General features: G+C 45.1%; 6 protein-coding genes across 11 annotated transcripts; 4 read left to right on the forward strand and 2 right to left on the reverse strand.

Annotated features, from left to right (window-relative positions):
- Positions 1-5,238: 5,238 nt before the first annotated feature.
- arpc1a (actin related protein 2/3 complex, subunit 1A) lies at positions 5,239-12,016 on the forward strand. 3 transcript variants are annotated; one of them, XM_018732671.2, is made up of 10 exons: positions 5,239-5,443; positions 5,979-6,071; positions 6,181-6,285; positions 7,957-8,179; positions 8,720-8,827; positions 8,975-9,187; positions 9,377-9,452; positions 10,379-10,572; positions 11,318-11,408; positions 11,599-12,016. In XM_018732671.2, the coding sequence occupies exons 2-10, from the start codon at positions 6,008-6,010 to the stop codon at positions 11,635-11,637; spliced, it is 1,113 nt and encodes a 370-aa protein (XP_018588187.1). In that variant the 5' UTR covers positions 5,239-5,443; positions 5,979-6,007; the 3' UTR covers positions 11,638-12,016. The 3 variants fall into 3 exon arrangements, with proteins under 3 accessions (XP_018588187.1, XP_018588189.1, XP_018588186.1); XM_018732673.2 differs by having other exon boundaries at positions 5,239-5,433; XM_018732670.2 differs by having other exon boundaries at positions 5,239-5,409.
- Positions 12,017-13,130: 1,114 nt separating this feature from the next.
- Positions 13,131-21,815, forward strand: LOC108922520 (actin-related protein 2/3 complex subunit 1B-like). The gene is made up of 10 exons (XM_018732712.1): positions 13,131-13,281; positions 14,544-14,618; positions 17,683-17,787; positions 17,881-18,103; positions 19,051-19,158; positions 19,345-19,551; positions 20,131-20,206; positions 20,497-20,693; positions 21,379-21,469; positions 21,559-21,815. The coding sequence occupies exons 2-10, from the start codon at positions 14,552-14,554 to the stop codon at positions 21,595-21,597; spliced, it is 1,113 nt and encodes a 370-aa protein (XP_018588228.1). The 5' UTR covers positions 13,131-13,281; positions 14,544-14,551; the 3' UTR covers positions 21,598-21,815.
- A 2,635-nt stretch (positions 21,816-24,450) lies between these two features.
- LOC108922570 (WD repeat domain phosphoinositide-interacting protein 2-like) lies at positions 24,451-37,757 on the reverse strand. Its single transcript, XM_018732779.2, has 12 exons — positions 37,547-37,757; positions 36,376-36,458; positions 35,894-36,063; positions 35,638-35,734; positions 33,602-33,699; positions 33,415-33,507; positions 33,045-33,115; positions 32,715-32,822; positions 31,708-31,872; positions 30,969-31,076; positions 25,920-26,017; positions 24,451-25,806 (listed from the first exon to the last, which is right to left on the reverse strand). The coding sequence occupies exons 1-12, from the start codon at positions 37,618-37,620 to the stop codon at positions 25,694-25,696; spliced, it is 1,278 nt and encodes a 425-aa protein (XP_018588295.1). The 5' UTR covers positions 37,621-37,757; the 3' UTR covers positions 24,451-25,693.
- A 9,557-nt stretch (positions 37,758-47,314) lies between these two features.
- On the forward strand, positions 47,315-79,246 carry LOC108922569 (monocyte to macrophage differentiation factor 2-like). Of its 3 annotated transcripts, none has more exons than XM_018732776.2 (7): positions 47,315-48,423; positions 64,827-64,908; positions 65,952-66,112; positions 68,117-68,191; positions 73,769-73,870; positions 74,035-74,104; positions 78,193-79,246. In XM_018732776.2, exons 1-7 carry the CDS (start codon positions 48,395-48,397, stop codon positions 78,394-78,396), a joined length of 723 nt encoding a protein of 240 aa, XP_018588292.1. In that variant the 5' UTR covers positions 47,315-48,394; the 3' UTR covers positions 78,397-79,246. The 3 variants fall into 3 exon arrangements, with proteins under 3 accessions (XP_018588292.1, XP_018588294.1, XP_018588293.1); XM_018732778.2 differs by having other exon boundaries at positions 78,317-79,246; XM_018732777.2 differs by lacking the exon at positions 68,117-68,191.
- A 5,389-nt stretch (positions 79,247-84,635) lies between these two features.
- LOC108922507 (ras-associating and dilute domain-containing protein-like) lies at positions 84,636-116,780 on the forward strand. The gene is made up of 15 exons (XM_018732700.1): positions 84,636-85,209; positions 86,304-86,566; positions 87,253-87,936; positions 91,282-91,319; positions 91,747-91,904; positions 107,730-107,839; positions 108,833-109,046; positions 111,549-111,721; positions 112,443-112,593; positions 112,800-112,990; positions 113,364-113,435; positions 114,803-114,947; positions 116,040-116,092; positions 116,412-116,551; positions 116,681-116,780. The coding sequence occupies exons 1-15, from the start codon at positions 84,636-84,638 to the stop codon at positions 116,778-116,780; spliced, it is 3,066 nt and encodes a 1,021-aa protein (XP_018588216.1).
- Positions 116,781-117,545: 765 nt separating this feature from the next.
- On the reverse strand, positions 117,546-126,639 carry ap5z1 (adaptor related protein complex 5 subunit zeta 1). Of its 2 annotated transcripts, XM_018732668.2 has the most exons (17): positions 126,475-126,639; positions 126,196-126,336; positions 125,615-125,801; positions 125,280-125,424; positions 124,938-125,050; positions 124,660-124,828; positions 122,684-122,824; positions 122,122-122,159; positions 121,777-121,939; positions 121,326-121,504; positions 121,103-121,245; positions 119,852-120,001; positions 119,400-119,511; positions 119,169-119,266; positions 118,881-119,013; positions 118,551-118,765; positions 117,546-118,183 (listed from the first exon to the last, which is right to left on the reverse strand). In XM_018732668.2, exons 1-17 carry the CDS (start codon positions 126,513-126,515, stop codon positions 117,913-117,915), a joined length of 2,439 nt encoding a protein of 812 aa, XP_018588184.2. In that variant the 5' UTR covers positions 126,516-126,639; the 3' UTR covers positions 117,546-117,912. The 2 variants fall into 2 exon arrangements, with proteins under 2 accessions (XP_018588184.2, XP_018588185.2); XM_018732669.2 differs by lacking the exons at positions 126,196-126,336; positions 126,475-126,639 and adding an exon at positions 126,059-126,088.
- Between the last annotated feature and the right edge of the window lie 16,521 nt (positions 126,640-143,160).

Consider the following 143,160-nt stretch of genomic DNA (forward strand, 5'->3'; position numbering starts at 1 on the left):
TTATTATTACTCTTTATGAAGGGGGTGCAGTGGCGCAGTGGGTTGGGCCACAGTCCTGCTTTCCGGTGGGTCTGGGGTTCGAGTCCCGCTTGGGGTGCCTTGCGGCGGACTGGCATCCCGTCCTAGGTGTGTCCCCTTCCCCTCCGGCCTTACGCCCTGTGTTACCGGGTAGGCTCCGGTTCCCCGCCACCCCGTATGGGACAAGCGGTTCTGAAAATGTGTGTGTGTGTGTATTACTCTTCATTATTTATTCCTTTTATCTTGTTCTGTAATTTTCATTATATTATTCATTATTTAATTTATTAGATCTCAGTAGGAGGTTGCGCCTTTAGTTATAGAGCACATAAACTGTTGAATACTTTGCCAGTTACTGTCAGAAATGCCCTGTCTGTTTCTGTCTTCAAATGCAGACTAAAGACTTACATGTTCACTCAGGCATTCCACCTCAAAATGTAATTCAATATGCCTGTATTTGTTTTTATAACCTTTATATAAATGCATATTACATTGACTTGTTTAATTACAAATTATTAATTCTGTTCTTTCTTCTGAGCATCGCCTTGCTACATAAGACTTCAGGAGGCCGGCCGGTGGTGACAGACGAATCCCATGCTGACTGAAGACAATGACCAACTGCCATGATGGACGAGACGTACCATGCTGAGCTGGGGATTCAAGATACCATATAGCAAAAATATCATTATTACTTGTTAATTGGCTTAGAATTGTTAGTTAATCTAGAATGCCCAGGAGGGGTAGACAACCACTGGCCCTTGGACCCCCAGAGGTTTTTTCTCCCTCGATTTTCAGTTGAGAGTTTTTGTTCATTTCCTCCGTGGCCAGTAGGCATACTTATAGCTTTATGAAAGTACTATATTATGGTAGTCATTACTCAGCTGTTTTCTTTGTTTCTTATCTGATGTATTTGTTTTTCTTGCCTTATGCCTGTGTTAAAGCGCTCTGTGTCACTGCATGAGAAGAGTGCTCTATAAAAATAAATTGAATTGAATTATTATATTATCCCATGTCATCTTTTGTGTGCTTTTAATTGTACACGTACTGTATTACCATGACACTGCACATAGAAAGTTCTGGAATACAGTGTGACATTTTATAGAATAGTGATAAACCATTTTTCAGTTTTATTGTGCCTCATCACTGACTCCAAAGAAGCACAAATTGTCTGGAAAAAGATGTCAGCATACATCAGACAGATTCCTTTGATAACTAAGCCGGTAAATATCCCAGGGAAAGGGGTTTTTCAATGCCTTTACATAAGCATGCAAAGTTCACACAGACTGAGCAGGGATCTAACCCACGTCGTCTCGCACCACCCAGGCGCTGTGAGATAGATAAAGAGTAAAGAATAAAGAAATAAAGAATGAAGACAGATTCTCCCTCTGGTGAGCTGGAGTGTTAGTCTGAGTCAGAATTATTTTCTTTTTGGTCATGTACCACACATCACACTAATACCCAATACAAGCATAACAATATCATATAAAAGCACAGTTATAAAATGATATATGAAAATGATCTGAGGAAGGAGAATGAAAGTATCAAGGTACAAAGAGGTAAGGTGAGTGATAGAGAGGCAGCACTTCGCTGATGGACTCAAAAGTGGTAAATGTAGAAGTCAGAAGATCATCTACAGCAATGGTGTTAATCTTGTTAAATGCAGAGCCATACAGGCTCCATGGTGGCTACTGCAGGATGCTTTTGTATAAAAACAGACAATGACTAGTACCATGGGTAACCAATATTCATAGCTTTTGTACATTATTAAGGGTACATCCACCAATGCGCCGACAGTGCTCTACAGTCATTCAGTGTCTGGCACCCATGCCTGTTGTCTGGCAAGTCTCAGAGTAGTATTCAAAGGAGTGTTACTGAGTTGAGAACAATACTTTCACTTATTCATAACAGAAAAGAGCTATTTACAGGTGTTCATTGTTCTCAGCATTCACATAATTCTTGCAGCAAAAGCCACCAACCAGGGGTATTTTGAACCTATGCACCCGGCGCTACAGAGCACTGAACACCAGGACAGCCAGGCACAAGAAAAGTTTCTTTCCTCAGGCCATCTACCTCATGAACAGCTAAATCCCCCCTAGAGACTAAACCAGTGCAATACACAATGCTATTTATATTTATATCTATTTATCACATCATATCTCTTACTCAGGGGGCGCGGTGGCGCAGTGGGTTGGACCGGGTCCTGCTCTCCGGTGGGTCTGGGATCAAATTTGAGACCCTGGTTATGGCCTACAAATGCATCAATAGAACTGCTCCCAGCTATCTACAAGACCTGATCATTTGCTACACGCCAACCACACTGCTACGCTCTTTCACATCTGCCCACTTGGTGGTCCCACACACTAAAGGTAAAGCATGGAGGTTCTCAGTTCTGGCTCTGTTGTGGTGGAACGACCTTCCCTTCTCGTTCAGAACTGCTGAATCTCTGTCCATATTTAAAAAGGGTCTGAAACTCACCTCTTCCAGAGTCACTTTGCCCATGATCTCTTAAGTTCAGCCAAGGTATAAATGTTCACGATCATGCTCGGATCAGTCCTTTATAGAGCCACTCTTGCAATGTTACGCAAACATTTATATGTATCTCAAAAAAAAAATTCCAGGAAGGTCACTAGGAATCAGCGATATTCTGGTTAAGTTTTATGCAGGTACTTGTGTGACAAATGTTGGTGCATATGGCTAAGGAAACAAACTAACTGTCCTTACGAGTCATGTCTCTTTCTCCTAAGGTAATGTACAAATTACCTCTCTCAACCAGTGTTCCACAGGGCCCGGTACTGGGTCCTCTTCTCTTCTCAATCTACACCTCCTCACTCAGGCTGGTCATAGCCTCCCATGGATTCGAATACCACTGCTATGTTGACGATACCAGCTCCTCATCTCCTTTCCACCTGGAGCATCACATATTTATGCATGCATTGCTGCCCTCCAGTCAGACATCTCTACATGGATGTCTGATCACCTCCTCCAACTCAACCTCTCCAACACAGAAATTCTTCACCTCCCACCTGGCCTGTCCTCCTGTCACGATCTATCAACCAAACTGGACAACTCACTCACCTTGCCTACCTCCTTGGCAAAGAGTCTGGGAATAACGATTGACGTGAGTTTTTCTTTCTCTCAGCACATCGAAGCCACAACCCGGTCCTGCAGATACAACCTGCATAATATCCACAGGATCTGTCCTTACTTCACAACTGATTCTGCCCAACTACTTGTCCAGGCCATGGTGACATCCTGTCTGGACTACTGCAGCTCTCTCTTGTGCAGCCTTCCCACTACTTCCATCAAACCTCTGCAGCTAATACAGAATGCTGCTCCACGAGTTGTGTTTGACTTCCCAAAGCGTGCCCATGTATCTCCTCTGCTTGTTTTTCTGCACTGGCTTCCTATAGCTTCCCGGATCAAACTTAAGACACTGGATACTGCCTAAAATGCATCAATAGAACTGCTCCTAGCTCTTTACAAGACTTGATCAACCACTACATCCCAACTAGACCGCTTCGCTCATCTACTTCTGCTCGTTTGGTGGACCTGCGCACGAAAGGTAAGGCACAAAGGTTCTCGGTTCTAGCTCCGTTGTGGTGGAGCGACCTCCCCCTCTCACTCAGAACTGCTGAAACTCTGTCTACATTCAAGAAGGGTCTGAAAACTCACCTTTTATGGACTCACTTCACCCATGATCTCTCAAGTGTATCTAGCAGTGTAAGTCACCTTGGTGAATAAGGTGTGTGGGCTAGTAACACTACATAGTATGCACTGTAAGTCGCTTTGGAGAAAAGCGTCTGCTAAGTGAATAAATGTAAATGTAGCTGATGGTTCATGGTACCCTGGCTGAGACTAGCAAATCCTTGATATTTATCTGGACATACAACATCTGCAGTCATTAACATGCACTTCTCTCTTACTTCTCCATCACAAAAGGGTTCTAATGCCAACATTTGTCATGAACTGTCAGTTTACCTCAACTGCCCTTCATTCACAAGTAAAATGCTGATTCCCTGTGTAAATCAGGAATTTGGTGGTATGATGGTATAATAGCTGGATTTACTTACTGTATAACTTCACCCAGGCAGATTCAATCATTGATTTTGTGATTTTTGCTCTTAGTGCCCTATTAGTGCTACTCCATGTAGTGCATAATTACGGCAGTTATTCACAGCCAAACACCCACTCAGTTATTATGTGGGCTCTGTAAATAGTTTGTTGCTGTATGCTTGACACCCCTGATCTACAACTTGCTCTTTTTCTGTTGGCTGCTTTTCCAGCTTCCTTCACTCTTTTGAAAAACTTAGTGATGTTTCAATAGCTAGCCTTTTTTTTTGTAAATTACTTCATAGCACTAAAGGCCCTCACTTTAGTACGTTTTCATAGGGATAATACTCAAGGCAATGCCTACTATTAGCTATCGCTGTGACTTGGCACATTGGAGGAATCTTTGGTGTGGAGTTTGAATAGCAGTTGGTATGCTTGCCATATTTTTCTAAAAAAAATTAATACTATACACTTCTCAAAGAAGCTTTATTTCCAGAAGCTCACAAGTCAAGGAACAACTGTATTTATTGTAGCAACTGTAGACCCTGAAGCACACTATTTTGCAGCAAAGGCCAATAGCATCTGTCAGACCAGTAGAATAAGAGAAATATTCTGGGCAAGGTAGGTAGGCTGGCAGAGTTATGGGGGAAAGGGATGAAACAATACCTCCTGTTCAGCATCCTGAAGGAGTCAAAAGCAGATTTTAAAACTATAACACTCACTGGTTTCCAAGAAAACTAACTTGTAAAACTTGGACCCACATTGCTGCATAGTTCAAAAGTGGTGGGCTTCTTGGTTAAACTGCTTATACGTTACATTAAAAGCAGCTAAGCATCCTCTGACACAAGACAAGTTTTCAATGTGACAGTAAGTTTTTTCCATACAGTAACCACACGGACGCTATTCAAATTAGGACAATATATCATGCAAAGTAAACGCAAATAAACTTTGACTAGGAGGAAAACATGAAACCCTGCAATGCTGCTTTCACAAAGGATAATATTCTTAAACTACAAGGCCTGCTCTAACTGCTACTAGAGCCGCTTTGTTTTCCCCTATCATAACACCCCCGCTCCACCCCATAACTGAGCACAAGTGAACAACTAAACACTGTCCTCTTTATTTCCGGTAGGGAAACTTTCCTGCGCATGCGCACTTGACGCTGCTCGCTCCCGCTCCTTAATGCGCATGCGCTCTCTCACTTCCTGGATGCCTTAACAGCCCGGAGCCGAAGGCTATCGGAGTGAATTCGTGTCGACTGTCCAGAGTCCGCGAATTCAGATCCGCCTGAACCGCATACGAGCCCTGAACGGAGGACGCCACATTCAAGGTTTATCGCCGCAGGTGAATGGAGCGGCGCAGACAGAGGCGAGCTGTGGTAGAGGCCTTGCTTCGTTCGTTCTCTGTCGTCCGTGCCCGGCCTCAGTTGTGCGGCACAGTCTTTCTGGCCGCGGATGCCGTGCGTGCGCGAGGCGCGTTGCTCGGTCAGTCGCTGGCGTATCGATCGGAGGTGCTACGTCGCTACGACGCGACGCTGCCTGGGATAGGGCCTCGTGTGACTGTCTAGTTCTAGTTGCACTGCCGTCCCGAAAACCGGTTGGGCCGCCTAGTTTCTGTAGTGTAGTAAAAGTAGATCTGCTGCTCACTTCCGCCTGTTGTTGTGGGAGATCGAATGAAGTTCCTGCCAGGAGTCCTGGCTTATTTATTTTCATTCATTCATCAGCTGAGCTCACAGTGATAAGTCACTGTGTTAGATTAACTTTACAGCGATTCACCCAAGTTGGGGCAGCTGGCAGTGACTTAATATGGATTTGTTGGTGCAGCAGTTTGTAAACCTAACTCATAATACAGTTAGTGCCAAGTTGGAATGCTCATCGCAATGCTTTGTTTGTCATACCTTTTTAAATGTACAGCTGAAGGAAATCTTAAAAAAGACTTGGCCATGTCTCTACATCAGTTCCTTTTGGAGCCCATCACCTGTCATGCTTGGAACCGTGACAGAACTCGTAAGTAAAACAGGACTGCTTCCACTAATCTTGCATCATTTTGGAGTCTGCCATTGTTTCTTTTTAGGGTTCGGTAGGATTACATATTTATTTGTTATTTCTTATCCAGAAATAGCCATAAGTCCCAACAATCATGAAGTCCATATCTACAAGAAGAATGGCAACCAATGGGTGAAAACCCATGAATTGAAGGAGCACAATGGACACATCACAGGTACCAATTATATTATATTGTTACAATAATATCAAGTAAGGTAATACTTGGAATTCAGGGCTAGGATACATTTACATTTATTTATTTAGCAGATGCTTTTCTCCAAAGCGACTCCCAGTGAACACTATGTAGTGTTATCAGTTCACACACCTTATTCACCAAGGTGACTTGCACTGCTAGATGCACTACTTGCAATGGGTCACTCATCCATACAACAGTGGAACACATTCTCTCTCACTCACACTATGGGTGAACCTGAACAGCATGTCTTTGGACTGTGGGAGGAAACCCATGCAGACATGGGGAGAACATGCAAACTCCGCACAGCCTGAGCAGGGATCGAACCCATGTCCTCTCGCACCACCCAGACACTGTGAGGCAGCAGCGCTACTCGCTGTGCCACCATGCCGCAAAGGACATTTAACTTGTCCTTTTAGATGTTCTGTATTTGCATGATCAAACCATTTGGCCTTTTGCATATGCTGCACTGTAGTTTTGTGCTATGTCAGCTTTTTGGATGGGAAGAAGTGTATGCTGTAGGTGCTTACTGTCACACCTGTTCTTGATGTAATGTTTAATTTGTTGTGTCAAGTCACCTCATTACATGAATTCCCATTGTGAAGGGGTCAAATTTCCATTATTTAAGGAAAAGAGAATGGTTGTTTCCTGGATGGAAAACTCTCACTCGTTCACCATAGTGACTTGCCCAAGTTTGCTGTGCTGTGTAAAATTACTGACAAACTTTTCATCCCTGTTTGTGCTGAAGTAGCCTTGAGCACTTGGAATTTTTACAATCTGTTGTAAAAATTTCCCTCCTGTATAAATGGGTATATCATTGTAAGGACATTAATATTAAAAGTTGCTTTGAAGAAGCGTTATCTAGTTTAATTTAAAAAATGGTAATGGCAATAATATGGTTTCTTATCAGGTGATATATTTAACAAATCACAGCTATAATTTGGTGAGACTTTCTGTGATAGGGAATGGGAAGTGTATACCTAATACTTGGTTTTGTTGGCAGTGAAAGGAATGCCACTTGTGGAAATAAAATTATGTAACTGGGAAGAAATGCCTTAATAATGAAAAATAAAGCTGCTGTGTTAAGTTTATCATTTTCATATGTTGTAGAGAGTTTCTGTCATGCAGGGTTCTGTTGTATGATGTGTGGCCAGTTGTGGGGTGGAAGCAGCCACATGGGTGGGATTTAAAGCACCGGACAGCAGGTTCGTCTAGTGAAAGAGGCTTGATTCCATAACAAAAAAGCCAAAAAGAACAAGCCGAGATGAGAGCGTAGCCCTTTTCAACTGGAAGAGAAACAAGAACAAAGGAACACACCAGACTGAGCAAACAAAGCCATGCAGGGACCAACTCAGGCACTCACTGCCCAGAACCAGTCAGTCAACAGTCTTGAGACCAGCTGCTGCTAAAGTCCTTGTTAATGATTGTAAAAGTGGCAGCAGCTGGTTCTCCTCATTCTGTTAGTGCAGTGGGGAGCCCTTGGGAGATATACAGAGAAAATCTTAACCCTTTTTGTCTTTTTTCCCCCTCACATTTCATAGCATTTGTGCGAGGGTTAGGGTGATGTAAAATAATAAATGCATGAATATCAGAAACAAATCTGAGATCCCATTGTCTTTCTTCTTTGGTTTTTGCATTAATACTGCTTTTCAGGCATCGACTGGGCACCCAAAAGTGACCGTATCGTGACCTGCGGTGCTGACCGCAACGCCTACGTGTGGAGCCAGAAGGATGGGGTATGGAAACCCACCTTGGTCATCCTGCGGATCAACCGCGCCGCCACATTTGTGAAGTGGTCCCCCCTGGAGAACAAGTTTGCAGTGGGCAGTGGAGCCCGCCTCATTTCTGTCTGTTACTTTGAGTCTGAGAACGACTGGTGAGTTTCCACATGTACAGCTCAGTATTTCGGAGCACTTGTCTGACCATGAAATTCCTATCCTAGCACTGTGTAATAACTGCCTAATTGTCCAGAAATAGGAAAAGACGTCAGAATTTCTTTATTTTCCTGTCTTACTGTGACAATTTTTAAAGTATTTAAGTTTGGATAATTTTTAATAACATGAAATTGTTTCTTTATAATTGGTTAGGACATTGCCTTGTCATTTCTATGGAGTTTTTTTTCTCCCACCCCCCCCCCCCCCCCCCCCCCTTACTACTTTCAGGTTAAATAGCATAATTTCAGAGCAAACTTAACATGTTTCTGTAGGCCAATGTAGAACCTGCAGCTATAACGATGATTTTCTGCATGATTTTGTGATCTCTCTGTCCTGTTGGAATGATGATGTGCTAATAATTAGTGCAAATGTAATCCAGGCATGTCTGAAAGGGTGTGGAAATCATTCATATTCTTCCTCTCCATGTAGCAGCAAAATGTGTGTTTCCTTTCTTGATTTACAATCTCCGTTGCTTTTTGAAGGTGGGTTAGCAAGCACATCAAGAAGCCCATTCGCTCTACAGTCCTGAGCTTAGACTGGCATCCCAACAATGTTCTTCTGGCAGCTGGGTCCTGTGACTTCAAATGCAGGTAGGAGTGGTGAGGCACATACCACACATTGCTACACCAATCAAAACTGCTACGTGACCTGTATTCCCAGAAGCCTAGCCTGTAAGCGGTCATATTCAGAGCATGACCCAAGCTGAGGTTGTTGAAGAACTTGTGTTTTCTCCAAAGGGTGTTCTCGGCCTACATCAAAGAGGTGGACGAAAAGCCGGCGCCAACCCCATGGGGCTCCAAGATGCCTTTCGGCCAAGTTATGGCCGAGTTTGGGGGCGCCAGTGGCGGGGGCTGGGTGCACAGTGTCTGCTTCTCTGCCAGTGGAAACCGTCTGGCGTGGGTGGGCCACGACAGCACCGTGACAGTGGCTGACCCCACCCACGGGTCCATGTAAGTAACATGGCTTTTGTACATGGTCACCCTGTGTTTTTGCCTCATCAGCCCTGTGGTTAAAGCTCTTGGGGGTATATTCATTGAACACTGCAGTATTTTAATATAAATGTTAATGTTCCAGTGTGCTCTTGTGTATGTCTCAGTTAATTGATTGCCTTGACTGATGTGTGAACTTTAATGTTTTAGACCTTCTCAGCTGAAGACAGAGTTCCTTGCTCTTCTGAGTGTCCTATTCGTGTCGGAGAACAGCGTTGTGGCCGCAGTAAGATCCTCGCCATTTAAGCCTGTTGTAAGACAAGGTGTTTGCATTTGCATGGTGCAGCGTGGTCCTCTTTCTTTTGGATTAACTTGGACTGTAGACTTTCTACGTGTTTTTCAGAGTTTCTTTGTCATGTCCCTTAGTTCCTTTGCAGAGACCCATTAGATGTGCCTGATGTCTTGTCTTTAGCTGATATATTCCTGTTTTACACCCTATTTTATTCTTTTGTTAAATGGGTGTCTAATAATGAATGGTATACTTTCTTCAGGCTCTGTGGTGTGTCTTTCACTGAGCAAGAGCTATGAATCAAAAAAGGAACATTGTTCTTTGCCCTGACCCTCTCTTTAACTTCCTTTGTAATGCCACTGAGGAAGGGATCTTGTATTGCCTTAGGTGCCACTGGCACTGAGCTTCTCACAAAACCTTCTGTCTCACCCCCTCTCCCCCCACTCAATTTTTTTTTTGGTGCATCTACTGTGCATTTTGCCATACTGTTCTTCAGCTGTGAACTGCTTTCTCGTGCTATTTCTTCTGCTGTATCGTTTTTTTTAAAAAATTTCTTAATACTCAATCTCAGTGACTGCTTCCCTAATTTTGAGAATAATTTTTAGTTAATCACAGCTCTGCTGCTCAGAAGAAAATATATTCTCTCTTATCTAACCAAAAGTCAAAATTGTCAGAGAAGCCTGATATTATATGCAAGCACATTTTGGTCAGTTAATATATAATTTTTTGGTCTGGGTGCATGAAGAAATTAAATGAAATCCTCAGTTTTCCTTGTAGACAAAGTAAGTAACTGCTTGAAATATTGTTGGGAACAAAAGAGCCATTTGAACTCAGTTCAGTAAAGCTTCAGTAGAATTCTTTTAAATTTAAGAAATTCAAACTTTTAAAGGTATTTTTTTGGTTTTCTACCACATCCACTACAGGGTCATGACTGCTGCCCAATGCTATTTAACTATGATGACAATGGGACACTGACCTTCCTATCCAAGCTTGACATTCCAAAGCAAAGCATCCAACGCAATATCTCTGCTATGGAGCGCTTTCGTAACATGGACAAGAGGGCCACCACAGAGGACCGCAACAACGTCTTGGAGACGCTGCACCAGAACAGCATCACGTAAGCGGGCATCCTGCCACATGTGGGATATCTGTAAGGCACCGTGCTGATAGGAGAAATATATTGCTGTGTTGTTTTGGAAAAGAATCTGTCCCAGCCCTTGCTAAAGAGCTCTTTTTGTCTCCTTTATGAGTGGAGCCTTGCATGAAACAAATCCTAATGGTGATATGCAGTAGTTTTAGACTTTAGTGGAGTCTGCTTGTGGTACGATGGTACCTCTTGTTTCCACCCAAACTGTTCCTAGTTAATCAGTATGAATACATTCCCATGCAACAGGTTACATCTGCAAAGTATAATAGCAGGATGTTGTCAGTGGGATAAAATGTCTAATTATGATGTAGTGGCCTTCTCTTCCAAGCTGCTAGTGGCATGGAACCCAAAAGCTGTTTACATTTAATGCTATGCTTTTCAAAATTTGCACAGTAATTGAAGTCCCTGGGTTATAATATGGAAAAAATGGACAATTCCTTATTGAATTGGCACTAAAAAATGGAAGCAGTCTTCCGTTCATCACTTTCCTAGCATTAGGGAGTAACAATGTATGAATTCAGACTAATTGGTATTTTTGACATCTTATGATAAAGCAGTTTGTCAAAAATATTGAAAACAGGCTCTCCTGTTGGTTCAATGGGTTGCATGTTCTGTAACAGTTGACAACTGTATGCATTGTAAAGTAACTTCAGTTTTTAGAAGCACTGAGTTACAATTTGCTTTTTTGAATATAAAATTACATTTCCTTCCACAGCCAAGTATCAATATATGAAGGAGACAAAAGAGATTGTCGTAAATTCTGCACTACAGGAATAGATGGAGCAATGACCATATGGGATTTTAAGGTGAGCAGTATTTGCTGTTTTAATGCTACTTACATTTTGATTTGAACTGTAATTTTTTTTTATTTATTTAAATCTGGAAATGGCTTTCACAAAACCAAATCTGGAAGGGGCTGATGCAGTTTGAAAATGCTGTCTGTTTTTCTTTCTGCTTTCAGCTATAAATGCACTAATGTACTGTATTCTCCCACAGACCCTAGAGACTTCCATCCAAGGCCTTCGGATCATGTAAAGTGTCATAGTTAAGTAATGTGACTCTGGTCACAAATATGGATTCTGCCAAGGTGGCTGCTGTTCACTTCAGAAAGTCCAACAATGTTTAAAAAAAATACTAAAATTAAAAAAAGTTGAGGAAAAGCACTGAAGGCGCAAAACGTGTCATGTCATTACATCACTGTTTACTTACAGATCGTAAAAGGTGACCGAGAGGATTTGAGGATCTAAATTGAGCTGTGATTTTTTTTTTTTTTTTTTTTTTTTTTTTTTAAAGAAATTCTGCACCATACTTGGTACTACAGCAATTAATGATGCTACTCTGGAGGCATTCTAGGACAGTAATTTAAAAGAATGTTATGTAAATGGTCTGCAAAAAATAAAAGGAGTATGTGTTATCCTGCTGTTGTGCTTTTTTTTTTTGTTCTGTATGTTTGCATGGAAGAGACATTTATATTAACTGTGGATGAACTATGGATAAAGTAATATGAGAGATAATATGCATACAAAATTTAGAAATTTAGTTACAGGGTTGGATTTTTTTTTAGGAAGAACTATAACCAATGTGGGGTGCGGTGGCGCAGTGGGTTGGACCGCAGTCCTGCTCTCCCGTGGGTCTGGGGTTCGAGTCCCGCTTGGGGTGCCTTGCGATGGACTGGCGTCCCATCCTGGGTGTGTCCCCTCCCCCTCTGGCCTTACGCCCTGTGTTACCGGGTAGGCTCCGGTTCCCCGTGACCCCGTATGGGACAAGCAGTTCTGAAAATGTGTGTGTGTGTGTGTGTGTGTGTGTGTGTGTGTGTGTGTGTGTATAACCAATGTGTCAGTTTTGTTTGGAAATCATCCAAAAAATTGTTTCATTGACCACTTTGGATAATTAACCTAGTAGAAATTCTTAAAAGTGAGGGTTTTGTTTCAGTAGTGAATAAGTTTGTGAAGCCCTAGATTTGCCCTGGTCCTGTTGAATACATGAAGGTGGCCCTGCAGCATCTTGATAATTTAGCTGTTGCCACCTAAGGAGACAAGATTATTCTTTTTTTAGATGTTAGAAGAAAAAGAAGTGGCTTCATCAAATTATAATTCTAAAAAGTTTGATATGTTTGTGGTGCTTTTCATCTGATTTACCAAAATACATTTCAAGGGTAATTTTGTCTCACAAACAGAAAAGTTAATTGCTATGTGAAAGAAACAATTTTCTGCCCTTGACAAAAGTAAACTTGTTTTGCTATTTGGCTAGACATCTGCCTGCACAGGGCTGCACACCAAGCCACACCCTTTTGTGGAAACACATCTTTTACAGCTACTTTCTGCCCTGACATTACAGCTGTTCTGCGCAGCACTTGGACTTCATTTTGCGGTTCTTCCAAGTTTGTAGGGTTGTGATTTTCAAGGCACTCAACAGGAACCAGGCTTCCACGTTGGCTGTCAAGATGCTCTGGGCAGACGAGTCGTGGGCCGCCCTCTCAGGCACTGGGCCGCCCACACCAGGAAGTGCTTACATGTCTGGCAAGAGAGGAAGCAGCAGAGCAACTTTTGAGAGCAACTCTGCTGACTTGGGTTCATTCAGAGCTCCGCCACTGTTTGTGTTGACTGCTCAGAGTCCACGAACCGTGGTGTCTTGCTTACATCTGGTGAAGATTTCTTCAACCTTTCCCCCGTCATAACGGTAAGTGGGAGATTTCCTACCAGATTCTGGATGCAAGTGCTGAAGTGCAGCTTTACTCTCATATACTGTACGCTTGCCTCATGAGCACTGAGGAGCACCTGAAGAGTGAAGCTTCTCCTTTGATTCTTGCTGGTATCGGCTACTTTCTTCCCACTTCCACATACTTTAACATTAGAGCAGATGCCTTTGGTAGAATTTGAAATGTGACACTTTATCAAAAAATTATTGAGCTCAATTCTCTCAGTGGCTTCTGGTACTTTTCTTCTTCAGTGCAATCAATGGCAGCAGGATGTGGCCTGTGAGTTATAAAAGCAGCTGCCACTTGCTCTGCGGAAATAATGTACCTCTCTGAGTCACGCTCGAGGCTCTGCCGGAAATGTAGCAGAAAAAGGGGCAGACAGGTTGTGTGTGAGCTGCATGCATGGTTTGTGGTGGACTGATCACAGATGCACACACACTAGAGTGCAACGATGCAGCAGAGTGTTACCCTTACCCTGAAATGCACTGCCATCTTGCAGCAGCCATCGTTCTGTAATTGCCCACATGTCGCATTCCAGTTCTCTCTGGTTCTAATTAACCAGATGAGGAAAAACAAGGATCCCTCCGGCATGACCTTTTTTGCTGTCTATACCAGGAAACTGGTAATGCGCCCAGTTTTAAACCTTGAAGTTCTCTCCTTTGACTGGTGCCCTGACTGAAGTGGTTTTACAAATGAATGTTTTTACACCTTCAGCAGTAGGAGTTTAGCATTTACAAACTCTTAACACCTATAGTTATAAAATATATATATAAATACACGCTCACTGTCCGTAACCGCTTGTCCTAAGCAGGGTTTCGCTGAACCGGAGCCTAACCCGTAGGGGGGAGGGGATACACACCCAGGATGGGATGCCAGTCTGCTGCAAGGCAGGACTCAAACCCCAGATACACACACACACACACACACACACACACACACACACACACACACTGATCGAAGCCACTTGTTCCAAGCGGGGTCGCGACAACCTGGAGCCTAACCCGGCAGCGCAGGGTGGAGGGGCAACACACCCAGGATAGGGCACCAGTCTGTTGCAAGGCACCCCAAGCGGGACTCAAACCCCAGACCCCCGAGAGAGCAGGACCCAGCCAAACCCGCTGCACCACCAGGCCCCCCCAGAGAATTTACTTTAACTCCAAGTATGCATTTTGAAAAATGTTTGTATTGACCTTTAAAAGGCATTGCCAGCAAGTAACAATGTGGGTTTTTTGAAAATCTGCAGAACAGTTCATGATGGCATACCACAGTTTCCTACTGGAACCAATCAGCTGTCACGCGTGGAACAAGGATCGAACCCGTAAGTAAGCTGATGCTTTCACAAAGGGACTACTGGAGAGGTGCGTGTGGGAATGTTTTGAAAAAGAGGAACCCATAACATTTTTACTCAACATATCTAAGTCTGCGGACAGCGGTTTGTAAGTTAAATATAGCACGTGGCAGACGGCCAAGACATTCAAGGAATTTCCTCTGGAAGAGAAAGTGGGCAGACCATTGACCATCATAGTGTTTCCCTCGTGAGTCTCACACTGCTACAACTTATGGCCAATGGGCTGTGACTTTATAGCAGCAGCACTGTTTTCTTCTTCTCTGACATTCTTGAGTTGGTGTTAAGAGATGTTTTCTCCATTCAGGCTATTAGATCATTGTGTTTCATCAAATGTTTGTGTCATGTTGTGTCAAGTGTTACTCTGACTTTGAACATTAATGCAAGGTGCGTTTGCAACTTTTCATGTCTCTTGTACGGGAATCCTATGGAAATAGTCTGTCTTGTTTTTTCTTTCAGTCTTTTAATGTTCACTGCCACCTCTCTGCCACTGTTGAACATTCACACATTTCTGTCCTGTTGTTTGGGCACCAGTTATTATAATATACTATATTATAACATATGAATTTGACATTTTCCCATATGCAGGTCACACAGTGCTTTCTAATACAGATGGTCCCTGAGTTAAAATGGTCCGACTTTACAATGGAGCAATACTAATACGCATTCAGTAGAAACTCTACTCATTTCTCTGCACTAGCTTCCTATAGCTGCCCGAATCAAATTCAAAACCCTGGTTACTGTGTACAAATGCATCAATAGAACTGTTCCCAGCTATTTACAAGACTTAATCAACCGGTACACTCCAGCCAGGCCCCTTCGCTCATCTACTTCTACTCGCTTGGTAGTCCCGTGCACAAAAGGCAAAGCCGGAGGTTCTCGGTCCTGGGTCTGTTGTGGTGGAATGACCTTCCCCCTGTCACTCAGAACTGTGGAAACTCTGTCTGTTTTCAAGAAGGGTCTGAAAACTCACCTTTTTTAGATCCACTTCGCCCAAGATCTCTCCAGCTTTATTTACGGTGTAACTGTTCACGCATCGTAACTCCATAAGCATCCCCAGATACAACCTTTATTCAGCCATTACTCTGACATTGTACTTGCTCATTTGCGTATCTTATAATATTTAAAAAAAAAAAAATTGGTGGGAGGGTATCGGGAATTGTCTGTCCTGTGTCTCATGCACCTACTCAAATGATGAACCTTGGTGCAGCAAGTGGTAGGGTACAAACTAGGTTTGCTTGAGACTTTCATGTCTGCAGCTATGTCTCCTTCTCTTAATGTAATGCATAAATTGTACTTTTTCTGAGATGTACATCGCTTTGGACAAAAGCATCTGCTAAATGAATAAATGTAAGTGTAAACCATACTTCAAATTTTGAGTTTTGATTTTTTTCCTGGGCAAGCGATATGCAGTACAATACTCTCTGGTGATGCTGGGCAGCTTGGCAGCAGCAGCAGCGATCCGGATCTCCCAGTTTGCCACGTGGTCACTAGTGTACACAACCAATAATCTACAGTGTTCTGCGTTGCCAGCATTTTTTTGGATATCCCCCCCTGTATCTACATTGTGTTTTGTGCATCCATCACGTCTCCTGCTACTGGTGAGAAGAAGAAAAGGAAGGCAATTACTGTTGAGGAGAAACTGAAGATAATTGCCCACCATGAAGGTGGCAAGCCCGTAACAGTCTACGCATATACTGTATGCTAGGCTATGACCTTTAGTAGGTTAGGTGTATTAAATGCATTTTCTGCTTTCGATATTTTCGATTTACAGGTTTATCGAAACGTAACCCCATCTTAAGTCGGGGACCATCTGTACATGAATATTCAGCTTTGGCCTCTGTTGGCTGCCAGGGTATACTTCCAGTGTGTGTAGAGGATTACAGTCATCTTTGAACTGTGCACTGTAGGGCTGCAGAGTTTGTGTTGGCTGAATCATGTTTTTTTTTTTTATAGTCTGCTTTAAATCAAAACTTGCTCTGACACAAATAACTATTTTATGAGCTCGCCACTGTTACAGCAGTGACTCACACGTTTCTTGAGCAGACAAAGCAAGGCCTGTAACTCAAAGGTTTTCTGAGGACAAAGCCTTTAGTGAATGAAACGAGCTGTGGGGAAAGCGGCACCGGCTGCAGTGGAGTAATCCGCAGTCACTGCCGCTGCCATTTCCGCTGCCGTGGGGCTCAGGCTGATGAGAGAAGCAACGGTAACTAATTCCACCCAGACTTCCTGTTTTACCATGAATGGTGCATTGTTTCTGATTGGACGAGACTCAAGCGGCTTGCAGAACAAGGGTGAGACATGCAGCCAAGACAAATGGCTGGCGTACAGCACCAGGGTGATACGCACAAAGGCCTGCTGTAGCTTTGCCATCCAATGCGGACTTATTGTACCTTAAGGATTACAGATTCTGAGAATTTCTTGTGTGCCTACATGCCTCTTTAACAAATGAAGTAGACGTGATTGTTATTAGTCTTTCAGTTGCTATTTTTTATGCACTGAGGATATGTAAACTGGTTTCCACAGAGCCGAGAAAACATTGTTTGACCTTCCCCTTCTTTTTTGTACCCTTATGAATTTTTCATGTTTTTTATTCGCCTATTTCTTACTTATGTGTATGTCAGGAAAGGGTGTAAATCTAAATACTGATTTTGTTTTGGCATGTCTGGGGGTTTTAATCCTGCTTTGGGTGCCTTGTGGCAGACTGGCGTCCTATCCGGAGTGTGTGTCCCCCTCCCCCTCCCCCTCCAGCCTTACGCCCTATGTTGCAGAGTTAGGCTCCGGTTCGCGGTGACCCCAGTTGGGAGAAGTGGTTGTAGACATTGCGTGCGTGCGTACGTGTGTGTGTGATTTTGTTTTGTGGGACTAAAAAGTGAGGCTATCATTGTTATATTGATATCAACAGGTAGCAGTAGCCATCAGCTGAAAGATCTATCTATTTCATGAGTTTCTAGTTTGGTCAAAAAATATTCAAGCATTAAAAGGTATGAAATTTGACTGAATATTGTACATTTTCTTTCTTTTGTGTTACTTTAAGAAATTGCTCTGTGCCCTAATAACCATGAAGTGCACATCTACCAGAAGGAGAGATCTGGCTGGATGAAGATCCATGTGCTGAAGGAGCACAATGGCCAGGTGACAGGTAAGACCATGATGTGCACAAGGTGCACTGTTTATGACTACTAAAGCCTTTCGTGCGCAGAGTGACAAATGTTTCTCCTGCATTGCCCTGCAGGCATTGACTGGGCCCCCGAGAGCAACCGTATCGTCACTTGCGGCACTGACCGCAACGCCTACGTGTGGACCCTTAAAGGCAGCATGTGGAAACCCACCCTGGTCATCCTGAGGATCAACCGCGCTGCCCGCTGTGTCAAATGGTCCCCAAGAGAGAACAAATTTGCTGTGGGCAGCGGCTCGCGCCTCATCTCCATCTGTTACTTTGAGCAGGACAATGACTGGTACCCACAGCCGAAATATGAGCATAATCTTCATTAGCATGAAATTGTGGGTGGGATCATTCAAGAACATTTCCAGGCTGATGTTTTCTGTCTGATTGAGCCTTGGGTGACCATAGTTAATGTGCCAAGCAGCTCTTGTCATTCCCATCCTCACCCATTATATCACCTCCAGAGGCAGCAGACTTACTTCTCCCATTTGAATCCTAATCCATCCTATACACACACACATACACACTCTCACACACACACACACACACACACACACACACACACACACATAGTCTACAACCGCTTGCCCCGAGCAGGGCTGCGACAAACTGGAGCCTAACCCAACAACACAGGGCGCAAGGGTGGATGGGGAGGGGACACATCCCGGATGGGATGCCAGTTTGCCACAAGGCACCCCAAGCAGGACTCAAACCCCAGACCCACCACACAACAGGCCAAACCCGCTGCGCCACCGCAACCCCCATGCATCCTATACCCAGGACTTATATCTATTACAAAAGCACTAGCTTATTTCAGCAGTTTTTTCTTGCTTAATGTAAACTAATCCTCTGGCTCTTTTCATTTTTTTGATGCTAATAAAAAAGGTATCTGTGATTCATAGAAACTTCATTCTTTTTTTTTTTACTTCATTTATATATACTTAACGATAACTGTTAAATATCTGAGAAGTGTAGATGAACCTTTGAGGATACTTGGAGAGTGACGAGTGACAGAGGCACAGTCAGCCATATGTGCTCTGGAAACTTAGTGATATATGGGGATGTTATTGTCCGTGATTTTACTGCAAAGTACCAGCTGGACAATGTGTCATGTAAATCCTTTGCTCAGAAACACGGGTCTGCTTTTCCTACAGACACAGACATTTCCAAACTTGGCTTGTCTACTGCATGACTCGTGTTCTGATAAATGTTACAAATTTGATTTTTTTACATTTCTAGGTGGGTCTGCAAACACATTAAGAAACCCATTCGCTCGACCGTTCTTAGCCTGGACTGGCACCCTAACAATGTTCTGCTGGCATCTGGGTCTTGTGACTTCAAGTGCAGGTATGGCTTCATTTTTGGCACTTTCTGGATGAACCTGCAAAGTACCTTTGCTAACCTGAGGAATGCTCTTACAGTACATGTAATTTGTCTATTGTAAATACAGCCCCACAGCTTCCTTTATTGACCAGGGATGCATGCTTTCCTTCAAGGAACATGTCAATCACAAAAATCCCTACTTCCCTGCAGAATCTTCTCAGCATACATCAAGGAGCTTGAGGATAAGCCAGCTCCTACACCGTGGGGCTCCAAAATGCCTTTTGGTGAAGTTATGTTTGAGTCGAGTGGTGCTGGCGGTTGGATCCATGATGTCAGCTTCTCGGCCAGTGGAAACCGTGTGGCTTGGGCCAGCCATGACAGCACTGTGGCCATAGCCGAAGGGGGGAAGACCCCTGTGTGAGTTCTTCTTGTTGACATAGCACCCACCTCAAGACAAATAAAGATTGTTGCCTTCACCTCCATACTATCCTGCTTGTTCTTGCGGTATTACTGTGGTGTTGCTGCCCATTACATGATAAAAGAAACCTTTTTGGAGCTAAGCGTGAATTTACAATGTGACACAAAAAGTGTTGTTTTGCACATTTTTATTTATTTTATTTTATTTTATTTTATTTTTAGGGGGGTGCGGTGGCGCAGTGGGTTGGACCACAGTCCTGCTCTCTGGTGGGTCTGGGGTTCGAGTCCCGCTTGGGGTGCCTTGCGACGGACTGGCGTCCCGTCCTGGGTGTGTCCCCTCCCCCTCCAGCCTTACGCCCTGAGTTGCCGGGTTAGGCTCCGGTTTCCCGTGACCCCGTATGGGACCCGCGGTTCCGAAAATGTGTGTGTGTGTGTATTTTATTTTTATTTTTATAGAGTGCTCTTCTCACACTTTAACACAGGCATGAAGCAAGAAAAAGCAAGAAAAATAGATACAATCACATTTTTGTGATGATGATTGATTGTGATGTATGACTTTCTGTGTTTTTGCTCCATCAGGGTTGCCAGCCTGTACTTGGAGACCTTGCCCCTTCTTTGCTTAACATTCATCACTGAAAACAGTTTGGTGGCAGCAGTAAGCACTGTTTCCTCCTTTCCCGGTGTTTACACTATTAGATATGGCAAAGTCATATCCCAGCATGTTAGGGGAATTCAGTGCTATTTTTATACTTTTGACACAGGAATTCAAGTTAAACCACTTCCAGATATTCACCAGTGTGTTAGGCACTGTTTTAATGATCCAAATGCTTTTTTGTTCTTTGATGTTTGAAGGTTGATTTACTGATGCTTACCATCACCTTTTTGTTAAATTGTCTGGAGTGTAGAAATCTGAACATAGCAGTGGTACAATGTGATACCCTTCAGGGCCACGACTGCTACCCGGCTCTCTTTGTCTATGATGCGGAGAGGAGTACCATCACTTTTGGCGGGAAGTTGGATGTGCCCAAGCAGAGTGCGCAGCGCGGGATGACTGCCAGGGAGCGCTTCCAGAACCTGGACAAGAAGGCCACTGCTGACAACAAGGAAGCTGTGCTGGAGTCTCTACACAAGAACAGCATCAGGTCAGTGCTGCTCATCACTAATAATATCCACAGATGCTCCTCAACTTACTATGGTTTGACTTACAATTTTTTGACTTTACAATGGTGAGCTGGCAATAGACATTTAATAGAAACCGTATTTTGAATTTAGATTTTTCTCCGTGCAAGTGATATGCGGTGCGATACTCTCTTGCTAAGCTGGGCAGCGGCAGCAATCCGCATCTCTGGGTTTGGCATGCAGTTGTGTTTTGTGCATCCATAATGTCACAGAAACGCTCAGCTGTGTCTCCTGCTACTGGTGGGAAGAAGAAGAGGAAGGCAATTACTCTTGAAGAGAAACTCAAGATAATTCCCCAGTATAAAGGCGGCAAGCCTGTTAATGGCCATTGAAAGTATGCTAGGCTATGATGCTTGGTAGGTTAGGTGTATTAAATGCATTTTCAACTTGTGTTATTTTCAACTTAGGATGGGTTTCGCGAAACGTAACCCCATCGTAAGTCAGGGACCACCTGTAATAATAATAATAATATCCGAAGCAGCTTACACAGACTCCATTTTTTGTAACCATTTATTTAGCTGCATTTTCACTCAAGGAATTCTGCTTCCTTCCTAGAAGTCTTCTGTTGGCCAACCTCTTGCCATCTGTCTCTCTATACTGTGTACATGTCACACTATGTTGCTGATGACACCTGTTTGTCACCCACAGCCAAATTTTGGTTCTTGAGGGTGACAAGGCCAAGTGTACCAAATTCTGCACCACAGGCATGGATGGAGGAATGGCTGTTTGGGATGTGAAGGTAAGTTCACAGTCAGTCATGTCACTACCATGCCTTCTGACCCTTATTTTCTGTATTATGGCTTAGAGGCTTGTTTTATTCCTTTTCAGACTCTGGAATCTTCTATGAAAGACCTGAAGATTGTTTAACTCAGGTACAATCAATAGTGCAGCAGGAGATCATTCTATATATACAAATAAATATTGACACAAGCATGTTAAAATGATGCCGTGTGAACTTATTATTTTAATTAGGAAAAGAAAATACTGTTAAAAGTTTTAAAGTTTTCTGGACATTGTTTTTATATTACTGTAATGTATGAATTTGACACATATGCTGGTCATACAGTGCTTTCAAATAAATGAATATTCAGCTTTGGCTTCTGTTGGCTCCCAGGGTAGATGTCAAGCGTCTATATGTTTGGGTGTCTTGGACTGACTTAATGGGGTAAATAACTGTGTGGCTCCTCTGTATCCATATATCAGCTATATATGTAGAAAAAACATCACACCCAACAGCTAGAGTGGAGAAAAAAATTTGACATCTTACACATGGACATTTTTTTATTTTTCACACAAAACCTGCCAGTTTTACAAGAAGCAATTCTAATTTTATACAAAAAAAATCACTTAAAAAACATGGTTTATCTTCAGTAACTGGATTGCTACCCACAAAACATCCTTCTTTTGTAAAAAAAAAAAAAAAAAAAAAAAAAAAGTAATTATTTTCATTCAAATTAACTGAACACTATCATGAGAATCAGCAAATCATGTCTATCATCACAGATAGGGGACACCAATGGTGCACAATCAAACTGTGTGAAACACCTTTAGATGAACCTAAACAATATAATGACCAATTTACAGATTCAGAAAATCATTTTACAGTAAAAAAAAATTAATGGTGAAATTTAATTGTGCATCATCATTAATAGCTTGCATCTTTTCTGGTACATAATCCCCTTCATTTCATAAGTGATTCGAGGACCCGGAGACTGGACTATGCATTGGACTTGATCAGCTCAACTTTAGGTCGAAGAGGTTTTGTTCATTTGTGCTTATGGTCCACTTTGATTTCTCTAGGCTGGTCAACACATGGTCATGTTTTATCACTGCATATGACCTTTTCTAGAACGGAGTAGCACCCTCTCACCATACACACAGCAACGATGAGAGAGCTGGAGTTCGGAATATAAAATGTGCTTCAGAAGGACACAGCTGTATTTGTGCAAGTAACTGAGATGTATGTTGAGATGCACATTTCCGAGATGGATGTTGGTTTGGAGAAAAGCATCTGCTAACTGATTAAATGTAAATGTAAACTGCACACTCCCAAAACTGTTTGTAAATTAATTTAAGGCTGAGATACAACGTGACATGAGGTCTGGTTTAACACTTTTCCTTTTCGCAGAGCCAAAAAACAGGTATGTAAATATTCAAGGAATAATATATGGCTTTCAGTCTTTTTTGTCATTTTTTTCTTCAATTTTCTTAGCACTTGAACAAGAAAAACATAAGATAACCATTTAAAAAAATCCAGGAATTATGGGACAATCATAGACTACATTGGAAAAAGTAGCCAAATATTTTGTGAAGTGTAGTTTTTACATTTGCTGGGGCAACTCATTTGAGAGTTGCACAGTTCTTTCACTGATGTAAATCGTTCATTATAGTAATGCATTCCTTTATTGAACTGAGACACGCATTCACAACAGAACACTTGAGATCTACTGATGAGCCAGCTGGCTATAAGTAGATGAAAATGTGCATGTCCTTCATACAACTCTCTGTGCTTCTCTGACCTTCAGAGCTTTATGAAGCATTTCAGTTAAATATAAATAAATTTATACTCCTCAGAAACTGAGAACATGGAGCTATTTCTCAAGCTTAAAGGGAAACCTCTCATATGAACATGACACACACACCATGGAGGAGAAAAACTGATGGTGGGACAAACAAGCAATGGTTTAAACTATTGACATTTATTATTGTGTTGTAGTACTTGTGAGGGTGAAGCGCACTGCTAATTAAAAGCATTATAGAGGTCTTTTGCACAAACCATCAGAAAACATGCTGCATAGCAAACAATGGTTGTTGACAAGCATCTATGGAACTTTAATGCAGAAGATTTGGGTGTTACATAGGTCCCATTAACTACTAACCTCAGAATACCCATCAAAGTTGCATTTGTACAGCCATTCCAGGAAAAGGTCCCTCAGGCCACAAAATGATTGTGCATTTTGTGCTATTTAAAGGGAAAAGCTGCCTGCACTGGGCTTTGTGGGTGATGGTATGCAGTGGCAGTGATGGGGCAGCTAATAACATAGTGGTTAGAGCTGCTGCCTTTAGGTCCAAGGGTCACCAATTATAAATCTCACCTACTGCTGTTGTACCCTTGAGCAAGGTACTTATCCTAAAATGCCCCAGTAAAGTTACTCAGCCATATAAATTGGTAAATACAGACACCCCTCTACTTAAGTAAATTTGATTTACGTAAAAAATTCCCAACATACACATTATTTACGGACAGCACTTTTATTTTATGAAAAACATCTGAAATTCGTTATGCGCAAGTCGGCGTAGCCAGACAAGGAAAGGAGCTGCATCTTCCCAGTTCCCGCATGTTATGAGCTGTAAACGCATCTCCTCACATTAGCGTAGTGTTTTTTTCACATACTTTCTACCCGTTTCACTATTCACAATGCCTGGTGGTAAACGCGCACTTCAAGGAAAACAAGAACCGTCCCGCAAGCATACAGCCATCGATTTGGATATAAAATTGAAAATAATAAGCAAGTATGAAGATAGACAAAGATTACGGTGTATAGTATGGGAACCAGGTTTAGCCATATTGACTATAAACACGATAGTGAAGGATGCTGCACGTATAAAGAAGCACGTGATGATGTTGAATGGTGGGGGAGAAGGGGGAATCTGAAATACATAAATTTTGACTTACATAAGGGGTTGAAGAACGGTGTATTTCCGTAAGTCGAGGGGTGTCTGTAATCGAAGGTAGCTTAACATTATAAGTTGCTTTGGAGAAAAGCATCAAATAAATGTGATGTTGTAGTTTGACCATCATTATGAGGGCCTGGTGGTGTACAAAAGACCACTGACTTGACTTCTCTGGAGCAGAGGGAGTGATTCCACAAGGTTTTGCTGAAGGACATTGGTGGCAGTCGTAAAACAGATATCGGCTGATTTCAAAATTTTACCGTGAATTTCGATATAACAACTCAGCTTTTAATATCACATTTCCGATTTCCAAGAATAAAAAAAAAAATCAACAACAAAATTTATCCAAAGTATGTCAAAAGAAAATCTGAAAGTCATGCGTCGCATGAGTGAAACGGAAGTGCAGTAATGTACTGTAGTTGGTGCTAAAGTACAATCAGCTATCAGTTTCCTGTGTCATCTTTGCTGTTTTGACACGTTTGTGCAAGAATGAGTCCCAAGCTTCCTCCACCACACCATAACTCATAATCAACTTCTCTTCACTTGCCTTGCTGATTACAGTAACAGTTCATTACAGTAAATGACCTTGCTCATATGAAATTTTTGCCTTTTTTTAAAATTAATTTCATCATTGAATGTGCGTTGCTGTCTACTGGATATGAGGAAAACACAGTTTCTGAAATGCACTGCCTAGAAAGATACCCATTAATGAGCCCATTCAGAGTTTGGTAACCATGAAGTTTTATATTGTGCTGAAATCAAAGGTTGATACTTACATAGGTGTTTTAAACTGTTCCAGTGATAATTAAGAAAACCTGTTTGGGGTTTAAGGGGGTGTGGTAGCGCAGTGGATTTGACCATCTAAGGATGTTATTGTGTTTTTTCTTTAAAAATAATAAAAAAAAAAAAACACAACATCGAGAACCTTTAAAAACTGAGGAAAAGTTCCCTGACCGCTGGAGCACAAATGAGTTATAGTTATATAATATACATGGCACATGTACATGCAATGCTAGGAGGCGTCACACACCACACAAAACAGATCCATTGTAATCTCTGTTAATAGATGAAGCCAGGCATGGACTTAAAAGCCACCATAAAACATGTTGCATATTATTTACTATATATACATACATTCGAATGCACAGTTAAGTTTGAAACAAACTTACTCTCCCTTAATCCAGCTTTTACATCAGTACGAATTCACAGCAGGCAACAAAGACTCCCTCACTGTCATGTCACTGGATTTTCTGGCCCCTGCCATTGAAGCAAAATGGTTATCAGGTGGTCAGTCTGTCTCCAAAGTCATGGGAGGCTGCTCATTCTCTTCATCCAAACGCAGACAGCTCATATCTTCCTCCACCCCAATGCCCCCAGCTGCCCCCTGGTCCTCAGAGTAGCCTAGTTGATCAATGAACAAATATTTCATTTAGGGACATTTTGCTCAATTGAGTATGGATCTTTGTAATGCCATAGAGCACACTGTGAGAAATACTGTAACAGGGAGTTGGTACCTTTGATCACCACTGCACTGTAGCCTTGTGCAATGAGTGGGCGGTCAAGAGGAGCAGGTTCGAGGATTTCATTAGCTGAATCCACTGTGCCGTCCAATCTGAGCAAAGGCAGCATTTTAACCATTCCGATAGCACTGGTGAGAAATTCTTAAGACACTGATTAGGCAGTCAAACAATCCTGTACAGTGCCTTACATTTTTTTGACTTCACGATGGTGAGCTGGCAATAGACATTCAGTAGAAACTGTATTTCAAATTTTGAATTTAGATTTTTCCCTGAGCAACCGATATGCGGTGCGATACTCTCTTGTGATGCTGGGCAGCGGCAGCAATCTGCATCTCCCAGTTTGCTATGCGGTTGTGTTTTGTGCATCCATCCATCATGTCTACAGAACGCCCATCTGTGTCTCCTGCTACTGATGAGAAGAAGAGGAAGGCAACTACTGTTGAGGAGAAACTCAAGATAATTCCCCAACATGAAGGTGGCAAGCCTGTAATGGCCATCGAACATATGCTAGGCTATGATGCTTGGTAGGTTAGGTGTATTAAATGCATTTTCAACTTATGATATTTTCAACTTACAATGGGGTTACGTTCCGCGAAACCCATCGTAAGTCAGAACCACCTGTAAAAATAATACCTGCTGATAATATCTGAAGCAGCTTACACAGACTCTACTTTTTGTAACCATTTATTTAGCTTAATTTCCATTTAACTTAGGTTAATTTGAACAAAAAAAATCATAAAGTGCATATGTACAGGTAGGAGAAGCTGTCAGACAGGCAACAGTCACTGCAGCACTCTTATTAGTCAGGTCTCTATTGATTCTGGTGGTGTGGTTAGACAGAAGTTTGAAGTTTGCCAAATGCTGCTTACAGGATAATGAGAGCATAACAAAAATAGATTATCTGATCTGATGAGACAAAAATTGGCCTCAATGCCAAATACCATGTCTGGCAAAAACCAGGTACTCCTCGTCAAGTGGTTAAAACCATCTGAACAGTTAAGCATGGCGGTGGCAGGATCATGCTTTTGAGTTGCTTCTCAGCAGCAGAGACTAGGAGACTGGCCTGCTTTAATGGAAATATAAGCAGAGCCAAACACAGAAAGTTCCAATGATCCAAAGCAGAGAGTCAAGACAACAGTGAAATGGATTCAGAACGTCGCTGACCATCATTGACTGGCCCAGTCAAAGGCTTATCATGAACACCATAGAAAATATGTTGAAAGACCTGAAGACTGCAGAGAGGAACTGCTGGAAAGAATGCAAGAAACTGCCCAAATCCAGGGGTGCAAAGCTAGCCCCAACTGTCTTGAAAATGTAATCGCTGTTAACAGTGGTCCTACAAAGTACTGAACAAAGGGTCTGAATACTTATGTAAATGGAGATTTTTGTTCTTTTTAATAGATATGCAAAAATTCTTGAAGTCGTATTTTCACTTTGGCATTATGGGGTATTGTGTGTCAACTGAAACAAAAAACAATTCAACACAGCAAAGTGTACAGGAAGTGCAGAAGACTGAATATTTTCTGGAAGTGCTCTATGTCATCAGCAACATACACTCGCTGAACACTTTATTAGGAACACTATACAAATACTGGGTGAGGCCTTCCACTGCTCTCAAAACATCCTCAATTCTTCATGGCATGGATACCACAAGATGTTGGAAACAATCCTTTGATATTCTGGTCCATACTGACATGGCTGCATCACGCAATTTTTGCAGATTTGTCATCTGCACATTCATACTGCAAGTCACCCATTGTATCACATCCCAGAGGTGTTCTACTGGATTCAGATCCAGTGACTGGGAAGGTCACTGAAGAATGGCATGAACTTCGATGTCTACAAAGAACTCATCTACTTTTTACTCTGCTGTCTCCTCAGCTAAAACAACTTCTTCCACAACAAAAAACAGACTGCAACTGAAAAACCACAAACTCTTTGCTGCCTTCTCCTCCCTACTCTGTCCTCCGCCGTCTCCTCCCCAATCTTCTTTCACTGATGATGACTTGCTTTGTTTTTCAGAGACAAAGTAAACGCAATCACGGACAAGTTCTCAGCATCACCTTGCCCTGATCATACTGGACTTCCCTGTGATGTCACACTCTCTGAATTCAAGCCACTGTCAGAAGCTGAAATCTCCAACCTGCTACTGTCACACAGAGCCACCACTAGCTCGTAAAATCTGATCCCACTGACACTCCTACAGACTATCTCCAAGATCATCAACTCCTTGCTCTTTTCTGGCTGCATCCAATCTGGTTTCAAGACTGTCCTCATTTCACAAAATATAATATCTCCAGTGGGTCCTGGGCTGACCTCGTGGTCTCATCCCAGCTGGCTGTGCCTGGCCTACCTCCAGAGGGAGGTGCCCAGGGACATCCTTACTACCGCTACACTCCAACCAGACCCCTTCACTCGTCTACTTCTGCTTGCTTGGTAGTCCTGCGCATGAAAAGTAAAGCACAGAGGTTCTTGGTTCTGGCTCCGTTGTGGTGGAATAACCTTGTCCTCTCACTCAGAACTGCAGACACTGTCTACATTCAGGAAGGGTCTGACAACTCACATTTTCCAGACTCACTTCACCCAAGATCTCTCCAGCTCATGTGTGGTGTAAATGTTCATGCATCATAACTTTATAATCATCCCCAGATAAGCCTTTACACAGCTGCTACTCCTGTATTGTATGTAAATGTTTGTTTACCTTATAAAAAAAAAATTGTAGGAAGGTTATCAGGATTCATCATCCTGCATTTTATGCACCTACTTGAGCGATGAACATTGGTGCATCAAGTGGAAAGTAAACTATGTTTACTTAAGAATCACATGTCTGCAGCTATGTCTCTTTCTCCTAATGTAATGCACAAATTTGCATTTTCACTAAGATGTATGTCGCTTGGGGGGGGCGTGCAGTGGGTTGGACCGGGTCCTGCTCTCCAGTGGGTCTGGGGTTCGAGTCCCACTTGGGGTGCCTTGCGACGGACTGGCGTCCCATCCTGGGTGTGTCCCCTCCCCCTCCAACCTTACGCCCTGAGTTGCTGGGTTGGGCTCCGGTTCCCCGCGACTCCGTATGGGACAAGCGGTTCAGAAAATGCGTGCGTGCGTGCGTGTATGTCGCTTTGGAGAAAAGCAACTGCTAAATGAATAAATGTAAATGTAATGTAAATGTACTGGGTGCCTGAACTACCTCAACTGGCTCCTCTCAATGCTGAGGAGTAGCGGCTCTTCTCCGAGTTCCTCTCGGATGACCAAACTCCTCACCCTGTCATGGAAAGTGAGTCCCACCACCCTGCAGAGAAAACTCATTTCAACCACTTGTATCCCAGATTTTATTCTTTCGGTCATTACTCAGATAGAGTTCATGACCATAGGTGAGGGTAGGGATGTAGACCGACCGTTAAATAAAGAGCCTTATGGCTCAGTTCCCCCTTCACCACTACCGTCCGGTACAGCGACCGCACTACTGCAGTCGCTGCTCCCAGTCTGCAGCCAATCTCACGCTCCCTTCTCCCCTTAATCGTGAATAAGACCCCAAGATACTTAGACTCCTCCACTGGGGGCAAATTTTCTCCCCTTACCTGAAGTGGGCATGCCATCCTTTTCCATGAGAGAACCACAGACTCAGACTTGGAGGTGCTGATCCTCATAACAACCACTTCACACTTAGCTGCAAACCGTTCCAGAGCATACTGGAGATATCCATGTGACAGTGCCAGAAGGACAACATCATCCGTAAAAAGCAGACATCACCTTCTGTCCCCCACATATAATGCCCTCTTGACCTTGACTGTGCCTTGATATCCTGTCCATGAAAACCACAAACAGGAGTGGTGACAAGGCACAACCTTGGAGGAGTTCAACACCCACATTGAACAGGCTTGACTTATTGCCAAGTATGGGGATACAGCTTTCTCTCCATGTGTACAGAGACCGAATGGCCCGCAGTAGTGGCTCCGGCACCACATACTCCCGAAGCGTGCCAAGAAAACATTCCCCACATCATTACACCACGACCACCAGCCTGCACTGTTGACAAAGTAGGTCGGGTCCATGGATTTACATTGTTGATGCCGAATTCTGACTCTACCATTTGTATGTCTCAGCAGAAAATGAGATTCATCAGACCAGGCTACATTTTTCCAGTTTTCAACTGTCCAGTTTTGATGAGCCTATGCCCGCTGCAGCCTCAGCTTTCTCTTCCTGAATGATATGAGCGGAACTCAGCGTGGTCCTCTGCTGTTGCAGTCCATCTTCCTCAAGTTTCAACATGCTGCACATTCTGAGATGCTTTCTTCTCATCACCACAGTTGTAAAGAGTGATTATCTGCATTATTGTAATCTTTCTGTCAGTTTGAACCATTCTGGCCATTTTCCTCTTACCTCTATCATCAACAAGGCATTCCATCTATAGAATTGTTTTTCACTGAATGTTTTTTGTTTTAGAGGGGGGCGCGGTGGCGCAGTGGGTTGGACTACAGTCCTGCTCTCCGGTGGGTCTGGGGTTTGAGTCCCGCTTGGGGTGCCTTGCGATGGACTGGCGTCCCGTCCTGGGTGTGTCCCCTCCCCCTCTGGCCTTACGCCCTGTGTTGCCGGGTAGGCTCCGGTTCCCCGCGACCCCGTATGGGACGAGCGGTTCTGAAAATGTGTGTGTGTGTTTTTTGTTTTTCGCACCATTCTGAGTAAACGCTGGAGACTGCTGTGTGAGAAAATCTCAGATGATCAGCAGGTACAGACATACTCAAACCAGCTTGTCTGGCACCAACAATCATGCCACGGTCAAAGTCGCAGAGATTTCTCCCACCCCCCAAAATTTTGTTATTTGATGTGAACATTAACTGATGCTCCTGACCTGTAGCAGCATGGTTTTATGCATTGTGCTGCTGCCACATGACTGGCTGATTAGATAATTGCATGAAAAAGCAGGTATACAGGTGTTCCCAATAAAGTGCTCAGTGAGTGTATAATCTAACACCACAGCTGAAGAAGGAGTAAGGATACTTCTCCTGCTCCTCAAAAGCCCAAGTAAGCAACTGGTGCATCTCTTACTTGTGTTGCTTCATCAGGGTGCACTCGCCGCCATCCTGCGGGTCCAAGTTGTACATGTAAAGGTAGCCATCAGCTGCTGCCACAAGCAGACGAGGAATCTTCTGGATTCTGTGATAGAATGGTACAATATGTAAGTCTGCAGAAAACATGTCTGACTAATAAACAAAGATATGTACTTAACCACCTGTCCTTTTAGCAACTCAACCTGAGCTGTTAAAAAAAAAAAAAAAAAAAAAAGAAAATTACCCTAGAGTTTTAAAACGGTTTACTGTATGATGTTATGAAAGAAGATTATTACAATGGTTATGGTGACAATATGGAGCAGGCTACTACTTTGGCATCAGGCCACAGAAAAGTGAAATACAGCAGCAATACTGTATTTACTCAGAATGTCAGTAGAGATGATGATTTGTGTGCAAGTACGTACATTTATAGTACATATTTATAGCAAGATACACACTGCGTAGCCAGTGGGTCAGTCACAAAAACAAAATGTCAAGCAACACATGGCAAGTGTCAGGGCTGTTTCTGTTACTCTGGAAGGAGTACTAACTCATTAACAGCACTTCCCAAACTATAAATTGAAAATATGCATATTGTTATTTCATGAAATTTATGCATCACCTATCTGATTATGGTTTAGGTATACATAATGAAATGGTTTTGAAGCCCCCAATTTTGCCATCACCTAAGCTGCTTGGAAAATGCTTGGAAAAAATTTGTAAAACTGGATCCTCACATGGCAAGTGCGCAGATGTTCTTGTGTCCAGAAAATGGTAACCTGACGGTGGCAAATGCCCTGCCTTGGTTGAACATGTCTGACATCTGCGCTGGAAGATAACTGGTGGATGCCATCAGGGCTCTCCCAAAGTAACCTGTCCAGGTTGTGGGCTCTTCTTGTGGCCTGAGAGAACAAAACAGAAAGAGGTTGTGCACCTTTATGAACTGAATCACTTATAATCAGGGATGAGGCTATTGACTTTATATTCCTAAATGTCTAATGCTGATTCCTTTGGACTATATAAACCAGAGCCAATGCACTATAAAAGCAGTACAGCTGCTGATGCCTGTGTCTGATTTGTAACAGAAGCTCAGGAAACCACAGAGCACTGTGAGCAAAGAACAGGGTGTTAAGAGTGCTGGTGGGCTTTCCAGTTGCTTCAGGGGAAGATGACATGAGTATCATCATGTATGAAGTGCCTTTGATTTGGTATTGCAAAACACACATCTGGATGAAGTCCATCTAATAGGCTTGTGTTGTCACACACACCAGGGCAGGAGACAGGAGGTAGGACCCAAGTGTGGGATCGTTCATCCAAAGAGCAAGACAAAAGGCATGTTCGGGGACAGGTGTGGGTTGTTCTGAGGGATGTCTGAGATCGGGGTCGTAGTCCAAAGGGGTGGTCGAAGACGAGGGAATCGAGGATTTGGAGCTGGGATGGCGAGGCAGGAAAACAAGGTGAAGGTCATAGAAGCAGGTTGAGAACGCAGAGGGGACAGCTGTCTCATAGAGATTCTGCAACCTGGAAGCGGGGGTGTGGCTTCCTTTATACTCACCCCTGCTGATGTCTGCCAGGTGCGTTCGGCTGGGGTGCCGTTGAGGGTGTGACATGTTTAATGTAACTCTTGGGGTTTTGTCTCAACTGTACATATTATTGCTGAACAACTAATGTGAGCTGAGGCTACTTGGAGCAGCAGCCAACACAATCTGTCTGCAGATAAAGCATCTGCAGGCTGCAACCTCACCTCTCCCTCAGCGTTTCCAGCTTGAATATGTGCACAGTCTCTGTGTTACTGGAGGCTGACAGGAAGAGCCCTTCCATACTGAAGGCCAGTGAGCAGATGCTAACACACCTGTAAATGAGAACAACACATAATGCCCTTTCATTGCTGTCCCCCACGTCACTGGTACAGGCACCTGTCCTTTATGACTGCAGTTAAGCTAGACTTGAAAGGCACGTGTACACTATGTACCACAACCATTCAGCTGAGGTGTCCACTTTCACAATTTATTTAAAAAAAAAAAAAAAAACGCGCAAACAAAGTCGCCCTGCAGACACAAAGAAAACAGCCCACCTCTTCATTCCCCTCCTGAACTCAAAGAGTTTCTGTCCTTCTGGAATGGAGAACACGCGGATCACAGTCCCCTGAGAGAGGTGAAAGAGACAGACCACTCAATGCTCCGTGCTCCATTACAGGACATCAAGACAGCTGAAGTGGTCCCTGAAATGCTGTTTCCACCAAAACGACAGTGAAATTCACAAGTGAACGGAATACGGAATTAAATCCAAAATCAGGATATCAATACGGGTAAAGAAGCCTACAGCATCTCCGATCAATAGTCCTCTTGCTGGATTACAACCACCTGCATCTAGCAAAAAAAAGCATCTGTCTCACAAACCCACACAGATGGCTTTTACAAATTGAGATGGATCTCTGTAAATACCTTCTCTGAGGCTGTTGCTAGTTTACTGCCACTTGCATCAAACGCCAGTGCCGCCAAGGGACTGTCATGGGCAGGGATCATATTGGCAGCACGCTAACGGGAGAAATCAGGGCGAAAACTGAGTTTATGACTTCAGAACTCAGAGCCACCAAGAGTCCACTTCACATTCCAGGAGCTGCTGACGTACCAAATTGACAGTGTCAAACACCTGCACCTCTCCTATTGTTGCACTTCCAGGGTATGCCAAATAGCAGTTGTCATTGCTGATAGAGAGAGCACACAACCCTATGGGGGGAGGGAAAAACAAACAACTGAGAAAATCCGAAAATATTAACAGAATCTTCAATCGGTTGTAAGATGTATACATAAATATTAGTGATTAAACTTACAGGCAGTCCCTGGATTACGAACGAGTTCCATTCCTCAGTCTATCTTTAAGTTGGATTTGTACATAAATTTGAACAGTTAAGTATGGTTGGTATCTAATGTCAGTTAGTCAAATGTTTATCATGGTATATGGTATTCTGTGTACATTTCGATGCATAAAAAACATTGAAGAAACACTTCTGGACACATTAAAACACCTTTAAAATAACACACACACACACAATGTCTACAACCGCTTGTCCCAAGCGGGGTCTTGGCGACCCAGACCCTCACCTAGCAACACAGGGCGCAAGGCTGGAAGGGGAGGGGATACACCCCGGATGGGATGCCAGTCCGCCGCAAGGCACCCCAAGCAGGACTCGAACCCCAGACCCACCACACAGCAGGCCCCAGCTAAACCTGCTGCGCCATCCCCACTTTAACATAATAATAATAATAATAATAATAATAATAATAATAATAATAATTGTATGTAACTCAAATTTTTAATATAATAGGCTTTACTGGGTGTGGTTCGTAAGTACGAGTTGTATGCAAGTCGAACGTTCGTAACCCGGGGAACGCCTGTATAAACAAGATCTTAACACTTTAGGGAGACAGTCTTTCATGACTGTCTTTGTGGTGGCTCATGGCTCTCTGCTGCCAGACTAAGGAAGAGAGAAACTCACATACACACACACACACACACACACACACACACACGCGCGCACACACACCCTTTCTGAACCACTTGTCCCATACGGGGTCGCGGGGAACCGGAGCCTAACCCGGCAACTCAGGGCGTAAGGCTGGAGGGGGAGGGGACACACCCAGGATGGGACGCCAGTCCATCGCAAGGCACCCCAAGTGGGACTCGAACCCCAGACCCACCGGAGAGCAGGACCCGGTCCAACCCACTGCGCCACTGCGCCCTCTGAGAGAGAAACTCAAACCACAAAATGCATTATAAACTACTTTACAGCTGCTGTTGTTCTTCCTTTATTGAACATAAAAAGTACAGCCTCTGGCACGTGGACCCCCACAGGTTTATTTTTACATTTACATTTATTCATTTAGCAGACACTTTTCTCTAAAGCAATGTCCATCCCATAGAAAATACGATGTGTTCGTTACATTAGCAGAGAGAAAGACTTAGAATGCACACACGATTCTTAAGTACAGTTAGTTAGTTTCCACCATATGAACCAATGTTCATCACACGAGTAGCTGCGTTAAACTTCACCCGCATATCCACGATTCCTGATCACCATTTATCTCATTTGCCTTTTGGTTGATTTTTGTCTGCCTCTCCTCAGTTGCCAGCTAACTTACTCAAAAGCTTCACTAATTAGTACAGTTCTTAGAGTCACGAAATGTATAGGCAACCTTATATTTCTAGGTTTACTTTGTATCTTTGAACTTTATACTTCAGGCAGCTGGGAGCATACTGGTTGAAGCTAATCCCTTTGGACACAAAGAATGCAGGATCAAGTCTCATCTCCAGCTGTAACACCCTTGAACAAGGTACTTACCCTAAACTGCTCCAGTAAAATTTACCCAGCTATACAAATGGGTAAATAATTCTAAGTCGCTTTGGAGAAAAGTGTCATGTAAATGTATCTGCTATATGTTACTACTATGTCTCTAATCTCATTAGCACTCTGCATCACTGTGTGAGAAGAGGGCTCTAAAAAAATAAATTGAGCTGAACTAAACATCCAGATGAAAATTAGTCACAATAATTTCAAGTGGCTAAATAAGGTAATGATATTTTATATTAGCAGCTGAGGTGTGTGACTAGATTTATGCCCTTTTGCAATTACCATGTGGTAAAATAGTCAAATTCATCGACATTACCTAACGGGTTGGGTGGGGTCTCTCGGATGGTGTGGAGCACTTTCATATCTCTGATATTGTGAATATAAAGTGATTCCTCCAGACATACTATCAGCCTCTAAGGAAATACAGAAGATAATAATGAGACAAAACACCTCCCTCTGTCTCAGGACTACACAGTAATTTCCTCATAAAACTCATGGGAAAATTTAAAAAAATCACAGACATGCCAATTAAGAAAAACAGAAGAGATAGAAGAGAAGAACAAAATGTATACCTGTCTGTTGAGCTTCACGGCGAGAATAGTGTTTGAGTAGCTGTAGTTGCAGATCTCAGTTCCTTTTTTGAAGTGACAAACTTTGAGCTTCCTGGGGGCTTTCAGGCTAACAATGGCCACCAGACTGCTGGAGAAGAGCCTCTCCACAATGCACACATCTTCTGTGTCAGCTAAGGAGCAATATGCAGCAAAAAATAATATTGCATCAAATTTCTTGAGGAGTGTCAGAAAGTGCCTTGATGTTTAAATTGCCGGCTTGACCCCTGCCCATCAGAGACGCTGTCTTTAGCCGTGTAACGCATCATCAGCCCTAAATAAAAGAATAAGGCCAAGTTCATTTACATCAAAGAAACTGACTTATCACTGTCACTACAAACATATTTTACAATATACTGGCATGTAATTGACCTTATTTCCATTCACCTAAGCCTATATAAAAACAACACCCCACTGCTGTACATTTACAATATCCATATACTTACTGCATTCATAAATTTGTTCCAGTTTGTCAACGGAGGACAAAGAGAAGAATTTGTAGCCAGACTTGGTGCCAACAGCTAAAGATCTGTGAAGGAGAATGACATGCAGAAACATGAGTTTTCACGCACATTTACATTTACTGAGCTAGTTCACTGGGCTTGGAATGCAGACACACTTAGTCCAGTACTAGATACACACTTAAACTGAACTAAACACACAGATAACAAGGTGGAGCAGCCAAGCCGGAAGGGGGGGTGTGTGCGCTCCCCTATAACTGTGTTCAACTCCACTCAGTACTACTGCTCATATTTTCGGTCTTCCTAATATCTCACAAGTTATGATGTTTCTGTTATACTAAAACTGGCAATAAATCTACAATTAATCATTTGGGGAAAAACAGGGTGGGTGTGTGTTTATTTCAGCTTATAAGTAATACTTTGTGTCAAGAAATGATAGCACAATTGTATTTCTTGTCATTTGCTGGAATTAATGTTCAGCATGGGATGTATACCATTATTCTACATGCATATCATGATAGAAACAGTTATCATAATCATATACAATCTATCCACCCAGTTTCAATAACCGTTTTGTCCTGAGCAGGGACGCGGTGGTTTAGCCTATCCCGGAAGCACCGGGGTACAAGGCTGAAGAGAGTACACCTCGGACAGGACCTCACTCCATCGCCAACGTGCAGCTCCTATTACATTACTGTTGTGTTTTACATTATATTATATTATAAATTACATGATGTCCAGTTGAACACGGTTGGCTGTCTCCGTTCATCCGCACCTATCTAATAACACGTTAGGTCGGGAACAGGCGCGAAAGCAGCGCACAATCACACAATGTGCGGAATGTACACGACTGTATGCAGAAGGGGGAGGAGCGCGAGGCCAGAGTCGCGAGGCGGGCGTCCACAGCAACGGAGGGAGCAAAGGAGGGCGATCGCAGTACGGGCTCCCCGTCACCTCTGCCAGTGGGAGCGTCGCTCGCTCTTAGCCGTACAGCAATGCCCACTAATCCAGCCGCACGGCTACGCGCGCGGGCTACTGCTCAGCGTGGCACGACGGGCTGCGCCAGCGCTCTGCGCGACCCAGTTTTCAGATCTCGGTGTTGACCACGGGACCGCGGGCCACCCGCCGCCCTGCAGCCTCTGCGTCGCCTCCTTACGTGTTGTCCTGATTGAAGTTAGCGAAGAGCAGCTGGTTGCAGCCAGCTTCTCCACTCTGACTGGCCAAGTTCATTATGTCGGCAACATCTGCGCGTGCGACTTGTGCGGGAAACGGGACATCCGGGATCGGCTGCTGACAGCGATCACCGCTGCGACCGCCGCCGACGCCCCCTCGCTTCCCGATTGTTGTTGCGCTGCTGCGTTTGCGCCGCGCTCAGTGCGCATGCGCCGGTAGGAGGCGGCCGTCCGCGCGTTAAGGGGGGCGCAGCTCGGCGACGGTTTTGTTTTTTCATCTCGGTCTTCCAGCGTCTTTCATTCAGTAACTCAGCGATTACTCGCATCTTTTCACCCTTGCTTGACAAAAATCCCACTCCCCCATAAAACACTAATTTCAAGGGAATAATTTGGCTGCAATTGTGCTGATCCTCCTTAGCTAAAATTCTCAATTCTAAACCGGCATTCTGGAAAAATCTAGAAGAATTGTGCAAGTATAATAATTACATTTATTTATTGAGCGGAGTATTTTATCCAAAGCTACTCACACTTACATTCATATTTATTCATTTAGCAGACACTTTTGTCCAAAGCGACATACATCTCAGCAAAAATACAATTTGTGCATTACATTAAGAAAGAGACATGGCTGCAGACGTGTGACTTAAGTAAACCTAGTTTGTTACCTTACACTTGAAGCACCGATGTACATTGCTCGAGTACGTGCATAAAACGCAGGATAGATAAATCCTAATAACCTATAATTTTTTCATAATAACATACACAAACAATCACATACTATGCCAGAGTAGCAGCTGTGAAAAGGCTTTATCTGGTGATGCTTGTGAAGTTACGGTGCATGAACATTTACGCCATACATGAGCTGGAGAGACCTTGGGCAAAATGGGTCTGGAAAAGGTGAGTTTTCAGACCCTTCTTGAATGTAGACAGAGTTTCCGCAGTTCTGAGTGAGAGGGGAAGGTCATTCCACCACAACGAAGCCAGAACCAAGAACCTCCGTGTGCTACCTTTTGTGCGCGGGACCACCAAGCGAGCAGAAGTAGACAAGTGAAGGGGTCTGGCTGGGGTGTAGCAGTTGATCAAATCCTGTAAATAGCTGGGAGCAGTTCTATTGATGCATTTGTAGACAATAACCAGGGTCTTGAATTTGATTCGGGCAGCTATAGCACGCCAGTGCAAAGAAATGAGTAGAGGAGATATGTGGGACGGCATTGGCAAAGCAGACACAACTCGTGCAGCAGCATTCTGTATTAGCTGCAGAGGTTTGATGGTAGTAACAGGAAGGAGAGAGAGCTGCAGTAGTCCAGACAGGAGGTTACCATGGCCTGGACAAGTAGTTGGGCAGAATCAGTTGTGAAGTAAGGATGGATCCTGCGGATAGTATCTGCAGGTTGTATCTGCAGGTCCAGGTTGTGGCTTTGATGTGCTGAGAGAAAAACAGACTCGTGTCAATCATTACTCCCAGACTCTTAGCCAAGGAGGTAGGCGAAATGAGTGAGTTGTCCACTTTGATCGATAGATCGTGACAGGAGGACAGGCCAGCTGGGAGGTGAAGAATCTGTTTTGGAGAGGTTGAGTTGGAGGTGATGATCATACATCCATGAATAGATGTCTGACAGGCAGGTAGCAATGCGTGCAGAAAGATCTGACGCACCAGGTGGAAAGGAGAGAAAGAGCTGGGTATCATTAGCATAGCAGTGGTATTTGAAACCATGGGAGGTTATGACCGGACCGAGGGAAGAGGTGGATCAAGAAGAGAAGAGGACCCAAAACCGAGCCCTGCGGGACACCTGTTGAGAGAGGCAGAGGAGAAGAACAAAAGCTCTGCCAGACCACTTGATAGGATCTGTCTGATAGGTAGGACTCAAACCATCTTAGTACCGCTCCTTTGATCCCAAGCTGACTAAGAAGAGAGAGTAGAATCTGTTGGTTGACTGTGTCGAACGCTGCAGACAGGTCGAGGAGGATGAGGAGGCTCTAGCAGCTTGGGGAGCATCAGACACCGCCAGAAGGGCTGTCTCAGTGGAGTGACCAACTTTGAAAGCAGACTGATAACCATCAAGGACATGGTTTCGGGTGAGGAAATCAGTCAGTTGATCACAGGCTACCCACTCTAGAGTTTTAGACAGGAAGGAGAGGAGGAAGGCCGGTCTGTGGTTTTGGACCAGATTTTGGTTTCTTTAATAGAGGTGAAATGAGAGTGGTTTTGAAGGCAGCTGGGAAACAGCCAGAGGAGAGCGAGGAGTTGATTATCTTAGAGATGAAGGTGGAGAGTTGCGGGGAAATGTTCTGTAGGAGTGACGATGGGATCAGATCAAGCGAGCAGGTGGTGGCTCTGGCGGGTAGAGAATACTAATCGAAACTACTCCAGCAATGGCGACCAAAACAAACAACCAAACAGACGTGATTAATCGATCCACGGAGTCACTCCCACTCCATGCTACGGGACACAGAAATGTTCTGGAGAACGTGCACCTTAACAATCCACAAAATACAATTTAACAACAAATTAATAAAAGTGCCACACAACCAAACAACCAAAGGTATCTGACTATCCGCACAGCTACACCACAGGAATGTGCATCAGAAAAAAGTGGTAGCAACACAACTACACCTACCTGAAACACCACGAACTGCAGCGACGGACTTCCAACGCAAAATCTGATGCGCAATACTTAACCTGAATTGTGAATAAGTGTAACCTTAACACTGTAAGTCGCTTTGGAGAAAAGCATCAGTTAAATGTAATGTATATTTATTGTCTGTTTGTTGGTATTTAGTCTGTATTTATTACTCAGTTTCTGTTTAGAACTTTTACAGACTGCAGGAAACAAGCGCAAATTCTTGCCATTCTATGACAATAAACTTGACTTGAAATCTTACCTTTTGAATTGCTGGGGATAATTAATTACAATTTAAGTGTTGGGTATAATTAATAATAATGCTGAGATGTCCTCTTGTAGAATTCTGTTGCGTCCATAGAGGATGCTACTGCTGCTCTCGTTCAACAACACCGCGACTATAGCACAATTGTACGACGGCCAGTACAACAGAGTACAGTAGGGTGCAGTAAGGTACACGACGCGATAAGGGAACCATCAGCTATCTTAGGGAATCCGTAGATATTGTAGCATCCTCCCATGGAGCTACTAGAAACTGGCTCAGGCGTCAGGGTGTGTTACTTCCTAGAATGCCCAGGAGGGGTGGGCAACCATAATGGTGCAGTCTGTAAATACCAAGACTGGCTGTAGTATGGCGCTGCTTGGCTGTGACTGAGCTCCAAAGCCATCATAAGCAACATGCATGCGCCGACTGCTTACGCCTTTAGCACCGTCACACCGAGGCCAGTCTTGGAATATATTCACAGTATCACGTACTGTATATAGTTTGGCGTCCTGTAATGTTTCGTCTTTCCACACCAGCAAACGAAACTGGCCCGTATTGTTCGACTCCTTAGCGAACCTTGGTATAAATTTCGGTCTCTTTTTTTACATTTTTTTTTTAAAAAAAAAAGAACGACATGCAAACTCCGGCTTCCACAAAACTTCCCCAATTCCAGTTCCACGGATACACTCTTTCACCATATTGCCTGTTTATTAGGCTGCAAACAGAACTGCAATACAGTATGATACTATGGTCACTGTGAAAATCATGTATTGCGTTCATTTATTGATTCAGTTCTGCTATTCCACGTAGATCTGCATGTCTTCAATCCTACTTTTGACCTATAAGGCAGTACATGGCATTACTCCGGCTTACCTTTGTGAGATCATTAATTTTTATATCCCAGGACAATATCTCCGTTCATTAGATGCAGATTACCTTAAGGTACCTGTGATCAATAAAACCTCAGTAGGAGGTCGCGCCTTTAGTTATAGAGCACCTAAACTGTGGAATAGTCTACCAGTTACTGTCAGAAATGCCCCGTCTGTTTCTGTTTTCAGATCCCGACTAAAGACTTACATGTTCACTCAGGCATTCCACCTTGTAATATAATTCGACCTGCCTTGATTGTTTATTGTATCACCTTTACAAAAATGCATTTTAAATTTACTTAAGTAACAAATTACTAACTCTGTCCTATCTTCTCGTTGAGCACTACCTTGCTACATAAGACCTGAGGAAGCCAGCCAGTGGTGACAGACGAATCCCATGCAGACAGAGGATGATGTCCATCTGCCATGACGATCGAGACGTTCCATGCCGAGTCAGGGATCCAAGATGCCATTTACCAACATTATAATTACTTGTTAAACACTGGCTTACAAATTATTACTTTCTAGAATGCCCAGGGGGGTCGGCAACCACTGGCCTGTGGACCCCCAGAGGTTTTTTTTCTCCCTCAACCTTCAGTTGGGAATTTTTGTTCCTTTCCCCGGTGGCCAGTAGGTATACTTATAGCTCTATAATAAGTTCTTCATTATGGTAGCCATTAGTTGACTGTCTTCTTTGTTTGTATCAATTTTTCTTGCCTTATGTCTCTGTTAAAGCACTCTGTGTCACTGCGTGAGAAGAGCGCTCTATGAAAAATAAAAATAATAAAAGAATAATAATATTGCTAGGGGGTGCGGTGGCGCAGTGGGTTCGACCAGGTCCTGCTCTCCAGTGGGTCTGGGGTTCGAGTCCCGCTTGGGGTGCCTTGCAACGGACTGGCGTCCCCGTCCTGGGTGTGTCCCCTCCCCCTCCGGCCTTACGCCCTGTGTTGCCGGGTTAGGCTCTGGTTCCCCGCGACCCCGTATGGGACAAGCGGTTCAGAAAATGTGTGTGTGTGTAATATTGCTTCGTAACACCTCGCATGGGAAATGTAATTTTCAGTACCAACAACAGTGTGTTGCCTTGAATGTTGTAACATGTGACGATGGCTACGTTAGTCAATCAGCATCAACTAGTAACCTCAGTAAAAATTAGATATTGACTTATTTTATTTACTCTATAGACTCTAGAGTAACTGCTGAGGGCATTATTCTACCATTACATATTTTGGTTTTTAACCGAGCCTTATGACACATTGAACTGCCGTGTAACAAAAAGATGTTCTGCTCTTTAGGAACTTATAAATCAGAGAGAATTATGACGGCTTTTGTTTTTATTAAATGTCTTTAAAACAAACTGACAGAATACCACCGCTAAAATGCAATAACAAACATATCACAATACTGGAAGATATTAGATATCGCAGTGAAATTGTGACTTTTTTGTGTACTAAGTTTTTTCCAGCTGTCAACTGCCAACATTTCCCACTCACAGCTGTCCCTTCACGATCTAGGAAAACAGAATATGCTGTTAGAGGGATGTTGTATAAAAATAAACACGTCTACTAATAAATTGTAACGGTGCTGAGGGGAATTCTGGGGAGTTCCAGGGGTAGCCCCTCAACCGTGGGGCGCAGTGGGGGGCTCGGAGTGACCCAGGGGGATTCTCCAGTGTTCTATACCACTTGTACTGTCTGAAGTCAAGACTACTAGCGAAAGACATGTACGCATCTAATAAAGAGCACGTTCGTTTTACCCTGACTCCTGAGCCAGTTTCTAGTAGCTCCATGGGAAGATGCTACACTGGTGTTAGAGTGGGATGGAAAAGGGTTCGAGTGAACAGACCCAACAAACACACCGCAGAAGAGAACGTTCTCTGCAAACAGGAGATTTTCGCCGGAGGACCACAGAACTGCTGACCACCCTGGAACAGCTGTGGGGACCGCCACCAGTGTACCGGCAAGCGGCTCCCTTTGGAACGACACAGGAAGAAACCGGCACGCCCCGTACAGCAGCCTTGGGAGAAACACCGCAGCGGACGGCGCTCTGCCTGCTGCGATATTCAGGAGCGGAGCTGCGGGAGACCTACGAGGCACAGCTCCAGCTAGCAGCGTGGCACAATGGCTGGGACGCGGCGACTACAGTGGCACAGCTAGAACTGGCTTTAGAAGGGAAAGCTCTGACAATCCTGCTAGACGTGAGAGCGGATCAACATCAGGAGCTGTCCGCACTCATGGCTGCCCTGAGACGCCGATTCAGGCAGTGAGAGTCAGCGGACTATTACCACGGGCAGCTCGCAGCCAGGCGGTGCGGCAAAGGGGAAGCACTTGGAGCACTGGCTGCGGATATCCAGCTCCTGGCACGGCGGGCGTACCCACAGTACCCCGCAGCCATTCAAGAAGACTTGGCGCTGCAAGCATTCTTCCGGGCGCTTGCCCCGGAACGGCTGCAGCAACATGTCAGACTCGCTGCCCCAGCTGACATGAACGCTGCGCAGCATGAGGCGGAACGCGCGGAAGCCGTCTTGAAGGACACGAAGGACCCCTTGCATTCTTGCCACTCCCTGGAGGATGATGATGAGGCTGAGGGAGAAGTTGCGCGCCAAGTCGAGGCACCACCCCCGCGCCAGTGACCGCCTATCATCTGCTGGTGTTGTTGGAAACGAGGTCACCAGGTGCGTCATTGCAGAGAGCCCACCCCCGCCTCGTCGCAGGGAAACAGCAGAGGTGTGACGCCATGAGGGGGGTTTCATCCTGTGACTCTGCCCCCTCTCGGGGCGTACCCTCCTTCCCAGCGGGACGTTTAGGGAAGCCCTGCTGCCTCCGGCTGCCCTGCCTTATAGAGGGCGTGCCCTGCAAAGCCCTCCTGGACAGCTGGAGGAGCGGCGGGGGACCGCAGACAAGACCTGCTCTGTGCTGGCCGCGGACATGGCAAGCAATGGGGGGTCTGCTGACGACACGGAGCTCTTCCGCCAGGCCCAGGAAGCCGATCCAAAGCTGGTGGTGGTGTGGGGCTTCCTACAGTCGGGGCAACGCCAGCCCTGGACTGCTGCGACCCCGCACGGACCTACTGTCAAGTCATACTGCTCGCAGTAGGACAGCCTCATCTTAAGAGGGAGGCTGTTGTATTGGCGTTGAGAGGGGCTGGTGCGCGGCCAAGTCCTGTGGCAGCTCCTCATCCCCAGTGCCCTCAGAGAGCACGAGTTGCAGCGAGTGCACGGACCCGCCAGCATTGGGCACTTTGGCGTGGCGAAGACGCTGCGTCGGCTGCGCCAGTGGTTCCACTGGGCAGGGTGCCGGCAGAATGTACAGCTGTTCGTGCACTGCTGCGACACCTGCATGGCACGCACGGGCCCCAGCAACTGGTCACACGCCCCTCTGCAACGACTTTAGTCCAGTGCCCCGATGGAATGCATCGGCGTGGACATGCTGGGACCCTTCCCCCTGACTGAGCGAGGCAACTGCTACGTGCTCGTGGCAATGGATTACTTCACCAAGTGGCCCGAGGCATACACGGTGCCGGACCAGAGTGCTGCTACCACGGCACAGCGATTGGTGGAGGAGATGTTCTGTCACTTGGGGGCACTGGAGGAGCTGCATAGCGACCAGGGAAGGAACTTTGAGTCGCAGGTCATGAAGGCGGTGTGTGACTGGCTGGAGGTGTGGAAGACGCGCACCACACCTCTTCACCAGCAGAGCGACGGTCTGGTGGAGCGGTTTAACTGCACAATCACCACACAGCTCTCCATGCTCGCCGCTCAACACTAGCGGGGACAGACACCTGCCTCTGGTTCTGTGGGTGTGCCGCTCTGCTGTCCAGGAGTCAGCCGGCTGCACCCCTACCTTGCTTATGTTTGGGTGCAAACTGAGGACGCCAGTGGACTTAGCTTTCGGTAGCCTGCTGGAGCCTGAGGTAAGTGGGGAACCGGGTCTGGAGTACCTGCAGCAACTGTGGCAGCACTTGGAGTCCGCGCACGCTTTTGCGAGGCACCATTTGACAGAGGTGGGGGGCAACAGAAGAGCGCATACGACATGCAGTGTCGCAGGCGTCCCCTGGACCCAGGGGATCGTGTGTGGGTCTACAGCCCACGAAGGAAACGCGGGCTCTGTGGTGTACAGGTGTGGTGTACAGGGTGAAGATGGGACCCAGACGTCACCCAGTGGTGCTACGCCACGACAGACTAGCTCCTTACCATCCCGAGGAGCCCACACAGGAGCTCCCCGTCGCAAGCCTGCCAGGTCCAGCAGATTCACCGCCGATGACCAGACCCAAGAGGGAGCGCAGGTTGCTTCCGCATCTTCAGGACTTTGTGTTGGCAGGTTCGACAGTTGCCGGAACGGACAACTGCTGAAGGGGGGGCAATGTAACGGTGCTGAGGGGAGTTCATGTGTGTACTGTGGTGTTTTACACCGAGAACAAATCATTGAGAGTTTTGTAAAAGACAAGTTCCTGCCAGCCTATAGAGTGTAAGTTGACAAAAGTTAATTGTCATTGGTTAATTTGTAATTTAAGCGGGAATTATTATAGGTTGCATTATATATAGCGCGGTAACAGAAGAGGTTACATGGCGTGAAGTGAGATTGTGACATGAGCTACTGCTCTTAATAAACTCTTTTATTTGTGCACTCTGAGTGTTCCAGTGCTTTGTTTCAGTAAAACCTCCAAAGAACGGTGTACCTTCCTTTCAGACACCACATGTACACAGTTGTGTGTGTCTTGTGTTGATTGGTTGTTATTCTATTTATGTTCAGTGTTTGAGAGGGGAATTCTGGGGAGTTCCGGGGGTAGCCCCTTAGCCATATGGCACAGTGGGGGGGCTGGGAGTGACCTGGGGGATTCTCCAGTGTTCTGTACTTCTTATAGTGTCTGAAGTGTTTTTGTCAAGACTGCTAGTGAAAGAAAAAAAAATCCATACTTTATTCAATATCATAAGAACAAAAAAAAAATTCCAACATTCCACAACACAAAACATCCTTACATTCCATTTTAAAAACATTTCTCAGGATAAACATGACAGATGTATGTGTCTAATTTATTTCTTTATTTTATTTTTATAGAGCGCTTTAACAGAGGCATACAGCAAGAAAAATTGATACAAACAAAGAAGACAGTCAACTAATGGCTACCATAATGAAGAACTTATTATAGAGCTATAAGTATACCTACTGGCCACCGGGGAAAGGAACAAAAACTCCCAACTGAAGGTTGAGGGAGAAAAAACCTCTGGGGGTCCACGGGCCAGTGGTAGCCCACCCCTCCTGGGCATTCTAGAAAGTAATAATTTGTAAGTCAGTGTTTAACAAGTAGTGGGGGTGTGGTGGCGCAATGGGTTGGACCGGGTCCTGCTCTCCAGTGGGTCTGGGGTTTGAGTCCCGCTTGGGGTGCCTTGTGACGGACTGGCGTCCCGTCCTGGGTGTGTCCCCTCCCCTTCTGGCCTTACGCTCTGTGTTGCCGGGTAGGCTCTGGTTCCCTGTGACCCCGTATGGGACAAGTGGTTCAGAAAATGTTTGTGTGTGTGTGTTTAACAAGTAATTATAATGTTGGTAAATGGCATCTTGGATCCCCAGCTCGGCATGGAACGTCTCGATCGTCATGGCAGATGGACATCATCCTCGGTCTGCATGGGATTCGTCTGTCACCACTGGCCGGCTTCCTCAGGTCTTATGTAGCAAGGTAGTGCTCAACGAGAAGATAGGACAGAGTTAGTAATTTGTTACTTAAGTAAATTTAAAATGTATTTTTGTAAAGGTGATAAAATAAACGACAAAGGCAGGTCGAATTACATTACAAGGTGGAATGCCTGAGTGAACATGTAAGTCTTTAGTCGGGATTTGAAAACAGAAACAGACAGGGCATTTCTGACAGTAACTGGTAGACTATTCCACAGTTTAGGTGCTCTATAACTAAAGGCGCGACCTCCTATTGAGGTCTTATTGATCACAGGTACTTTAAGGTAACCTGCATCTAATGAACGGAGATATTGTCCTGGGATATAAAAATTAATGATCTCACAAAGGTAAGCCGGAGTAATGCCATGTATTGCCTTATAGGTCAAAAGTAGGATTGAAGATATGCAGACATGCATGATGAAGACATGCAGATCTACGTGGAATAGCAGAACTGAATCAATAAATGAACGCAATACATGATTTTTACAGTGACCATAGTATCATACTGTATTGCAGTTCTGTTTGCAGCCTAATAAACAGGCAATACGGTGAAAGAGTGTATCCGTGGAACTGGAATTGGGGAAGTTTTGTGGAAGCCGGAGTTTGCATGTCGTTCTTTTTTTTTTAAAAAAAAAATTTAAAAAAAGAGACCGAAATTTATACCAAGGTTCGCTAAGGAGTCGAACAATACGGGCCAGTTTCGTTTGCTGGTGTGGAAACACGAAACATTACAGGACGCCAAACTATATACAGTACGTGATACTGTGAATATATTCCAAGACTGGCCTCGGTGTGACGGTGCTAAAGGCGTAAGCAGTCGGCACATGCATGTTGCTTATGATGGCTTTGGAGCTCAGTCACAGCCAAGCAGCGCGGCCAGTCTTGGTATTTACAGACTACACCATTATTGGTGATTCCATTGAAAAGAAGGAAAGACAATACTGGTACCCTGATTTGCATTAAAATATATTTGTTTTTTAAACGATGTAGCTGTCAGCCGTTCCAGTAAACAGACGGAGCGTGAAATAAACAGTTCGGGTTGTATAATTTAAAAATTATTCCGTTTTAGTTTGTCTTTAAATGATTAATTAAAACAGTTATTAAAATTAAAACAGTTTCGGTCGTTTCGCATGGTTCTTACACACTCACACACACTCTCCCTCTCTCTTTCTCTCTCTAGAGAGCGCGCGCTCGTGCACTGGGAGTGACGAGAATGCGCGGGAGGCGCGTGCTGTGCTGCGCTGCTTTCCGTTCCGTGCCCTTCTGTCCTGTCCACCGGCTTCGCCTCGCAACGCCTCACTCTTCTCCGCTCCCGCTTTGACGGCACCTGCCATCAGCGCTGCACTGCTGTAAGCACAGGAACTCCGTGAAGTGACACAGCAAGGCGACATGTTCAACTGGCTTCCTCACTATGGACTTCAAGAAGAGCAAGTATGGAAGGTAATGTGAGCGATACAGATGTTTCCTGAAAGCGCGGAAAGTTGCTCTCTGTGACGCGCCACGCTTGTGACCCACAAGACTTGATGCTCTCTCGAGATTGAGCCCGTGTGTGCAGTTTACTGCTCCCTCTGATATATTACAGAATATCGATTTCATTACATTGCTCCATGATACACTCATAAAGTCGCAGCATGGAGTGAGAACCTGGGGAAAAATGGGAACAGGCACAAGAACCACTCAGAGAAAAACGTATGCAATCACGACACTAGGGGGCTGCGGACCGCGCCGGGTGACACAGGGGGTGACACCAAAGTTGACTGTCTATCAATTTTTTTGTGCAGTGTTTCTGCAAAAAAAAAAAATCATTTTTTATAAAAGTATCTCTGTGTAGTTAGAACAGAAACATTTTCGTAAGCCCTGCTTACATGTATCAATATACCTACGAGGCGAAAACTCTATACTAATTGACTTTTTCAACCTTAATACGCTTCGTTCGAAGCTATCATTATTATCCAATTACAGTGACGCTTCGAATCACGTGGTTTCGTCTGCACGCACTAAAAGCGTGCGGTCTTGTCGCTGCTGCTGTTTTTATAGTCGCTGATTTTGTCACATTTCTCTAGTGTTTTAACTGCAGTATTGTGATAATAAATATTTGTGAACCTGTATGAATAGCGTTGAAATAAACATAATTTTTGATGTAGTTCTTAAACGTTTTACTTCGAATTAATCTATTGTTTTCCTACCGAATTTTCACTTAACCACATGAAAATATGTAAATATGAATATATTTACTAAATGATTTAGGCTGTGCGTACAATATTGTACTTTAAATGTGTAATTTTATTTTTCTAGTTGCTTATGTCACTATTTCAGTTACATTTAGTGATACGGGAATTACGATTTACGAGTAACAATAGATTAGTGCAAAAAACGTTACTGATGGGGTGACACCATGAGTTACCGCACTGGGTGACGCCACTGATGTATGAAGTTGTCATATTGAAAGGGCCCCACAAGTGATTGCCAGTCAGTTCTCTTATTCACCACGTGTGAAGCAAGTAAGGGACAAAATGGACAGATGCTGCACAGGCACACTGGTACAGGATTTGTAATGAAGGAGACAGCTTTTCTGGTTGTTTTGCATCCGTAGCGTAAATGAGAAGATGTAATAATGCGTATAGATGCAGTATGGGAGCCCATCATACACAGACATGCTGCAGGTAATAGTAATAACTATAACAGTGTGAGAGTGTTTGTAACTGCCGCATGTTTTAAAATTGTGTGTGATGAAACAAAGGGAGCTTGTGCATTTTTGGGATACAGTAACAGTTCAAATACAGTGAATATGTGGGATATATGTCGAGTTTTTCTGATCGTTGTCTCAGGAACCCCCTGCACATCAGTGCCTTGGAAGGCATTTGCCCTGCAGATAGAACAGCTGCTGAGAGCAAGATCTTTCCGGAACAAACCTGTGTGGACTTTGGCCGTGTTGGTGTGTTTTATCTAGCCTGTTGAGGCAATCGTGATGTTTAAGTAAATGGAGAGGATGGGAAGCACCGAGACTCAGCCCAGCAGGGTCCAGAGGCGCAGGTATTTCAACCTAAAGACCAGGACGATGCCTGTAGACTGAATATTTTGCTGAATCAACATCACAGGGTTGGTTCTAACATGACCTGCATACATGGAGACACGTCTGTGGGCAGAAAGAAACTTTAAACATAAACTGTTGAAGATAGATCTGCTGAAATAGTGCTTTAGTTTATTAGCAAGTGGTCATATTTTAGTAGTGCTGCTGATATGACTAATAGTAACAATAATGACAACCGTGACAAGTCAAAAAACTGAAAATCCTGCCAAACCTTGAAGAAAATGTTGTGTATTCTTGCACTTGTCAAAGACCACATACTCTTACAGTTTGGCACGTGCAGTGAAGTACGTGATTATGTAATCTCTGAAAATCTTCTTGATATGCTCACTATAGATGTTTCATAGTGTAAGTCATAGTGCATAGTGCAAGTCATAGTGTTATGAACATGGCGCTGGCACGAGGCGACGCGTTGATTGCCTCTCCTCGCAGACTTGTTAGTTTAGTGTATATTATTTTGTTTGTGTCATTGTTCTTCCAGCCAGTTTATTCTCTTATTACTTATGACCACCAAACACTTGTGCAAATACGTGAAACAGTGTGATTAGATGCAATTCTTGGCGTTAGAGAGCCAAACTCGCTACCTTCGCTCTGCTGTGAACAACATCATGACCGCGTCCCACCTGAGACCACACAGAAGACGCGATCTCGGAAACGAGGCCGCAGGGCTGGCGTTCAGGGGCGTTCAGGTGAGAGCAGAACACCGCGGGTTACGACCTCCGATGCCCAGCATTTTCCTGTCCAATGTTCAGTTGTTCAGTCTCTGGACAACAAACTGGACGATCTCAGAGGGCGACTTAAATTCCGAAGAGATTAACGGAACTGCCGTGTTTTCTGCTTTACGGAGACGTGGCTCACCGCCAGCACACCGGACCACGCGGTCCAGCCCGAGGGCTTCTCAATCTACCATGCAGATTGGACTGATTTATTGGGGAAAAAGAGAGGAGGGGGCGTATGCTTTCTTATTAACAATGCATGGTGCATGAATGTGGAAGTGATTGCGCAGAACTGCACTCCGGACCTTGAATGCCTCCTGATCAAATGCCGACCATTCTACCTGCCCAGGGAGTTCTTGGCTGTGCTCATGGCCGCAGTTTACATCCTACCCCAAGGGAACACACACAGCGCGCTGAACGAACTGTACCACATCGTCACTAAGTACGAGAACAAGCACCCAGATGGACTGTTCATTATCTCTGGGGACTTTAGCCAAGCCGACTTCAGGAATGTGTACCCAGAGTACCATCAGCACATCTCCTGCCCCACCAGAGGCTCAAACACCCTCGACCACTGCTACACTTCACACAAAGGTGCGTACCACTCCCTGCTGCGTCCACACCTCGGGCAGTCAGATCACGCCTCGATTCTGCTGCTCCTGGTCTACAAGCAGAAACTGAAGCGAGAGGAACCTGTGACGCGCACTGTACAGCGCTGGACACCAGAAGCGGAGGAAAGGCTCCAGGACTGCTTTGACTCCATGGACTGGGACATGTTCAGAAACTCATCCTCCAATCTGGACGAGTATGCTACAGTGGTCACAGACTTCGTCGGGTACTGTGTAAATATCTGCATACCACATAAAACAGTCCGCTTATTCCCCAACCAAAAACCGTGGATTACCGCCAAAATCTGAAATAAGATCCACGCGCGAACTTGTGCGTTTCAGACACAGACGCGTACAAGAAGAGCAAGTACGAGCTCTGCAAAGCCATCGTCAGCGTGAAACAGGAATATAGCAGGAAGGTGGAATCACAGTTTAACTGCACTCAAGATGCACGTAGGCTGTGGCAGGGAATCCAAACATTAACGGATTATAAACCACAAAGGCGGTCATTGATAGGTGCCGCTGCGTCTCTCCCAGACAAACTGAATGCGTTTTATGGCCGCTTCGAGTTCGAGAACGAAGACCCCCCACTGCGCATCCCCACAGTACATGATAACACCAGTCTCACCGTCTCTGTGGCACAGGTAAGAAGAACTTTTAGCCGAGTCAACATCCGCAAAGCTGCTGGATCGGACGGAATTTCAGGGCGAGTTTTAAAAACATGCAGTGAACAACTGGCTGCTGTGTTCACGGACATATTTAACACCTCCTTAAAAAGCTCAACTGTACCCACTTGTTTCAAAAACACCACCATCATCCCCGTTCCCAAGAAGAACAAAGTGAGCTGCCTTAATGACTATCGCTCAGTGACACCGACCCCATTGCAATGAAATGCTTTGAGAGGCTGGTGCTGGGACACATTAAGGACACCATCCCAGACACTCTGGACCCACTGCAGTTTGCCTACCGCCACAACAGATCCACTGAAGACGCAATATCACACACACATCACTCCATTCTGTCTCACCTGGATAATAAAAACTGTTATGCAAGGCTGTTGTTTGTAGACTTTAGCTCAGCATTTAACACTGTCATCCCAACCAAGCTGATCCAGAAACTACTAGGGTTGGGACTGAATGCCACATTGTGCAGTTGGATCCTAGAGTTCCTCACCAACAGACCCCAGCGTGTGCGGATTGGCAGTAATACCTCCTCCCCACTGATCCTCAACACTGGCACAGGGAAGTGTCCTGAGCCCAGCGCTATACTCCCTGTTCACACATGACTGTGTGGCCAGTCACAGCTCCAACACCATCATAAAGTTTGCTGACGATACCACCATTGTGGGTCTGATCACCAACAGAGATGAGACGGCCTACAAAGAGGAGGTGAGGCTCCTGGCAGAGCGGTGCCAAGACAACAACCTGTCTCTAAATGTCAGTAAAGCTAAGGAGCTGGTGATTGACTTCAGGAAACAGGATACGGTTCAGGCACCCATCTACGTAGGAGGAGACATGGTAGAGAGGGTCAACAGCTTCAAATTCCTCGGGGTCACCCTCACTGCCAAACTCACATGGACTGAGCACACAGCATCGACCATCAAAAAGGCCCATCAACGCCTCCACTTCCTCAGGCGTCTGAAGAAAGCTAGGATATCCACTATAGTCCTCACCACTTTCTACAGGTGTGCTGTGGAGTCTGTCCTCACAGGGTGTATTACGTCCTTGGGTGGCAGCTGCTCCATACAGGACAAGAAAGCCCTACGGAAGGTGGTCAAAACAGCTGAGGAAATCATCGGCACACAGCTACCAGCAGTCAAGGAAACCTACACCACACGCTGCCTCAGAAAGATGATGCGCATCATGAGAGATCATAGTCACCCCACACGGGCACTTTTCTCCTCCCTGCCATCTGCAAAATGGCTTAGGTCTATTCGAACCCGCACAGCTAGGTACAGGAACAGCTTTTACCCCACTGCTGTAAGACTATACAACACTAACCAATGTGCCACCTTTAGTAACTAGAGTTGGACTGCTCCACCCAAGCGCATTGGTAAATTACACTGTCACTTCAAGAATTCTCATTCTCTCGTTCTGAGTTCTCTGACTGCTACCATTATTGTTACCACTGTTACCATTATTTATTGTTATTGCTGTAATTGCTGCTATTGTTATTTACTGTCATTGACACTGTTTTGTTTGTCATTGTTTTGTCTGTGCAGTATTTCTATTGTCCTTGCCCATAGTCTGTAGAGAAGCATTCAGGAAGATTTTCATGATACATGTACATGGTACTTGTATCTATGACAGTAAACTTGAAACTTGAAACTTGATAAGCAAAAATGTTTTAGAAAAGAAAAGACAAGCAGTAATGTCACATAGCATTAAAATCAGTTTAATTGTATGTGTTCCACTGCTGTATTGAAGGTATTGAAAGTATTATTTTTTGTGCTTAATAATTTATCACGCACTATGTTTTGTTATTCCATAGTTGCTGTTGAATCACTGTCTTATTTGTGAGTCTGTTTGAAGAAGACCTCTATGTCAAACTATGCTAAACTCTCCCCCTGGTTTTGGAGAACAGCTGACTTTGAATTTGAATTGATGAGAGCTGGATCATACAATGTGTGTGTGTATGTGTGTGTGTGTGTGTGTGTGTGTGAGATGCAGCAGGCAATCATGCTGTTATTCCATTGCTGTCTTGGTGAAAGACAAAGACAACTTCTCTAAATTGTGGAGGAGGCTTCCTTATTGCAGCGTTTATAGTCTCAGGAAGCTGCAGCAATGTTTTGTACTTCTGCAATTCTCGATAGCTGGCCAAGCAGTGTGACCTTGGTGAAGAGCTCAAACACCAAGCCTCCGCTGTACTGCGAATTGAATTTGAACAATAAAAGATGGTAAAACCACTGCAGTTTGGTGCTTGACAATGCCTTTCACCCCTAAGACATGCAATTCAAAGGCATTTTTGCCCATCTTGACTGCTGGTGCAGTAATAAAGGACAAGTTGAATATATGTACTGCCAGCTGAACGCTTGGGTGCTGAACAACTGCTTCTACAGCTAGTATAGAGTTGTCTGACAGAGTGGGCTCTTCCCCCAAGTCATCAGACTCCTCAATACTCAGGAGTGACAGTGGAACTATTGTCCTGTTTCAGTAATTATTGTCATGTTTTTAGTGATTGTTGTAATGTCTAGCACTGTTTGCACAAGTCTTGCACATGTGCACTTTATGTAGTCTGTGTCACTAACTGTGTTGTTTTGTGTAGCATCATGGTCCTGGAGAAATGTTGTTTTGCTTCACGTGTACTGTTGCAAATGGTTGAAATGACAATAAAGCCTCTCTTGACTTGACTAATGAGAACACATGAACATGTCAAATCTGTGAGATAATGATTTGAAAACTGATGCATATTTCTGAGTGAAAAATGCTGATTTAATTTGCATCCTTGTACCAGTGTGGCCTGTACACCATGTGCATGATGCCCTTCACAATCCATTGCACACTGAAGGAATGGCAGAAAATTGTTTTTGCTTGAGCCGTGAACTCATTTAACACTGTAATCAGCTTTTCCCATCAGACATCGACCATCATTTTGCCTAAGCTTTGTTACATTACGTAATTTAGAATACGAAATGAAACAAGCGTGTTTCACATGGAACAGATGAAGTTGGTGGGGGGTGTTGACCTAGGTGTGTGACCTGAACTAGAAGACTGTTACTTCCTATGTCACGTGTATTTTTAAAATAACTAACATCATAATGACTATTGTGTTGAGGTCTGCTCCAACGGTAAAGCTCAGGCTTACAAAGGATGCTGTGATCAAAGTCCCCCTCCCACACTTTAAAAAGAGAGAATTAATTCCATGTCTAAGCTGCTTGAGCATTTGCAGTACATCTGTAAGGGATAAAGAATGGCTTGGGGCAATTTTATTTATTATGAGTCCACGGACTCATCTTAGAGGCCTGCAAGGGAACATTATACTTGTATGCGAGTTTCCTTATGGTCTGACAGCATGATCATAGTAAACAGCACAGCACCTACATTCTGTACCTCAGTTTAAATTAGTTTCCCTGGAAGTAGAACACATTGCTTTGAAGTATAATGTATGAAAATTGTTAGGAGAAAGGTACGGATTAGGCCTGGATGTGATTTCCCTGGAGAAAACAGAATAGAGGCTCTGTGTTGTTGTAAGCATGTCTCACAATGGGGCGAGAGTGTGAAAGCCCAGTCCCTTTTGCCGGCAGAGTGGCTTCCCCTGGTGCTCTTCGACACAGCCAGCTGGACAAACAACCCATTGAAATCTGGCCTCCTTTGGGTTTTCAGTTCCTTTCCAGCTCAGTGAAAGTTCAGCATGTTACACTTGTGAACAGTCATGTCAGTAGCTGCTCAGTGAATTGTTCATGTCGGTGCTTCTGCTGCATTAATTAAGAACATTGAGCGTTGAGGAGTGCGTTGAGTTCAGGTTCAGTTCAATTTATTTTTATGCCTGTGTTAAAGTGCTCTTCTCATGCAGTGACACAGAGCACTTTAACACAGGCATAAGGCAAAAAAAACCAAATACATCAGATAGAGAAACAAAGAAGACAGTTGATTACAGAAGAGATACAGATGCAGGCATCCCTTGATTTCTGAACTTAGTTCCTGAAAACAGAGAGGATATTGAAATTTAGGGTACCAAAAGCCTATTTCCCATTATTTTAAATGGAGAAGAATAATAATGTATTCCCAGTCCATCTGAAAGTTTTTCTGAATCCCACCAAAATGCTGTAAACCATGTGTACAAGCATCAATGTATGACTTCAGCACAATGTAAAATACGTACATTTGCTCATTCAGCAGATGCTTTTCTAAGAAGCTATGGCACACGTCAGAAAATAATTCAAAAGTGCATTGTATCTGTTACCTCTGCCGCCCTGCTTCTAGACCGTGCTCGGAAACCCAGAGTAGTTTTGTCTTCATTGAAAACTCCTGTACCAGAATTACTAATTCCCACTTTTCTTTTTAATTGATCAGCTCTCTGCAGAATGAGCAATAAACCAAGCAAGGATCCACTGAGCACGTCAAGTTTATTGTGAACAACTTTATAAAACTGCAGATTCAAAAAAACATCACTTTATTAGGTAGTGTTTTTGTGGATCGCCTTAGCAGAAGCGGGCGTATGGTCCATCCTGTAGAGGCTGGAAGCTAGCTAAACTGAAGAGGTGCAATGGCCTGCCCGCCTAGCCAGCGGGGTGGCGTCATTTTCTGGCTAAAACAGCACGAAGAAATGGGCCTCAGTACCCTGCACGTCAATCGGACCGTGCCACGGCGGCGGTACGCCATCCGAGCGACGAGAGGCCGCTAAGAATCTCAGGTTCCAAGAAGCCGCCGCGGAACAGGACTAACCTTGCCATTTGCACCTACAACTGCAGGTCTTTGGCAAGGGGGAACGGATTGAACCACCTGATGGAGGAGAAGATGAAGATCAGATGCGACGTGTTGGGTCTGTGCGAGACTCGGCAGAAGAAGGAGATGAGTGCGAGGTGGGAAGATGGATGCGCTGTAAGACTAGGAAAAGCGGATGGTAGCAGATCAGTTGGGGGTGTCGGGTTCATCATAAGCAAAGAATGGACTACGAAGATCGCCTCATGCCATTTTGTGTCATCGCGTATCGGAGTGCTCAACGTGAACCTCTCGGGAAAGGCCACCCTTAAGATCATCCAGACCTACGCTCCCACCAGTGCCAGCGACGACGATGAAGTGGAAGAGTTCTATCGCCAGCTAGACATGGTGCTAGCTCGGAAATCCACTTACACCGTCGTGATGGGAGACTTCAATGCAAAGGTCGGAAAAGGGAGGCAAGGTGAAAGGTATGTTGGAAAGTTTGGAACTGGAGAAAGAAATGAAAGAGGGGAACGTTTGGTCACTATGGTAGAGGCGAGAAAAATCTACATCGGGAACAGCCTGTTCAAGAACAGCGAGAAAAGATGGACCTGGATAGCCCCTAACGCTGCACATCGCAATGAGATCGACTACATCCTGGTCGACAAGCGGCGCATTCTGCAAGACGTTCTGTCGTAACGCCATTCAACACCGGCAGCGATCACCGCCTGCTCAGGGCCAAGATCGTCATCGACAGGACAAAGGAGAAGAAGACACTGCAGCTGACGTCGAGGGAAGAACGTGTGAAGGTCTACGATGGAAAGCGACTGCAGGAAGCGATGGAGAGGAAATCCTGGTGCCGAATTGACGGAATTGACGATGATTATGACTCACTGATCGAGAAACTGAAGGAATGCTTGAGGGAGGCAAAGGAGGCGGGCCCAAGGGAGCAGAAGGGAAGAATCTCGGAAGAAACCAAAAAACTTCTCGAGAAGAGAAAGAACATGAAGAGGACTGCGGAAGATCACCTTGAATATTCCATTCTCAGCAGGGTGATACGACTGCAGCTGAAGAGAGACTTCGAAAAATACCGGATGGAAAAGCTCCTGAAGGCCGCCGAGGAAAGGAAGAGCCTCAAGAAATGTGAAAGGGGGATGGCACTCTATAAATCGGAAGTGACGAAGCTGAAGAACTCGGATGGTGCTACAGCCGATGAAAGAGGCGAGGTGGTAAAGATCTGTAAAGACTTTTACACTAAGCTTTTTAAATCTGCTGTGAAGATTGAACCACCACCGTCACTTCAAAGGAAGGAGAATGTGCCCCCCATTCTCGTAAGTGAGGTTGAAAGGGCCGTCAATTTGATGAAGAGGGAAAAAGCACCGGGGAAAGATGGCATAACATCTGAAATGCTGAAGTTGGGCGGAGAACAGCTCTGGAAAATCCTCGCCGAACGGTTCAGTCACTATCTGAACACGTGCAAGATACCATCGCAGTGGAAAGAGTCGAGAACCATCCTGCTGTATAAGAAGGGAGATAGAGAAGACCTGAAGAACTATCGTCCCATATGCCTCTTGTCCCACATCTACAAGCTGTTCACGAAGATAATCCTAACACGATTATCAGAACACTTGGATGGACAACAACCAAGGGAACAAGCAGGCTTCCGAAGAACCTACAGCACGATGGATCACATCTTCACTCTGACCCAATTGCTGGAGCGAGCGAAAGAGTACAGGCTGCCACTATGCGTCGCGTTCGTGGACTATGAGAAGGCCTTCGACAGCGTCGAGATCAACGCAGTGCTAAAGTCGTTGGAGATGCAAGGAGTCGAGGCGCAATACATCGAACTCCTACGGGAGGCGAATTCCGGATGTACCACCGACATCGCTCTGCTGTCGTCGCCGATTAGAATACCAGTCGAGAAGGGCGTCAAACAAGGAGACACCATCTCTCCGAAGCTCTTCACCACATGTCTCGAGCAGATCTTCAGAGACATCGACTGGAAGGGCGGCGTAAACATCAACGGCGAGCTACTGACCCACCTCCGTTTCGCTGACGATATCGTCCTCGTCGCCGAAACCACAGATCTACTTCAGACCATGCTAACCGAGCTAGACATCAGAAGCTCGAGAGTAGGCCTCAAAATGAACCGCATGAAGACCAAGTTCATGCGGTCAGATTACGCAACAAGGGGCCGAATAGTGGTTCAAGGCGATGAAATAGAGGAGGTGGAGGAATACGTCTACCTTGGACAAGAAGTAAATATGCGTCTTGCGGCCAGACTGGCATTTCCCGTCCTGGGTGTGTCCCCTCCCTTCCGGCCTTACGCCCTGTGTTTGCAGGGAAGGCTCCAGGTTCCCCGCGACCCAGTTTATGGACAAGCGGTTCTGAACTGTGGTGTTGGTGTTGTGATCAGCTCTCTGCAGAATGAGCAATAAACCAAGCAAGGATCCACTGAGCACGTCAAGTTTATTGTGAACAACTTTATAAAACTGCAGATTCAAAAAAACATCACTTTATTAGGTAGTGTTTTTGTTCCGGTGGTGCAGTGGGTTGGACCAGGTCCTGCTCTCCGGTGGGTCTGGGGTTCGAGTCCCGCTTGGGGTGCCTTGCGACAGACTGGCATCCCGTCCTGGGTGTGTCCCCTTCCCCCTCCAGCCTTATGCCCTGTGTTGCCAGGTTAGGCTCTAGCTCTCCGCGACCCCGAATGGGACAAGCGGTTCAGAAAGTGTGTGTTTGTTCCCTAAATCAATAATTGGGTATCAAAAGCCAAGTTTTGTAAATTGAGGGATCTCAGGCCAGATTTTTGCATGTGGACAGCTGATTGTGTAGTGGTTAGAGCTGTTTCCTTTGGACCCAAAGGCTGCAGGTTTGAATCACACATCCAGCTGTAGTTCCTTTCAGCAAAGTACTTACCCTAAACTGCTCCAGTTAAAATTGCCCAGCTGTATAAATGGGTAAATAATTGTAGGTAACTTATCACTGTAAGTTGCTTTGGAGAAAAGTGTCAGCTAAATGAATTAATGTCCAGTTTTTTTATTCAAGGTATTTGGTTAACTGAAGTCCTCATTTTGTGTGTTTCAAATACAGTCATCAGAAGGACATTTCAATGAGGCTCTTTCCCCCCCCCCATTAAGCAATAAAATGTTTTGGCAAATGTAAATTTCAGACTTCATTCTCCATACCTGTGGCAGGACCTCAGAACCAGTATCTAACCTGTATTCCACATGTTTCTTACATTGGGAATCAAATTCTCACACACAGTTGTCAACGAGTGGTGTGCGAAAACACTTTTGATGTACAACTTGAGCCTCAGCTGAGTTGGACAGGAATAGCCAGAGAGTGCCAATGGTGAGCAGCTATTGACTTGATAAGTTAATCAGCAGCCCATAGTAGTGAGTGACAGGAAGTGAGACGTATCACCACAGCTTCTTTTTGGCAACCAGTGCTTGGACCTTGGCACTCGCACTTTTATCCGCTACCTCTTGTTGTTGTCACATCAATAAGACATACTAGTGGCGGCATGGTGGCACAGCGAGTAGTGCTGTTGTCTCACAGCACCTGGGTTGTGTGAGAGGACATGGGTTTGATCCCCCCTCAGTCTGTGTGAAGTTTGCATGTTCTCCCTGTGTCTATGCAGGTTTCCTCTGGGTGCTCTTGTTTCCTCCCACAGTCCAAAGACATGCTGTTCATGTTCCCCCATAGTGTCTGAGTGTCACAGAGAGAGTGTGTTCCACTGGTGTATGGATGAGTGACCTATTGTAACTAGTGTATCTAGCAGTGTTAGTCACCTTGGTGAATAAGGTGTGTGGGCTAGTAACACTGCATGATGTTTGTTATAAGTTGCTCTGGAGAAAAGTGTCTGCTAAGTGAATAAATGTAAATGCAGTAGGTCTTTACAAAATCTACACTGCAGTTATGGGTTGCTGCATTGGTCCTAAAAGGATGCCACTCATCCTGTAGCTTGGGCTAGCAGTGTACATTTGACTGCCATAGGTGTTAGAAGATGGTCAAAAAATATTTTGTGGATGCACAGGCAAAATACAGTGGGCTCCATCAGTGTTGCTTATTCCAACATTCAATGTCTTGCCTATGTGTCACAGCTGACAAATACATAAAGCTTTGGTTTTTGACTGTCTTGATGAAAAGAGGAGCTAGACCACTCTCAACCAAGAAATTTCAAGGCTGACCACTGGCAGGGTTCTGCCCTGATGAATACTTCTTCTGTTGAACATGTCCTCATGCTCACAAGGCTCCTGGGTTTAAGGCTCAGGGCATTTTTGGAGAGAAACAGAAGTGCCATTTAGTGCAGTTGGCTTTGTCTTTCTTTCTCTTTATTGCACCCTTTTAATGGGAGACTGTTTTGTTGGAGATTTCAAAGGATCAGTGTTGCTTGCTCATTGTCATTAACAACTTCACCTCAATCCCAGAAGCACATGGTGCTGGACTAATCAGGGTACATTGTAGACAGGGCATCAGTGTAGCCACATGTACACATTATGTACAATTTAGAATCACTAGTCCACCTCTTTGGGCAATGGGAAGAAACCCATGTAAACATGAGGAGAACATGCAAACTCCATGCAAATTTCTGTTTGCTTTGAACCTACATCTGAGTAGCCTCAGTACTAGCAGACAGCAGCTCTACTTGCTGCACCACCAGGACACTTGTTTTTTTTTTTTATTTTCAAACCATTTCCCTCTTATAATAAAGTATTTTTTCTCAAGCCTTGGGTGATATGTCCCACCCATGTGTAAACCTGTTTTTGTAATGGACAGTCATGCAGTATATTATTTTGTGTTATAGAAAATGCATTTCTCCAAGTCAATTTAAGTGACATACGGTTTTACACTTCACATGTATAATTATCACTGAAATGGTACTGACTACTGCAAGGCCCTTTGGTCAATTTGACACTATAGGTCGTTTGCATTAGTATATACAATTGTAATCTTGGAAACTAAACTGTTCTGTTTCATACAGTACCACAAATGGCACTGAAGCAGCCAGGAGTCATTTTGATAAGGACAGAAATGTGTAAATGTGCAAATCTCACAAAGTTATATTTTGTAACGAGTGCAGCTATACAGCCTCCATCAGCAGGCCTCCTTTAATAGCGTTGAACAACTGCTGGTTATTGTACATCATGAGATAGCTTCTGCAGTAGCATCTAGACAATTTCAGATGATGTTGCTAAATGGACTTATGGCTTTATTTACCTTTTGTTGTGTACCCATGTGTTTCTACATTTATTTATGTCTGCACCCATATGAATGCACAGCACGACCATACTTGTTTCTTCAGCATCCCAACAACAAAGCCACATTAACAAAACTATGTGAAAAGCACTGTTTTATCTTAATATGATGAGAAATTCCCCCAGTCTCTGGTTGCCATGGCTATGGTGATGTCATCGCTCCAGCTTTATTCCATCAGCTGCTCACTACGTATGTAGGTAGTTCTGGCCAGGTGTTGCCTGGCAACTACAAACCACAGTAAAATAAAATGCTGCAATGTGGATTTAAATGGCTTTATGATGGTACAGTGATAAAGTTTATTCTTTTTTTTTAATGTTTGTTGTTAAAATTGGAAATGTTCTTTTCAGCGTATCTTCTGCTGTAATACTTCTGTTGTTTTCATTGACTTTCATCATCAGTCATCCGCTCAAGCTCAGCAAAAATAAACATTCCCATATATCTCCTCTAGTCGTTCTCTGCGCTGGCTTCCTATAGCTGCCCAGATCAAATTTAAAATCCCGGTCATGGCCTACAAATGGATTAATAGAACTGCTCCCAGATATCTACAATACCTGATCATCCGCTTCACCCCAACCAGACTGCTATACTCCTCCACATCTGCCCGCTTGGTGGTCCCATGCAAGAAAGGTAAAGCACGGAGGTTCTCGATTCTGGCTCCGTTGTGTTGGAATGACCACCCCCCGTCTCCCTCAGAACTGCTGAATCTCTGTCCACATTTAAAAAGGGTCTGAAAACTCACCTCTTCCAGACTCACTTTGCTCATGATCTCTTAAGTTCATGTAAGATGTAAATCTTCATGCACCATAACTTTAAGATCATGCCTGGATAAGGATTTATGTAACTACTCTTGTAAAGTATGTAAGTGTTTGTTATCTCAAAAAAAAATAGTAAGGAGGTGTAAGAAAGAAGCGCCGGCACAGTCATGAGGGTTGCTAGCGAGGGGGGTTTATTCAACGTTGTGAGGGTCAGCAGATAAAAGGGAAGAGGGAAGGGGGAAACGGGGCCACAGGAAACTGGTATCTCGTGGGGGTGCTCGGAGGGGGGGGTTGCGATCGAGGTCGTGCTTTCTCTCTCTGACGTCTCGGGGTCGTCTCCAGCATCAGCTCCTCAGTCGCTCTCTCTCCCTCACTGGTCGAGGCGAGGAAAGAAATAGAGGCATTGATTAAGTTCAGCTGCTGTTGTTCCGTCCCCGGTTCTGCCCCCCCTTTAGACCGTGCCAGCATGCTACAGAAGGTAATCGGGAATCGTCATTATTCTGAGTTTTATGCAGCTGCTCGTATGATGAACATTGGTTCGTATGGTGAAAAGAAACTAACTACTAAGAATCACACATCTGCAACTATGTCTCTCTTTCTCCTAATCTAATGCACAAATTGTAATTTTTAAGAGATGTACGTTGCTTTGAACAAAGGTGTTTACTTAATTAGTAAATGTACAGTCATGCATCGCTTAACGTCCGGGATATGTTCTGTCCAATAGGACGTTAGGCGATTTAGACATTGTGCCAATATCATATATACTATACAAGTGCCACGGGTGCCTATATTGTATATGGAGAAATTGTTAATGACGTGGATTGAGGACCAGACCCAGAAGCGTACCCCACTCAGCACCATGATCTTCACATACCTTGACCAGTAACATAGATGTTTAATATCACTATCGAGTATTGTGTATAGCTATGTAAGGACAGTAGGTAGTGTTGTGGTTAGAGCCACTGCTTTGGGACTCAAAGGTTGCAGGTTTGATCCCCACATCTGACTGTAGTGCCCTTAAGCAAAGTACTTACCCTGAATTGCTCCAGTAAAATTACCCAGTTGTATAGGTGGGTAAATGATTGTAAGCATGTAATACTTGCAACCTTAACAATGTAAGTTGCTTTAGAGAAAGGTGTCAGATAAATGTAGATTTGTAGTGTACCATTATACACCTGGCAGCATGATCACTTCATTTACACAGGATACATGTGTTGTGAGAAGATGCTCTACAGCCGCTTACACCTGCTACGTCCCGTCATTAGCCGATTGGTTTTTCTTAACTCTGTTATAACCGTATGGGATGTCGGACGTCGTGCGGAAGGATGTTAAGCGATGCATTTCTGTAAATGTAAATAATGGCATCCAGATTATGGCACTCACTATTTTGTGGTTTTGGGTGCAGGAGCCTGTGAACACATTTGACCCTTGTTAGTATGCTGTCAAAATAAGGTTGCTTTTGCCATTGAGCCAAAGATAAGATGGGTCCAGTCACTGCGTGTTATCTGACCCTCCAAGTGCCTACACCTCCTGCCACACACTCTGAAAACTAAACCAAAGGTCCAATGAGGCAAACAAGCCATTTTGTGTAGAAGCTGAAACGTGTGATTGCACACCACAAGGCTTTTGACCTTTTAAGTGAATGCCCTGCAGGCCATTTCCCTATGCCCCATTATAATGCTTTTTTTCGTGGTGCTTTAGTGGTATTATAGTTCTTAGAGGTTTTTGACAAGAGGACTGTGGACCATCCAGCTCTCAACACAGTGACGACAGTGTAGTTTTTCCAGGAACTGTCACTGAGGGAAAGGGTAGGGGGTAGGAGCACTAAATATTTTAGTGGGACTTTAAAGACATTTAGTAAACTGCCCGAAAAGTCACCGGGAAAAGTGTTGCGCTCAAGTTGGAGGAGAACTGCAGAAAAAAATAATTTCAAGTCATAAGAACATCTTTCCTTCCATCTTTTTTCCCTTTGTGCTTATGTACTGTATTTGGGTACCACATTGCACCTTGAACTTTAAGTAAATTAATTTTAAATACTTTGTGTTTTTTTTTTTTAGATTTATGAATAGCAGAGTTCCACCCAACAAAAGGTACCGGCCAACTGAGTACGAACATGTAGCGAACTGTGCAACACATGCGGTAAGTGGCCTGGCGACTCCGGTTACCCCTGTGTGAACATTTTCTGTCTTGTAATCACCACCTTTTTGGGGGAAATCAAGAAGGACGAGTCACGAAGAAGCTGCATAACAGCAGAAAGCAAATGGGTGAGAATGGGGGATGGGTGAGTAGAGGATGCAGGGTGCTGAGGAGAAGGGCTTGCACATGTTTGTTCTTTGGCTGTGGGGGCTGGACTTCCTTTTTGTATGTCTTGAGGTCTAGAGAGAAAGGCTTTCTCTAGGCCCTCTGCCTTAATGAGACCATTTGCAATACCATTTGTCCTAATATAGCCGTGTATCCTGAAGACAGGCTCAGCGCATTTGGCATGAGTATAGATCTGAAAGTATCTTACAAAAGTTTTAAATGTGTTATTGCTTTTTTTAATCCAATAATTTTCTTATGCCTTCTTTAGCATGTTTTCTGAACATCCAGTTGTTGGGCAGTCCTTCTGATATCTTGACTGAACAAATCCTGCATATTAGTGAAGCTCATGTGGCAAACCCAGTTTAACAGTATAGTGGAGTGGATTACAGCCCACGTGCAGCCTTGTTTCTGGGCTCAGGACTAATGAACTCACAGCAGCACTCCTTCCAAACCCGTGGAGATAAAATGTGGTGCTGCATTACTCATACTTCTCAAAAATATGTTAAAATACTTATAATGTCTACTTAAAGTCATTGCTCAGACAGATGGCACTACTACAGTTCTTCTAACATTCATGTTGTTGTGTCCTCTGTGTGTTAATTTTCTTTTTTACACAACAATGGTGGTCCAGCCATGCACGATCAAGACCCGTAAGGCCTAATATGAAGTACTGTCCTGTCTTACCTTCATTAGTCATGGTTTCCCTTCCTAGCCAAGTGTGCAGTGAGTCACCTTGGGTTGTCGGATGTGAGACGAATGCACAGGGTCTGGGCGATGTGAGATTAGCAGCAGTTCAGAGCATGGCTGACAGAAGGGTCTTCCACATAGTTCCAGTACCTAAGATGAGTAAACTTTGCTTTATGTCTTTTACAATTACACAGCTCTGGATTATTCCCAGCATCCTAGGCAGTTCCTTCTTGTACTTCCTGTCTGATAACCAGTGGGAGAGCATCACAGCATGCATCTATGGCTTCGCTCTGTCTGGTCTCTTCACTGTGTCGACTGTATTCCACACCATCTCCTGGAAGAAGAGCCATCTCCGGTACGTGTCCTAAAAAGGGTCGGAAAACCAGCAGAGCCCCCATGGCCCCCCCTTCCTGCCATACCTCTCCAACTATTTGAACTACCAAATGCCACTGCTTGGCATCGACACTTTGACCTAAATTGGATGTGTTAGGTGGACCATGTATTTTTCTGAACTCAAGTCTGCGTTGCTCAGAATCATTTCAACACCTTTCATTTCCTTGAGCAGGTGGTTAGATGCAAAAACATTTTAAAAACCAAACTGATGATATGTATTGAGAGCAAGCCAAGGCTGCTATGAGAATTCTTCCAGTCATCTTGTCAAAGGCTGTTTCTAAGAACCATTCATTTTCTGTTTGGAATACATAATGCAATGAAACGAAACCTTTTTCCGTTTTAGACAGAGTGCCGTGTGGGTGATTACAGAGCTCTGCAAGAAAAATACCACTTCCTGTTAAGGAATGGATGTTTACCATTTTGTAAACATTTTTGCGATCAAACCAGGCAAGTTCACGTAAAGGGTGGCTACAAGGAACTTTGTGTTTATGGACTGGTTTTCCCACTAGTAACAACAAAAAAAGGGAACTGAGCGAGATGTTTTGCACTTGTTGACTTTCATAGCGGATGTCCTGATACCAAAAATGCTGCCTTTTTACACATTAATTTGCACAACTGTTTACTTGGACTATACATGTGAGCATTGATCTGTTTTAATGGTTGGTCTTTGTTCGGCTCATTTTCTTTGTAGTGTAAGTTGATTTTGTCAGTACTACATAATTTTTTGTGCCCACGTAGAGCATAAAGGCAGAAGAGCTTTCTCTGTCTTCACTTGTCCTCATCCGCAGTCCATTCATTTTGATCACAGTCGGCTATCGCGTAAAGCGCTGCCCATCGGTCATCTGACGAAAACCCATAAGATGAGTCAAATGAAAGGTTTTGAGGAAAGGCCAAAACATTTGTCCTCACTAGCTGAGCACAGCTGTGTGTTTAGTGTGTTGGGCTGTGAGGGCTAGCCATTGCCGACGTTCTCCAACTTCTGTTACTGCTGAGATTCTCACCAGCATTAAAATTCACAGCATTCTTACAGAAAACAAAATGTGTTTGAATGAGAAGCGAACAGTTTGTTCCAGGTGGTAATTAATTTGATGTTTTAATAAGGAGCACTCCAAGTGCTGGCATTTTTGCATTCGGTAAGAACCCAGACAATTTGAATATTTTGACAGAATCTTGAAAAAAAATTGGACTGCGTAATTGCCATTATTTACTTGGAATTTACATGGACAGAGTGACTGGAAGGGAAGAATGAGACCCTGAGAATAACTGGCATTATGTGTACATATTCCGTTCAACCACCACGGTGTGATTCTGAATAGCACTTTTCAGCCTTAAAAGAATTCTTGCTCTAAGTGTGTTTTTGGGTAACACAAAAGTCTTGCTGCAATGTGCAAAAACAACACTGTTATGCTTCACACTTTCCTCTGCATTAGGTATGGCATGTTATTTCACAACCTGCGGCACTGTTCCTTGTGCTCAATACAGAGAAGTCTCCTAAACAGTTGACACCATTAAATCTCCATGTTTCTGACAATTTTAACCGTTAGCGTTCATTCTGCATTCCATTCTGCAAATGGTAACAGTGAGTCATCTGAACTTGTCATGTCATGTTCCATTCCTATTAGCTCTGCCCCAGGATCTGCTGAGACAACCACTCAGATTCTAGTGCATGCTGGGAAAGCAGCAAATTGTCAGATATATTTATACAAGGATGGCAAAACATTGCTTGTGTGCTCTTAATTAATAATTGTTGCTGTAAGCGAATTGCACAAATGAATGAAAATGAACCCCTTCTATTTTTCTCACAGGGCAAACAGTTCTCTTATTTGTAGTGGCATGTAATTGTGCTCTGCTGTAATGAGAATGCTGTGCTCTTTACATGGTTTCTGTCACATTGTTTCTATGGGTTGTGGATAATTAATGAATCAAATTATATTTTGGCTCCTTCGTGTCCTGCTTGTCTTGACAGGACAGTTGAGCATTGTCTGCACATGTGCGACCGCATGGTGATTTACTTCTTCATCGCAGCCTCCTACGCCCCCTGGTGAGTGCAGGCTACAAGAACACAGTCACCCAGCTCTGCTGAGCCTCAAGAGCTGCAGCCACCTCCATTGGAATGACCCTCAGTCCTCTAACTGTTCCAATTGCTCTGCTAATGCAACGAGTACACTTTAGGCAAAGCACTTACATTTCTAACAACCTGCTTCCATTAATTGTACAAAGCTTTTCAACGGGGAAAAACATGTAATTTATGAAAATATGACATGATAATATGACATGAAAACAGGAATTCACGCATAAGAGTTCCTTCTATATGCAGGTAATTCTCATTTGTGAATATATCTCTTCTCCTTCAGTGTTTCAGGCTGCAGGGAATAATGGTTCGCGTGGGTTCTTTGGTTTTTTGCACATGTTGCATACACAGGTTTTATTGAAACAGGAAAGTGATTTTTATAAAGGAATGTTAACCATTTTCCCCATCAGTTCAATGTGTGACACAGATGGGCTGAATTCATCGTTCTTCCTTGATAAAGCAGTTAGACATGCAGGACTAGGCAACAAAATGGTTTTGTAATGCAGTTGTGTGTAGCCTTGTGTGTAATAAAGTTGTGACCTTTTCTGGGGTATGCACTTTTTAGGAATTTCAGAGGATATTTGCGAAATCTTAGTAGGCTAGATCCCAGGTAATTATATCATAGTAAATATCTAGTTTTTATTATTATTATTTTATTTTTTTATAGAGCGCTATTCTCGCACAGTGACACAGAGCGCTTTAACACAGACATAAGGCAAGAAAAACATACAAGCAAAGATGGTCAACTAATGGCTACCATAATGAAGAACTCATTATAGAGCTATAAGTATACCTACTGGCCACCGGGGAAAGGAACAAAAACTCCCAACTGAAAGTTGAGAGAGAAAAAACCTCTGGGGGTCCACGGGCCAGTGGTAGCCCACCCCTTCTGCACATTTTAGAAAATAACAATTTGTAAGCCAGTGTTTAACAAGTAATTATAATGTTGGTAAATGGCATCTTGGATCCCTGACTCGGCATAGAACGTCTCCATCATCACAGCAGATGGACATCATCCTCTGTCTGCATGGGATTCGTCTGTCACCACTGGCCAGCCTCCTCGGGTCTTATGTAGCGAGGTAGTGCTCAACGAGAAGATAGGACAGAGTTAGTAATTTGTTACTTAAGTCAATTTAAAATGCATTTTTGTAAAGGTGATAAAATAAATAACCAAGGCAGGTCGAATTACATTACGAGGTGGAATGCCTGAGTGAACATATAAGTCTTAAGTCGGGATTTGAAAACAGAAACAGACGGGGCATTTCTGACAGTAACTGGTAGACTATTCCACAGTTTAGGTGCTCTATAACTAAAGGCGCGACCTCCTACTGAGGTCTTATTGATCACAGGTACTTTAAGGTAACCTGCATCTAATGAACGGAGATATCATCCTGGGATATAAAAATTAATGATCTCACGAAGGTAAGCCGGAGCAATGCCATGTATTGCCTTATAGGTCAAAAGTAGGATTTTATAATCAACTCTATAAGAGACCTGGAGCCAATGCAAGGATTTAAGTACCGGTGTCATATGGTTGTACTTCCTAGTTCTAGTAACAGTTCTCGCAGCAGCATTTTGTGCCAACTATAGCCTGGATGCAGTGTGGTACGGACAACCCGACAATAAAGCATTACAGTAATCCAGCCTGCTGGAAACAAAAGCATGAACCAGTTTCTCAGAATCCCGTCTACAAAGAAATCGCCGCATTTTAGTTATGCTTCTTAATTGAAGGAAGCATGACTTAGTCAAAGCATTTACATGCGATACAAATGACAGCTTTCCATCCAGTAGGACACCCACATCCTTGACACAATCGGTACGCTTGAAGGTAATACCATTTGTTGTAAAGATTGACGTGATTGAGTCAAGAGTTTTAGCATCACCACCCACCACATGTACTTCTGTTTTACTGGCATTTAGAGATAAAAAATTATTACTCATCCATAATTTTATACTGGTAAAACAATTAGTTAACGACACCACATGTGATGGATCATCAGGCTTGAACGATACATAAAGCTGTGTGTCATCAGCATACGAATGGAAATTAACATTGTGCTTGCGAATAATATCACCCAGTGGTAACATATAAAGTGAGAAAAGTAATGGACCCAACACGGAGCCCTGCGGCGCACCATACTGAACCGTAGTAGAGATGGACGGGGTGCTGTCGTCGGATTTCAATACAAATTGTTCACGGTTTGCTAAATACAATTCAGACCACTTCAGAACAGTACCTCTTAGTCCAACCAGGTTTCCAAGTCTACTCAGTAGGATGCTATGGTCAACAGTATCAAACACAGCACTCAAGTCAAGTAACATAAGAATAGAGATCTGACCAGCATCAGAAGAAATGAGAATATCATTAACAACACGTGTAAGTGCTGTTTCAGTGCTGTGACCAGTGCGGAAATCAGACTGAAATTTTTCAAATATATTATGGTGATTAAGATATTTTACAATTTGGGACGCTACGATTTTTTCTAGAATTTTGGATAAAAACGGTAAATTGGAGATCGGTCTATAATTACATGGGTTATTACAGTCCAGATCCGATTTCTTTAGTAAGGGTCTAATAACGGCGATTTTAAGGGCTTTTGGAACACCTCCATTTAGTAACGACGTATTAACAATATTAACAATAGGTTCTGTAAGCACGGAAACTGCAGCTTTTAGTAATTTAGTGGGGATTGGGTCTAAAGGACAGGTAGTACTTTTCATAGAGCGAATTAGCACGGTAATTTCTTCTACAGTTATTACGTTGAAGTTACTGAAATAGTGCAGACAACTAATATCATCGTCAGAAGCGCTTATTTTTGCTAAAACCGAACTAGAAGGCACTATGGATTTGCGGATATTCACTAATTTATTATTGAAAAACGACATAAATTCATCATTAGTAATGGTAGTAGAAATACATTGTTTATCTTTGTGTTTACCAGTTAACTAAGCAATGGTATTAAACAAGAAGCGAGGGTTCTTGTGATTTTCATCAATTAACTTTGTGTAGTATTCGTATCTGGCATGAAAAAGTGCCTTTTTATATTTTTTTAGACAATCGGACCAGGCTACATAATACATGTTTAGTTTAGTTGAACGCCATTTACGCTCTACTTTACGACATTCTAACTTTATTGCACGAGTTGATTCATTGAACCATGGCAAGTTTCTTAGATTTCGAATAAGTTTAGTTTTTGGTGGAGCAGCAGAATCAAAGGTGAATTTTACCACCGAATTATAATCTAGAGCCATCTGATCAATATCTACACTCATTCCAAATTCCAAGCTTCTAATATGATTAATAATTTTAGCAGTAGTAGTGTCATCAATATGCCGCACGATTTTGGTCTTACTATTGTCCGACGGCATGGGCGGGTATAGATCAAAGGTTACTAAATGATGATCAGAAATAGCCTCGTTTAAACTGGGAATAATGTTTACATGATGAACATCAACGCCGTAGGTTATGACGAGATCGAGCGTATGGTTACGGGAATGAGCAGGACCGATAATAACTTGGGTAAAACCGACGGAGTTTGAGAGAGACAGAAAACTATTAGCGAGAGTATCCGACGACACGTCTACATGAATATTGAAATCACCCATAAGGTTAATGACTAAATCGGTTATGAAGTTGCTAAATTCCTTGAGAAGAGAGGAGTACGGTCCAGGTGGACGGTAGATAAGGAATATAATTATATTGGGGTTTGACGTGAAATCTAGCTGTAGAACTTCAAACGACGCAAAATTATCACGATTTCTCGGTGTTATTTGTAATCTATTATTAAAAAGAACGCCGACTCCACCTCCACGATGCACAGAACGAGATTTATGGAAATAATCATATCCGTCCGGAGTGGCTTCTATTAGCGGAATAGTATCGGACTCACCGAGCCAGGTTTTGGTAAGAAAGAACAGATCGGACTTATAACTTAATATTAAGTCGTTTACTAGGACAGCCTTACTCGTTAGTGAACGAATATTTAACAGACAGCATTTTATATTACAGTTTGGCCTCGGTGGTAAGTTGAGAATGTTTGTTTTAATGTATTTTAGGTTTCTGGTGCAAACGATCCTATCACTAAGTTTAGTTAAACGCCGTGGCCTTATAATAGTTTGAATGTTTTGGCTGCATTTAACGCTTTTATTTAAAGTTTTTAGGCCCACACTGGACAAGGCACAAGAAACCCCATCACATGAGAAATGACTACTGATATCAGAACAAGCAACAGACCCATCAATACACAAAGCTGCTAAAGGAGATGATCCATGGACCATGAGTCAGTCCTGCAACTTGCAGGCCAAGTTCTGGGACAAAACAAACGAACCCCTCCAGTTGAGGTGTACACCATCACGCGTGAAAAACCTGGGCCTTTCCCAGAAATCATCCCAGTTATTAACAAATGATATACGATTAGGGCGGCACCACGTCTCCAACCACCTGTTAAAAGACACCAATCTACTGTACACTATGTCCCCCATGAAGAGTCTAGGTAAAGGACCAGACACTATTAGATTACGACATTTCCTTCTGGCCTTGTAACACATAGAAATAAATCGGCTCTTTAACACCTCAGACTGTTAATAACGAATATCATTACCACCAACGTGCACCATCATAGTCAACACGGCATTATCAGCCAGAGAACTGACACGACCCGCCATGTCGGACACACGCGCGCGTGGGAAATACTTAACCTTTACATTTCGATTCCCAGGCCCCCGAACCTTAACATTTCGGACAGCCGAATCCCCCAAAATGAGCACATTATTATTATTATTATTATTAGGTGAACTGCTTAGAGTCGAAAATCTATTTTGGGTTTGGACGGGAGAACCCGAACAGGAACCCGTAGCTTAGGCTTCGGTTTATTCGACTTCTTACTCCGAACCATAACCCAGTCGCCGTGAGAGTGCTCCGGTGTACCTGGCTTCTCGTTAGCTGTACTGGGGCCTGTAAGTGTTGACGCCGAGTTCGACACTACGGAGGCATCGAGACACACCGAGTCCAACCAACTCTCCGTTTCTCGTAGAGAAATCAAATTCTTAATGTGCTCTTCTAAATCGCTGACCTTCCGCACCAAGTCATTATTTGTTACGCATTTTGAGCACATGAAATGTTCTACAATGTCAGCAGGTGCAACCAAACAAAACATGTTACATGATACACAACACACAGGTATGCCGTCAGACGATACATTCAGGATAGAACTTACGTCGAACAGGGACTCCATTCTTTCCAAAGACGCTGTCTCAGCAACTGGTGTGTGACTCGACGCTCTGCCTCGCTCTGCCTTTTTATAAATTTATATGTGCAAATGGTTGCCTTTTACCCATAACAGATTGTTCGGTAATTTTAACAAATAGGCTTTTTCAGTTCTGTTTAAACAATTTTGGTCATCTTGTTCGGACACCTTTTATGTCATGTTTTGAAAAATGTTTATCTTCTAAACTAAGTTGTGAATCTGTGACATGAAAATTGTCACACATGTTCCTAAGTGTGATGCTTTGCTTTGAGTGTTAGAGCCCTTGGATCTGCCCCTCCAGGCTGAACCTGAGAGAGCTGGGGCCCTGGGCATCTCACATGCGCTGGGTCATCTGGATCATGGCCTGTGTGGGAACAGCCTATGTCTTCTTCTTCCACGAGAGGTATATATCTACCAGACGGAGGTATCTTGGTGGGTCAGCACACAGCATGTTGAGGGTCTTTCTGGAGAGCCTGAGATGTTTGCCTTGGCACAGGGCACTATCTCGAGTGCTCTTTGGAAAGCCAGAGTATAGTCCCTGATCTACTGCTCGTCATTCTGTTTCAGGTACAAAATCGTAGAGCTCGTGTGTTACACAGTAATGAGTGTTTTTCCCGCCTTGGTGATCCTGTCAATGGTAAGAAAATCATCATTGTTCCATTCTGATTCCTTTGGTATTTTTCAGTCGCTTATCCAAAGCCTCATAATATGTACATTTCTTTACAAATGGATATTTTTAGTCGAGCATGGTTAATAAAACAGGGAAGTCCAAAGGTCATGATGTTACACTGCCAGTATGTATTCAGTACTGAAACCAAAGGATAGAAAACACTTATATTTATGGTGCCTTGCAAAAGTGTTCAAGCCCCTTGAAAGTTAGCAACATTTTCTTGATTTGAAAAGGTACATACAAATGTTCTCCTAATCACTATTTTTACCAAGACCCATTTCATGCTAACACTCTGCTTTGGAAGTCAAAATGAGTTATTGGTCCTCAGATATTAAAAATTAAAATGTAAAACTGAAATATGCTGCCCCTTCCTGGATCAGGGCCTTGGTGTGGCAGAAGGGCTTTGCGTGATCTAGGGATCTCCAGTGCTATATCGTTGGGAGCAGTATGCTCCTAGTGGGGTCTCCCAAGGCGAACAGGTCTGGAGTGAAGATCCAGAATAATACAATCCAAAAACCTCCATGAAAAAAGTAAACATGAGAACATTTACCCTGCCTGGAATAGGGTCACCGGGACCTACCCCTGGAGCCAGGCCTGGGGGTAGTGTTCCTAGGCGAGCGCCTGGTGGCCAGGCAGAGTGGGGGGGCAATGTGGACCCACCACCCGCAAGGTCCAACATGGGGGTTAGGTGTGATGCTTTTCAGGCAACAGGAGTGGGCAGGATGGTGCGTGGTGTCGCGTGGCGTCGCGGCCCCTTGCAACTGAAACTGGCTCTTGGCACGTGGCATGTAACCTCACTGGGGGGGAGGAGCCGGAACCGCAGAGAGGAAAACTTTGACTGTTGTATCTGCTTATGCACCAAACAGCAGTTCAGAGTATTTGACCTTCTTGGAGAAGGTGGGTGGGGTTCTGGGCAGGGCCTCACCTACAGACTCTTATAGTCCTGCTAGGGGACTTCAACGCTTATGTTGGCAATGACTGGGAAATCTGGTGGGGGGTGATTGGGAAGAACGGCTTTCCTGATCTGAACTCGAATGGTGAAATGTTATTGGACTTCTGTGCTAGTCATGGTTTGTCCATAACATAGACCATGTTCGAATACAAGGATGCTCATAAGTGTACTTAGTACCAGAGCTCCTTGGGCCAAAGGTCAATGATCGACTTTGTAGTCGTTTCTTCTGACTTGAGGCCACATGTTCTGGACACTCGGGTGAAGAGAGGTGCTAAGCTGTCAACTGATCACCATCTGGTGGTGAGTTGGATCAGATGGTGGGGAAAACTGATAGACAGACCCAATATACCCAAGCATGTAGTGAGGGTGTGTTTTGTGGACTTGGAGAAAGCTTATGACCGTATTCCCAGAGAAATTCTGTGTGAGGTGCTTAGGGAATATGGGATGCCAGGGCCACTACTGAGGGCCATTCGGTCTCTGTACACACGAAGCGAGAGCTGTGTCCGCATAATCGGCATTAAGTTAAGCCCGTTCAGTGTGGGTGTTGGACTCCGCCAAGGTTGTGCCTTGTCTCCACTCCTGTTTGTGGTTTTCATGGACAGGATATCAAGGTGCAGTCGATGTCAGGAGGGCATTCTATGTGGGAGTCAGAAGGTGATGTCTCTGCTTTTTGCGGATGATGTTGTCCTTTTAACACCGTCATATGGTTGCCTCCAAAACGCACTGGAACGGTATGCAGTCCAGTGTGAAGCGGGTGGGATGAGGATCAGCACCTCAAAGTCTGAGTCCATGCTTGTCTCACGGAAAAGGGTGGCATGCCTCCTCCAGGTAAGGGGAGAGAATTTGCCCCAGGTGGAGGGGTTTAAGTATCTTGGGGTCTTGTTCACGAGTGAGGGGAGAAGGGAGCGTGAAATTGGCTGCAGACTGGGAGCAGCCGCCGCAGTAGTGTGGTCACTGTACTGGACTGTAGTGGTGAAGGGAGAGCTGAGCCATAAGGCAAAGCTCTCCATTTACTGGTCGATCTACGTCCCTACCCTCACCTATGGTCATGAACTCTGGGTAATGACTGAAAAAATAAGATTGCGGATACAAGCGGCTGAAGGATGCACCCTGGGCACCTCCCTTTGGAGGTATACCAGGCATGGACACCTGGGATGAGGCACCGAGGTTGGCCCAGGACCCGCTGGAGGGATTATATCTCACAGTTGGCCTGGGAACGACTGGGGATCCCCGGGCTGAGCTGGCGAAAGTTGCGGGGGACATGGGCAGCTGGGCCTCTCTACTCTCCCTGTTGCCACCGCGACCCTAGTAGGAAAAGTGGACAAGAAAATGGATGGATGGATGGAAATATACTGCTTGCATAAGTACTGAAACTCCTGTGCTCCAAAAATCTAAAGTGACAGATTGCTCCCAAACAAGACACATTTGCCTCTATTTGGACGTAATTTAAAGATTGGTTTCTACCAGTGGACAATTAAAGATCACATTTTCTGGGTGTAAAATTCACTCTGTGTAGGGGTCATTAGCCAGGCTGTGAACCCACTCCAACTAAAGAGCATACCACAGAAGTAAGGGAGAAAGTTACCCAAATGCATAAATCAAGAAAAGGGTACAAAAAATATCAAAGTGCTTGGATGTCCATTATTGCACCCATTATTACGAAGGAGAAGGTGTATGACATGATTCATTTGCTGTGTAAAGAAGGTTCACTGTAAAAACTTACGCCAAAGCAAAACTGGTAAGGGAAGCGACAAAGATGCCAGCAATCACTTTGAAGGACCAACAGAAGTCAGTTGCTGAAACTGGGGTATATGAGTCCACAGTATCAAGAGTTCTCTATAACACTGGCCTATTTGGGAGGGTGTCAAGAAAAAAGGTATTCTTCTTCTTATTGTGGATATTCTTGACTCAATGGCGCATGTATTGCCTCAAAATGCCTCAAAAAACACCATCCCTACAGTGAAGTATGGCGGTGCCAGCATAATGCTGTGGAGATGCTTTTTCATCTGCAGAGACTGGGAATCTTGTTAAGACTGATAGAGGAATGGCTGAAACAGGGAAATACTGGAAGAGAACCTGTTCCAGTCATCTCAGAAACTGAGGCTTGGGAGAAGGTTCACCTTCCAGTAAGACAACAATCCCAAGCACAAAGCCAAGGCAGTGTTGTAGGAAACAAAGAAAGTGAATGTCCTACAATGGCCTAGTAAAAACTCATTGAGAATCTGTGGCACTTAATGAAAATTGCAGTCCAGAAGTGCCATCCAGCCAACCGGAATGATCTGCAGATGATCTGCTAGTAAGAATAGGACAAAATCACTCCTGAGCAGTGTGCAAAGCTGACTTAGGTTCAGACTTACCCCCAAAAAATTTAAGGCTGCTATTGTAGAAAAAGGAGACTCTACTAAATATTAATGAGTGGGGGTTGAATACTTCTGCAAGCAGAGGTTTTCCAGGTGTTTATTTATTTATTTATTTATAGTTTGACAAATTTGCTTTGGCTTTGAAAATATACACACACACACACACACACACACACACACACACACACTTTCTGAACCACTTGTCCCATACAGGGTCACGGGGAGCCAGAGCCTACCCGGCAACACAGGGCATAAGGCTGGAGGGGGAGGGGACACACCCAGGACAGGACACCAGTCCACCTCAAGGCACCCCAAGCAGGACTCAAACCCCAGACCCACCAGAGAGCAGGACCTGGTCCAACCCACTGTGCCATCACACCACCAACTGGCTTTGAAAATAATTTGTTTTAAAAAGCTTAGTTTTACAATGAAATATGTATATGAAGAATATGTGTATGTACTTGTATTTTTTGAAATCCAGAAAATGGTGCTAACTCTGAACTGGTTAAAAAAATTCATATATGCTTAAGATGGAACTAGTGTAAGTATGGCATGTGTACAATGTAGTTCATTCATTCTGTTTAAAAAATAGACACGTATCACCCTGTATCACATGGTTTAGAATTTAGGAGAGGATTTCACAATTCATGTTGCTTTTAGATTTAATGAGATGCAGAGACTAAGAACTGACACTCAAGAAATATGATGGCTCTTGATGATCTGGTATACATTGTCTGTTCCAGGCTAACAGTGATGGCCTGTTTGAGCTTATCATGGGGGGCATGTCCTACTTCCTGGGCATCGTTTTCTTCAAGAGTGACGGGCTTGTCCCTTTTGCCCATGCCATTTGGCACCTCTTTGTGGCAGTCGGAGCCGGCGTCCACTACTATGCTATCTGGAAATACCTCTACGTGCCTGGGACCACTGAAATGAAGACCTCCAGATGACAAGACTGTACTGCTTCCAGTGAGAGCCCTGGACCATCATTGGCCCTGAGACTGAAAGAGACAGAATATTTTCAAAAAACTTAAATGCAGGTCTTAACAAGGTTAATGTCACAGATGCAGAGTTCACATTCCCAAATGATCACAAGTAGCCTTGGCATTTATTGCACCTAATAATGTCTTTAAAAAGTATTCGTACACTTATTGTCCATTCATTTTGGTTTTTATTCCGTTAGCGACAGATGTATAGCATGTAAGGCATTAATGTCATCCTAAAACTAAAAGTCCAATATTTCAACTGTTAATTTATTTCTTCAGTAGAAAGTGTTTACAAGCTATATCATCTCTGATTCTACCTGGAATGAAGCTGGACGTGCCAAGATGTCAGAGCTGTTGTCTTTATTTGTCACATTCACCGGAAGGTTTGCTGCTGTTGGGTTATACAGATGAAGCTTTGCTTAAAGCAATGTTTATTACGCACCTGATATTACACTTTTAGAAATTATTTCCAGTTCACCTGCGGGCAGAGAATACAACTGGATTTTTTTTTCTGATACCATATGGTATAGTTCTCATTGGATGGTGGGGTGACTGAATTCTGCCAGTACTCCAAAGGGGGCACTGTACTCTTTATGTATGTTTTTTCTCCCTGTTGCTTTTTCTCCTCTGGGCCTCAACTGAACACAGAGATGTTTTAGTAAGTGGCTAGAAAATAATTTCAGAAAAAGATATTTGAAAAAAAGAATATCTAGGGCAGGGTGCAATTTAATGGTTAGGGTTTGTGCCTTCCTCTTGAAGGACCCAGGTTTGATTCCTGATCCTGCTGTAGTACTCTTGATCAAGGTACTAACCCTGAATTGCTCCAGTGAAGAAAAAAAAATCTAGCTGTATGAATGGTAAATAATTGTAAGCAGGTTGACATTGCAAGTCATGTTGGAGAAGTGGGCCAGTTACATCAACAAAAATGTTGAGTTTGATGTCATTTCCTGAAGACATATTAAAGCTGGGTATCAGCTAAAATTCAAGCGGCTAAATATTTTGTGCACATTTATTACTGAGGAACAGTCTTGTGTACTTTTTATGATTTCTGAAATTAATGTTTTATTGAAAAAATGTGTAGTTTTACTGAATTGTAAGTAAACTATGGATTCACACATTTTGTGCTGTTCTGATCTAAATGTACTGAACATTTTTAAGCAGTATAGCTGCACTGGTTCAATGAAAGGATAGCCACGCCTCATACTGATGTCTTCTACCATGTATTCAGACACCGTAAAAACTACAAAAAACAAAAACATAAAAATATTCAAGCATACATCTTTCCCTCAGTTTAAATTCTCTCATATTATTGTCCGTTAACACACCAGCACGACTACGTTGTTACAACGGAAATATAATTAACTCGATAAATACACACAAAACAATCGCATTTGTTAATATAAAGCAAATCAACAGACATTATAACAATATAAACTAAATTAAAGTGACAATTACCGTGTGCGACCTTTGAACCTTATGCTTAAAATGTCGTTTCAGAAGTTGTGTTTGGCTGCTGCACGTCCTTCCTCTGCATCCATAACACCTTACCCACAATTCAACATTCCCTCTCTCAATTAAACTCAGATCACATGACACATTAAACTCTGCATTTAACGACACATTTTTAAAGAGTTACATTCTTAATATCACACAGTATTTATTACATTTTAATCATTTGAAAAACTAACCAAACTCGAATGAAAGGAATTTATAACAAAGAAAAGAACCAAACTCTCAATATGAAACCTGTCTTTGAGGCAGTTAAACTCCCACCAAATTACTACGATTTATGATAACCCTTATGCAATGTTGAATAAATCTAGTAATTTCTTAAACTAAATTTCAGAACTAAATAACTGTCTCTTCACTCTATCTGCAATCTCTTGAGTCAAATACTTACATGCTTGCCACTGATAGGCATTAGAGGTTATTTCTACTGAACCCACAATCTAGTAATTTCTTAAACTAAATTTCAGAACTAAATAACTTTCTGTTTACTCTAATACTGTTTACTCTAATCTTAATACTGTGTGTTAATATCACACAGTATTTATTACATTTTAATAATTTGAAAAACTAACCAAACTCACACACTTTTTGAACCACTTGTCCCATGTGGGGCCACGGGGAGCCAGAGCCTAACCTGGCAACATAGGGTGTAAGGCTGGAGGGGACATACCCAGGACAGGATGGGATGCCAGTCTGTCACAAGGCACCCCAAGCGGGACTTGAACCCTAGACCCACCAGAGAGTGGGACCCAGTCCAACCCACTGCAGCACTGCACCACCACTCCCCCTCTAACCAAACTTGAATCAAAGGAATTTCTAATAAAAAAAAAAAGAATCAAACTCAATCTGAAACCCGTCTTTGAGACAGTTACAAGCGGTATTTTTGCTAAAGAAAGTCTACGATGACTTTAAAGTGCTTCCTCTCATGTGTTGACACCAGAAAGTATTCAGTTTTATTTATGGGCCTTTAAAATGGAGAAAAACATACATTTAAAAAGTCAAGGTAACTTAAGGGCCAAAAGTATATTTTTTGCATGATGTAAATGTTTTCCATAAATATATTTGGAGTAATGAGCATTCTGGATATTGGAAAAGCTGAAATGTTTCCAGTGTCTATATGTGGTCTCCTTACAGGTCCTACTTTGGATGCCACACAGTGTTTACACTCCCTTGAATCTACTCTTCCACTTTCCCTGGGAATGTGCAGCACAGCAGATATGTGCAGTCCTGAAGGCTCTGTGTCATTTTTTTCAAAATAATTAATTAAAATGCACTTTCAGTGATTTTGTCTGTCACCTCTGCCAGAGGTACTAGCACTCATGTTTGTTCTCCAGATACACTTGATTTCAAGAATCCGTGCTGGAATTAGTGTCTTTGAGCTGATTGATTCATACGTCTTGTTTTAATACTTGAGTTCCTCACCGCCTTTGTATGAGTCATTTAGCCCAGTGCAGTGTTCACAAGTTTCCCCTCCTTCATCTCTCTCCATCGGTTCCTGTCACTGCTCATGTCAAATTCAGGGCTCCGCTTACAGCCTACAAGACCACCAATGGATCTGCTCCCCGACCTCTAGAGCACGCAATCGGACTGTGGAACTCCTCCGTGTTGTAAGAGGTGCAAAATGAAAAGCATAAAGGGTTTTGGTTTTTGCTCTAATGTGCTGGAACGACCCGTCCTGGGTGTGTCCCCTCCCTCTCCAGCCTTGCTCCCTGTGTTGCTGGGTTAGGTCCCGGTTCACCACGACCCTGCTTGGGACTAGTGGCTTCAGCCAGCGCGGGGGGTGCGGCACAGTGGGTTTGGTCTCTGTATGCTCTCCGGTGGGTCAGGGGCTCAAGTCCCGCTTGGGGTGGTGAACTGGCATCCCATCTTGGGTGTGTCCTCTGCCCCCTCCAGCCTTAAGCCCTGTGTTGCCGGGTTAGGCTCTGGTTTGCCGTGACCCTGCTTAGGACAAGCGGTTTCAGTCAGTATGTGTGTGCTAGAATGAGCTACCTCTCTCACCAGTCAAAGAGGGGTCTTGAAACACCACTTTGTCGTATGCTTGTGTCTCCATCTCTTACCTGCTCTACTTCGTCTGTTAAACAGTTAATAAAAGCACCACATGTTCACTCCTGTCTGCAGCTGCTTGTGTAATACATGCATGGCACAGTCAATAAGATCTAAGACTGGCCGCTGCGTGGCGCTGCTCTGCATGTCAATCAACCGTCGCGAGCTTTCGAACGTGATGCCTGTGGTGTGCTCGCGCTTTGAGAGTGCGAGGCGACGACGCCGCCTGCCGCTGGTAGATAGAGCCAAGAGCGCACGCGGTAGCCGGTCCGAGGGGGTCAGCTCCTCTCTTCGCGCTGGGCGAAGATGGACCGGCCTGCAGTGCAAATGGGATGTTTGAACGGGAAAAAAGCGAACCTTTGAAGCTGAAGACGGTACTAGAAGGCGACTCCGAAGTAAATGGCAAGACGTGTCTTTCGAGAGTCGTGTCGTGTGTGCAGCTCGCGAGGACGTGACGAGGAGCGAGCTCTGCGACCCCCCCGTGAGTAGCGCGGCTCCGTCCGTATTCTTAACCCGCGCGTCCTAATAATAATAATAATAATAATAATTACTGCCCGTGAGGGGCACGTGTACGCAGTGGAGCAACAGCTCGCAGCGCAGCCACATGATGATGATGCCTTTAACCTTTTTTTTTTCTCAACTCAAGTAGGTACAAATATTATAATTCACAGGAAACGTAACAGATTGAGGAGCGGCTAGTGTACCTCGTTTAGCGGTGGATCATTTTAGTACATGAACTGCATCCGAATTAGTGCTGGAGTTAAGTATGTGTCTCTGTGTTTATTTTCCACGTAAACTCACTTCTACTGTCCTATGTCACTTTCTCTGTCAAATGATGTACAATTCTTCCTCGCGCTTTATGTTTCTCTCGTGAATTTTATAACTGTGTAAACAATTGACTGGAATTACACAAATCATGTGTAATTACACATATCATCATCTATAATGATCCTATACAGTACATATCATTTATTATGACGAATCTATATCAATATATGTGTGTGTTATGATGTACAGTATGTATGATTCTGGGCACAGTGTGACAGTGAATGAGTGCAGTTGCTGTCTGGGTGTCTCCAATAAACACCTTTTTCCGTTGTGTTTACTTTAAAATCACACTTACTTTGAGTTGATGTCTTTCTCTGTTTGTGTCACATTCACAAGTACACAGATTCATGTTATTGTAGGGAAAGTGTGGACTCATACAGCCTGTGTGTATTTCCCTTTCCCTTTGCCAGCCCCCTCGCACCCATAGTCCATCCATCCAGCATATGTAGTCTGTGTGTGTCAATGCCATTAACACACGTGTTCTTGTGCCCTCTGAGATGTCCTACTTCATCCCCATGGCACATCTTCTGGGACTTCGGAGTTCGGGGGGGCTTGGTCTTTCTGTTTCAGTAGCAGAGCTCCGTGCCGTTGCCCGTTCCTCAGCCCCCTTAGTTATGTTGATCTTTGCGTCAATAACAATTAGTTAAAGTTTACTCGTTACAAAAATACCATGAGTTCTTCTAGAGTGTCAGTTTTAGTTTGGTACTTTACAGCCATTGGAACATTCTAAAAGGCATCAAATCCTAAAGGTACTGGAATACACACACACACACACACATTTTCATAACCGCTTGTCCCATACGGGGTCACGGGGAACCGGAGCCTACCCGGTAACACAGGGCGTAAGGCGGGAGGGGACACACCCAGGACGGGACGCCAGTCCGTCGCAAGGCACCCCAAGCGGGACTCGAACCCCAGACCCACCGGAGAGCAGGACTGTGGTCCAACCCACTGCGCCACCGCACCCCCGGTACTGGAATATTCGGTGCCAAAATTCGCTAATGTCAATAATGTGGAATATTTTTATAAAAACTCACATATAGTACAAAGTAATGCGAAAAATGTGCTCATTCTCACAAAAAGGAATGGGAAATGTAAAAAAAAAAAAAAAAAAAAAATAGTCATAATTAAATTGGTGTCTCGTCATGTCATTGGCTCCCGTGTATTTGCATTGCATTTATAAGAAAAGGTCTTACATGGAGTTTTATTGTGGCAGATGAAATGTGTGTGCTGGCTGTCTCTGTGTCTAATGAAGAATAGTGCACCGCCAGCCTTTTCTGCCCTTGTCTCATCTCATCTCCCCCTCTATGTACATTGACAAATTGGTTTACCCGCCCGCTCTCCATTTACCTCCAGCGAGATGCACCTTTTAGCTGTTAAAGCCACACAGAGTAGTTTGTGCTGAAGTAAGGTTATTATTATTTTTTTTCCCCAATTTAAAATTGTTTTTGTCTGCTTCTGCCCTTTTCTCACCCGGCTTTGTGCAGCACTTGTCCCTCCACTGTTGTTTTAAGGGAAGTGCCGGTGTTTGCTTTACCCAGAGAGCTCGCCCAGCCCCATCCTGCCAACCATGGGGTCTGCAAGGTGTCCGCTGGAGACAGTAACACACCGGGCACTTTGACAACTCTCCATGCGTTATTTGCGAGGGAGGGGGTAGTTCACTAGGTTAGAAAGTCCCCGAAAAGAAGGATCTGGCTGTGGGTGCGGCCCATCTGTTTGTCGCCTTTTTTATTGTGCGTCGCCGAGCGATCAATTCCTGTCCCACCCCTTTTCATTTTTAAGGGAGAGGATTGTGTGGTGTTTTTTAGAGTGCTGTCACCCACATGCTGCACATGGCCGCGGATCACAGCGTCAGTGCTATGCAACATGGCTGCTCTACCAGTGGGCTCCAAGCGAGCAAGAATGTGCTAGGGCGTCCGGCTCGCACCCTGACGCAGGTCCTGTGCCGCACGCTGAGCCAGAAGGACCGGCGATTGGCTGCTGATCCGCTTGACAGGGATGCGACTGCGGACAACCCTGCTGAGCTGTCCACCCAGACGTGTGCCCCAGGGGTGCTGCGGGTGTTTGGTGATGCCGTCTGCACTGGTACCCACTACAAGAGTGTGCTGGCCACACCCTCCTCCAGTGCTCGTGAGCTCGTCAAGGAGGCACTTTTGCGGTATGCCCTGGGCGGCATGCCGGCTGGGGACTACGTGCTCTGCGATGTGGTTGGGGAGCTGGAGGGACTGACTGGGTGCTGGCGGCCAGAGGGGTTGCGGGTTCTAGGGGACGACGAGAAACCTCTGCTGCTGCAGGACCTCTGGAGGCCCAAAGAAGGCTTTTCCAGGCGCTTGGAGCTGCGCAGGAGGGCTGAGGTGGAAGACCTGATCGCCAGGGAGAAGGACACCTTCACGGCAGGTGACTTCCCACGCTGCCTTGGTGTGGCCTCATCACCACTCTCCTCAAATCTGTAGATAAATGGTGTTATTCTGCCTCCTCTGTACATCACCAAGAGGGCTAGTAATTCTCTGTACTGGTGAAAAAATTGGTGTAAATCAGTGGACAGTTTTAGTTTTTTGAGTTATGCCATTTAATTTAAATTCCAAGTTGTGACTTATCCTTTTGCATCCCAAATGGGGATGGGTATGTTCTGGCCACAGATGATACCACATTTCACCACCATTTGACATTTTTGCAGTTGGAATCACATATTGTTAGTGTGGAATCAGAAACGGGATTTATTCATCACACTACTCTTTACATCTAGGACTTTAGTTGAAGCTCAGTCATGTGGAAGGTTGCTGTCAATTTCGCTTTCTAAGGCTTAATGAGCCATGAAAGCAAGTAAGTGTCTGTGTACAGCTATGGCCTGTGACGGCCATGATACTCAGCGATTACCACTGACCTCTGTGTCCCACACTGGACGCTGCAGAGACCCAAACACTCAGTGCAGGGTGCGCTAATGGGCTAACATAGAGAAGCCACGGTCAGTAAAACATCTGTAAGCTTTTTTCTTGATCGATAAGTGCATCTGATGACCTTTGCAAGCATCTGTACAGGAGTATAAATCAATGGCAGTGAAGGAAACACAGGACAATTCCCCTGGAGGATGTTTCAGTGTGATTTCCACGCACTAAATCAGTTGTTGCTCCTTGTCACCGTGCCTTTTTCAGAGTGTGGTAAACAAGTAATAAAGTGGTGCAGCATTTTGCATTGCTGCGTTTGGACACTCGAGTTTTTGCAGGAAAGTGCTTGAGGGCTCTAACACCAGGTCCATTGGCCACTTGTTAGATGCACCGTGCTTGACTGGTGCTGTGATCCAGACTCTCCCCATGTGTTCAGCTGATCCGAAATGATTCCGTCTGTATCTTAAGCTCAATGGCTGCAGCAGTAAATATCATCTTAGGATTTGAACCTATACAGTTTTACTTACATGTCCAAGTCCTTATCTGCTTTGTCCCTCCCTCCTTGATGACAATCATTGTAAGATGAGATCTTTCTCTTCCCTTAAGGGATCAATGCCCAAGCCCGGAGGCTGCAACGGAACCGAGCCAAGGGGACCACACCATCAAGTTGGGGCTCTGCACTCGGTCGCAGCCAGAGTGAGACCAGCCTAGAGACGGCAGCGGGCGGCAGTGCAGGGGGAGAGCTGAAGAGGACCTACCTGACCTTGCCAGGGCCCCAGAAGACTCGGCAGAAGCAGGACAATGGAGAAGTGCGACTTTCCCTGTACCAGTGCCCACATCTCTTGCTCCTTCAGGGTTACAGCCAACAGGTGCAAAGGGCGTCTAAAGTGCCGCCCGCTTTACTTTCCTCTTTTTACATTGATCCAGGAACTAATATGTAATATGATTGATCCATGACCAGTTGTATTGCTCTTTACTTCAGTATGTAAACATCAACAACAAGAGGTAATTTAAAAAATTCTTTTTTAAAAATACATATATATTTTTTTTAAAGCATCGACTTCCTTATTAGACCACTGCTAGTCGTCTTTGAGTTACGACATGCGACTTACGTTATCTGTCCCACCAACATCGTTGTAATATTTTCGAGTCCCGATGTTGGCCGATGACACTTGCGGGCTTCAGCAGCACAACCTCATTTTGCATTGCTTGGGTCTCAGTCAGTGTTTGGGTGTCTAGAAGCAATTATGTTTTGCTTGCAAAACTTTTCATTTGTGATTCCTTTTATGTTATTTCTTATTTAAAATGGCTGGTGAGTGAAAAAGTGAGCGTTCATCATTCATTAATGAACACTGTGGCCGGTAGAGGGGCAGAGTCAGTGTATCTCACTTCTGATAAACGTGTACATTTGTGTACATGAATACATGTCTACGTTCGGTGGCAGTGAAAAGGACCTTCTGCTAGACTCTATGTACGGCATATGGGTCCGTCATGAGGGTTAAGAATATAGTTGTTTCGGTAAAGGAAGTGTTGCTGATGGCTGAACCGTCTGCAGGATTGCCTGGTGCACCTCCTGAACCTGGACCAGCACACCGTGGGTCAGGAGACAGCCTCTGCAAGGCCCAGCATCTGTCTGATATCCCCAGACATCCTTCCCCTGCACTGCACCATCCGCAGGGTCCAGCCAGGCTGTTGTCAGGGCAATGGACCTGAGGGAGGGCTTGTGCTGGAGCCGGTGCCAGATGCAGCCATCCTGGTCAACTTCTCCTTCGTGGACCGGCCCACCCCCTTGCGGCACGGGGACCTGCTCTCCTTTGGTGCCCACTATGTCTTCCTCTATAAAAACCCTGTGGGCACCGAACCTTTGCCTGCCCAGACACTGACGAACCTGCGGACCCTCTGGCTGGTGCCTGAGAGGGAGAGGGGGGCACGTCGGGCCTGTCGGGTATGCGGGGGTCCCACCCAAGCCCTACCCACAACCCGTCGAGGTTTCAAGTGTAATTCAGGCCGGGGCCAGGACTTCCAGCGGCGCCGGCTGCACCTGGATTTCGAGAAGGACCAGGAGGACAGGCTTGTGGAGAGGATTGTGTCCCTTGCAGAGCCGGGCGGCGACGACCACGGGTTGGCTGCTGCCCACCTCCTGTGCTTGGTCCTCGAACACTGTGGCATGGCCCTGGAGCCCGGGAACTTCGGAAAGCTGCTGTTCAAGATTGCTACAAGGATACGGTGTGCAGCCTGGGTAAGAACTGCCGCCCCCACCCCAGAAAGTGCCATGAAGAGCAGTGAATATGCTGCACACCAGTTTCCATTGCACCTCCTCTTCTCTGTTCTTTGTCTACATTCTTCACAGATCCCTTGCCCTGTACTATACTATATTGCTAAAAATAAATTTTGCATAGAATCTTATGTTTGAAAGTGGAAAGCAACTGAACCTTTGTCCACTCAGGTATCTGGATAGATATCTATATAGATAGATGCAACTTTATTGTCGTTGCATAATACAAGTACACAGCAACGAAATGCAGTTTAGCATCTACCAGAAGTGCAAATAGTAGAATTGTGCAAATGAACAAGTGCAGTTAAAAATAAGAAATTTATGTACAACAAGTAAATAAAATTGAATATGGCAGAGAGTATGTACAGAAGCTGTTGAGCAGATAGTAGTAGGAATATATATATATATATATATATAAATATCTATAGAGTATGTACAACAGTAGAAAGCATAATGCACCATGTATGTACAGATAGTATACATATTATTTATCTGTATTATACATATATAAATAAATACATTTATCCATATTATATACACATATATACATATACATACATATATAGATATACACAAAGATAACTAGGACATGCTATAAATTAACAATTATTACAATTATAATTATTATTAATATATAGAGATAACACCAGAAATACAGGGTGGAGCAGAACCACATGATGATTAATTGCAGTAAAAAAAACTGTAAAAAGGGCAGTCAAAAACAGTAAAGTATCAGTGAGACATCAGTGACCTAATGGTGAAGTGTAGAGTTCAGTAGGGTGATGATTGTAGGGAAGAAACTGGCCCTGAACCTGCTGGTTCTGGTGCGAATGGCCCTGTATCTTCTCCCAGATGGAAGGAGGTTGAACAGTTTGTGACTGGGATGTGAGGAGTCCTTGATGATTTTGTGTGCTCTGCGCAAACATCTGCTGTGATGAAGAAGCTCAGTGGCAGGTAATTGTGTGCCAGTGATGTGTTGGGTGGTTTTCACCAACCTTTGCAGAGCTTTTCTTTCGCACACTGTAGAGCTGCTATATCACATTGTGAAAGAGTTGGTCAAAATGCTCTCAATGATGCAACGATAAAAGTTAGTTAAATCTCAGGGGGCAGATGAGCTTTCTTCAGTGTCCTCAGGAAGTAAAGACACTGTTGCGCCTTCCTAACCAGAATTGAGATGTTCTGATGCCAGGACAGATACTCAGAGATGTAGACACCCAGGAACTTAAAGCTGGAGACATGCTCTACTTCAGTACCATTGATGTAGATGGGGGGGTGTCTGCTGCTATTCGATTTTCTGAAGTCCACAGTGAGCTCTTTGGTCTTCATGGCTTTGAGGGTGAGGTTGTTGGTGGAGCACCATGCTGACAGGCATTGTACCTCCTCCCTGTCGGCCGTTTCATCGTTGTTACTGATCTGGCCAGCCATTGTGGTATCATCTGCATAATTGATGAAGAGGTTAGAGTTATGCAGAGGAACACAGTCATGAGTGGACAGGGAGTAGAGCAGTGGGCTCAGCACACAACCTTGTGGGATGCCGGTGTTCAAAATGAGGGCTGAGGACATGTTATTGCCCAACCTTATAGCCTGGGGTCTGTTGGATAGAAATTCCAGAATCCATCTGCATATGGGTGTGCAGATACCCAGGTCAGTGAGCTTTGTGATCAGTTTAGAGGGAATGACCGTGTTAAATGCGGAGCTTAAATCAATGAACAGCATCCTTATGTATGTGTTTTTGTTATCCAGATGGGTGAGGGCTGAATGAAGAGCAGTGGAAATGACATCCTCTGTTGACCTGTTTGGGCGGTAGGCAAACTGGTGTGGGTCCAGTGTAGGTTGGAGGCCCGCTATGAGGTGACTCATACCAGTTTCTCAAGGCACTTCATAACAATAAGGGTGAGTGCAACAGGGCAAAAATTGTTCAGACATTTTGCATTTGAATGCTTAAGCACAGGAATGATAGTTGTACTTCTCAGACGTGGGAACAGAGGCCTGGACCAATGACAGGTTTAAAATGTCAGTCAAGACCTGTGCCAGCTGACCAGCACATGCCCTGAGCACATGCCCGGGTATGCCATCAGGGCCAGCTGACTTACGTGCATCTACTCTGCTTAGTGTTGAGTATACCTCGGTTGTGGAGAGTGATAGTGGGGGGTCAACAGAAGAGGAGTTAGCATTTGTGGTGTGATGTCTGATACCTTGGTCAAAGCGAGCAAAGAAGTGGTTGAACTCATCTGGGAGGAAGGCATCACTGGTTGGTAGCGACAGTATTGTTGGTTTGTGGTTGGTGATAGATTGGATGCCAGTCAGGAGTTCATATATGCAAAAAAATTATGTTTCACATGAGGTTTATCTGCATGATGTGGGCGGAGGAAAAATTTGGCTCATGGGTTCAAGTCTCAGTAGGGGTTCTCTTTTCTGCATCCTACAAGTGACTTGGTGTGGATGGAAAACAGATATTTCTACCCACAGCTTGGTAGAGGAGCCTGTTTAACTGGAATTCAATCTTGCAAGCAAGTTAAATTGGCACCTTGAATTCAATTTAAGAGCTGCCTATTGTGCAGTTATGAGAAACACCTAACAGGCAAAACATTATACCCTTGAAAACTGCTTCTTTGTGACCCTGAGGAATATGCAGCGAGTGCACATTCTCCTCCAGAGCTGCTTCATGAGGACCTTTGTCACCGGAGTGATGCTTAAGGAACTGGCAGCTGCGGGTTTACAGCTATTCAAGAGGTAGTTAAAGAGAACCGACTGGTTCGGTTGAGTTGTGATTTATAGTGCTAGTAATTTAGATCTGTTTACGAGAATTTACTTTACAGGCATTTCAAAAGCCATGCTTGTAAGTCTGGGTAAGGTTATGCCTCAGTGATGCCTATTAAGGATGCCTGCTAGTAAAATTGTCAGTACTGTACATATTAAATGCATTTTTTTGTAAATTTTGATTTAGGTATTCATATATGCTATTTTTGCTTATCAGAATGTGCTATTGGTATGTGATATCAGTATATCATATGTGCTATTTGTGTGTACCAGGTTCATTCTTCTACTGTCAGTTATCATCATGTGAATTGCGAATTGTGAACAGGTTTGTACCGTGTCTTTGCGGAGACCGCACTCAAAACTTTTAAAAGATGCTGAACTGTCGGCTTAAATGCGTTGAATGCAAACACTCATGAGAGGTCAGTTCTGCTTGTCCGAAAGCCATCCTCAGATAACTGCGGTTTTTTCTTGTTGCTGTTTTTACACGGGAGCTGTGACATGTATGGATTGCAAGCAGTGGTGTATTACCGACATTTTTGTGTTTTTCAGGAGGAGATGAAGGAGCTGTCAGGGAAGCAAGCTCAGCAGTGAGTATTAGTCCTGGTTTGCTGTCAGTTTGTGTGTCCCTCCCCAACCCCTTGCTTGGCAAATAGTGAAGGTGAAGCTCCTGTTCAAACAGAAGTACTTACTGTCAGGGCCTGACACTCACAGTGTGAGGCTCATATGTTGCAAGAAACTACATCTTTTCCCATTTTTTTACTTTTTGGTGTGTTATAGGAGTAGGTTTGGGGATGCCTAGCTATAATATATAATAATAATATATAATAATATTTAATTTAGTTTTTAATTTTTTAATATATACACAGTAGTTTTCCAGGTTCTTTGAGATACCATCTTCTATAGACAGGATTGTGTGTAATGGAAGCTGATGAGTGTCAAAGTTCTGCTCACTTTCAATCGAAAGCAGAGGACAGTGACCTTCTCTGCTGAAGATGAAAGTTGTTCTGTGTCCAGCCAGAACCCCGATTCCCAGCCTCTGTCCAGCATCCCAGAGCTGGCTTCCTGCCTGCAGTCCCTCCTCTTCTGGATGTCCAACACAATGGAGGTCCTCCACTTCCTTCACCAGAGATGCTCTGTGTACCTGAAGCGTGTGGAGCAGTTGGAGTCTAATGGTACCGGTGACTTTCAGCCTCAGGGCATGAGCTGTTCCTTGTTTTTATAAAATAGAGCATGTACACTTCACTTATTAGGCTATATGTGATGCACTTCTGAGGTGATGTACATATTTTAAATGCCTCAACACTAACCTGGCTACCACAATAAGTCTCTGTCAGTGGAAACTGAACTTGACTGCGTTTGCATCGTAATGCCTCTGTGCAGGTACTGCCTGTATGTTGGGGGGTCATGCATTTGTGGATTGGGAGCAGCTAAGTGAGCAGTTGCTAACTGACCTGCAGGTCCTGTGGTGCTTTGTGTCATAAATCTGGGCCTGATGATTTGTGTCAGTATAAAAAGTTTGGAAGGGAAAAAGGCTTTTTCTTAGAACTGTGTGGTAATAACCAACAACGGGTCACCCTGGTGCTTGAAGTGCACTGCAGGAGCTGGAGAAGTCATAGCAGCCGTGGCCTTTGGATGCTTGTAGGCCAGGTGAGTGTTGTATTCACTGAGGCTTCTTAATGTGAATTTATTTTTCATTAGCACTCTTCTCACTGGAGTGACACAGAGCACTGAACAGAGTTCCAAAAATAGAGCGTAAAAATCCAAAAATTGCACAAATATCAGTAAAGCTATGAGATATAATTAGCTATTAACTAAGCCAAATGGCAACTGAGGAGAGGAAAACAGAAAATTAGAAAAGGAGGCGAAAAATACATATCTGGGGGTCCAAGTACCAGTGGCTGCCCACCCCTCCTGGGCGATCCACTGTGGTAACACAACGCTTGTGGGCATATATTTTGGACCAGTGTGGATATACTGTCTATGCAGTATGTGTCTAGGCATATACTGTGTTTTTTTTTCTTTTTTAACTGATCAGAATGGATTACCGGAACACTAAAAGAGTCTGGTACCATGCAGTATACCCCTAGGGGTAGAGTGTATCCTCTCTCAAAACCAGAGCAAGAAGCAATGGAAGCCTGTGTGGTTGAAGTGTTAGACCTGGGGAATATTCAGTCTTACACTTCCACTGCATCTGCTGGGTTTTTTTTTTCCATTGAGAAGAAGGATTGGGGTCTTCAGCCTTGTATTGATTACTGGGAGTTAAATGCCATTACTATTAAGTATTCACATCCCCTTATGTTGATCACCGCTGCTCTTGAACAGGTTGATGGAGCAAAGATATTTGCAAAACTAGACCTTAGGAGTGCCTATAACCTGATCCATATTAGGGAGGGGGATGAGTGGAAAACTGCCTTCAGCATCACATTGGGGCATTATGAATATCTCATTTATGCCTTTTGGCCTATGTAACATGCTCTCTGTATTTCAGGCCTTTGTGAATAAAATACTTAGGGATATGATTAACATGTACATATTACTGTAAGTAGATGACATTCTTGTTTTCTTCAGTTCCTATGAGGAGCATGTTGTCCATGTCAGGGAAGTCCTAAAATGTTTATTGGACAATCGGCATTTTGTTAAAAGGGGAAAATACCAGTTTCATTGGGACAGGGTGGAATTCCTGGGTTTTATGCTGAGCCCCCAGGGTGCTGAGATGGACCCCAAAAAGGTGTCTGCTGTGGTTTCTTAGCCTCTGCCGAAGACTGTGAAATAAATAAAGAAATTTTTGGGTTCTGCCAATTCCTAGAGGCAGACAGTTTAGCAGCATTGTAGCTCCATTATCCGCACTGATTCGGGGGGGGTCCAAGACTGTCACGCCCACCACCTCTGACGAACGAGGGACATCTACAACCAATTAGTCAACGCAAGGATAAAAGAGAGCTCGCAGCACAACCAGTCGCGGAACCTTAGTTCAGTGTACCTGTTCTCAGTGTTAGCATCTGCTCTCCCGTATCCTTCGTTCCTTGTCCCTCGCTCCCATTCCTGTCCTCCTTTGTCTCTTCGTCTCTCCGGTATCTTTGACCCACAACTCGCCTCTCGGATTACGTCTTCAGATTCTCCTCAGTACTACGCCTGCACCTCGGTGACCCTTTGCCCCGTTCTTTTGACTATGTCTTCGGATTTCCCCTGAAGGAAACCAGCCTGTGCACCGCACTTGGGTCCGGTGCCTCCGCCCGGGGTAGAAACCATGACAAAGACATCTGACCTGGAATCCAAAAGTGTTGGAAGCTTTTGAGAACCTGCAGCAATGCTTCACCATAGCCCCTATTCTAAGACATCTAGATCCGTTATTGTCTTTTGTGGTTGAGGTCAATGTGTCAGAGGTTGGAGTGGGGGCTGTGTTGTCACAAATTTAAGGAAGTCCAATATATTCCTGCGCCTTCTTTTTTCGTAAAATATCTGCCCAAGAAAGGAATTCTGATGTTGGAAACAAGGAACTGTTAGCAATTAAACTCACCTTGGAAGAATGGAGGCACTGGTTAAAGGGCGCTACTGACCCATTTATGCTTTTGACTGACCACCGCAATCTGGAGTACCTACAACAAGCAAAGAGGTCGAATTCCAGGCAAGCATGATGGGTCTTGTTCTGTACCAACTTCAATTTCACGTTCACGTATTGTCCAGGAGTCAGGAATGGTAAAGCAGATGCTCTTTCCCAACTGTACGAGGTGTCCCCAAGTCTGCAACCTGCAGAGCCCATACTTCCTGCCACAGGTTTTGTTGCCCCAATAAGGTGGACCATTTTGGATGACATCGGAGCAGCCCAAGAAGAGGAACCAGGTCTCAGCGAGAAACAGCGGGACAAAGAGTTTGTCCCTTCCATGGTTTGCTGACAGTTTCTGCACTGGCTACATGACTCCCCCAGTACAGAACACCCAGGAGTTCGGAGAACACTGTGCCTGGTCTCTGAGAGATTTTGGTGGCCCGTCATCAAGCAAGATAAGGACTTTGTTTCAGCTTGTACCACATTCGCCCAACCAAAAGTTCCACAGCAGTTGGCAACCAGCCTCCTATAATCTTTCCCACTCCCCAATAGGCTCTGTTCTCATATCGCCATGGGCTTCATGACAGATCTGCCCAGCTTGGAGGGATCCAGAGTTATACGCGTGGTCAGCGACTGATTCTCTAAAGCCTGTCATCTGACTCCTTTAAAGAAATTGCCCACAGCACTGGAGCCCTGTTCCAGCAAGTCTTCCACTTACATGGGATTGTAGAAGACATTATCTTGTACCGACGCTTCAGTTCACATCCAGGGTGTGGAAAGCATTTTGTTTTCGACTCAGGTTAATGGTCAGTCTTACATCAGGTTATCATCCCCAATCCAATGGACAAGCAGAGAGGCTGAACCAGGAGACTTGATGGTTCCTCTGCAGCTATTGTGCACGGAGCCAGACTGACTGGAGTTGGTATCTCCCCTGGGCAGAATATTCACCGAACTCTCTGATCCACTTGTCCACTAAATTGACTCCATTCCAATGTGTAGTCGAGTATCAGCCTCCTCTGTTCCCCTGGAACCTCGATTCTGGAGAGGTTCCGGTGATTGATAAGTGGTACAGGAGAAGTGAGTCAGTCTGGGAAGTGGTCCATGTCCAACTTCAGCACTCTGTCCAGACCATCGAAGTGCATGCGGACAAGAAAGAGTGCACAGTCTTGTATCAGCCAGGACAGAGAGTCTGGCTGTCCAGTCAGGACATTAAGGACATTAAATTGTCACCCAGATACATTGGACCCTTCAAGATTGTGAAAAGAATTAACTCTGTCACATACCTCTTACAGTTAACTGCCCATTACAGAATTTGTCTTGCATTCATATCTTCATGCTCAAGTCTGTTTCCATGTCATTTTTACAGCACCAATCTCCGGTTGCTTCCCTTGAGGTGGATGGTGCCCCAGCTTATACCGTTAAGACTCTTCTGGATTCTAGACAACTTAGAAGCCACATGGACTATCTGGTGGACTGGGAGGGGTATGGGCCAGACAAGCAATCTTGGGTAACAGCAGATGACGTCTTAGACCCAAGCCTCATATAGGACTTTCGCTGGGCGCATCCTGACTGTCCTGCTCCTTGCCCAAGGGAGCATCCTCCTTGGTGTCAGAGAACGGCTGGAGCTGCTCCTAGAGGGAGGGTATTGTTACGACCTTCAAAAATCAGACTCAGGATGAACATAGCAGGCCATGCCCCCGGAGCCACTCAGCTGCATCAAGCACACCTAGATCCAATAAACACTAAATCCTCAGCACCATAAAAGAAGTGATGGACAAACATCTAGTTGCGTATTCTTGATCCACTCTCTACTGCTTTTCTTGGCAATTACTTAGTGATTCTCGTTCCATGTTTGCTAACTTGCTGCATCTGTCCTCCGTGCTCTTGTCCTGGTCCTGTGTCCCTGCCCGGTCTAAGTCACGTTTCTGTGTACAGTTTCCCTTATGAAAACACTCAGTGAGTCTCTTTGCTCCATGTTCCTTGTCTTACACTACTAAGTCTTAGGCACTTAGATGTTTCACAAAAAATATTTGTTTTTAGATAGTTATTTATGGGACAAGCGGTTCTGAAACTCTCTCTGTGTGTGTGTGTGTGTGTGTGTGTGTGTGTGTGTGTGTGTGTGTGTGTGTGTGTGTGTGTGTGTGTGTGTGTGTGTGTGTGTGTGTGTGTGTGTGTGTGTGTGTGTGTGTGTGTGTGTGTGTGTGTGTGTTTAATGTAATAGGGGATGTGGTGGCGCAGTGGGTTGGACTGGGTCCTGCTCTCCAGTGGGTCTAGGGTTCGAGTCCCGCTTGGGGTGCCTTGCGACGGACTGGCGTCCCATCCTGCGTGTGTTCCCTCCCCCTCCGGCCTTACGCCCTGTGTTGCCGGGTAGGCTCCGGTTCCCTGCGACCCCGTATGGGACAAGCCGTTCGGAAAATGTGCTTGTGTGTATTTAATGTAATCTGCCTTAGTGTCAATGGGTAAGAGCATATGTTAGATTTACAAGCATTCCTTTTGCAAAAAGTTACAGTATTACAGTAAGGGTTTTGTATGTCATTAAAGAAAGAGTGTATGTGTGTGTATACTTTATCTGAGACCACTTGTCCTGAGTAGGGTCGCGGCGAACCGGAGCCTAACCCAGCAACACAAGGCTGGAGGGGGAGGGGACACACCCAGGATGGGACGCCAGTTCATCGCAAGGCACCCCAAGCAGGACTCAACCCCCAGACCCACGAGAGAGCATGACCCAACCAAGCCTGCCACGACCCTGCTCGGGACATAAGGTTGTTGACGATGGATGGTTAATAAGCTTTGTAGGAAGTTTATTAATTAAGAGCATTATTTCTGAAAGCATTTTCACTTTTCAGCTTTTTTTCCACAACCAAGTGCCTAAAACTTTTGCACAGTACTGTACTTTGGTACTTTCTGTCTTTGTTTGGTGCACATAGATGTATTCACTGTTATTTTGAGAGCATCACCCTTTTCATCCGCATTTGGACGTACAACAACACACTTCCGTGTCCTTTTTACTTTCATACGTGACAGCTAGTTACATATGCAGGTAGGTGTATTTCCTGCTGAGGAATACTGACACCTCGGCCAGTGTTTTCAGACCAGCTAGAGAGTCATCTGCTGAGGGGCATTTATCATTAATGTTTTGCTATTTAGTGCTGCAACATCTCCTGGTGGTGGGGGAGTGGCAGGAATGCCACCTGCTGCAGCAGGCCTCAGGATCCATTCCTTCCATATGTTATCCTTTCTCCATGACCATATAAAATGACTGATGCTGATGCTGGTTGATGCTACTCATAGAATCCTTGAGCTGCCTTCATGGTGTCACATCCACACCCACAACTCAATCGACAGCACCTGACTCCGGTCCAGCAACTGACTAACTCCCTACCCTTTAAAAGACACTCAGCAGCTCCCATACCTTTGCGGAATCTCGTCAGGGACAACCGCCCTTCCTCATGACGCTTTGTTCACAAGCATCGCTAACTCTCAGTTCACGTCCTCCGGTTTTTGACTCTTCGCTTCATTTCCCGACCACGTCCACAGATTCTTGTTCCTCTCCTAGTCGCCGCTCAACCTACCCTTCGCTAAGTCCCCCGACCTCGCACATGAATCTTTCGCCCTGACCCTGACCGCCAATCGACTGACCCTTCGTCTGTCCCCGACACCGAGAACTTGCCTCATCCCTCGACTCCTGACAAACGACGCTGCACTTGGGTCCAGCCGTCCCGGCTCCCTATGTTTCGCGTGACACATGGACCATGTGCTTCCCAGTGTTTATCAGCTGACAGCTTCTGAGATCACCATGTATCTCTTTCCTTTCCTTTGTGGAAGCCAAAGACCACAGAATTGGTGCCGTCCCCCATCCGAGGCTCATCCTTACTTAATCTGATGATGCCGTGGTTTACTGCTTCCTCTGCTTCCTGTTTTATTCTGTCTCTTTTTCTTAATAAACACAGACAATCCCAATTCTAAACTGACTAATAAAATTCGAACACTGCACTTACACACACATTGTCTGATATAGCTTTCTCCCAGTGCTCACTTTAAAACTGGCACCTGCTGCAACAGCATATATAACAATAGTTCCTTTAGTTAACCAAAGGAACTTTCTGGGTATTCTTAACTATGAACTATTATCACAGACAACATACATTTTTTTCAACAGCAAACATTAACATTTCCAGTCCTTTTTTTCTTTTCTTCTAAAGTCCATGAACATCTCCTGAAATTTCACTGTACATAGTTCTTTAAGTACTGAGGTGTCTTTACTATTTGACCAGCTCTCGTGACGACAGTTGACTGTGTGTCTGTCAGCATGGCTCTCTGCATCTGCTTGGCCATGGATGTAGTGATTGTTGGTCTGGTGACAGTAATATCCATGTGTTCAGTACCATGAGAAATGACAGCCTCTGTGCTCACAGTCACTGTAGGAGTCGCACCATGAGCTTTTCTGCGGTGTCAGCGGTTTTTCCTGATAACACTTCCAGAGTCTAACTGGACTCTATTTGATCTTGTGTTGATCGGCTACACCACGTTGCCCTTTCTCCAGGTTGTATGAGGCTCAAATGGATGTATTCTCACTGAGTCACGTTGTCGTAATATCTCCAAGTCCTTAGTTGAGCTGTTAAAGTAGGTCTGCTGTCGACATTGGTTGGCTTTCAACTCTCCCCAGTGAACATTGGACTTTAGGTTGTATAAGACTTTTTTTGTAGGTAACAATGTTCTAGTCCGACGGCTAAGCAGTCTCTGGGCCAGGTTAGGTGATAGTCTTTGTATTGATTGGTGTGTTTCTGTGGCCCAGAATGGCTAAATAAGGATCCTGTTTTGCCGCCTATGCTTTAAACATCAGTCTCATGGCTGATTCCGCCTTGATGTTGCTCTGCGGATAGCCCAGTGATGAAGTCTTATGTCAAAATTCCCAGCGATGACTGAATTTCTGAAATTCCTGGGATGTGAACTGTGGGTCGTTATCTGAAACGACAATGTCTGGGATGCCCTGTCATGCAAAATGAGCCTTCAGCTTCCTGATCACAATAGCCAATTTGGTGTCTGGCAAAAAATCTTATTTCCCAGAATTCAGAGTAGTAATGTACAGTAATAAGATAATGCTTATTATCAAAAGTAAACAAATCGGTGCCTACTTTGGCCCGTTCGCCATTTCGTGTGGCTTCAGTGTTTCCTTATGTTGGTTACGGTCCACCGAACTGCAGGTGTCGCATCTTTGTATATATGACTTGATTTGGCCGTTCATTCCCTGCTAGTAGACATACTCTCTGGCCCTCCTGAGGGATCCTTCCACAGCTAAATGAGACAAATGGATACGCTGGGTTAGCTCTTTCCTTAGCTCATCAAGGATAACAACCCTTTCGCCCCTGTAGACGATTCCATCCTGGTAACTCAGCTTCTCCTGAAACAGGAAATAATGTCTGATCTCATTTGGTTTGTCTGCCTTTTCCTTTGGCCATCCCTGTTGAATGGTTTTGATCAGTGTCTGTAATGTTCTAGCTTCTTTTGTTGCAGAACGGATCCTGCAAAGTCTGTCCTCTGAGATTGGTAGATGCTGTGCCATGTTAACTGTCTCTCGTTCAGTTTCCACAGATCCGGTGGGTGACCTCTCAGTCAAGTAGACTCTGCTCAGAGTGTCTGCTAACAGCATGTCTCAGCCTGGAACGTAGACAACATCCACATCATACTTCTGAATTGTCAACATCATTCTTTGAAGTCCTTTTGGAGCACTGAGCAGTGGCTTTCACATTATGCTCTACTCTCTACTCTCTACTCTCCATCCATACGTGTAGTGGTGAAACTTTTCCATATCGAAAACTAGAGCCAAGAATTCTTTCTCTATTTGGGCGTAACCCCGTTCCTTTTGTGTTAATGCTTTGCTTGTGAATGCTACTGGCATACCTCCCTGCATGAGTGTTGCACCAAGATCTGTGTCAGAGGCACCACACTAGATTGTAAGTTCCTCATCTGGATTGTAGTATTTCAGCACTGGTGCATTTGCAGTGATTTCTTTTATTTTGCTTAGTGCCTCTTCATGCTGTGCTGTCCAACTCCACTCCCTGTGTTTGTGGGTTAGTTGTCTCAGAACTTTGCAATGGTCTGAGAGGTGTGCACAAAACTTCAAAAGGTTATTCACCATCCCCAACAGTCTCTGAATGTCTTTCACATCTGTTGGTTTAGGCTTGTGTGTTATGGCTCGAACCTTGTCTGGGTCTATCTTCAGGCCAGCCGATGTCAGGAGGTGTCCGATGCAGGAGACTTCCTTTTGTCACAGTTTGAATTTGTAAATGTTCAATTTAATGCCTTTCTCCCTGCACCGTGTCAGACATGCTTTCAATTTTTCATTGTGGTCTCACTCTGCTGTTTTCGGGGTTTCTCCTTGTCCTGTAATAAGCACATCATCAGCTATAATGTATATGCCTGGCAGGCCCTCTAATGCGAGTGTCAGCTTTCTTTGAAAGATCTCAGGAGCTGGACTTATGCCCATTGGCATTCTGAGCCACTTGTACCTTCCAAAAGGAGTAGCGAATGTGGTGAGATAGCTGGACTCCTCCTAAGGCTTGACATCACATAGGGTGAACACTCTGGCTTTGGATAGGTCAGGGAGTATATCCTCAAGGGCAGGAAGAGGGAAATGGCTGCGTTTTCCAAGCTTTGTTCAAAGGTCTTGGATCAATGCATACTCTCAAGTCACCATTGGGTTTCTGTACCACTACCATACTACTAACCCAGTCTGTACTCCTATCCACTGGCGCAATGATTTCTCTCCTCTGAAGATCTTGCAGGTCTTCCTTCAGGGGTTTCATCATGGCTACTGGTACTGTTCTTTTCAGGAGTTGTACAGGTTTCACTGTGCTGTCAATCTCAATTTTGTATTCTCCCTCCAGGCAGGCATCACCTGTGAATATATCAGCATACCCTGTCTTTATTTGTTGCATTGACAACTGGTTGCCAACGGGTTCTTTAGTGGTGATTATGCTGTCTATTGCCAAGACGTTTTCATAATGTACTTAGATTAGTTTCATGGCGTCACCCGCCCTCTTGCCCAACAGTGAAACGACAGTGTCCTTATCCATGACCTGGAATTCCAGTCTGTACAATTTCTGGTTTCTTGGATTTCTTAGTTTCAGTTCGCATTTTGCAAGTGGTCTCACTTTGTGCTAGTAAAGTACAGCCAAAGCAGTCTCTCTGTCTTCTAGTTCTGTGTCTGGACTCAGCAGATTAATAGGAATTACATTACAGCTAGCACCGCAGTCAATCTGAAATTTCACAAATTCTTTTCCAATGAGCATGCCTGCAAACAGCCGTGTTTTCTTTTTCCAATCTGTCTCTTGTTTGTTTGTTTGTTCCTTCTGTGTGTCATTTCCCACATTGGACTCTTGCAACCTCTGTCCTGTGTTCATCCTTCTCTGTGTCCTCTCACACAGCTTCAACTCCCAGGCACGTGCGTCCAAGCTCAGTCTCCCCAAAAAAACTGCACTTGCCTCCTAATCACAAATAATCCACAGGAAACCATTACTTTTTCTTTTTCTCATTTTAAATGTTACAGTGGACTTTTACTATAGTTATAGCCAAGACTCATACAGAACCTGCTCAGCGAGAACTCAAGATAGGTTTCTAATAGCACACGTTTATCGACTGTATAGATAATAAAGCCAACTGTAGGTGATCAGATGCTGAGGAACGTGGCACTTGTTGTTTCAAATTAATTAGAGATAATGAAAGTTCTGTGATGGACTGGTGTCCCAAATGTCCACAGTGTACCTTGCTTCATGCCATTTGTTTTCAGGATCATTCTGCAACACAGCAGCCCCACATAATACGAGCAGTGAATGAAAATGGAATAAATAAGTAAAAGTGTTAAAGCCAATATTTATTTCATTATATCTTTATCTGAGGTTTTTTTATTGAACATAGTCCATGTGTCACACCCACACCTGCAAGCACAACGACAACACCTGGTACCAATCAGCCCGGCCAGGTATAAAGGCAGTGCCGTCCTGGTACCAGGTGTGGAATCTTGCAAATACCTCCCTGCGTGGCTTTGTGACATTCAGCATTCTTCTCCTTGTACCCTAGTTCCCTGTTTCATGTTTTGACACTCCTGGTTTCTGACCCTTGCTTGATCTCCTGGTTACTGAGTTTTGCTTCGCCCCTGGAAACGACGTCCATGCCTTGAATACTCATGCCTGTCCACAACCTCTGTTTTTGTCTGTCCCTACAAATGCACCCGCACTTGGGTCCAATCTCTACCTCTCCTGACATCGGTTGTGACAGAAGATTCTGCCATCTCATGGACCCAGCAGAGTGGGAGCACCTACAAATGGCGGTCTCGACACAGTGGGACCTGTTAGGGTGGCAGATCCTGGAACTCCAGGAACTACAGAGGTTAGGGCAGATGCAGCAGAACATAGGACCCACCGAGCGGATCACCATGATGACGACCGCGACGGTTGCTCGCATCATCAGTTGCCGCTCGAAGCATGCCGGTAACAGGACCCCAGCTGGCTACAACACAAAGGTATGACGGGTCACCCAAAAAATGCTGGGGATTTCTCCTCCAGTGCGAGCTTGTGTTTGATAGCCAGCCAGATGTATATCAGACTGATGTCAGCCGAATAACGCTGGACTGGGCGACGGCGATCTGGCACAAAGGGGAGCGCGCCATGTATTCGCGCTTCCCGGCAGCACTTCAGGATGGTGTTTGACCACCCTCTCTCAGCGAGCGCCGCCAGTGACCACCTGATGGCGATCCAGCTGGGCAGTAGAAAGGTGGCAACCTATTCATTGGAATTTTGGACACTGGTGGAGCAGAGCAACCGGAACCAAGCCTCCCTCCTGTCCTTGTTCCAGCACGGGTTGCACCCCGGATTCAAGACGATCTGGCGTATCAGAGGAGGACTGGTCCCTGGAGTGCTTCATCGAAATGGCCATTATCATCGACAAGCCCCGTGTGGGACCAACTGCCGCCCCCCAGGCTAAACCCCAAGGTTCCCATAGCGGCCCAGGAAATCCCTCAACCGGTGCACCTGGGACAAGGGCACCTGACCCCCGAAGAGAGGCCTCGAAGAATCTGGAGCCCTCAGTGCTTTGACTGCGGTGGCGCGTGTCACTTCCGGGCAAACTGCCCAAGAGAAGACCCACCAGGAACCCTCGTCCGGGAGTCGAGGCGAGTGTGCTGCGTCGCGCCGATACTCATTTGATGGTTCCGATTGAGGTGCAGACACGAGCACTGATGGACTCAGGGGCTGCCAGCTGTTCTATGGACAAGAATTTTGCACAACGGCAGAGCAAAGGGAGTGCGCCGCCACGTTATGAATTAACGCTCTGGACGGGCAGCCATTGGGCTCGGGCATGGTTAAGAGCCAGACTGAGTCCCTGAAAATAAGCGCTGGGGTGTGTCACATGGAAGACCTCACATTTTTTTTAATCAGGACCCCTGACATCCCTATCATTTTGGGGTACACCTGGTTAGCCAAACATGACCCAGTTTTCTCGTGGAGTACAGGAGAATTGGTGGCATGGGGGTGCCAATGCCAGAACACCTGTTTAGCTCTTCCCTGCCTTGCCACCTCAGTAGAGAGCCTGGAAACCATCACGAGTTTTGCAAACCTTTACTGCAGGTTTATCAGGGGTTTCAGCTCAGTGGCAGCTTCCCTGACGAGTCTGCTGCAGGGAAAAGGAACGAGGCTGAGCTGGACGGACGATGCGATACGAGCCTTCAAGACGCTCAAGGAACGGTTCACGACGGCGCCGATCCCCCGACACCCCACCCTGCGCTCCCGATCAAGATGGAGGTGGACGCATCAGCGGTGGGGATTGGAGCGATTCTCTTTCAAAGGCAGGGCAGCCCTTCAAGGTTGCATCCGTGTGCCTTTTTTTTGCGTAAACTAATGCCAGCAGAATGGAACTATGACATAAGTAACTGGGAACTGCTGGCCATAAAGGTGGCACTAGAAGAAGGGCAGCATTGATTGGAGGGGGTCCAACATCCCTTTCTGGTCCTTAATGATCACCGAAACCTAAAATACCTGCAACAGGCTAAGTGTCTAAATCCTCGCCAAGCACGCTGGGCATTGTTTTGTACCCGGTTTCGGTTTATGGTGTCATACAGGCCAGGTTCCAAGAACACCAAGGCCAATGCCCTATCCCGAGTGTATGACAAAGACCCAGGCCCGAAGTCGCCCAAACCTATCCTACCAGAACGAATGGTGGTGGCTCCAGTCAGGTGGCAATGGCAGCAAGAGCTCCGGGCAGTCCAAAAAGGGGACCCTGGGCCAGCAGAAAAGCTGGAAGGTAGAGACTATGTTCCAGTCAGTCTCCGACCGTCTCTCTTACAGTAGGAACAGGACTCCCCAGCGGCAGGGCACTCGGGTTACCGACAGACCCTCTCCCTACTCCAAGGGCGATAATTGGTGGCCGTCCATCCAGGAGGACGTGCTGGAGTATGTTGAGGCTGGTGAAATGTGTGCACAGGCGTGGACCCCAAATCAGAAGCCAATTGGACTGCTGGAACCTCTATCTGTCCCGGCACGGCCCTGGTCTCACATCTCCGTCGACTTCATGGTGGAGCTTCCTGTGTCCCAAGGTAACACTGTCATTCTCACTATTCTGGATCGATTCTCAAAGGCCTGTCTATTAGTTCCCCTACCACAACTCCCATCAGCCTTAGAGACAGCGGAAGCCCTGTTTTAACATGTCTTCTGCATCTATGGCCTCCCAGAGGACATAGTGTCAGATGGAGGCCTGCAGTTTACATCCCAGCTGTGAAAGGCTTTCTGGCACAAACTGGGAGTGTTGTTAAGTCTGACATCAGGTTACCATCCACAGGCCAACGGACATTGTAGAACGACTACACCAGGAACTGGGTAGGCTTCTGTGTAGCTACTGTGGCCAGAGACAACAGCAATGGGCTTGGTTTTTACACTGGACAGAATATGCTCATAATTCTCACTCTCATTCCTCCACCAGCCCCACCCTGTTCCAATGCGTCTTAGGGTACCAGCCTCCCCTCTTCCAATGGCACACAGAAAGCACAGACGTTCCTGCTGTCAAGGCCTGGTACCAGACCAGTGCAGACACATGGTGAGCGGTGTCCGCCCATCTGCACAGCAGCATGCAGCAGTACAAGCAGCAGGCTGACCGGCACCGCTGCCCTGTCACGTTCCAACCAGGTCAGTGAGTCTGGTTGTCCACCAGGGACTTGAAATTGCGACTCCCCTCCCGGAAATTGAGTCCCCGATACATCGGCCTGTACAGGATCATCCCTCGGATCAACCCGGTCACTTACCAGTTGCGCCTGTCACCGACTCTAAGGGTATGCCTTCATTCCATGGCTCCCTCCTCAAGCCCTACAAGGTGTCGTCCGTCTGGACCCCTCAGAGCTCAGAATCTCTACCACCGGTGCAGGTTGAGGGGGCCCCAGCGTACGCGGTTCGGGAGCTCCTGAACTCCCCTCGCTGGCAGGGCCGCATGCAGTACCTGGTGGACTGGAAGGGGTATAGCCCGGAAGAGTGCTGTTGGGTATCAGTGGACATCCTGGGCCCCGCTCTGATCTCGGCCTTCCACCAGGACCATCTGGATTGCCCGGCGCCCTGGCCCAGGGGGTGTCCGCCCCGGTCCAGAAGGGCGGCTGGGGCTGCCCATTGGGCTGGGGGTACTGTCATGCCCACACCTGCAAGCACAACACCACCACCTGGTACCAGTCAGCCCGGCCAGGTATTAAGGCAGTGCCGTCCTGGTACCAGGTGCGGAATCTTGCAAACGCCTCCCTACATGGCTTTGTGATATTCAGCTTTCTTCTCTCTGCACCCAGTTTCCCTGTTTCATGTTTTGACTCTCCTGGTTTCTGACCCTTGCTTGATCTCCTGGTTACTGAGTTTTGCTTCGTCCCTGGAAATGACGTCCATACCTTGAAGACCCACACTTGTCCACGACCTCTGTTTTTCCCTGTCCCTAGGAACGCACCCACACTTGGGTCCAATCTCTACTTCTCCTGGCATCAGTTGTGACACCATGAATACTGAGTTTTCTGGTTTGGCGTAGTGCTTCGATATGGGAGTTACAAACCGATTTCTTGTCTCAACTGCGTTAGGTCAAGGACCCAGAGTATAGACTCTGCATTTCTTCTTATGCTGATATTTTGGAGTGAATCTTGTGGGTTTTTTGCTAGCATATTAATCTAATTCCACTCATCCAATCTTTAGCACCCAGATGTTGAGAGCATTTTTTTCCTTTTCCAGTTTGTGCTGGTCGTGAAACCTGGTGGTCTCTAGGACTGACCGATGGGCCTCGGCTGAGCACAGTATTCTGAGATCGCTGCCTAGTGTTAGAGGTTTATGCAACAGAAAGAACACCGCTACTCCAGGTCTCTCTCCTGCGACACACCAGTTCTGCACTTAGTGTTTCTGTGAAGAATTTATGTACCAGTTGGGGAAGCAATTTATTTATAGAAAAGTATAATTTGGTGCAGGGTCACTTGAACAGTTGATTGTTCCAAGGCAAATGAATATGATAGTTGTAGCATACTGATTTAACATTATGAACTCTATGTACTGTTATCAGCCAACACACCTTATTCACCAAGATGACTTGCACTGCTAGGTATACTACTTATAATGGGTCATTCATCAGTGGAACACACTCTCTCTATCACTCACTATGAGTGACCCTGAACAGCATGTCTTTGGACTGTAAGAGGAAACCAGAGCATCCAATGGAAACAGACACAGGGAGAACATGCAAACTCCACACAGACTGAGTGGGGATTGAACTCATGGCCTCTTAGACCACTCAGGTACTGTAAGACAGCAGGACTACTCAGTGTTCCACCACACTGCCTAGCTTTTTCACATTAATTTCTGCTGTGTACTATTTGCTTACTTTGACTATAATGCACTCACAGTCACAGTGTTGTATCTTCTAATTCAAAGTTGACACAGGGTTATAAATCTCACTCCTGTGGGTTATAGTGTATTTAAAAAATAAAGTTGCCTCTTATTCATATAGTTTGTATGAAACATTTACAAGTGTGTATTTGCATGGGGAGACATGGGGGGTGCAGTGGCACAGCAGGACTGGCCAGGCCCTGCTCTTTGGTGGGGCTGGGGTTCAAGTTCTGCTTGGGGTGCCCTGTGATGGACTGGTGTCCCATCCTGGGTGTATCCCCTCCCCCTCCAGCCCTGCACCCTGCATTGCTAGGCTAGGCCCTGGCTCACCGTGACCCAATTTGGGACAAGCAGCTTTAGCCACTGTGTGTGTGTGTGTGTGTGTGTGTGAGTGAATTTGCAAAACTACACAATCAACTTATTTTTGCAATAAGCCAGTGTTTATCATGAAATGAACAGTTGGTTTGTCTAATAGAATTAAATGAAAATACACATGGGTAGTCTTTGCAGTCAGGGCATTTGTCAGGACATACTGTAACAATGTCATGTAAATACCTTTGCTTTAGACAGAGAAACACTGCTGTCGGCTGCGGTACTGGACAAAGAAGAAGGTGTGTCTGTCCTGGAAGAGGTGATCTTCTACACATTTCAACAATCTGTTTACCACATCACTAAGGTAACAACCGTCTCCATTATCAATGTCAATACATTTTCTCTCCAGGAGCTGGATTGTAGGTAATCTGATGCTGCCAAGTGAATAGATCCAAAGTACTAATTGTACTGTATTGTACTGTAATGTAAATGTTTTTTAAAAAAATTAACAATGTGCTTAGGAATCGTCGGTTTATGCAGCTGCTCATGTGATTTACATTGATTCATATGGTGGAAAGTAACTAACTGTACTTTAGAATCATGCATCGACGTCTTGGTCTCTCTTCCTGCTAACGTAATGCAGACATATTTTCTGTGAGATGTACATCACTTTGGAGAAAGCGTCTGCTAAATGGATAAATGTAAATGTACCGTAGAACTGGAGCTGCTCATCTGTATGTATTTTGTCGCATCTGCCCATTTGTCACAAAGTTTGGATACTTCATTTCCAGATGTAAGAAGAACATAAATAGAAAAAAGATGTACTTCAGGACTTTGGGAAATGTCACTGAAGAAGCCAAAATAGTATTAAATGCTGAAACCATACCATGAGTAAGACAAAAAAATCTATTTACAATGACTGAATTATCCTGAATTGACATTAAATGAAAAATAAATAGCCCTACAGTATGTAAGTGAAGCTGCAGCTGGTGCGAGTAAAGAGGCAGTAGGATAGTATTTTGTGTCCAAAGAAAATCATAGCTGGAACATCAGTAACTCCACTCAGTACTCCATGGAGTGAGTAGAAAGTTTGTTCAATATAAATTATTAGCCCATGAAATATTCTGTTTGGCTGATTTCTTGTAGCAGTTTATTAAGTTTGTAATGCATCTTCTGAGGCCGAGTGAGCGCTAGTAAAAGCAACACATCTCGCTCTCACACACAGCAGCAAAAGAGACGGGTTTTTTTTATTTGCTATTACGTTTTGGACACAATACATAATTTGGGAAATGTAGTGAAAAGTAAATTTGACAGTCTAATAATGTGATTTACTAATGTCCCCGCTGCCCTCCTGCAGTCCCTGTATACTTCTCTGATGGGATTGCTGGATCAAACCCCAGGCCACACAGAGGGGCAGGTGCCAGAGTCAGTGCTCAAGGTTCTGAAGGTGTTCCAGACCACTCAGAGCCTCCTGCAGCAGTGCCAAGTGCACCCCGAGGTCCAGTCTCAGATGTTTGCCTATCTCTTTTTCTTCTCCAATGCGTCACTCTTCAACCAGCTGTTGGACAAAGGTGGGTCCTCCTGCTGAGGAAGTGCTCACCGTAGCACTCACCCTACCCTCTACGTTCAGGTAGAATACACTCATATCTCCACATGAATACAGACTCTGTTCTCACTTATGCTTATGTATTAGACTGTGGGGAAGAAACATCCACTGAGTCATTATAAACTTGATGATGATAATCACCACTGATTTACTGCCCACTTTCAGCTAAATGGCTAAGCCATGCCCTCTGACCCATCGCAGATGCATCGCAGACCCATCGCAACCCCATCCCCCTAAACTTCTTACCTCTTCACATAACAGCCAGGTAGAAGACACAAAGGAGTGAATCTAACTTTGTAGTTCATGAGTCAATGACTGAGGAAGGCATTGCACACCAGTAAAGGTAGCAGCAACATCGCTCACCTGCCTTGTGTAGCAGAACTTGTATAACTACACCTGTTCTGACCAGATTCCTGGCTATGGTTTTTCTACTTTAATATATAAATTAGGTAGTTCGGCATACTTGACTGAAAATAGTCTTCCGCTAATTCTACTCTCCACCGATGCATTCAGTAACAGTGCTGTACACACAGCATTACTTCATCTTCTAATCCACCGTCAAAGCAGTTGATGAAAATGAAATCTCTGATGGCAGGCATCAAGTGGAACAACACTGCTTTTATCTGAGCAGTCCAGAGCTTGTACAGATTACGACTAATTTGGCCAAAAATGGGAAAGAACGGCTTTTGACTGGACTCCGAAGACATACCAACTGCGGAGAAGTGAAGTGCCTGTGAAATTAGCGCACTCTTGAAGATGACTTGCTCTTTTGACCCGAGCAAGTCCATAAACACCATCCTTCTTGGCACAGTGTGTACCATGTGTGAGATGCGCTAAGAGCGATGGATGTTGCAGGAAGTGTAAAAAAAAAGTGAGCCAATGTGCTATATATTCCACAAATGTGAACAGAAGATCGCTGGCGCAGATAATACGTTTTCCACTTGAGTCTGTTATCATCGCGATACTTTTAAATTCCGCCTCTTCCTGCTGTTTGTGCAGTTTCCTAGATTTATGAGGATGACAGTGTTGTTACAAGGTCTCTGCCCATTTGTTTTCGAATGAAAAGAACCAAAGGTGTTTCTGCCAAAATAAAGTTCCTTGTCTCGCAGCAACAGGCCTTTATCCTGTCCCTCATGTTTGCCCGACAAAGGCCGGTATGAGTGAAACACTCTTTTCTCATCATAAGCTGTGTGCAGCTTTATTATACGTTTTTCTGTGGGCCTTAGCTGATGCAGCACTTACACTGTGTATGTCTCTAAAAGAATATGGCAAAACAAGTTCTCCTAATAAATAAAATATTAGCAGTATAACTCAGATGAGTTATTCACAAATCTTGAAGAGGCAATTTAGACTTCTTTGGGTGTTGGGAGGGACACATTACAAGTATCTCAAGGAATATCCTGGCAGTCAGTGATGTGACAGTCCACAATAGTTCTCCTGAAGTGTAGAGGTAGCACATGCATACATATACATGCACTATCCATCCTATATACTGTATATAATTAATTACTCTTTGGCTCGATTATACCTTTTATACAGTATATATGTGTGTGTGGTATAATTAATTACTCATACATATGTCCACATATGAATAATTAATTATATATCATTCATTATATTAATTTAAAATTAAATATATAAGAAAATAAACACACACATAGACGAATATGTATACACACCTAAGCTATTCTCAAGCCAGTGAATGCAGTCTTAAGTGTGGTAAGATAACAGCCATCATTGATGTGGGGGGATGGAAGGGGTGCTGAGGTCTGTGACCAAGGTCTACTCTTACACATCACAAGAACCATTCTCACAGCCATGGCAACCGGCCAAGGCCAGACAGCCAACTACTAATGAGACAATGCTTCTGGTAATATGAATAAGTCTTTGCCTCAGGTCAAATCTATCCTGCTGTCTCAACAGCTGCATTGTCTTTCATAAGGTCTCTAGTCCAGGTGGTCCGGATGCTTTGACAGCAGTATTCCTCTCACCTTTTCACATGACATTTTAAAGTCACTTAATGGCAGAATATTGCTCATTTACATTTAATTCATTTAGCTGATACTTTTCTACAACATGAAGATACTTTGTGTGGTTTACCCTTCTGTACAGCTGGGTTATTTCATTACAGCAATTTAGAGCAGGTACCTGACTTAAAGGTGCAACAGTAGGAGGTGGGATTCAAACCTGGGTCCTCAAGTTGCAAGCACTAACCTCTTCCTGTTGCTGTACTCAGTCATAATGTGCTACAGAACTGGCTCATGTGAGCTTAACATTTTAGATAAATAAAAAGAGAGTGAGTGAATATTAGAAAAAAAATTCATAACTTTGTAACGAAAATATTATATGATATTCAAGTAAGGTCAATGAAATATTTTTCCTTGTTTCCTCTTTCTTATGATTCATATGGTTTATAGCAGGGTGTGTGTGTGTGTGTGTGTGTGTGTGTGTGTGTGTGTGTTTTCAGGGCCTGTGCGAGGCTGGTTCTGCACCTCCAGTGGCCTCCAGTTCAAGACCAATTTGAGAAAAGTTCTAGACTGGACAAGAGGTGCTGGTCTCTCCTGCCCAGCTGGCAGGTTCTTGGCCAAGCTCCGCTGTGCTGTCAGCATCCTTGCCACACCTATCCAGCAGCTCACGCAGGTAACTGCCCACCTGTCCATCGTCCACTGTCAATACGGCCAAAGACATACTGTATGTAGTACTGTTTCGGTGAGCTGCCAGAGCTCAGAGGAAAGGGGACTCTGGGTGTCCTGCACTTTGTCTACTGTCCAAGAAGCAATGGCATGGGTCATCTGGGTGGAGCTGAACACATTCTGTTTCAAAGCACTAAACCATGTCACTGCCCACATTGAGTGGGGCTGCAAAGGCGAGTTTGTGAGAAAGAAGCCTCTGACTGTATTGCAGTTTCGGGGAGTCGCACTGTCATCTCTAGCTGATCGAGCACAATAACTGTAAGGTGATGTGTCACCTTTCCCTTTTATGTTACATGTCCTGAGAGTGCAGTGGGTCAGCCTTCAGGAGCTCCCAAATTGAGCAGATAGATCATCACCGCAGGTCTTTTACTCCTCCTGTGGGTGTCGAAAATATACACTGGTACCAAACTCTGGACATAAACAACCCTATTAGATTCAGGCCTTCATGTTCAAAACATCTACCTAATGGTATTTTCAAAGAATGATACTCTAAACCTAACAGAAGTATTATATGTATTACATAGTACCTTATATGTACTATAGTGCTCTAAAGCCAGGGACTGGTAAAGCATTATGGGAATAAAAATGAGTGGTCATATGTGCACGTACACCAGTATGGCCACTGACCCCAGTGCTCTGTGCTCCTTGTTGCGGGTGTGTGTCTGCAGATGAGCTGGAAGGCACTGCGTGCAAAGTACCCTGCTCTCAAACCTGCACAGCTCCACTACATTGTGACGCAATGCCTGCTGGGAGCTGATATGGGACCAGGGGCTGTGTGGCAACCCACCACTGATGAGGAGGTGCACAACTACAGGACAGGTGTTGCCCTGTTTCTCTAGATGTTTCCTCATCACCTGCTCTTCCTAGGGCATGGCATCTTCACAGTCTGCTAACTGCAAACTGGCACCTTGACACAGCCATTTACCATGTTTTAACCTGATACCTAGGGTATCCCTAGCCATCACAGAAGGGAGTTAATAGTAAAAAAAAAACAGTGATTCACTGGCCACCTTGGTCTTTCCCAGCTGACCTGCTGGAGAGTTTTGAAGACCATCCACCTATCGTGCTGCCCACCAGCGGGTTCCAGGTTGACCTGGAGTCTGACACCGTGGACGACAGCATTTACAGACAGCTTCTATATGTGCGCCACTTTGTGTGGAGCCTGAGGAGCAAGTCACCCTCCACCATGGGCAACACAGATGGACCAGTGCACCAGGTACATGTCACTCTTCACTGCATTGACAGTGTCTAACACCACATCGCCTGTGGCTCAGTCACTCATTCTGGAACAGCGTTACTTCTTTATTGCTTTTAAACAGATTGTGCCTTTTGACTACAGGATATACTATGAGTGCTCAAAGCAACTGTAGGGTGAAATGAGCAGAAATCAAAACTATGTTTTTGATACATTTGAACCTGAACATACGAACATGATTGGGTCCATAACTTGTATTAACTGTTTCTAAGTCCAGACATCCCTCGCTTTATTCAATGAGTAAAAGTTCCGTGCGTGGGGAAAAAAACAGGTAAAGTAATTGTAACTTTCTTAAGATTTTAATTTATTTTATTTTCACCAACTGCTTATCCAGTGCAGGTCTCAGTGTTCTTCTACCTCTGGAAATATTGGGTGTGATGCAAGGTACTCTGTGGATGGGACACCAGTAAGTTGACTCTTATTGTAATTTTCATGAAAACATTTAAATTGTCTGTTTTAAAACACCTTAAAACAAAAAATGCATGACCTCCACTTCCCTGTATTCTATGTGTTGTGTTCTGCTTTGTACAACGTTTGAACAGTTTGTACAATGTTTGAACAGTGCCATGTTCCTTCTGCAAAGCAGGTGGAACCAATATGTAATGGCCAAAACTATTGAAAGATGTATGCACTGTTTGACTTCAAGTTGCTCTCTTTTGTGACTAATAGCATAGTGGTAAGAGCCACTGCCTTTGGGCCCAAAGGTTGCCGGTTTGATTCCCACCTCTGGCTTCAGTACCCTTGAGCAAGGTACTAACCCCAAAAGAGCTCCAGTAAAATTACCCAGCTGTATAAATGGGTAAATAATAGTATCTTAATATTGTAAGTTGCTTTGGAGAAAGTGTCAGCTAAATGAATAAATACAATGGGGCCAATTCATGAAGAAATATTTAGCTGATGCTTTATCCTACGATGAAGGGGCTAAAGGTAGGAGCTTCAACTGCTACACGACCAGCTGCCCTGAGTAACGTTCATCAGAACCTGGGTGTAGAAATGGGCACACTTCTGTGCTTATTTCCTGGGCAGTTTGTTTAAAAGTCTTTTGCAATATATGGCTATAATTAATGAAGGAATATGCTGAATGAAATCACTCATGCATAGCTCTTTAAAGCTGCCCCTCAAACAGCACCACCGTTTCCAGTCTATCTGCATTTTTCCTGCTGTCTGACAGCGACAGATGGAAACACATCATTACTGAAATGTAAAAAATAGGCTGAAGAAAATGCAATTTAAAAGAGAGCAAATGTTTGTATCTTCAGAAAAATACAACTCAAATGTAATATGAGGTACCACAGTGTTTGTATATAGGGAGATTTTTGAATGGAATGTATTTCTGTACTGAAGTTTACCCTTTGTGTACAATAAACTCTGCCTATATTAAAATCTTATCAGTATTGATTGAGTAAACAGATTTATGTCTTACTGCATTCCAAGGTCATGTGTACATTGATTGTGCCAATCCAGCATGCTGTTTGAGCCCCAGGTTGTCATGGCTGCATGAACAACTAAGTGCTCAGACAGTGAGTTAGAGATGTGAAGGAGGAGTAAGTGACTTTGGGGGGGGGGTGTCCCTCAATCAGTTTGCTCTGTAGTGTCATAGCCACTGTGGCTCAATTTCCAGGGTGAGCAGCCTCACTCTCTAGGGTGCCCTGGCTCAGTTGCTTATCCTCAGACAGAGGCAGAACTGAGCAGGGGGCCGACAGGCCCCAGGATGTGGCCGAGGGAGGACCAGGATAGGGTTCAAGCCAACGTACCAATGGTTCCTTCCACCAGGGATCCAAAACGCCCGACGCCACGTGCCTGCCTATACCACCTACAACCCCCAGCTGTCCAGACACAGAGCCAAGACTTGACACACGTGCTGCAGTCACAGCGAAGCCCAGCAGGGCCAATGGCCTGATTGTGAGCGAAATAGAAGGTCAGTGTTCATTCACTGACAGGCTTACTCTGACACTGGCACCACGATTTGCTGGTGACTTGCTATAGTTCAGTTTAATTTGCTTCTACTTAAAAACTTTGTCAGAAATATACAACGTATTTTTCTCTTTCTGAGTGTGAGTAAAAAACTAATATTGTTACATTGTGTTTACTGGTACCTATGCACAAGTGTAAAGTGAACACTTGGTGATAAAAGAGGGTATAACTGAGTAGGTGTGCTGAAATGACAGATGAGAATTCATCGTGTTGCATCCCCTGTGCAACACCTTTAACCAGCACATGGGACTGCAGGCCAATGGGTGGAATTTGGAATCAGCTTCTCCACTTCTCCTTTGGAATTGTATTTATTTCTGCAGTAATTATTCCTACAATTCAGTCTGATCTTAAGTAAAAAAAAAAAAAAAAAGATAATTACAATCTGATTAAACAAATAAGAGTTATTTTCATGTCTGCAGTGAACACACTGGTTATGCTAGAAGGAATGAGAACCATTAGAAGCCAAACATTTTCTGCAGTTGTTCATTAGTTTGGGGCACTTGTTCCTCTTCACAGAATTGTTCATATTTACATTGCATTTGTTCATCCAGTAGTGCTTTTCACAACTAAGAGCTTTATATGACAACACAATGATTGAGACATTCAGTCTCATATGACTGTGACATATGATTTTACTGGCAGTAATAGTAGTCAGGCAAGAAGTGAAAAGGTGATCACGGTGGAGATTTGATGCAACTTTGGAGATCAGGAGAGAAGCGGGTCTGAAACACATTTTCACATCCTTTTTTTTTTGCACCCAAAAGGATTCAGCAGTTCTGAAGGACAGAGGGAGCTCATTTCACCTCATTGGAGCCAAAACTGAGAAACTACGGATTGTATCTGATTGTAATCATTTTAGATGTAATTACTGCATAAACTGAAGATGATTGTGGTTCACTAAGTTTTTCTGTCAACACTGTGATAATGGAAGCTGTATGGTACAGTAGAGCAACAGAACTGTGTCCTACTCGGGCATCATCTAAACAACCCCTCCCATCCCATCCCTCCCCTCTGTGCTGGCATGCTATGTTTGCAGTGGAGCTGGACAAGGGGCCCTTTGGACTAGGTTTGGGCCTCATTGATGGGCTGGTGAGTTGCTATCGCTTTTTTTTTTTTCCGATGCTGGAATAGGGCTTCTGTATCCCTGCCTTCACAGTCTTTATCATTGTCCTAGTATAAATTTGTTTAGCCCTTTGTGTTTTAATACAACTTGGAAAGTCATGCTCATTCTAATGTTTACTGTTTTTTTTCAAAGATATTAAAATTAAATATATTAATATTTAATGCAAGGGATTAAACATTGCTGCTGCATACATATCCGGTTCATGCAAAGCATTTGATAAGGAAGGCTGTCAGATGGGTGTAGCACTGCCATAGTTCACAGTATAAAAATCTTATCTGTACCCAGCAAACTCCCCTTCGATCTCCGGGGATCTACATCCGGACCCTCATTCCAGGTGGCCCAGCATCATCTAATGGGCGTCTCCGTGTTGGGGACAGGATCCTGGCTGTCAATGGGACTGATGTGACTGGATCCAACTACCAGAGGTGAGGGAGGGATGACAAATCAGCAGAGTGGCGCACAGACAGATTGTAAAAATGAATCTCTGGTCAATAGAACCTCTGCTGACACCACAAAAATGATGCTTTGGTGATGATGTCACTTTTTGTCCTCAGTGCAGTGGACCTGATCCGATGGGGAGGTGGGAAACTGAACCTCCTGGTGGAGAAGAAGGACCCTGAGGTATCTGCAATGATCAGAGCCTCGCTGTGCTGAACATTCTAGAATTTTTTCTCTGTGGGCTATCATGGAATGGGAGGTGGCAATGAGCTGGAATCCTACAAGATATTTATGTTCTATATAGGGGGATGTGGTGGGTTGGACCGGGTCCTACTCTCGGGTGGGTCTGGGGTTCGAGTCCCGCTTGGGGTGCCTTGCGATGGACTGGCGTCCTGTCCTGGGTGTGTCCCCTCCCCCTCTGGCCTTACGCCCTGTGTTGCCGGGTAGGCTCCGGTTCCCCGCGACCCCGTCTGGGGCAAGTGGTTATGAAAATGTGTGTGTGTGTATTTATGTTCTTATACTGTTTGATGTAAACCCTTAAGTGTAGTGACCTTGATGAGGGCCAAGCTGTCACATTAATATCATGCACTGCGCACATGTATGAGGCCATATCATCTCTACTTTGCCAGTATTGATAGAGCATCCTTTTAAAGGCCTAATTGGGTTCATTTACAGAAGCTATGTCTTGGGAGAACAATAACACATTATCAGATACCGATTATCTGAATTGTACGATGACTGTTAATTTAAACCTCTATTGTTCCTTAAGCATTTATACTGTTGGAACAAACTACCTTTTAAAACATAATATACAAGAAAATGTAACGTTAGCTCATGTGCAGTTTTTATTTGTATGTTAAATATTGTGATGTGCATTTAACGACTTTAATTTAACCATAAAGTTGTAGACAATGAAATACAACATGTATGCAGTATGTATCATAATAAATGTTATTTTAAAATACCCAATTATGCCTTTATTCTGCAGTGTTTGTGTATATATAAAGTAAAGCATCCTGGAATGATGAAAGACATAACATATCACTGAGATTTGTGCCCTTTTTCAGTTTTCAATGAAATATTCTCAAGCCCACAATTTATTTAACATTCAGTTCCCCTTCAGTGAGCTGCAGGAGCAGGGGCTGTTACTCTCTGCACTATACTTTGACAAACATTTTCCACTGGTCCATGAGTCAACACAGACACCCTCAAGGCAAAGACAGAGCTATCAGAGGCTACTGCCTTCTCTGCTACTTCCTGTTATCCCTTGTTACCCCAGTGGCCAAAGACCCTTAGTTGTACTCTGACTTGCAGCCCAGCCTAGCACAGATACAGTGCTGGACTGCCGTCAACCAGGCAGGAAGTTGGTCTGCTTCTGCAGCAGGCCGCTGAGCACCTGCATGGAGAGCGGCAGAGAGGTGTTTGAGTCGCGATGCCAGCGTGGGCTGCTGCCCTGTGCTGATGGTGCCAACACAAACTGAGCCACGTTGGGCAGCTTGAGAAGGTTCATGAGCTCTTGGGCACGAGTGAGGATCTCCTCTGAGTCCTCCTCACCGAAGCACGCTGCCACTGGCCCACTGTGGGTGAACGAGCGCATCTTGGAAAGAAACAGGGACACCCTGCGGATGAGTGGACACCAGTGTCAACGTTTTGCCTGAAGGGGGGCATCCTTGCCGCCGCCTGCCTCAGGCTTCCTGCAGCTGTGCACAACCATCTCCTCAAAATGGAGTTCCCAGGTAGTGAGAAGAACACATCCACTTGCTGATTTGCCTTTGCACTTCAAGTCACCATGTAATGACATTTATGTTCAGGAAGCAGGTGAATACGACAACATGTAGTTGAGCCCTAGTGCTAATTCCTGTAAACTAATATTAGGTGCTAGTAACAAAACCCTCTGTGGCTGCGGCATTCTGGAAGTACCCCGCCCCCCTCCCCTCCCCTCCCCTCCCCTCCCCCCGCCACATCCCATCCCATGCTAAGTGTTACCTGGGGATGAGGTCCTGGCTCCGAGAGGCCAGCTTAGCCAGCGTGGTCATGAGCACAGTGATGAGCCGTGGGGAGTAGAGGGGGGGGCTGGCTGACTGGCGCACCTGTGTGATCTCAAACAGTACTGCCTCCAGCGTCTCGAAGAAGGTGGTTATGTGCTCCACTGTGCAGTGGGAGTCATGGCCAACCCGCAGGTACTCTCCGATCGCCCAAACCTGTGTATGTCACATCGGTCAAATCCTTTTCCATCTAGGGGACACATCCTCCTTCCCTAACTTATTTCAAAAGTGTGTGGAGGGAAGTTGCCTTGTAGCAATGCCGCTGTTTTACCATGTGTGTGTAGAGCTCCTCCTTGTGGTAGATGTTGGTAGTGGCACCTGTGAAGTCGAGCAGTTCCCGGGACAGGTCCATAATGAGGGAAGGCTGAAGCTTACACAGGAGCAGCAGATGGAAGCTGAACACTCTGTGGAGTGGAATGCAGCGGAATGGGAGCGATCCTAGCGACAAATGGCACTTTGCCACAACATCACGCTCCCACCATCCATCGTCACCATATTGTGAGTTCCTCCATTACCTTCATGTTTCACTTCACGTACCTTGCCCCAAAGCAGTACTCACCTTTGCACCTCCATCTTGTAGTTCTTCACACTTAACAGCAGGCCACTCCTTTCCAACAACACCAAGACCAGCTGGTTTATCAGCTTCCTGTCTGCGAACTATTCACAAAATAGTGGCACGGACACACATCAGAAGAGCTGAATTCACATTTCAGTCATGTGATGAGCCGTCTCCCTGTTGACATCTAAATGTAATGGTGTTGATGATAGTCTCCTCTGCAAACGCCATTACCTGGACAGCAGCGTGGAAGAAGACATGCAGCAGTACAGGGACTGTCTGCGCACAGCGCACCACGCGAGGGCTCTCCACCATATCGGCCAATACCTCATGAAGCATGCTCAACCTGCAAGCAGACACCTCTGTAACGTGTAACCAACAACTGGGTGCTCTCTCCTACAAGCACTGAGGGTTTTATGATGGGTGAGCCAATTTACAGCAGTAAAGCAGCTGAAACTCAGTAGCCATAGAAAGTCATTTCATGGATGAAAGCAGCAAGGAACGGGATCTGGGGCGAAAGGCCCTTCTGTTGTCCCTTGAGAAGGCATTTGAATTGCTTCAGAGAAATATCCAGCTTTATAAAGTGTCAAGTGTAAAATGCAAAACTGTTTCATGTGCAGCCAAGCAAAGAAACATGATGACTAAGGCTCTGAAGGTGGTTCCACTGACCATCCTGCTAACAGTACCTGTCGATAGTGTCTCCAGTTCCTGCCTCAAGCCTCAAGATGTACAGGAACATGCCTCTGTAGTACGGCTGGCGGAAGGCCTCCAGGGAGCTGGTTGTCCGGCCACCCTGGTCCCACAGTGCTCTGTCTGAGGACGGGTAAAAGGCTGCCCTGTGCGACAGTCACAAGGAGTTATTCCAGCTCCTCAGCAGAGTTCTCGCATTCATTTAGAGATCAATGGGGCCTCACTGATGGTGGAATGGAGAAGAATGATCCAAATTTATGCATCAACACACTTCAACAAGTGCAGGTCATTTAATGGCAGGATGCTCAACTTTTTTGTAGCTCACAGTGCGTCTTCTGCCTCACAGCAAAGATGTAAAAAAGTAGGAATTTCTCCTACAATGTCAGTTTTCATAACACAAACCAGCTCATATGTGACTACTAAACAGGGGAATGATGCGAGTACAACCTGAAACCTGTGTTGGCTGATAAACATATTGGGAACAAACTTGTGTATGTTCTGCGTCACTTAGTAAATGAGATGAGCTGGAAGTAACACTGTTGAACACAGCAGCACGCAGAGGAGCACACATGACAATACATGCAGGACGACACACATGATGTTTACCGACACACTACACACTCTGCTATTAAATGCCGATTGTGAGGTTCTCCTCAATTTCCCTGCTATTTTCACTAAATCTTATTATTACCCAAAAAATTAGCAAGCAAGGTGACAAGCATGTGCCAAAGAAGTGTGCTGGTGATACAACTTTTGGTGGTGAGCGTAAAAGAAAAGATTTTAACACTTGAAGAAAAATTAATGTTACAGGAGGCAAAGGTGTGTTCAGCCTATCCTCACTTTTTCAGCGGATAGGCTGAACACACCATTGACTCCTTTATCTCCTTGCATTTTTTTCCTCCTCTTCTTTCTGCTCTTTCAGTTTCTTTTTACAAATTTAACATTTCTGAATTGTGCTAACATTTTTATTTGGACTGTTCTCAAAATTGGTAAGGCTTTGGTTATGAATATGTTTAGGCCTTATGTGCTCCTCCTCCCATCATGTTTCTCCCATGAGCGCTGTCATTTATTTTCCATAAAGCAAGGTTTACAGGAACACATCTGTTGCTGTAATTGCAGAAGAAACAGTAAAACTAATCCCTTTTCTTTCCCTAGAGGAGATAAACTGCTAGCAGACAAGTGAAAATGTGTCTCAGCAAGCTCGGCAGCCTCTCAGGATGCTGAGTGAGTCAGGGCTCTGGACGCACCTGAGCTGGATGTCCAGCGCAGCTGCCAAACAGGGCAGGTCTAGCAGTGAGTGCAGCAGCTCAATGGCCGTCTCAGGAGCCAGTAGGGAAGGGAGCAGCTCCACGTACTCTGAGACGAGCGCCGGGCTGTTCCAGGCCAGGAACTACATTTAGACAAAGTAGTAATGAGGATTGTGTCGCTACCCAGGGGTAGATCTGGGTCAGGTAGACAAATCTGTCTGACCTTGAGCAGGTTGGGAAAGCTCTGCCGGTAGAGAGTTACACGCTCCCGAAGCACAGCCATGTTGGCACGGCAGAACTGCGTAAACTCGAAGGCCAGCATGGACTCGTTGAACAGGTCGGCTGGGAAAGAGAACAGCAGCTGGCGGAACACCCCCTCTGAGTCCACAGCAGCCGTCTCACCTGGGCGGACAGGGGCAAGAGAGGTGGCACAGTGTCTAGCTACCACACCAACCTTTAGCCCAAATCACTGCCACACTGTAGAGGCTAATAATGCAGTATGGCACCAGGCTGACCACTAAGCGCTCCGGAAAAAGAGCCCAGACTCCAGTACTGTTGAACAACTCTATGGATAGTAGCCTTCAGTACCTCCACCCTTTGTAGCAAGACCAAACACCGAATGCTGGACTGGTGAAGTAGGAAACAGTGATGATCACGCGTGCACAGCACTCAACTGTGGTTCAGGTAGAACTGCGCAATGGGCAGCAGAGTTCGGGAGAAGGCCAGGTCTCCACTTATGCGTCCATACAGCGCCTTGATGCAGGGAAAGGCCCGGTACACGAAGGAGGCGTCCTCTTTACAGATGATGTCCATCACCGTCACGGCCTCCACCAGGCACTGCGGGGAGCCACGTGTTATTAGATGTCACAGCAGTAGCAAACTGAAAAAGCCCAGATTGCAAAATGACAGAAATGTGAGCGATTTCACTTAGCAGCATTCGTTCATAAACAAGAAAGCAGCTCGTTGATCTTGTCAGAGGAATAAAAGTGGCAGATAGCCTTCTATCCCTGGTACTTAACAGCTTTCTGAAGATCTGAGTCAACTTTCTTTGCTGCTTCTACAAGGAACAAAAACAAAACATACATTAGAAAATTCCTAAATCATTTCACTCATGTTGCCAGCAATTTTTATCAAGAGTATACTTCAATGAACACACACACAATGTACTAAATGGGAGGCAGACGGTGGCGTAGTGCTTACAGCTTCTACCTTTGCAGCCAAAGATTGCAGGTTCAAACCCCACCTACTGCTGTAATACCCTTGAGCAAGGTACTTACCCTAAGTTGGTCCAGCAAAATTACCCAGCTGTATAAATGGATAAATAACTGTAAATAGTTTAACGCTAAATCGCCCTGGAGAAAAGCTTCAGATACATGAAGAAATGTCAATACATGCTGCTGGCAGCGCTCAACATGCTCTCACACATGTATATTCCCACCACTAGACATACACATTGTATTCAATGTGCCTAATGAGTCTGTTACTCATCTCTTTCTCTCACTCTCACACACACACAAAAAACAAACTGCTGAATGAGCTGCTGGCAGAACTCAATCAATCCACACGCGGACACAGACTCACTGCGATCGCTCTGTTCAATGAGCCGCTGGCAATACTCAAAGGCTTTCTCTCGTAGACGCTCCTTGGGGGGGAGCATGCGACTGGATGAAGATGTTGCGGAGACCATGGACATCACTGATCCATCAACTTCAGACTTGTCATCTGCAGCAATTTCAAACATTTAAGTGCACGGCCAACAATCCTTGCTAACCACTCACATTTCTGCACAGGCTTCCTCTGTATGATGAATACTTTTACGAGAATTCGTACTAGTAACAGTAATTTGTACTGAAAATTGATGGGCATAAGCTGTCAACTCACATTTTATGAAAAATACCTTAAGAGAAAAGAAAGTGCAATTCAGAATACGCGCCTTGGTGACGTTCACCACCACACAAGGTGAGAAACCTCCCTACAATGGTCGTGGCTTCTCCTGCATGTCTCAGCTGCCAGCTGTGTGCTCTCTTATAAGAATCTCTCAGACACCTTGTATTCCTCTATCATCTACAGTAAAAATAAGCACTAAAGCACACACACACATACATACATTGACTGAAACCGCTTGTCCCGAGTGGAGTCGCGGTGAGGGAGCCTAACCCGACAACACGGGGCGCAAGGCTGGAGGGGGAGGGGGCACACCCAGGACGGGACGCCAGTCTGTCGCAAGGCACCCCAAGCGGGACAAACTCCAGACCCACCAAAGAGCAGGCACAGGCCAAACCCGCTGCAACACTGCGCCCCCCTCAGCACAAAAGCAAAAATGTTTTAAAGGAAGTGCGAAAACCTGAAATGGCAAATAAACCCGAGAACCTACAGTGATGCATTGAATTCTCTTGAGAGTCAATATTATTATTAGAAATTTATACTGCCCATCATAACCATAAAAACCCATAACAACCTGGACAATGGCAATATCGCATCATCAATTCCTCTGAAATGTATGTCTTTAGACTGTGGGAGGAAACAGGAGCACCAGGAACAAATCCACATGAACATGAGGAGAACACTACACTACTCAAAACTTTACACAGACTGACCCAGGAGCTGTGAAACATACACCGTGCCACCATTTTGCCCAAGAAAAACAGAATGAAAGAAGAAACAGAAAATAATAGTAAGATAAATGATGAGAGAAAAAAAGAAGACAGAAATAATATTTTATGTATATGCAGTTTTAAACATGCATGTCTTAAGCCTGGATGTAAGGGTTTCCAGAAATGTTTTACTCTTATGCACTTGGTTTTGAATCATGCTTTCTCTGTGCTTAAAAGCAAGAATTTTACATGAGCACATTAATTATTTTTCATGTTTAAATTAATGGTAATGATGAGTTCTTTTCATGAGAATTCACTGGACGAGCAGATCTACAGGAAGCCTGTAAAATACCTACAAACCATAAACAATTTACTCAGTTGTAATTAAAGCAGTCATGTTTCAGACTTTACAAATCAAATTTGCTAGATTTCTTTCCATTTATTTTGGAAAGATTTCAGGGCAGCAAAAAAAAAAAAAAAAAAAAAAAAACAACACGTATCGCAATAAATCAACGGCTAAAAGTGATGACAAAAATCCAGATACTTGATCAAAAGCACAGGAGGAGTAACTGGACTTTCAGGTAAACAAAAGCACTGCCAAATGCAAGCGGAAAATCACAAAATCATTTCAAATAGTACCATCAGGATTTGCTTCGTTTTGCCGCTTGCCTTATGAAAGTGACTGTACAAACTGCACTCTCTTAATCTGAGCTGGTAAAAGTCAAATTCATCTTTAAATTACTTTTCCCGCAATAACTGCTGCAAGGCATTTAATGAAGAAAGTGTCGATCCCTACTCATGCGTTCAGCGACATGATACAAGAATCACAAAACTGTACTCGCCTACTGTAAATATGAGATATATACCGAGAGAAATACCTACCCTTAGTAATGGAGAGAGAGGGGAAAAAAGCAAACTGCAAGTTTTTGACAAGTGCTTCCTGAATTTCAGCTGTGACATTACCTGTGTCCCCGCTGCTGGTCTCTTCAATGTCATAGGTCAAGAGCCATTTCCTGATCATGGAGAACGCATACATGTTCATCCACTGATCTTCAGTGAAGCCCTGACCCACACAGAGCACAGTGAAGAAGTCTCCCACCACTGTCCCGTCCACCTCAGTCACAGGGACAGGCTACACCGAGGGGGTTGGGGGTTGTGGGGGGAAAAACACCATATGTCAGACTGTGCAGACGGTCCTCAAAAGACACCGTGGACTCCTTGAGTGGACAGTTTGACCTAACCTGGCGGGTTCTGGGACCTGTGAAGAATCCTCCGGAGGAGGCGGCAATCCCCTGCTGGACACTGGCATAGCGCAGCCAATCCACAAGCTTCCTGCTCACCAGATTCACATGGTCTCCATGTGAAAAGGACAAGGCACACATGAATAGAAGCGCAATTCCACACATTCCATGTAAGCCTTACACTCTTCTTCCTTGGCTACCAATGAGCAAATGAGTGAGTCAAGGGACTGCCTGTGACTGATGGAGACACCTGTCCAGTGCTGAAAAATGTGGCGTGCCCATTCGAGATCAGCAAACAACGGATTCTAAACGCCGTTCTCAGGCCAAAGAGCTGAAACTCACCCTCCGACAGACTATGAGGGGAACATGCAATCACCCTGGAGAGGATGGGAAGAACATGTCGAGACACCTGGACGTCGGGCTGCCAGCACTCCAGGCTCTTTAGCAGATGGTGACACAGGCCGGTCAGCTCACTCTTACATGCAGCCTGGGCAAACGAGAGCGTCACTGAAGCTTGTCTGGAAACTTCCGGTCAATCCAGTCAAGATACATTTTCAAAACCTTTCTGTCGTGATTTTCACAATGTCCAATGAGCCATCTGGAAGCAGCAGGTCATGAACAAACTATGCTGGAATGCTCACAATAGTGACCCAAGGCTCACTTGTGGTCAACTCTACCTGTGCAAGAATCACCACGGCCACGTAGCTGACTGTCCTCCCATCCTGGTGGTCCCTCAGAGCCAGCCTGTCCTCACAGACAGCAATGCTCTCCCTCAGGATGGAGGAAGACAGAACCTGGAGCTGCTCTGGTGAGCTGGGGCAGCAGAGCAGGTCTTGCAACCTCTTGAGAAGATCCACAGGGAGCCTGAATTGATTGAAACACAACCATCACAGTTACTGAGATGCGTCCCTTTTTAGAATGAACAGCAAACACCCACTTTGTGGCAGACAGACAGAGTGACAGACAAAGACAGACAGACAGACAGAAAAACAATGAAACTGAGAGTGAGACAGCACCAGACAGAGAATCTACTGCCAATGAAGAGACACATGAAGACGATGCCTGGCAGTCCTATAACATTTTTATATATTCATTTGACGCTTTTCTCCAAAGCGACATACATCTCATGGAAAATACAATGTGTTCATTGCATTAGGAGAAAGAGACACTTAGATGTAGACGCATAATTCTTAAGTACAGTTCATTTCTTTCCACCGCATGAACCAATCGTGCATCAGACGTCACAAGACACACTTACGTCCTGCCATACTTGTGAGCGGACACGATGAGACGCAGTCTCTGCAGACAGTCCAGGGTGTCGCCGCCCTCTCTGCCCTGAGGCTGAAGCAGTTTACATATCTTGGAGTAAAAGGACCGCAGCTCTTCCTGCTGTATCTCTCTGAAATGGGTACAAATAACACACGTTAGGAGGACAGGAATCTCACCTCGGTCTCAGCACAAGCACTAGTAGTAGTACACACGAACAACGCGATGCCTGAGTCTGTGGTAACGGTAAAATTCTGTAAATCAATCGCACCTCGCCTGTTTAATCAAGCTCTCGGATCCAGAAGCATACATATTTACAAAAATAATTTCTTTGCAAAAACACCAGTACACATCGAAATTAATTAGTGTACGTTCTCGGAGTTATCTTGCAGAACTTATTTTTACAGCAGAACAATTTATTTCTCTACCGCTTCCGGGTTTGAAGTCACGTGAATGGACGGAACACATATGCATGATGGGAATAGGAGTTTCACTTCAATCCTCGACAATAACACACTTATCGTGTATTTCTTCCAGTAATAAAATAAAATACGAAGTAGGAAAACAGTTTAGTTTATGCAGTAGGTATTAATATCGGATTTTTATGTTTTACGTCACTTAATAATATTCATACAAGTTTTCAAACACGAGTGTATAAATGAAGAGTTGAACGGAGAGCAACCTCCTTACCTGAATGTCCTTTAGAACAGTGTGACATATGTTCATCTCCCGGCTAATTAGCAAAGTTAAATTCTCTTGCAACAAGTCATACAAGAAGTATTTAGAAACATGATTTTAGGTCTTTTAATGTCACTGAAATTGATGAATCCATTCATTATGACTGACTTCCTTATAAAATTTTCAACAAGATTCTGTTACAGTAAAAACTCATGGTGCTCTAGGGGTTACAGAGAAAACAGTGGTATTGTAATGGCGCTGAAGGGGGACTGGTTTGGATTAATGTAAATGTAGTTGATGTTACTGTCTATTCCTATACATAGTCCTGTGTTCCTTTCTGATTGGCTGTTATAATATTAATTTGGGCGGGTTCAAGGGGTGACACCTTAACCATTGTGTGGAGTAGATGGACTTAGAGTGACCTGAGGGAACTCTGAAGTGCTCAGCAGACTGTCTCTTACTGTGTGGTGTCTTTGTCAAGATTCCTATTGAAGAGATATGTATGAGGAGGTGCTTGGCAGGGGCATGTTTACTAAGAGTATGAGAATAGAATCAGAATCAGAATCAGAACGAGCTTTATTGCCAAGTATGTTCACACATACAAGGAATTTGTCTTGGTGACAGGAACTTCCACAGCACAGACAGAATGACAGTGGCAAGATAGAGCATATGAATAACGGATAAAAAATATATAAAAATACAAAAGTACCCAATATACAAGAATAGTCACTAGATACAAATGCAAGGGAGTGTGAGTAGAGATATGATGTGATAAACAGAAGTATAAATAGCATTGTGTATTGCACTGGTTTACTCCCTAGGGGGGATTTAGCTGTTCATCAGGTAGATGGCCTGAGGAAAGAAACTTTTCTTGTACCTGGCTGTCCTGGTGCTCGGTGCTCTGTAGCGCCGGCCAGATGGCAAAGGTTCGAAGAGGAAGTGGTCTGGATGTGAAGGGTCTGGAATGATTTTGCTAGCCCCTTTTACTGACTCTGGACGAGTGCAGTTCTTGGAGAGCTGGGGGGGGGGGTGTGCCGATGATTCTTCCAGCAGTCCGAACTATCTGCTGTAGTCTTCTGATGTCTGATTTCGTAGCTGAGCCGAACCAGACAGTTATAGAGGTGCAGAGGACAGACTGGATGACTGCGGAGTAGAATTGCATCAGTAGCTCCTGTGGCAGGTTGAACTTCCTCAGCTGGCGAAGGAAGTACAACCTCTGCTGGGCCTTCTTCACAATGGAGTCTATGTGGGGCTCCCACTTCAGGTCCTGTGAGATGGTGGTGCCCAGGAACCTGAATAACTCCACTGTTGTCACAGTGCTGTTCATGATGGTGAGTGGGGATAATGCTGAGGTGTTTCTCCTGAAGTCTACGATCATCTCCACTGTTTTGAGCATGTTCAGCTCCAGGTTGTTGTGACTGCACCAGACAGCCAGCTCTTGGACCTCCTGTCTGTAAGCAGACTCGTCACCATCCCGGATGAGGCCAATGAGTGTGGTGCTGTCTACAAACTTCAGGAGTTTGACAGAGGGGTCTCTAGCGGTGCAGTTGTTGGTGTACAGGGAGAAGAGCAGTGGGGAGAGCACACATCCCTGGGGGGTGCCAGTACTGATTGTGCGAGTATTAGATGAGAATTTTCCCAGCCTCACTAGCTGCTGCCTGTCTGTCAGGAAGTTGGTGATCTACCAACAGATGGAGGTGGGCACAGAGAGTTGGGTTAATTTGGACAGGAGGAGGTGTGGGATGATGGTGTTGAAGGCTGAGCTGAAGTCCACGAACAGGATTCTCGCATAAGTCCCTGGTTTGTCCAGATGTTGCAGGATGTAGTGCAGTCCCATGTTCACTGCATCATCCACAGACCTGTTTGCTCGGTAAGCAAACTGCAGGGGGTCCAGCAAGGGTCCAGTGATGTCCTTCAGGTAGTCCAACACCAGTTTTTCAAGTGACTTCATGACCACAGACGTTAAGGCGACAGGTCTGTAGTCATTAAGTCCTGTGATTTTGGGTTTCTTCGGAATGGGGATGATGGTGGAGCGTTTGAAGCAGGAAGGAACTTCGCACATCTCCAGTGATCTGTTGAAGAGCTTTGTGAAGATAGGGGCCAGCTGGTCAGCACAGGTTTTTAGGCAGGCCGGTGAGACACCGTCTGGGCCTGGTGCTTTCCTTGTCTTCTGTTTGCGGAAGACCTGACACACCTCCTCTTCACAGACCCAAAGTGTAGGAGGGGGGGAAGAGTGGGGTTGCTGGAGGTTTTGGTGGATATATGGAGAGAAAGTCAGAATGGGTGTGGGGTGTGAGACAGGGTTTTTCAAACCTGCAATAAAACTTATTCAAATCGTCAGCCAGTTGTTGGGCTGACACGGTGCTGGGGGGTGGTGTCTTGTAATTTGTGATGTCTTTCAGGCCTTTCCACACTGATGCAGGATCGTTAGCTGAAAACTGTTTCTTCAGCTTTTCAGAGTAGTTTCTCTTAGCCACTCTGATCTCTTTTGCCAGTGTGTTTTTGGCCTGTTTATACAAGACTCCGTCCCCATTCTTGTAGGCGTCTTCTTTGGCCTGACGAAGCTGTCTGAGTTTTGCAGTGAACCACGGTTTGTCATTGTTGTATGTTAAACGAGTCCGGGTAGGGATGCACATATCCTCACAGAAACTGATATACAATGTTACAGAGTCTGTGAGCTCAGCCAGATCGCTAGCAGCAGCCTCAAAAACACTCCAATCGGTGCACTCGAAGCAGGCTTGGAAGTCCTGCTCTGCTTCCCCAGTCCATCTTTTAACAGTCCTTATTACAGGTTTAGCCGATTTCAGTTTCTCCCTGTAGGTCAGCATAAGATGAACCAGACAGTGATCAGAGAGCCCCAAAGCTGCCCGTGGGACAGAGTGATATGCATCCTTTATTGTGGTGTAACAGTGGTCCAGTATATTACTGTCTCTGGTAGGATGTGTAACGTGTTGTCTGTATTTTGGCAGCTCACAGGAGAGATTTGCTTTATTAAAGTCCCTGAGAATGATTGCAGAGTCCGGGTGTTGTTGCTCTGTGATCTGGTTGTCCAGCTGTTGCAGCGCTGCATTCACGCACGCTTGCAGTGGAATGTAAACACACACACACACACACACACACACACACACACACACACACACACACACACACACACACACACACACACACTTTCAGAACCGCTTGTCCCTTACGGGGTCACGGGGAACCAGAGCCTACCCGGCAACACAGGGCGTAAGGCCAGAGGGAGAAGGGGACACACCCAGGACGGGATGCCAGTCCGCCGCAAGGCACCCCAAGCGGGACTTGAACCCCAGACCCCCCGGAGACCAGGACTGCAGTCCAACCCACTGCGCCACCGCACCCCCTGGAATGTAAACACTTACGAGGATAAACGAGGAAAACACCCACGGCGAGTAGAAAGGCTTACAGTTGATGAAGAGCGCTTCTAGGTCGGGACAGCACATCTTCTTCAACGCTGTTACATCTGTACACCACCTTTCGTTGATGTAGAAGCATGTCCCACCGCCACGTGATTTCCCTGCTGATTCCGCGTCGCGATTCGCTCTGAACAGCAGGAAGCCCAGCAGATGTAGCGCACTGTCCCGAATGGCTTCATTCAGCCAGGTTTCCGTGAAACACAGAGCAGCAGAGTTTAAGAGGTCCTTGTTTTTTTTGGGAAAGGAGGAAAAGTTCATCCATTTTGTTGGGTAGGGAGCGGAGATTTGCCAGAGGGATACTAGGCAGCGCTTTTCTAAAGCCGCGCTTGAGCAGCGCCGCTCATGTCAGAATAATCGAAAACTGGCAAAATGTTGGGTGGTGTGTACTGCCGAATGTTCAGCAGTTCTTCCCTGGTAAAACTGATTGTAGAAGTATAAAGACAGGGCAAACTAACAAAAACAGTAAAACACCTGTGGAGCTCTACCCTGAGGCGGCCGTTCGCGGCGCCATCATGAAATCAGGGGGTGCTCTCCTTGTTGTACAAGAAAAGCGATAAAGCCAATCTTGCCAACTGGAGACCCCTCACGCTACTTTGACGCAAAGATCATCACGAAAGTCCTGACCGAGCACCTGAATAAGGTAATGGCAGACCTGGTCCATCATGACCAGACCTGTGGAGTACCTGGGCGATCTGTGCTCTGAAATTTGCACCTGGTCTGGGATGCAGTTGCCTGGGTAGAGAATCGAAAGATCCCCTTCGCGCTGGTCAGTTTGGACCAGGAAAAGGCATTTGACCAAGTGGATCACCGCTTCATGTTTAACACCCTAAGCAGATTGGGCTTTGGTCCTAATTTCCTGAGGTGGGTGCATGTACTTTAAATCAAGATAGGTAGCCAAGTTACCATCAGCAACTCCCTCAGGGAGTGGGTGCCCCAGCTTAGTGGAGTGAGGCAGGACTGTCCGCTCTCCCTGCTCCTCTATGCTCTTTACATCGTGCCGCTGGTGGCTGCCTGGGGATTGATGGCCTGCTCCTGCTGGGGGGTGGATAGAAGACAGAAACAGACAGGGTGCACACACACACACACACACACACACACACTTTCTGAGCCGCTTGTCCCATACGGGGTGGCGGGGAACCGGAGCCTACCCGGCAACACAGGGCATAAGGCCGGAGGGGGAGGGAACACACCCAGGACAGGACACCAGTCTGTCACAAGGCACCCAAAGTGGGATTCAAACCCCAGACCCATCGGAGAGCGGGACACAGTCCAACCCACTGCGCCACCACGCAACAGACAGGGCATTTCTGACAATAACCAGCAAAGTATTACACAGTTTAGGTGCTCTATAACTAAAGGTGTGACCTCCTACTGAGGTCTTATTGATCTCAGGAACTTTAAGGTAACTTGCACCCAATGAACAAAGATTTCATCCTGGGATATAAGAATCAATAATCTCACAAAGGTAAGATGGAGCAATGCCATGTACTGCCTTATAGGTCAAAAGTAGGATTTTATTATCAGCTCTAAATGCAACCGGGAGCCAATGCAATGATTTAAGTACTGGTGTTATATGGTTATAGCTTCCTAGTTCTAGTGACAGTTCTCGCAGTAGCATTTTGTACCAACTGTAGCCTGGATGCAGTCTGGTATAGACAACCTGATAATTAAGCATTACAATAATCCAGCTTGCTTGAAACAAAAGCATGAACCAGTTTCTCAGCATCCTGTCTACATAGAAATTACCATAATTTAGCTGTTTCTTAACTGAAGGAAGCACGACTTTAAGCATTTACTTAAAATACAAATGATAGCTTTCCATCCAACAGGACTCCCAAATCATGACACAATCTGTACGTCTGAAACTAATACCATTTGTTGTTGCCACACCCAGGCCATCACCATAATCAGATACACCTGGAAAGATATAAGGCAAAAACAAACAGAGAAGGACGCGAAACCTTGTTCGCCGACCCAGCCAGTGCACTTGCTTGAGTCAGCCTGCTCCTCGCTTTCATCCTTGTTCCCAGTCCACCCGCCCGACTCCTTCTCCTGTGACCCCTACCTTCCTGTGTTTTGATCCTTGCTTTCGTATTTGACCTATCGCCTGTATTCACCGACAACGATTCTGGATTTCTCGATAAACGACGTTTGCAGTACGAAGACCCACGCCTGTCCCCAACCACGGTTCCTGTCCTGTCCCTCAAACTCCTGTGTGCTCCGCAATTGAGGCCACCTTCTACTCCCGGACGAAAACATGGCAGTTGTAAAGATTGGCGTGATTATGTTGAGAGCGTCGGCATCACCACCCACCACAAGTACCTCTGTTTTACTGACATTTAGAGAGAAAAAAAAATTTCTCATCAATTTTAAATTAGTAAAGCAATTATCTATTAGGCTTAAATGATACATACAGCTGTGTGTCATTGGCATGCGAATGAAAATTCACATTGTGTTTGCAAATAATGTCACCCAATGGTAACATGTACAGTGAGAACAGTAATGGACCCAACACAGAGCCCTGTGGCACAGCATACTGTAGTTGAGATGGAGAAAGTGCAGTCATCAGATTCAGTACACACACATTTTCTGAGCCGCTTGTCCCATACGGGGTCGCGGGGAACCGGAGCCTACCCGGCAACACAGGGCGTAAGGCCGGAGGGGGAGGGGACACACCCAGGACGGGACGCCAGTCCGCCGCAAGGCTTTCAGGTTTCTACTGTCAAAAAGTGATTCTGCCAAAGTGAGTTCTTGCCTTCCTAAATACATACTTGTTGAGGAGCCCAAAAGCATGTTTTCCACAGTGAGACGTGCTTTCCTGTCACACTACTCAAAAGTGTCTCTGCCAAAGTGAGTTCCTGCCTAACTTAAAGCATTCAGCTTTCTACTGTCAAAAAGTGTCTCTGCCAAAGTGAGTTCATGCCAAACTTAAAGTTCTTGTTTCTACTGTAAAGAAGCGTTTCTGCCAATCTGAGTTCTTGCGTACCTAAAAGCGTACTTGTTGAACAGCCCAAAAGCATGATTGCCAGAGTGAGAAATGATTTCCTGTCACAGTGCCCAAAAGCATTTCTGCAAGACTGATATCTTCCGTATCTAATTGTGTACTTGTTGAACAGCCCACAAGCATGTTTGCCAGAGTTAGAAATGATTTCCTGTTACACTGCTCAAAAGCGTTTTTGCCAAAGGGAGCTCATGCCTAACTTAAAGCTTTCTCGTTTTGTCATGGTAGGGTGTGAAGGAAGCGGCGGACCCAAGTGGAGAGCGGTAATCGTGGTGTCCTCAGGGAAATCCAAGAGAGGAGGTCAGAGGACGGGCAAAGGCTCTTCGAGGTGCGAACGTCGTAACAGGGAGGATCCAAAAGGCGAGGTCAGTACACAGGCAAGAAGTCGATCAGAAAGAGGCAGGAGATCGGGGGAACAAGGGACGGGTTCGGGAACAGGAAATGGCTAGAGAAGGTCGCTAACGAGGAGGGAGATCAAGGTTCCGCATCAGCTGGTGGTCTGACGCAGCCTTTTATGCTGTAGTCTGTGTTGCGTCCCAGGTGTTCCATGTTGGCCCGGAGGTGTGGGCGTGGCAGTACCCCCCCCGAGGAGCGGTCCCGAACACTCGAGGGTGACCAGGGGGACGGCCTCGAGGCTGAGGTGCGGGCCGATCCGGATGACTCCTGTGGAAGTTGGCGATGAGGCTCGGATCTAGGATGTCTTGTGCCGCTGCCCAGCACCGTTCCTCAGGTCCGTATCCTTCCCAATCTACCAGATACTGGAGTACCCCTCCACGACGGCGGAAATCCAGGAGCGCCCGTACTGCATACGCTGGTGCACCACCGTCAGGCAGGAGAATCGGGTCTGGAGGCGTGGTTGCGGGCTGGTGTAGGGAGGTGGCCAAGGGTACGTGGAATGATACGTGGAATGTCGGGTGTGTGCGTAGATGTTGGGGCAGGTGCAGGCGATACGAGACCGGGGTAACTCTGCGGATAATCTTAAAGGGTCCTATGTACCTTTGGCTGAGTTTCTTTGACATATATGGTCCTTGGAGACCCCGGGTTGATAGCCATACCCTCTGTCCGGGTATAAGGGAGAGGTGCCGCCGATGTCGATCGGCTTGGTGTTTGATACGGGTTTGCGATTCTTGGAGATGTCGTCTGACAGCTGCCCATACCTCGCTGCTGGTTCAGTACCAAGAGTCCACAGCATGCACATCGCTGGATCCTGGTTGCCATGGGAAAAATGGTGGCTGGTACCCCAAGATGCACTGGAATGGAGAGACACCTGTAGAGGTATGGGCGAGCGTATTGTGGGCATACTCTGCCCAGGGAAGATATTGAACCCAGTGAGTTGGGTGTTCAAGACAGTAGCTTCTGAGGTACCGACCGATATCTTGCTGTAACCGTTCTACCTGCCCATTGGCTTGAGGGTGGTATCCCGATGTCATACTCACCGTGACCCCGAGTTTTTTCCAAAAAGCCCTCCAGACACACGATGTGAACTGAGGACGCCTGTCGGACACGATGTCTTCGGGTATACCGTAGAGCCGGAATACATGCTGAAATAGCAACTGTGCTGTCTCCAAGGCAGAGGGGAGCTTGGGCAAAGGAATCAGCCCTTGGAAAAGTGATTGATCACGGTCAAAATGGTGGTTTTACCATCTGACAGTGGGAGGTCCACTAAGAAATCTAACGCTAGGTGCGTCCAGGGACGGTTGGGTACCGGCAGGGGTTCCAGGAGCTCTGCTGGACTCTGATTTGAAGCCTTGGACTGAGCACAGACTGGACACACCCGGATGTAGTCCTGTACGTCCTCCAGGAGGGACGGCCACCAGTAGAGCTGCTGGATCCTATCCTAAACTTCCCAAACCCCGGGTGCCCCGCCGCTGGATGGTCAGGGGCCCAATGTAGGAGAGTGGTCCTCAGACCTGGTGGAACGTATCGTTTTCCAGAAGGTTTACCTGGTGGTTCGGGGTCCGCTTGTTGGGCTTGGGCCAGGTCCTGGGTGAAGTCCCACTGCACGAGTGCCACAAAGCAGGATGTAGTCTGGTTCCGGTACCTCCTGCGTTTCGTCATGCAGCCGGGAAAGGGCGTCCGCTTTGATGTTCTTTGGACCTGGTCTGTAAGTGACAGTAAAGTTGAACCGAGAAAAGAACAGCGCCCACCTGGCCTGACGCGTGTTGAGGCGCCGGGCTGTCTGCAGATATTGTAAATTCTTATGATCAGTGAGTACCAAAAAAGGGTGTTGTGCCCCTTCCAGCCAATGTCTCCACTCTTCTAGGGCTAACTTAAGTGCTAGGAGCTCTCTATTCCCTATGTCGTAGATTCGTTCGGCCTCAGACAGTTTCCTGGAAAAAAAAAAAAAATGCACAAGGATATAATTTCACAGGCTTACCTTGCCTCTGTGAAAGAACAGCGCCTACCCCTGACTCTGAGGCGTCCACCTCCACCACGAATGGCAACTTTGGGTCGGGTTGATGCAGGATGGGGGCTGTAGAAAACTTGAGTTTGAGGTTCTTGAAGGCTCGTTGGGCTTCTGGGTTCCACGGGAGATGAGGGGTTTTACTCGCTGTAAGCGCTGTCAGTGGTGCGACGATCATGCTGAAGTTCCTGGTGAACCGGCGGTAAAAATTGGAGAACCCCAAAAATCGCTGGAGAGCCTTAGCGGTGGTTGGGCGAGGCCATTGCTGGATGGTCTGGACCTTACCTGGATCCGTAGCAATGCCGTCTCGGGTAAGGATGAACCCCAAGAAGGAGACTTTCTGCTTGTGGAATTCACATTTCTCCAACTTCACATATAATCTGTTTTGCAACAGTCTCTGGAGCACCTGTCGGACAGTCAGTACATGCCTGGCCAACGTATCAGAATAAATCAGGATATCGTCAAGATATACCAGGATGCCTTTGTGGATCATGTCCCCGAGCACATGATTCACAAACGCCTGGAATACGCTGGGTGCGTTCGCAAGACCAAAAGGCATAACCAGGTATTCCTAATGACCCAGGGTGGTACTGAAAGCAGCCTTCCATTCGTCACCCTGCCGGATACGGACTAGATTGTATGCACTTCTCAGGTCTAGCTTCGTGAACCATTGCGCCTGCTGAATGTTCTCAAGGGCGGCTGTGATCAAAGGCAGAGGATGTGGGTATTTCACACAAATACTATTCAGCCCCCGATAGTCAATACAGGGGCGCAACCCCCCCCCCCCCCCCCCCATCTTTTTTTTCGATGAAAAAAAAAAAAAACCTGGCAGACGCGGGGGACGTGGATAGTCGTGTGATTCCTGTTTCTAAGGCTTCGGTGATATATGTCTGGAGGGCTGATTGCTCGGGTCTGGACAATGGGTAAATGCGACTATGCGGAGGCGTGGTACCTGGCAAGAGATCAATTGCACAGTCCCACGGGCGATGCAGTGGGAGCTCGGATGCGTGTCTTTTGCTAAAAACCTCCGCAAGATCCTGATACTCGGGAGGAACTGGCACCTGTAGGGCAGATTCTGAGCCTTCTATAGACGTAGCTCGACAGGGTAGCTTTAAGCAGGTTCTCTCACATTGGGGTCCCCAAGCCACCAACTCCCCAGTACTCCACTGAAAAACCGGGTCATGCTTGGAGAGCCAAGGGAACCCTAGAATTAGGGGCAACTCCGGAGGAGAAATCAAATAGAAACTCAACATCTCTTGGTGACATACACCTACTCTCACAGTTACAGGGGCTGTCTGGCGGTCCACAAAACCCTTCCCGAGGGGCTGGCCATCTAGAGCAGTCACTTTGAGACGCCCCCCAATGGGTTTGGAAGGGATACTATGAGACCGAGCAAACCCAATGTCCATGAAGCACCCTGCTGCTCCCAAATCCACCATTGCTTGCGTCTGTACCTGTCCTGCGCCCCAGGATAACATAACGGGTACAGCAAGGCGGTTACAACAGAGGGTGCCACTCACCTTGGCCTCAGGGCGGACAGGGCACTGGAGACAGAAGTGACTAGGGTCACCACAGTAAAGACAGAGGCGTTTTCGTAGTCTTCGCTGCCGTTCGGTGAGGGGCAGGCGCCCCAGCCCCAGCTGCATTGGCTTTGCTTCCTGCTGTGCGGGACAGCATCTTTCTGGAGCCGGTTCTGAGGCTGGTCCCTGGGTTCTGATCTGGTGATCTAGGGTAACAGCGGTTTCTATGAACCGATCAAGGGTCCATCTTTCTCCTCGGAACACCATTTCACTGCGGATGCGTGAGTTTAGACCACGGAGAAAACTAGCCAACAAAGCTCTCTCTCCCCAATCGCTGCGTTCTGCGAGGACACGAAATTCTATGGCGTAATCTGCCACGGGTCGGTCACCTTGCTGTAGATTCATGAGTCTTTCACTCAGCTGTTCTTCTGGGTGAGCCAGTCCGAAAATGGCAAGGAACTGGCTCTTGAACTGCGCATAAGTGCTGGGGAAGCCATTTGTCCAGATTGCTGTTGCCCACTCAAGTGCTCTGGCCGTGAGCAGAGAGAGGGTGTAGGTGATCCGGCTCTGTTCTGTGCTGTAAACAAGGGGCATACTGGAAAAAACGAGCTCACATTGAAACAAGAAGCCTTCACATTGTGCTGGGGTCCCGTCAAAGCGGGTCGGGGGAGACAAGTGGAAACCGCGTGATAGGGAATGAGTTGCGTTCGACGAGTCAGGCGCTGCAGGACCGGCTGCGCGTTTCTCAATGGGCTGTGTGGGCGCACGCGACGTATTCAGCACGCTTACCACCTGGTTGTAAGAGGCGATGAGGTTGTGGAGCGTCTGATCCATACCGGCCAAGCGCGCTTCACGCGAGTCCAACTCCGCCTGGAGATGGTTCAGCTCTGCTGGATCCGTATATGTGGCGGAACCTTCTGTCATGGTCGGGTCTTGAAGGAAGCGGCGGACCCAAGTGCAGAGCGGTAATCGTGGGGTCCTCGGGGAAATCCAAGAGAGGAGGTCAGAGGACGGGCAAAGGGTCTTCGAGGTGCGAACGTCGTAACAGGGAGGATCCAAAAGGCAAGGCCAGTACACACAGGCAAGAGGTCGATGATCAGAAAGAGGCAGGAGATCGGGGGAACAAGGGACGGGTTCGGGAACAGGAAATGGCTAAAGAAGGTCGCTAACGAGAAGGCCGATCAAGGTCTCGCATCAGCTGATGGTCTGACGCAGCCTTTTATGCTGTAGTCTGCGTTGCATCCCAGGTGTTCCGTGTTGGCCCGGAGGTGTGGGCGTGGCACGTTTCAACTGTCAAAAAGTGATTCTGCCAATGTCCGTTCTAGCCTAGCTATATGCTTTCCTCTCACACTGCCCAAAAGCATTTCTGCCAAAGAGAGTTCTTGCCTAACAAAGCTTTCAGGCTTCTAATGTCAAAAGCGTTTCTGCCAAACTGAGTTCTTGCCTACCTAGATGCTTTCCTCTCACACTGCCCAAAAGCGTTTCTGCCAAAGCGAGTTCATGCCTAACTTAAAGCGTTCAGCTTTCTACTGTCAAAAAGTGTTTCTGCAAATGTGAGTTCTTGCCTAGCTAAATGTGTACTTGTTAAATAGCCAAAAAGTGTTTCTGCCAAAGTGAGTTCTTGCCTTCCTAAGTACATACTTGTTGAGGAGCCCAAAGGTATGTTTGCCAGAGTTAGAAATGATTTCCTGTTACACTGCTCAAAAGCTTTTTTGCCAAAGGGAGCTCATGCCTAACTTTAAGCTTTCTCGTTTCAACTGTCAAAAAGTGATTCTGCCAATGTGAGTTCTAGCCTACCTACATGCTTTCCTCTCACTCTGCCCAAAACTGTTTCTGCCAAAGTGAGTTCTTGCGTACCTAAAAGCATACTTGTTGAACAGCCCAAAAGCATGATTGCCACAGTGAGAAATGATTTCCTGTTATACTGCTCAAAAGCGTTTTTGCCAAAGGGAGCTCATGCCTAACTTCAAGCTTTCTCGTTTCAACTGTCAAAAAGTGATTCTGCCAGTGTGAGTACTAGCCTACCTATATGCTTTCCTCTCACACTGCCCAAAAGCGTTTCTGCCAAAGAGAGTTTTTGCCTAACAAAGCTTTCAGGCTTCTAATGTCAAAAGCGTTTCTGCCAAACTGAGTTCTTGCCTGCCTAGATGCTTTCCTGTCACACTGTCAAAAAGTGTTTCTGCCTAGGTGATTTCTTGCCTACCTACATGCATACTTGTTGAGGAGCCCAAAAGTGTGTTTGCCACAGTGAGAAATGATTTCCTCTCACACTACTTAAAAGCGTTTCTGCCAAAGTGAGTTCATGCCAAACTTAAAAGCTCTTTCGTTTCTACTGTAAAGAAGCGTTTCTGCCAATCTGAGTTCTTGCCTACCTAAATGCATACTTGTTGTGGAGCCCAAAAGCACGTTTGGCACAGTGAGAAATGATTTCCCGTCACACTGCTCAAAAGCATTTCTGCCAAAGTGAGCTCATGCCTAACTTAAAGCTTTCAGGTTTCTACTGTCAAAAAGTGTTTCTGCCAAAGTGAGTTCTTGTGTACCTAAATGCGTACTTGTTGAGGAGCCTAAAAGTGTTCTTGCCTTCCTAAGTACATACTTGTTGAGGTGCCCAAAAGCATGTTTGCCACAGTGAGAAATGATTTTCCTGTCACATTGCTCAAAAGCGTTTCTGCCAGACTTTCTTGCCTATCTAAATGCGTACTTGTTGAACAGCTCAAAAGCATGTTTGCCACAGTGAGTTCTTCTCTCCCTAAATGCTTTCTTGTCAATCTGCCCATAAGCGTTTCTGGCTACCAAAAAGCTTACATGTCTAACTGCCGCACAGCAAGGTTGTCAAACTGAGTTCTTGCCTACTGAAATGCTTACGATACAAACAGCCCTAAAGCATTTGTCCATAGTAAGCGATTATATCCCTAAAAGCTTACTTGCCTATCTACCCGAAATGAAGGCTATCAAAGTGAGAACTCGCCGACCGAAATGCTAACCTTTCTAAGTACGGGACGCTTTAGTTCCAAAGTGAGTTCATGCCAAACTTAAAGCTTTCAGGTTTCTACTGTGAAAAAGTGCTTCTGCCAAAGCGAGTTCTTGCCTACCTACATGCGTACTTGTTAAATAACCCAATATCATGTTTGCCACAGTGCGAAGTGCTTTCCTGTCACACTGCTCAAAAGCGTTTCTGCCAAAGTGAGTTCATGCCTAACTTAAAGCTTTCAGGTTTCTAATGTCAAGAAGCGTTTCTGCCAAACTGAGTTCTTGCCTACCTAAATGCGTACTTGTTGAACAGCTCAAAAGCATGTTTGCCACAGTGAGTTCTCTTCTCCCTAAATGCTTTCCTGTCAAACTGCCCAAAAGCGTTTCTGCCTACAGAAAAACTTACTTGTGTAACTGCCCAAAAGTAAGTCTGTCAAACTGAGTTCTTGCCTACTGAAACCCTTACGATACTAACAGCCCTAAAGCATTAGTCAGCAGGGTATGTCTACCCTGCAGTTGGTCATCATTTTCATCAGCATGGGATTAGTCTGTCACCACCGGCCGGCCTTCTCAAGTCTTATGTAGTGAGGCAATTCTCAACAAGAAGAAAGAACAGCGTTTGTAATTTGTAATTGAGGTCGTGCCTTTAGTTATAGAGCAGCTAAACTTTCTACCTTATTGATCACAGGAACTTTAAGGTTACCTGCATCCAGTGAACGAATATATCATCCTGGGATATATTCAATTCAATTCAATTTATTTATATACCGCGCTCTGACGCAGTGACACAGAGCACTTTAACACAGACATAAGGCAAGAAAAACAGATACAAACAAAGAAGACAGTCGACTAATAGCTACCATAATAAAGTACTTTTATAGAGCTATAAGTATTCCTACTGGCCACTGGGGAAAGGAACAAAAATTCCCAACTGAAGGTTGAGGAAATAAAAAAAAAAAACCTCTGGGGGTCCACAGGCAAGTGGTTGCCCACCCTTCCTGGGCATTCTAGAACGTAACAATTGTAAGCCAGTGTAACAAGTAATAATGATTATGTTGCTAAATGGCATCTTGGATCCCCAGCTCAGCATGGAACATCTTGTTTGTCGTGGCAGATGGACATCATCATCTGTCAGCAAGGGATTTGTCTGTCACCACTGGCCGGCCTCCTCAGGTCTTATGTAGTGAGGTAGTGCTCAACAAGAAGATAGAACAGAGTTAGTAATTTGTTAAGCAAATTTAATATGCATTTTTATAAAGGTAATAAAAAACAACTAAAGCAGGTGGAATTACATTTCCAGGTGGAATGTCTGAGTGAACATGTAAATCTTTAGTCGGGATTTGAAAACAGAAATAGACGGGGCATTTCTAACAGTAGCTGGTAGACTATTTCGCAATTTAGGTGCTCTATAACTAAAGGCGTGACTGAGGTCTTACTGATCACGGGTACTTTAAGTTAACCTGCATCTAATGAACAGAGATATCAGAATATATAGGAACGGCTATATAAGACATTTCCTTCTGGCCTTATTACACACAGAAATAAAGCAGCTCGTTAACACCTCACACTGCTGGTAACGACTATCATAAGCACCAACACATACCATAATAGTTGACACGGCATTATCAGCCAGAGAACTGACACGAGCCTCAATGTCGGATACACGCACATGTGGGGAAACACTTCACTTGTACACTTCAAATCCAAGGCACTCGAATCATTTTGGATAGCCGAATTCCCCAAAATAAGTACATTATTATCATCATCATCGTCAGTGTTATTATTATTGAGTGAACTGCTTAGAGCCAAATATCTTTTGACCAACTCGCATTGACCAACTTGCTTTTGGGCAGTTTCATAGGGAAGCATTTAGATAGGCATAAACTCAAATTGGCATTTAAGCATTTGGGCAGTTACACAAACAAGCATTTCAGTAGGCAAGAACTTGCATTGGCAGAAACCGTTTTGGATGGTTAGACAGGTAAGCATTTAGGGAGGCGAACCCCAAGCCAGGAACCTGTGCCAAAGGCTTCGCTTCATTTGACTTACTCCAAACAGTAACCAAGTTGCCGTGAGAGCGGTCCGGGGTACCAAGCTTCTCATTAGCTGTACTAGGGCCTGTAAGTGTCAACGCCGAGTTCAACACTACGGAGGCATCGGGACACACCGAGTCCAGCCAACTCTGCATTTCTCAGGTAGAAATCAAATTCTTAATGTACTCTTCTAAATCGGTGACTTTCTGCACCAAGTAATTATTTCTCACACATTTCAAGCAAATGAAATGTTCGACAATGTCAGCAGGTGCAACTAAGCAATACATATAACATGATACACAACACATAGGTGTGCCGTCAGACAATACATTAAGGATGGCACTTAACATCAAAACAGGGATTCCATTCTTTCATAAGACACTCAGAGAGGCATCTTGGCTACTTGTGTTCCACTCTGGACTTTCTGCCTTCCTCCTCGCTCGCTAATCTCTCTAACTGCTCAAAAGCATGGTTGGTTCTTCCCTACCTAAATGCTTCCATGTCATACTGCCAAAAAAGCGAGTCTTCCAGTGTGAGTTCTTGCATACCTATATGCTTACTTGTCTATGTGCCTGGAAGCGTGTTTGCAAAAGTGAGTTCTTGCCCACCTAAATGCTTACTTCTTACTCTACTTGTCTAATTGCTCAAAAGTGTGATTACCAAAAGTGGGTAATGCTTTCTTGTCTTACTCTCCAAAACTGAGTCTTTCAATGTGATTTTGCATATCTAAATGCTTACTTGCCAAACTGTCTAAAAGTTTGTTTGCTAACGTGAGTTCTTGCCTATCTAAATGCTTATTTCTCTAACTGCCCAAAAGTGCATGCACACACATACCAGCTGAACCACTTATCCCACTTATGGGGTTGCAGGGAGCCAGAGCCTAACCCAGCAACACAGGGTGTAAGGCTGGAGGG

The sequence above is a fragment of the Scleropages formosus genome, chromosome 3 (genome assembly GCF_900964775.1).
Source record: "Scleropages formosus chromosome 3, fSclFor1.1, whole genome shotgun sequence".
NCBI lineage: Eukaryota > Metazoa > Chordata > Actinopteri > Osteoglossiformes > Osteoglossidae > Scleropages > Scleropages formosus.

Excerpts from the sequence above, each read along its gene's own strand:
- LOC108922569 (XM_018732776.2), top strand. The coding sequence starts at position 48,395 with ATGGACTTCAAGAAGAGCAAGTATGGAAG. Across the intron at positions 68,192-73,768 it reads GCAGCCTCCTACGCCCCCTG|GCTGAACCTGAGAGAGCTGG; the intron begins GTGAGTGCAGGC and ends CTGCCCCTCCAG. Across the intron at positions 74,105-78,192 it reads CCTTGGTGATCCTGTCAATG|GCTAACAGTGATGGCCTGTT; the intron begins GTAAGAAAATCA and ends TGTCTGTTCCAG.
- LOC108922507 (XM_018732700.1), top strand. The coding sequence starts at position 84,636 with ATGCTGCACATGGCCGCGGATCACAGCGTCAGTGCTATGCAACATGGC. Across the intron at positions 85,210-86,303 it reads GAAGGACACCTTCACGGCAG|GGATCAATGCCCAAGCCCGG; the intron begins GTGACTTCCCAC and ends TCTTCCCTTAAG. Across the intron at positions 111,722-112,442 it reads CTATCCAGCAGCTCACGCAG|ATGAGCTGGAAGGCACTGCG; the intron begins GTAACTGCCCAC and ends GTGTGTCTGCAG.
- LOC108922570 (XM_018732779.2), bottom strand. The coding sequence starts at position 37,620 with ATGAACTTGGCCAGTCAGAGTGGAGAAGCTGGCTGCAACCAGCTGCTC. Across the intron at positions 33,700-35,637 it reads GACCCCACCCAACCCGTTAG|GGTTGTGTGCTCTCTCTATC; the intron begins GTAATGTCGATG and ends CTCCCCCCATAG. Across the intron at positions 33,508-33,601 it reads TGTTTGACACTGTCAATTTG|CGTGCTGCCAATATGATCCC; the intron begins GTACGTCAGCAG and ends TTCTCCCGTTAG.
- LOC108922520 (XM_018732712.1), top strand. The coding sequence starts at position 14,552 with ATGATGGCATACCACAGTTTCCTACTGGAACCAATCAGCTGTCACGCG. Across the intron at positions 18,104-19,050 it reads TTTGAGCAGGACAATGACTG|GTGGGTCTGCAAACACATTA; the intron begins GTACCCACAGCC and ends TTACATTTCTAG. Across the intron at positions 20,694-21,378 it reads CTACACAAGAACAGCATCAG|CCAAATTTTGGTTCTTGAGG; the intron begins GTCAGTGCTGCT and ends TGTCACCCACAG.
- arpc1a (XM_018732671.2), top strand. The coding sequence starts at position 6,008 with ATGTCTCTACATCAGTTCCTTTTGGAGCCCATCACCTGTCATGCTTGG. Across the intron at positions 6,286-7,956 it reads GCACAATGGACACATCACAG|GCATCGACTGGGCACCCAAA; the intron begins GTACCAATTATA and ends ACTGCTTTTCAG. Across the intron at positions 8,828-8,974 it reads TCCTGTGACTTCAAATGCAG|GGTGTTCTCGGCCTACATCA; the intron begins GTAGGAGTGGTG and ends TTTTCTCCAAAG.
- ap5z1 (XM_018732668.2), bottom strand. The coding sequence starts at position 126,515 with ATGTATGCTTCTGGATCCGAGAGCTTGATTAAACAGGCGAG. Across the intron at positions 125,802-126,195 it reads GCTCACAAGTATGGCAGGAC|GCTCCCTGTGGATCTTCTCA; the intron begins GTAAGTGTGTCT and ends CAATCAATTCAG. Across the intron at positions 118,766-118,880 it reads AGGAGCTCTACACACACATG|GTTTGGGCGATCGGAGAGTA; the intron begins GTAAAACAGCGG and ends TGACATACACAG.